At 35.3% G+C, this 144179-nt stretch overlaps 1 protein-coding gene across 2 annotated transcripts; it reads left to right on the forward strand.

The window, feature by feature from the left end:
* Window positions 1–23015: 23015 nt before the first annotated feature.
* Window positions 23016–95241, forward strand: LOC142336206 (uncharacterized). 2 transcript variants are annotated; one of them, XM_075384865.1, is made up of 8 exons: window positions 23016–23438; window positions 31883–32115; window positions 35737–35998; window positions 38774–38933; window positions 43914–44083; window positions 44828–44988; window positions 68535–68722; window positions 94595–95241. In XM_075384865.1, exons 1-8 carry the CDS (start codon window positions 23228–23230, stop codon window positions 94827–94829), a joined length of 1620 nt encoding a protein of 539 aa, XP_075240980.1. In that variant the 5' UTR covers window positions 23016–23227; the 3' UTR covers window positions 94830–95241. The 2 variants fall into 2 exon arrangements, with proteins under 2 accessions (XP_075240980.1, XP_075240981.1); XM_075384866.1 differs by having other exon boundaries at window positions 23019–23438; window positions 31901–32115; window positions 94595–95236.
* Window positions 95242–144179: the final 48938 nt, after the last annotated feature.

Consider the following 144179-nt stretch of genomic DNA (forward strand, 5'->3'; position numbering starts at 1 on the left):
TCAATTATATGAGGGTTAGTTTTGATACGGTCTTCTGTTACGGTCCTGTCAATGACTGATTAATCTCAGGTTATTCTTACCTTTTTCGTTAATCTCTTGGGATTTTCTCATAGTTGTTTTCTACCTCACGGGTTCCTGTTAGTTAAACTAACAGATAACATGTTTACCTGCCTGGCGAATCCCGTCAAGAACAAACATTCCTCGACGTGTCCCGTCAAGATCGCATTCCGTGATAATTCCCATCATTATTTATGATGCTTTTTTATATTGTTAAAATCCGGTTTACTATAAGTAACCATCTCTTTTTGTTCCCCCATTTATTGTGAAATATTCGAATTGTGCTTTCAATATGCATTTTATGAGCAGGTCATGAATTAAATTCTATGGTTTACTACACTGCCTCCCTCTTAGAAAATGTGAGTGTTCCACTCACTCACAAGAAAGAGTTTAAAGGTCCATTTTCGAGTTTATATATTGCTCTGCTTTTTCAATCCCGTACTTGTCGTAAATATTACGGGACTCATCTTTTTCCATAATTTTGGCTGAAGAATAATTTTGAACTCCCGACCACCCTTGTTCGGATGACAGAGCATTGCCAAGATTTTGAAATGTTTCTGGATAGTACGGTTTGTGGCCCCCTGTGTCAGGAATAGAAGCTCATAAAAGTTTGGAGGTCGACTGAACGGGCTCTGCGCGTTGATCGCCTCAAGCCTCCTCATGATGACCTTCTTTGAGGTCTGCTTTGTTCTTACCCTTATCCTTAGTTTTCTGATATCCATCTCGGCATTCTCTAACTCCCGAGTTAAACACTCCCGCTCATACACCAGAGCGATCCATTCTTTTGTCTTTGTTTCGGCTAAATTTGTAACCTCCGCCAACTCTTTCTTCAATATTTCCACCTGCTTTCTGCAGGACTCTAGCAGTCATTTGGTCTCAAGCAATTGATCGCTTAACCTTTGACTTTCAAATTTTAACTGCCGGACCTTCTCTTCGAGCCGAGCCCCGGCAGTTCCCAGCTTTTCGCTGATGTCAATCTTTTTTTGCTTTTCTTCAACTATCTGATGCATTCCATTTAACTCCATAACACTAATTGCGGCACTATCTTCTATATTGGTCAGTTGCAGCTGCGCTAATGGCACCACATATCTTTTGTTTGAGGTTACTCCAACAATCCGATACACTTGGTGCCTGACTATCGACCTGACCTCGAACAACTTGTGTAGATAGTAACAATAATCGCCGGTTCTTGGTTCTGCCATTACTACATATCTTGCACTTAAATTAATCTAATGTGTCAATCTCAATTTCTGTCATATCAGGTACAGATTTAGCCTTTTCTGCTTTTATAACTACAATGTCTGTATTACCATCACAACGTTCAACTGTCCTTTTTCTTGTCAATTTTTGTTCGTTAGTACGTTGTTTTAGATGATGAAAATAACCTAGTTCCCCCGTTGTGTTAATGGGTTGCAGTGCAATTATAGGATTGGTGCCACTGCGTAGCATATCGATTGAAAGAAACACACGTACCAAACAAAATATTATTTTAGATCCAAAACAAATAGTCATCAAACTGATGGTTATTTCCCTGGCCACATGCCAGATTTGTTTCACTTCATTACCCAAGTATTCAAAATCAGCAATTCGTGCCACTGGTGATTGCACTTCAAGTCCGTGTTGAAATACTCTAGCGTCTCATGCTCATATAAACCTCCTTGTCCCAGGCAGGAAAACTTCCCTTCCTGTTATCGTTTTCCTCGAATGCCTTAATCTTGGGGCCCTCTTGCTGAGTTCCAGGTCTTTGTCATTGAAAAGCCCTTCCATTGGCGAGGAAGTTGACCAATTGACGTTAACTCTGTGATTAGGCATATCATTGGGTTTATCAATCAGTTGTATTCGTCGGCCATATGTTATCCATGACTCATTTTGCGATTTAAGAGCTTTCGGGTACATGGGGTTGCAATTAGTCGGTGTGAAATTTCTATAGAATACTCTAGAAATTGGGTTCATGTATCTAATTGTTTCTGAACTGTTGTCAGAAGACACCCTAATTTGTACTTTTTCGGTACAAAACTGGTTTTCGACAACATTTACGATAACTTTAGCGCACATATGGACATAAAGTATTCCTCCCGCTCTTTCTGCGTATGTAACCAGAGCGTTTCCTTGATTTAAGAAAATTTGGTGTGACTTTCCGTTAATTGGTGTCGTTAAAATCATAGCTCTGTGCAGTGTTTCTATGTGACAATTTAATAACTTTACTTGTTTCAGATTTTCAAACATGCCTCGAAAATCCCACACAAAAAGTTGGTCGAGTTTTATGTCCCTGAGATATGTCCCAGATATATCTGTTGGTGAAAAATTTTGTTCCGTGGCCCTCAAAGTTTCCTTTGAGTAAAACAAATTTCTATGGTTCGTTTCAAAAAGCTGAAAACTGTCTATCTGTTGGTCATGTTTTCCAGCTGAACATCTAATTTTCTTTTTCTGTCTAATTTGCTCCTCAAGTACTTTTTGTTCCCAGCGCGGACTATTTTTGCTGTTATATTGTCTGAAAATTTAACTATCGTTAAGATATTTGGTTTTTTGTCTTGGTCGAACGAATATTGTACTGAATTTGTTTCAATTGTGTCTCCTTGGTATAACAAGGTCTGCTCCTGTTTCAGAGGGTCTTTAAAATATAACCATGTTCCTTCATTTGCTTACCAAGTTTCAATGAACAAAGTCCCCATGAAAATTTCAGCATTTATCATGATATTACTTTTCTGTGTTTCACCTCTTGGATTGATCCAATCCACGGGGTAGAAATATTTCACTCCTTTTTCATCTGCGCCTTTCATGAATGTCTTTCATACCTTCTGAACAAACTCTGCGTCGGTTCGGTCAACATTCATCTCATTAAGGACTTCTTTAGGAGCATTGAATTCAAAGTCATATGTTAGGTTTTTCAAAACCTTTGGAGATTTTAGGGAATGATTTTGAGAACACTCTGCAGACGCAAAAATTTGCCATGACGGAACCGACGAAATTTGAAACGTCACAAATAAATGAGGAGCACGTAAACAAAGGAGGGCTCAACTACGCCAAGAGCAGTAGGAGTAAACTAAAATACTGCATGTACAGGGCTGCATATACGGTATCTGTGCTGAAAAACAGTGGTTGATATGACGACGCAACTTACTTAAACAAAAAATCTTAAATAATTCCAACTTTTTACCCGATAAAAAAATCAGTCTGCCAAAACCTATGGCACAGACACAAAGCGCGGTTACCGGGTCTCGGTGACTTTGAATTCAATGCTCCTAAAGAAGTCCTTAATGAGATGATTGTTGACCGAACCGACGCAGAGTTTTTTAAAAAACAAAGGTATCAAAAGCATTCATGAAAGGTGCAGATGAAAAAGGAGTGAAATATGTCTACCCCGTGGATTGGATCAATCCAAAAGGTGAAACACAGAAAAGTTTTTGGCAGACTGATTCACAGAAACATAGAATTTGGCAGACTGATTCTTTTATTGGGTAAAAAGTTGGAATTATTTGTGATTTTTTGTTTAAGTAAGTTGAGTCGTCATACCAACCACTTTTTTTCAGCACAGATACCGTATATGCAGCCCTGTACATGTAGTATTTTAGTTTACTCCTTCAGCTCTTGGCGTAGTTGAGTCCTCCTTCGTTTACCTGCTCCTCATTTATATGTGACGTTTCGAATTTCATCGGTTCCGTCATGGCAAATTTTTGCGTCTGCAGAATGTTCTCAAAATCATACCCTACAATCTCCAAAGATTGTGAAAAACCTAACATGCTAACCAATCTAACCAATTGGAAAAGTATTCAATTCAGATGCACGTTGCAATGTGGGAGAAGAATACATCATTATCAAATTTTTTATCTGAATCGTTATCCTTGAATAAAAAACAGTCTTTGAGTTTACGTGGTCTTGTTATTCCCGACGAACTTCTTGTTTGATATTGCCGTTCGGTAACAATTTGCGAAGTAGAAGCCGTGCTTCTATTCGGAAAATCTTCGCCTTCACTCCATTCGGATGTTGCCACCAGGCTATCCCGCTTCTGCCATGTGGCTACTTTAGGTGCACGTAATTTTGTGCTTCTGCTTTTGTTGTCTGTGTTAGCATTTATTGATTCTCTTGTACTCCCACCCATTGGTGTTGCAAACAATTCCTTCTTGACTGTCTCATTGTGAGTTTCAGTACTATGGTTAAATTGACTATTATCCCCTTCAGGATTAACTTCTCTTCTTCCTGTGTCATTCAATTTTGGAGTGACTAATTCAATTTCCACAAAATCATTGCCCTCCGTAAGGTCATTTTGGGATATTCTCGGTTCACTCTTTGCCTTCTTAGGTTCTTTTTTTTATCAAAGGTAGCACTTCTACTGTTAAAAGTTTGAGTCGATAGTAGTGGACCTTTTGTTGTTTTTTTTCGTTTTCACATCCTCATAAACACAGTTTAGATCGTTGATTATTTCACGTATTACTTGCGGTCCACTGTGAAATGATTAGAATTTCTTTTTTGGCCAGTTTTCATTGTGGGGTTGAATACCATTGCTAAATCACCTACTTCATATTTGGTCCAAATGTGCTACGGTCATAGTAGGTCTTTTTGTCTTTCTTGCTCCAAATCCATGCTTTCCCGAACCAGTTCATGGCACGTCTGTAGTTCGTCTTTCAATCAACAAATGTAATCACTCAAGATCAGGTAGATTTTGGTTTGCATTGTTTGTACATGCAGTCAATCGGTAGCGCGCATGATTGTCCAAAAATGAAGTAGAAGGGGTGTTCTTGGTAACAGAGTGAATTGATGATCTGTACGCCATCATTGCTAGCGGAATGTAGTCGGTCCAGGTATTGAGATATTCACCCACGTATTTTGCAAGGCTCTCTTTGATTGTGTGATTGCTGCGCTCTGTCATTGCGTTTCCTTGAGGATGATAAGCTGTTGTTTATGTCCTGTTAATTCCCAGCTTTTCACACAAGTTCTTGAAAAGATTCGACATAAAGTTAATGCCCTTGTTGCCATGAAGATTTGCCGGACAACCAAACTTTGAAACCCATAGTTTAACAAAGGCCTTAGCTACCATGGAGGCTTCTTGGTTGCTCATGGGGGTTGCTTCAAACGGTTTTTGTAAACTCATCTCAATTAAAAAATGTACTTGCTTCCACTTGACTCGGGTAAAGGTCCCATATTGTCCAAGGTAATTTCACAGAATGGATGACTTCGTTTCCACGTTTCAGGTAGGTTGTGTATATGTTTCTGATGTGGAGACTTCTTTTGACATCATACTTCGCAAGAACTTACCAACTCGTGAACATCTTTATTCATCCCGGGCCAGTAGAATCGTTCTCGAACCCGATCAAATGTCTTGGCCATACCAAAATTTCCGCAGTTTTCATGAAGGAAAGGTAGAATTTCTTTCAAAAGTGATCTCTGAATGACTATTTGTGTTAAGTTGTTAATTTCGTCAAAGACGTTTCTGTTTCTTCATTAGATCATTTTCAATTTGTAAGTTTCTGAAATCAGTCTATAGTTTCCACAGTGCCCTAGAGGCTCCTGCCATGATTTTTCTTTGAAGGCGTCTCTGTTTCTTTGTATGCAATAACTCTTTTACACCATTGTTGTCTTTTAGAAATAATTGCGCCAATGCCAAACACAGAGGCGTCGGTGGTTAACGTAAAGGGATCGGTGTAATTCAGATAGCCCCAAAATGGTGCTTTCTGTAGTGCTTGTTTTAGTTGTTCAACTGCTGATTCACACTCTTTGCCCCAAGAAAACCGTTCTTTTTTGTTTAATAGCTTATAAAGCGGCTCTGCTACTTTTCCAAAATCTTGTATGAATCTTCTGTAAAAACCAATTAGTCCAATATAGCTCTCAATTCTTTTATGTTCGTGGGCTTTTCATTTAATTGACTGCCGCTACTTTTTCCGGATCCATTTCTACTCATTTATTTGATAGAGTATGTCCCAGGAAATGGATTTTTTCCTAAAAAAATCTACATTTTGAGCCTTTTATTTTCAATCCAGCGTCTTTAGGTCGTCCAAGTACAAAATCTAGACGGCTGAGATGCTCCTCAAATGATCCATCGAAGATGGTTATGTCATCCAGGTAAACTAAAGCCACTTCATAGGAGAGTCCTGCCATGGTCAATTTCATTAAATTTTGGAAAGCTCTTGGCGCTGACGCCAAACCAATGGGTAGTCTCTTCCACTTGTAGAGTGCCATTGGAATTACAAACGCTGTCACGTTTTGCAACTCTTCATCCAGCGCCATTTGGGAGTATTTCGATGCGATATGGATATTGTAAAAATAACAATTTCTGTCTAGAGAGTCAATAACGTCATTTATTCTTGGTAGCGGCCAACTTGTTTTTCCGATTTGTTTGTTCAAACCTCGGTAATCTACAACTAGTCAATAGCTGCCATCTTTCTTCTTCACCAATATTGATGGTGCTGCCCAATACGAATAGGTTGGTTCAATTAATTTTGCATCCTCTAGATCTTCGACAATTTTTTTCATTGCTTTTCTTTTATCAAAGCTCATACTGCAATAACTTTTTCTGAACGGCTGGGCATCTTTGTTGAGTTTAATCTGGTGTTTAATTTTGTCACAATATCCTAAGTCATTTGAGTTTCGTGAGAAGACTTGTTGATGTCTCATGAACAGTTCCCGTACTTTCTCTTTCTGCTGGTTATCTAAATTAGAACCTTTCAAGTTTGCGTGTTTTCCAATTTGAAATGTTTCCAATGTTTTCGGCTTTTTGGATTTGTGAAAATTCCATTCACAAATAAGTTCTGTTTGTTTTCAAAATAAGTTCCTATTTTAGTGCTTTTATACGCGGCCACTGGTGCGTCCGTTAGGTTTAAGACTTCCGTCTGGTGCGTCCGTAAGGTTGTGTATGTGTTTCTGATGTGTTGACTTCTTTTGACAGCATACTTCGCAAGAACTTACCCACTCGTGAACATTTTTTCATCCTGGGCCAGTAGAATTGTTCTCGAACCCAATCACATGTCTTGGCCATACCAAAATGTCCGCAATTTTCATGAAAGAAAGGTAGAATTTCTTTCAAAAGTGATCTCTGAATGACTATTTGTGTTAAGTTATTAAATTCGTCAATAAGTTTCTGTCTCTTGATTAGATCATTTTCAATCCGTAAGTTTCTGAAATCAGTCCAAAGTTTCCACAGTGCCCTGGAGGCTCCTGCCATGTGTTTTTTTTGAGGGCGTTTCCCGTTCTCAATCCAGTTTTCAGTATAATGAGGTAGAGTGCATTTTTGTGATGTTCAACTAGTTGTTCAACAGATTTCCCTAGTCCAGTTCTACAGATTTCCAGTCTTAACAAACAGTTAACATTAATGGTTGAATTTATATCTAATCAAAAGCAAACACTATAAGCTTTAAGAAATATAGAATTCCCATTACCCTTAGCCTTATCTGATTATAATAACCAATCATCTACATTCGGTTTATGATTATAATCCTAGTAGAAATGGGGAAACAAATAAATAAACAATAAGAATTAAAACCAGTTGAAACATCGTCAAATAATTTTAAAATCAATGATGTAGATATATCTCTAGAACACGATGTTATAGGAGTTAAAAGATCATATCTATACTTTCCTAAATGTTTGACAATGTTTACTACTAATAAAGAGTTAGTGAAGGTGCTTTGCCCATTGTTCCACAACCTAAAGCTAAAACTGATGTTAAAACAAATACTTAACCTAATGCTAAAACTAGTGTTAAACCTACTCTTACTAAAACCAATAAAAAGAAGCTAGATATTCTTTATGCAAAAACTTTTGTATCTTTATATAGAACTTAATCATAATATCTACTTCATGTCTCATTCAAAACATTAGTTATTAAATCTTGTTTTGTTTCACCCTGTATATGAACCTTTGGATCCATTGACATCTCTACTCAGTCTTTTCCATATAAGTAATAAATTTTATCATGAAGATGGCTCTATATTTTTTGCATGGAATCTCATCGACTCTTTTTATCTTGTCTTGTAACAATCCTATATTGTAATCATTCACATTTAGTTCATGCGCCATCAAACAACCTCAAAACGAGAACGTGGAAGAAAGCCGTGACAAAAGACTTTCCCTTGAGTGTGCTTACTTTCAGATAAATCCTAGATTTACAGAAAGATTTTGGCAGACGTCCAAGAACTTTTTTTGCTTTGGCGGGTCGCAAGAATGATTATCTCAACACTATGTTCACGAGGGATACAACTCTTTATGTGTTTATAAGAAATACGATCAATTCTATTTGCAATTCAGTTTTCTACATCCCACACAGATGGATGTCAACAACCAGTCACACAAAGTCAAGAGCACAAAGATGTTGCATTTGATCAACAACTACCTCCACCACTTCCACAACACAAATCCCCTAATGCACATCAGCTCGTGACTCCAATTTTTTAGTACGTAAATCAGATCTCGGTATTATCTCAATTATTCATTCATCATTGACCCTAAGTATTGCGAAGGAACACTGAGGAATTTTTTTCTATCAAAAACTACTGCCTCTTGTTCTCGTTCATGCTAGGACACATCGACCAATCCTGGTACTGATCGAGTACCTCCAGCGTGTAGGCGGGGCAACGAAGTGTATATACGGCAATAACTCCAACTTCTAAAGGGATTGGATAGCCGACAAGTTAGCGAACAGTTTTTGCGGACCATCATCCTCAGGCTCAAGAAAACTGTATTTTTTTTTATTTTCTGTTTCTCCATTTCTTTATTTTCTTTTGTCTGTATTCATATTCTTTTCTTCAAATTGAAGACAGGGAACATTTTCTTTCTCTTCTTTTCTCTGGTCGGAACTTACTTAGAAGGGATTAAACTTGAAAAGTTTATCTGTCTAATTATATCACAATAGCTAATGATGTTTTCTAACCAGAAGGTAAGCTGGTAAATCCGATCGGAACAAAATCGTACTATTGAAAACTTGTACCGCCAATTGAGACTAGACTAGAAGTTTCCACTAAGCTGTGAACAGATCCTCACTGCATGACAGTGGGAACACTGAGGAATTTTTAACCTATCGAAAACTACTACCTCTTGTTCCCGTTCATGCTAGGACACATCGACAAATCCTGTACTAATATAGTACCTCCAGTGTGTAGGAGGGGCCACCAAGTGTATATACGGCGATAACTTCAACTTCTAAAGGGATTGGATAGCCGACAAGTTAGCGAACAGTTTTTGCAGACCATCATCCTCAGGCTCAAGAAAACTGTATTTTTTTCTATTTCTCCATTTCTTTATTCTTTTTTGTCTGTATTCATATTCGTTTCTTCAAATTGAAGACAGGGAACGTTTTCCTTCTCTTCTTTTTTCTGGTCGGAACTTACTTAGAAGGGATTAAACTTGAAAAGTTTTTCTCTCTAATTATATCACAATAGCTGATGACGGATTCTAACCGGAAGGTAAGCTGGTAAATCCGATCGAAACAAAACCGTACTACTGAAATCTCCTTGTACCGCCGATAGAGACTACAGACTACAGATTTTCACTAAGATGGGAACAGATCCTCACTGCATGACAGTGGGAGACATTGAATACTATCACAGGATCGACTAACTGGCATCCTTACTGGTTCCACAGCCTACAGGCTTTGGATCATTAACTGACTACTCAAGTCACAGACTTCACTAGAAAAGGACTTTAAAAACTTTAGACCTCGGGGTTACAGATGAAAATCCTCTAAGTCTAAGACTTTTATTTATTTATGAAAATGTAAACATTCAAACGGTTCAATACAGAGTTAGAATTATTGATTGGAAATACAAGAAGTTTCAAAAGATGAGAAGATATAAAGCTATTTTGAGAATGGCAGCTCAATTTAATGAGGTTTAGTTTTGAATGTGGTCTTTGGTCACATTTTCTTTAATCTCTTCGGATTTTCTCATAGTCATTTTCTAGAATAGAGGAAGTTGGCCAATTGACGATAACTCTGTGATTAGGCATATCATTGGGTTTATCAATCAGTTGTATTCGTCGGCCATATGTTATCCATGACTCATTTTGCGATTTAAGAGCTTTCGGGTACATGGGGTTGCAATTAGTCGGTGTGAAATTTCTATAGAATACTCTAGAAATTGGGTTCATGTATCTAATTGTTTCTGAACTGTTGTCAGAAGACACCCTAATTTGTACTTTTTCGGTACAAAACTGGTTTTCGACAACATTTACGATAACTTTAGCGCACATATGGACATAAAGTATTCCTCCCGCTCTTTCTGCGTATGTAACCAGAGCGTTTCGTTGATTTAAGAAAATTTGGTGTGACTTTCCGTTAATTGGTGTCGTTAAAATCATAGCTCTGTGCAGTGTTTCTATGTGACAATTTAATAACTTTACTTGTTTCAGATTTTCAAACATGCCTCGAAAATCCCACACAAAAAGTTGGTCGAGTTTTATGTCCCTGAGATATGTCCCAGATATATCTGTTGGTGAAAAATTTTGTTCCGTGGCCCTCAAAGTTTCCTTTGAGTAAAACAAATTTCTAGAAGAAATTTCAAGTTCGTTTCAAAAAGCTGAAAACTGTCTATCTGTTGGTCATGTTTTCCAGCTGAACATCTAATTTTCTTTTTCTGTCTAATTTGCTCCTCAAGTACTTTTTGTTCCCAGCGCGGACTATTTTTGCTGTTATAGAGTCTGAAAATTTAACTATCGTTAAGATATTTGGTTTTTTGTCTTGGTCGAACGATTATTGTACTGAATTTGTTTCAAATGTGTCTCCTTGGTATAACATTGTCTGCTGCGTATGCAGAAACTACGGCGAAGTACTTAGCAAGCAAACAATCACCAACATCTCCTCTACACTTTGCGAATACTTCACAAAAATTTTCAATCAACTGAATAAGTGCACCTGTTGAATAGTGTGCAAATATGGAACATGTAACAATGCAAAAAGATAAACTGAAATAGACTGATAAACACTAGGATTGACACCGTGCACTGTTTTATCCGAGCACTGAGTACGGTTACGGTTTGGGTTGGGGGTTTTTCTTAAGCACTTTAAACCTCGGGTTTACTGATGAAAATCTTAGACTTTAATTTAATTATGAAGATGTAAATATTCAAACGGTTCAATACAGAGTTAGAATTATTGATTGAAAATACAAGAAGTTTCAAAAGATGAGAAGATGTAAAGCTATTTTGAGAAGGCAGCTCAATTATATGAGGGTTAGTTTTGATACGGTCTTCTGTTACGGTCCTGTCAATGACTGATTAATCTCAGGTTATTCTTACCTTTTTCGTTAATCTCTTGGGATTTTCTCATAGTTGTTTTCTACCTCACGGGTTCCTGTTAGTTAAACTAACAGATAACATGTTTACCTGCCTGGCGAATCCCGTCAAGAACAAACATTCCTCGACGTGTCCCGTCAAGATCGCATTCCGTGATAATTCCCATCATTATTTATGATGCTTTCTGTATATTGTAAAAATCCGGTTTACTATTAGTAACCATCTCTTTTTCTCCTATTTACTGTGAAAAGTTCGAATTGTGCATTCAATATGGATTTTATGAGCATGTCATACATTAAATTCTATTAATTACTACCATATGAAGCTACAAACTTTTCGTATACTAAGACGTTCATATAACCAGAAGTGTGAATGAACATTTTGTTTGATTTTGAGCGAGTGGTGTACTCTATTCTTGTTAAGAGGGGTGAATTGTGAGTCTCACACGTATATTAAAGAGATGTACCAAAAACTTTGGGTTTCAAGGTCGAAGATTTTGTTTAAAATTTGATTCATTAACTGATTTATGGCTGACACAAGGTTGATACGTGTAAGAAAAGAAAATAGACCTTTGATTAGACTAAGCTCGGGCTTCGAGCGAAATCAACGAAACTGCCATATCTTTGTTGACTTGGTTAATTTACCACGATGATAGAACCAGTTTTGGGTTCCGACCAAAGCGAGTATTAAATTCGCCATTGTACACCAATCTTACTATCAGAGCTAACCACTCCACTAAATCTTAATTTATTTAAACCAACTTTTCTTTACCTAGATCTACTTAATAATTTCTAACTTTTAAATAAATTCTAACTTTGCTTTTTAACCAAGTACCACGCTCATTCAGCCAAAAATAGAGTATTGCGCACGGGCGGCTACTGTAATATCCGTGCACTGTCTACAGTTACGGTTTGGAGTGCATGTTATTCTTAAGCACTCTAAACCTCGGAGTTACTGAGGAAAATTTTCCAAGTTTCAGACTTGAATTTAATAGAGCAGATGTAAATGTACAATCAGTTTAATACAAAGTTAGATTTATTGCTTGTAAATATTAGAAGTTTTGTGAAGATGAGAGATGTAAAGCAACTAAAGAGAGGCAGCTCGATTGTGTAAGGTTTAGTTTTGAATATGTTCTTTGGTTTCAGTCCTATCAGTGGTTAATTAATCTTAGGTTATTTGTACCCATTTTCGTTAATCTCTTGGGATTTTCTCATAGTTATTTTCTACCGCACGGGTCCTTGTTAGTTAAACTAACAGATAACATGTTTACCTGCCTGACGTATCCGTCAAGAACAAACATTCCTCGACGTGTCCCGTCAAGATGGCATTCCGTGATCTCATTAAGCCTCCTTGTCCCAGGAAAACTTCTCTTCCTGTTATCGTCTTTCTCAAATGCCTTAATCTTTGGGCCCTTATGCTGAGTTTCAGGTCCTTGTCATTGAAAAACCCTTCCATTGGTGCCGAAGTTGACCAATTGACGTTAACTCTGTAATTAGGCATATCATTGGGTTTTTCAACTAATTGTATCCTTCGCCCATATCCATGACCCATTCTGCAATTCAAGAGCGTTCGGGTACATGGGGTTGCAAATATTCAGTGTGAAATTTCTATATAATACTCTAGAAATGGGGTCCATGTATCTAATTACTTCTGAGGTATTGTCAGAAAACACCCTAACTGGTACTTCCTCCGTACAAAACTGATTTTCGACAACATGTACGATTACTTTAGCGCACCTATGGACATAAAGTATTCCTCCCGCTCTTTCTGCGTGTGTACCCAGAGCGTTTTTTTGACCTAAGAAAACTTGGTGTGAATTTCCGCTAATTGATGTCGTTAGAATCATAGTTCTGTGCAGTTTTTCTATGTGACAATTTAATAACTTTATTTGTTTCAGGTTTTCAAACATGCCTCGAAAATCCCAAACAAAAAGTTGGTCGAGTTTTATGTCCCTGAGATATGTCCCAGATATATCTATGGTAAAAAATTTTGTTCCGTGGCCCTCAACATTTCCTTTGTGTAAAACAAATTTCTGTGGTTTGTTTCAAAAGCAGAAAATTGTCTAAATGTTTTGTTTTGTTTTTCAACTGGACAACTAAATTTCTTTTTCTGTCTAATTTGCTCGTCAAGTACTTTTTGTTTCCAGCGTGGACTATTTTCCTGTTTCAAAGCGACTATTTTCCTGTTTCAAAGGTCTGCTCTTGTTTCAAAGGGTCTTTAAAATATAACCATGTTCCTTCATTTGCTTCGCTAGTTTCAATGGACAAAGTCCCCATAAAAATTTCAGCATTAATCATGATCAATCCACGGGGTAGACATAATTCACTCCTTTCGCATCTCCGCCTTTCATGAAAGTTTTTGATATCTTCTGAACAAATTCAGCGTCGGTTCGGTCAACATTCGTCTCGTTGAGGGCTTCTTTGGGAGCATTGAATTCAAAATCACCAAGACCCGGTAACCGCGCTTTGTGTCCCTGCCATAGATTTTGACAGACTGACTCTTTTATTGGGTAAAACGTTGGAATTATTTGTGATTTTTCGTTTAAGTAAGTTGCGTCGTCATAACAACTACTTTTTTCAGCACAGCTACCGTATATGTAGCCCTGTACATGCAGTATTTTAGTTTACTCATGCTGCGTTTGGCGTATATCAGTCCTCCTTTGTTAACCTGCTCCTCATTTATATGTGACGTTTCACAATTTGTCGGTTCCGTCATTGCAAGTTTCTGCGTCTGTAGAATGTTCTCAAAATCATACCCCACAATCTCCAAGGATTGTGAAAAACTTAATATGCTAACCAACTGAAGAATTTTCCAGTACAGCTGCACGATCCAATGTGGGTTCCACGCCCTCTGCATTTTGTCGTATCACCTTTTAAAATGTACATCATTATCAAATTTTTCATCTGCATCGTTATCCTTGAATAAAAAATAGTCATTCACCTTCCGTGGTCTTGTTATTCCCGACGCACTTCTTGTCTGATATCGTCGTTCAGCGACATTTTGCGAAGTAGAAGCCGTGCTCCTATTTGGAAATTCTTCGCCTTCACTCCTTTCGGATGTTGACACCAGACTATCCCGCTTCTGCTGTGTGGCTATTTTGGGCGCAGGTATCTTTGTGTTTCTGCTCTTATTGTTGGTGTTAGTATTTATTGATTCTCTTGTACTGCCACCCATAGGTGTTTGAAACGATTCGTCTTTGACTGTCTCATTGTGAGTTTCAGTATTAGGATTAATTTGACTAATATTTCTTTCAGGTTGAACTTCTCTTCTTTTTGTGTCATTCAATTTTGGGGTCACCACTTCAATTTCCAAAAAAATCATTGTCCTCCGTAAGGTCGTTTTGTGTTATTCTCGGTTCAATCTTTCCCTTTTTAGGTTCTTTTTTATCAGTGGTAGCACTTCTACTGTTAAAAGTTTGAGTCGATAGTAGTGGACCTTTTGTTGTTTTTTTCGTTTTCACATCCTCATAAACACAGTTTAGATCGTTGATTATTTCACGTATTACTTGCGGTCCACTGTGAAATGATTAAAATTTCTTTTCTGGCCAGTTTTCATTGTGGGGTTGAATACCATTGCTAAATCACCTACTTCATATTTGGTCCAAATGTGCTACGGTCATAGTAGGTCTTTTTGTCTTTCTTGCTCCAAATCCATGCTTTCCCGAACCAGTTCATGGCACGTCTGTAGTTCGTCTTTCAATCAACAAATATAATCACTCAAGATCAGGTAGATTTTGGTTTGCATTGTTTGTACATGCAGTCAATCGGTAGCGCGCATGATTGTCCAAAAATGAAGTAGAAGGGGTGTTCTTGGTAACAGAGTGAATTGATGATCTGTACGCCATCATTGCTAGCGGAATGTAGTCGGTCCAGGTGTTGAGATATTCACCCACGTATTTTGCAAGGCTCTCTTTGATTGTGTGATTGCTGCGCTCTGTCATTGCGTTTCCTTGAGGATGATAAGCTGTTTTTTATGTCCTGTTAATTCCCAGCTTTTCACACAAGTTCTTGAAAAGATTCGACATAAAGTTAATGCCCTTGTTGCTATGAAGATTTGCCGGACAACCAAACTTTGAAACCCATAGTTTAACAAAGGCCTTAGCTACCATGGAGGCTTCTTGGTTGCTCATGGGGGTTGCTTCAATTGGTTTTGTAAACTCATCTCAATTAACAGAATGTACTTGCTTCCACTTGACTCGGGTAAAGGTCCCATATTGTCCAAGGTAATTTCCCAGAATGGATGACTTCGTTTCCACGTTTCAGGTAGGTTGTGTATATGTTTCTGATGTGGAGACTTCTTTTGACATCATACTTCGCAAGAAATTACCAACTCGTGAACATCTTTATTCATCCCGGGCCAGTAGAATCGTTCTCGAACCCGATCAAATGTCTTGGCCATACCAAAATTTCCGCAGTTTTCATGAAGGAAAGGTAGAATTTCTTTCAAAAGTGATCTCTGAATGACTATTTTTGTTAAGTTGTTAATTTCGTCAAAGACGTTTCTGTTTCTTCATTAGATCATTTTCAATTTGTAAGTTTCTGAAATCAGTCTATAGTTTCCACAGTGCCCTAGAGGCTCCTGCCATGATTTTTCTTTGAAGGCGTCTCTGTTTCTTTGTATGCAATAACTCTTTTACACCATTGTTGTCTTTTAGAAATAATTGCGCCAATGCCAAACACAGAGGCGTCGGTGGTTAACGTAAAGGGATCGGTGTAATTCAGATAGCCCCAAAATGGTGCTTTCTGTAGTGCTTGTTTTAGTTGTTCAACTGCTGATTCACACTCTTTGCCCCATGAAAACCGTTCTTTTTTGTTTAATAGCTTATAAAGCGGCTCTGCTACTTTTCCAAAATCTTGTATGAATCTTCTGTAAAAACCAATTATTCCAATATAGCTCTCAATTCTTTTATGTTCGTGGGCTTTTCATTTAATTGACTGCCGCTACTTTTTCCGGATCCATTTCTACTCATTTATTTGATAGAGTATGTCCCAGGAAATGGACGTCGATCAATGTTTGCGTCGATCGTAGTGGACCTTTTGTTGTTTTTTTTGTTTTCACATTCTCAATAACAAAGTTCAGATTGTTTATTATTTCACGTATTACCTGCGGTCCGCTGTAAAAAGATTTAAATTTCTTTGTCTGGCCAGTTTTTATTGTGGGGTTGAACACCATTACTAAACCACCTACTTCATATTGTGGTCCAAATATGCTACGGTCATAGTAGGTTTTTTGTCTTTCTTGCTCCACATCCATGCTTTCCCGTACCAGCTCATGGCACGTTTGTAGTTCGTTTTTCAAGCAACCAACCTAATCACTCAAAGTTGGGTAGACTTTGGTTTGTATTGTTTGATACATGCAATCAATCGGCAGCGCGCATGATCGTCCAAAAAAGAGGTAAAAGGGGCTGTACTTCGTAACAGAGTGAATTGATGATCTGTACGCCATCATTACTAGCGGAAGGTAGTCGCTCCAGGTGTTGTGATGTTCCTCCACATATTTTGCAAGACTCTCTTGGATTGTGCGATTGGCGCTCTCTATCATTGCGTTTCCTTGAGGGTGATAAGCTGTTGTTGAAGTCATGCCAATTCCCAGCTCTTTACACATGTTCTTGAAAAGATTCGACATAAAATTACAGCCCTTGTCGCTATGAATTTTGCCGGACAACCAAACTTTGAAACCCATACGTTTACAAAGGCCTTAGCTACCGTTGAAGCTTCTTGATTGCTCATGGGAATTGCTTCATACCATTTTGTAAACTGATCTCCAATTAACAGAATGTATTTGTTTCCGCTGGACTCGGGTAAAGGTCCCATAATGTCTAAGGCAACTTGCCAGAACGGATGACTTGGTTTCCACGTTGTCAGGCTGTGTATGTGTTTCCGGTGTGCAGATTTCTTTTGACAGCATTCTTCGCAAGAACTTACCCACTCGTCGATATCTTTTTTCATCCCGGGCCAGTAGAATCGTTCTCGAACCCGATCAAATGTCTCGGCCATACCAAAATGTCCGCAATGTTCATGAAAGAAAGGTAGAATTTCTTTCAAAAGTGATCTCTGAATGACTATTTGTGTTAAGTTATTAAATTCGTCAATAAGTTTCTGTCTCTTGATTAGATCATTTTCAATCCGTAAGTTTCTGAAATCAGTCCAAAGTTTCCACAGTGCCCTGGAGGCTCCTGCCATGTGTTTTTTTTGAGGGCGTTTCCCGTTCTCAATCCAGTTTTCAGTATAATGAGGTCGAGTGCATTTTTGTGATGTTCAACTAGTTGTTCAACAGATTTGTCGAATGGACCAGATATTTTTTTCTTCCGTATTTATTTGGTTCACTTGATCGCAGTCTTTGACTTGGTTTTCGGTCTGTGGAACTCTCGATAGACAATCCGCGTGACAGATCTTTTTTCCTGCTTCGTGTTTGATTTCAAAGTCAAACTTTCCGCGCTTTTCTATCCATCGGGCCAATAATCCGTCTGGTTCCTTAAAACTATATAACCACGTGAGGGCCCTATGGTCAGTAACAATTAAAAAATTTTGTCCCAGAAGATAATTTCTGAAGTGTTGAGTAAAATAAACTATTGCAAAAAGTTCTCATTTTGTCGCAGAATAGTTTCGTTGACTTTTGCTGAGCGTTTTGCTTGCGTAAGCAATAACTGTTTTACCCCATTGTTGTCTTTTGGAAATAATTGCGCCAATGCCAAACAAATAGGCGTCGGTGGTTAACGTATAGGGATCTGTGTCATTCGGATAACCCAATATTGGTGCTTTCTGTAATGCTTGTTTTAGTTGTTCAACTGCTGATTCACACTCTTTGCTCCAAGAAAAACGTTCTTTTTTGTTCAATAGCTTATAAAGCGGCTCTGCTACTTTTCCAAAATCTTGTATGAATCTTCTATAAAAACCAATTAGTCCAATATAGCTATCAATTTTTTTTTGTTCCTGGGCTTTTCATTTTACTGACTGCCGCTACTTTCTCCGGATCCACTTCTAGGCTTTTATTTGATAAAATGTGTCCCAGGAAATGAATTTTTTCCTGACAAAACCTGCATTTTGAGCCTTTTATTTTCAATCCAGCGTCTTTAAGTCGCCCAAGTACAAGATCTAGGCGGTTGAGATGCTCCTCAAAGGATCTACTGAAGATGATTATGTCATCCAGGTAGACTAAAGCCACTTCATAGGAGAGTCCTGACATGATCAATTCCATTAAATTTTGGAAAGCTCCTGGCGCTGACGCCAAACCCATGGATAGTCTCTTCCATTTGTAGAGTCCCATTGGAGTTACAAAAGCTGTCACGTTCTGTGAATCTTCATCGAGTGCCATTGAAAATATCCCGATGTCAATCGATATTGGAAAAGTAACAATTGTCGTCTAGAGAATCAATAACGTCATTTATTCTTGGTAGCGGCTAACTGGTTTTCTCGGTTTGTTTATTCAAACTTCTGTTATCTACAACTAGTCTGTAATTGCCATCTTTCTTCTTCACCAATATTGATGGTGCTGCCCAATACGAATGGGTTGGTTCAATTAATTTTGCATCCTCTATATCTTCGACAATTTTTTTCATTGCTTTTCTTTTATCAAAGCTCATACTGCAATAACTTCTTCTGAACGGCTGGGCATCTTTGTTGAGTTTAATCTGGTGTTTAATTTTGTCACAATATCCTAAGTCATTTGAGTTTCGTGAGAAGACTTGTTGATGTCTCGTGAACAATTCCTGTACTTGTTCTTTCTGCTGGTCATTTAGTTTAGAACCTTCCAAGTTTGCGTGTTTTCCCATTTGAAAAGTTTCCAATGTTTTCGGCTGATTTTGATTTGTGAAATTTCCATTCACAACTAAGTTTTGTTTATTTTCAAAGCAAGTTCCCACTTTAGTGCTTTTATACACGGTTACGGGTGCGTCCGTTAGATTTAACACTTTTATCAAACTCCAACCATCTTCCAAGGACATCATACAGGCGGCTAAAAGCAAACCAGTCTGCAATTCAAAATCTTCAATTGCTTCAACTAATCCTTCCACTCCCGGAATTTCTTCTCCGTTTTCATCGGCTATTCTAATTTTCATTAGGCTTTTGTTTTTACTCTGTATAAAAGTGTTTTGTCCCGCAATTGCAAAAACTTGTACACCTTGCGTTTTCTCTGTGGTGAGCGGTATTTAAATTTTAAAGTGACTGCTATATAGTTTCTCTTCGTGTAAGTTCAGTACACATTTATTGGTTTTCAGGAAATCAATTCCCAGCAGACATTCTATACCTTCGTCTGCCGTTATCACAAACTCTTGTTCAACCTCCGGTAGTCTTGGTTGCAATTGTACCAAAAGCGTTACTCTGCCTATTATTTTGACAGCTGAGTTATTGGCTGTTAACACTCGTTTTGTGTATGTTTGTACAATTCCCGGTTTTCCCAGTTTTTCGTATGTGGACCAGCTCAAAAGCGATTTAATACTTCCACTGTCTATTAATCCAACGCATCTGTTCCCATGAAGTATGATTTCTGCGTTTAGACGTTTAATTGTGTTTGTCAAACAAACTCTAATGACATTGCAGTTCTCAGTGGTTTTCATTTTAAAAGGGCAGTTTTTTCTCAAGTTTTGGGAACTTCCACATAGGAAACAATTTCGACAATTCCTCGAAAGGTGTCCTTCTTGTCCACAGGCTCTGCACTTGAAACCCTGCCTGTCGTTCCTCCTAGACGGTTCCTCTCTTCCAAAAGGTCTGTCTTGGTGACTAGGTCCTGGCGTTGGAAATCGCCGCCGATCGTTAAACCCACAATCTTGTTGCTGTCCTCTGTCACGTCTGTCGTCAACCTACCGTCCCCGGGAACCGCTTCGCTCCCTAGATTGTTTTCGACGGTTTTCTCGCTGTTTGTCATCTACTTCCTCCTCTATTCTTGTTACAGCTTCCAGATGCAAAGCTCTTTCCAAAACTGTTTCAATTTTCATATCCTTGTCGCCGATTTGCTTTCTGAGATCTAACCTCACCTGACTATGGTTGATTCCTTCTAGAAATCCTCTCAGAACGAGATGGTCTCTAATGTCTTGCGACTCTGTTGGGTAAGCTTTCAAAGCCAACTGCTCTAAATCTCCCAGAAAATCTGTCAGTTTTTCTCCTGCTTGCTGTACGCGGCGAGCTAGCCGTCCCCGGAAAACGACCGGTTTTTCGCTGTAGTGTTCTCGAAAAGCTTTAACGCATTCATCATAATTTTCCCGTATAGCTTGCGGTAGAGTGCGATAGAACTCTATGGCAGATTTTTGTAGCCTAAGTGCAAAGTAATGCGGCCGTTCATCAACTTCGCGAGCCGGATCTCCTTCAGCTCTTTTCCACTTTTGTAGTTCCGCTAATAGCTCAAAATGCGTCACGTAACTTTCCAAGTCATTTGAACCGGTAAATGCTTCCGTTAATAGCAATCTAGAGGTTGAGCCCGTTGCCATTTTATTGTTCCCCTACTTGTATCGTTTCCTTTTAAAACTTTGTTAATTTGTTAAAATTAATAGTTTCTGTAAAATAATTATCAAGTAGATCGTCACTGGAAAGTGTTTTCTATTTTTATCTTCGAATTTCTATAGCACTCTCTTTATTTTAATGTTTAAAAACTTTTGTTTATAAAAATCTAACGCTGATTTCAATACGGTTTTTTTATTTGTTGATTTTTCTTTATTTTTGAGGAAGTTTTAATTTACAGTCTTATAAACGACTGTTCCACCTAATTTCTCTTTTTTTTAAATATGATTCTGTCTGAACTTCGGTTTTCCATATTTTTTTGTTGTTTTTAATATATTTCCTTTTCTATTTACGGCAAAGATGATATTAGGTGCATCAGTTTTCTTTTACTTTCCCCTTCTTATTGTTACCTGATCAACTTTTTTCGCTTTATATTCTCTTTTTTTAATGGTAGTTTGAGAAAATGTCAATATATAACTTTCAGCAACTGTTTCAATTGATTTAACAACGCGACTATCCCGCACTGTTTTTTTCCGATTGTTATGACGCTCGTTTTCTAAAAGTCAATTTAGTAACTAAGGTCAAAAGAAAAAAATATTTCGTAGACTAATAAGAACTACGCAGTGGCGATCAGTTTCAATTACTAACGACAAAAACAAGAAAGAACACTTTATTTCTACTCACTTGGTATGATGCGGTCTTTCCTTACAGGGAAGTTTCTGTCTCCACCAACGAGTAAAAGATAGCACCACGCGAGTAATTTCTCACTTGTTTTTCTGCGACTGATGTCCTGTGACTGATGTCCTCCGCTGTGGCTTCTGCAATTGATTCCCACAAACATTGGTGGAAATTGGTGGTAATTGAAGATTTGTTATCCCAAATCTTTGTGTTTGTTTTTGAGAATAATTCGATTCTCGGAGTTTTTGGGGTTAAAGTGCTTATTTGCGTCTCCCTACCGACAAATTTGTTAAAGATTTTAAAATGTTAACTTTCCTTTAAATCTCTGTCGCCAGTGTAATATCCGTGCACTGTCTACGGCTACGGTTTGGGTTGGATGTTATTCTTAAGCACTTTAAACCTCGGAGTTAATGAGGAAAATTTTCCAAGTTTCAGACTTGAATTTAATAGAGCAGATGTAAATGTACAATCAGTTTAATACAAAGTTAGATCTATTGCTTGTAAATATTAGAAGTTTCGTGAAGATGAGAGATGTAAAGCAATTAAAGAGAGGCAGCTCGATTGTGTAAGGTTTAGTTTTGAATATTCCTTGACGTGTCCCATCAACATGAAATTCCATGATGATACCCATCATTATTTGTGATGCTTTCTCTATATTGTTAAAATCCGGTTTACTATTAGTAACCATCTCTTTTTGTTCTCCTATTTTGTGAAAATTTCGACTTATGCGTTTAATATGTAATTTATGAGCATGTCATACATTATGGTTCGCTATACTACTATAATAAGATGTTGAAATTGAGAACAAGTAAAGAAAAAACGAGTCAAATACTAGGCAGAATAGCTGAGGTGAATTTGAAATAAAAACAATAGACTTGCAAAAGCGGATGAAAACTTCTTCCATCGAACAAAGCACCTTTATAACATTGTCTGCTGCGTATGCAGAAACTACGGCGAAGTACTTAGCAAGCAAACAATCACCAACATCTACTTCACACTTTGGGAATACTTCACAAACAGTTTCAATCAACTGAATAAGTGCACCTGGCGAATAGTGTGCAAATGTGGAACATGTAACAATGCAAAAAGATAAACTGAAATAGACTGATAAACACTGGGATTGACACCACACGGTCGAAAGCCCAAAGCTTGTACTGCTACTACTTAAGCTCTCTGCGCGAAAAGAGGACAGCTACGCTGATATATCTAAGGACAAAAATTTACCTAAGGAGTTCCATCCTCTGTATTTGTGGGTCAGGGACGCTTAGTTGGTATGAAATTGTTGACGCTTCAATGGGAGCTGTGGTTGAAGAAGGGAGACTGTTAATTTAACTCATCTACTTTTGTCATTAGCTGTTTGTTTTCTAATGCTGTCTGTCTTTTGTTTTATTTTCTCAGCTGATGTTTATATATATTATCATTTGTTGATAGATTTAAACAATACGAAATGCTTCATGAAGACGTAGTACTGGGATGCAGAGAAGTAATTGTCAATTAAAACTTAAATTGATTAACTAAAACGAAGGGAGGGCCCCGGACCAGCCAATTGTCACCCAGTTTTGGGGAGGGGAATTTCTTAATTTACCTTTTCTTAAAGTAAAACAGTAACATACCTAATTGGTTGTAGCCAGAAAGGGATAGTTAAGTACACTTGCGGTTCGAAACTATTGTTGTCCTCTGAAGTAAGTGTTCTATCCTAGAGGCAATGATTAAGCGCCAATCGGATCAGAAGTTGAATTGATAATTTCAGATTGTATGCATGTGTGAAAGCTCTCAGTCTACAGATCTCTTCAGATCATTAATTATGATTGAGATGAGATAACAACATCTTCCTTTAAGCAACCATGAAGCCTCCTGGAAACGACAGGCTGAATATTTTAGGCGATAAGACAGCCGAGTTCTACCTCAACCCCAAAAGTTTCATCGAGAGCCGAGTCAGCAAACACAAGTCAAGCATATTCCAACAAAGATTCCTGAATAAACCAACAATATGGCTCACTGATCATAACAGTGTGAACACGCTACTGTTCGATAAATGCGACAGCTTTGACCAGGGTTGGTTTCCAGTGCTTTCAAATGTTTAACATACGCGCGGTTAAGAGGACATTATTTGTTCTCGAGCTTTGGTGTTTTTATTAATTGATCTCGAACAAAATTAGACGCAATTATTGTAAACGAGTGTGTCTTTTTACCTATCGAAGAGTAGAGTGGTATTCTACAAGTTTTAACGACTCGACGAATTGCTCTCAAACGAAATTAAGCAATTATATTAGTCCTGTGGTCTTTTTTATGCTATTTTTCGCTTGACTGGTTTTTCGTCTGACCCATTTGAATTTCCGTCCTCAAAAACGGGATAAAAGAAGTGACATATAAGTGCTATCCAGTCACCTAATAAAAATTTCTCAAAAACACCGTTTTGAAGCCAATTTAAAAATTAAAGACGGAAACTGCCTACACGGTAGACTTACCAAAACTTAATGAAACGATTGACGAGCAAATCAACCATCTGACAACTACGTTATCAACAGCATTGAGCAAATACGAGTTCGGTTGCGACTTGTCAAATATGTCAACGAATGAATCATCGCTGAATTTTGAGTTGATTTCAAAACACGTTGAAAAACAACTACAAGCATGCAAAACTGCAGTATGTCAACTATAACACCAAAAGCCGTCCTGTTGATGTGGTTTTTAAATGCTTCAAAGAATCAATGCTTTATGAATGAATGCTAAGTAGTATAATCTTTAACATTAAAGAAGCTCAGAGTAATGTCTAGACTTTGATTGGATTTAAAGTTAAGCCATTTCTACTTAGATTTAGTTAAATCTTATTGGTGGAAAAAAATGTATGAAATATTGGATGAATTAGTTGTAGATAACTTGCCATTAGAAGGATTGGATTTGTAGAACTGAAGTAGTAGAAAGATTTTGAATAGTTGAAGGAGAAGATTTAGAAGGAATGAAGAAGAGAATTGATTGTTAGAATTATTATTGTTTTGGGATAACTGCTAGACCCACATCCAAAGACCTAAAATATATTTTAATTATCATCAGATACTCGATAATATAACCAGAGACAACCAATATAAGTCCGTCTTTATTTTTTCTTAAAATTGCCTAATAACCACTTCGGAAAAGTTTTTACATTTGGTGACTGGATAGCATTAAATATATCACTACTCTACTCCACCTAGAACCACACCTGATAATCATCCTCTTATAAAAGCAACCATAACCAATAGTACAGTAACAATGTAGAAAATGAAAACAGAAGAAATAGATTAGAAAATAAAACAAGAATATTATGGTAACATAGAAGAGTTATTTGATCCATTAACAAAAACATTAAATTTACAAAATGACAAGCTTGACAAACAGTTAACATTAATGGTTGAATTTATATCTAATCAAAAACAAACACTACAAGCATTAGAAAATATAGAATTACCATTACCTTTAACCTTATCTGATTATAATAACCAAACATTTACAGTTGGTTTATGATTATAATCCTAGTAGAAATGGGGAAACAAACAAATAAACGATAAGAATTAAAACAATTTGATACATCGTCAAACAAATTTAAAATCAATGATGTAGATATATCTCTAGAAAACGATGGTATAGGAGTTAAAAGATCATATCTATACTTTCCTAAATGTTGGACAATGTTTATTACTAATAAAGAGTTAGTGAAGTGGCTTTGCCCATTGTTCACCAACCTAAAGCTAAACCTGATGTTAAAATAAATACTTAACCTAAAGCTAAACCTAGTGTTAAACCTACTCTTACTAAAACCAATAAAAAGAAGCTAGATATTCTTCGTATTAGATGGTATAGGAGTTAAAAGATCATATCTATACTTTCCTAAATGTTTGACTATGTTTATTACTAATAAGAGTTAGTGAAGGTGCTTTGCCCATTGTTCCCCAACCTAAAGCTAAAACTGATGTTAAAACAAATACTTAATCTAAAGCTAAACCTAGTGTTATACCTACTCTTACTAAAACCAATAAAAAGAAGCTAGATATTCTTTATGCAAAAATTTTTGTATCTCTTTTTAGAACTCAATCATAAAAGCTATTTCAAGTCTCATTCCAAACATTAGATATTAAATCCTATTTTGATTCACCCTGTATATGAACTCTTGGATCCATTGACATCTCTACTCAGTCTTTTCCATATGAGTAATATATTTTATCATGAAGATAGTTCTATATTTTTTGCATGGAATCTCATCGACTCTTTTTATCTTGTCTTGTAACCACCTTATATTGTAATCATTCACATTTAGTTCATGCGCCATCAAACAACCTCAAAACGAGTACGTGGAAGAAAGCCGTGACAAAAGCCTCCCCTTGAGTGTGCTTACTTTCAGATAAGTCCTAGATTTACAGAAAGATTTTGGCAGACGTCCAAGTACTTTTTTGCTTTGGCGGGTCGCAAGTATGATTATCTCAAAACTATGTTCACGAGGGACACGACTCCCTATGTGTTTATCAGAAGTGCAATCAATTCTATTTGCAATTCAGTTTTCTACATCCCACACAGATGGATGTCAACAACCAGTCACACAAAGTCAAGAGCACAAAGATGTTGCATTTGATCAACAACTACCTCCACCACTTCCACAACACAAATCCCCTCATGCACATCAGCTCGTGACTCCAATTTTTTAGTACGTAAATCAGATCTCCGTATTATCTCAATTATTCATTCATCCTTGACCCTAAGTATTGCGAAGGAACACTGAGGAATTTTTTTTCTATCAAAAACTACTGCCTCTTGTTCTCGTTCATGCTAGGACACATCGACCAATCCTGGTACTGATCGAGTACCTCCAGCGTGTAGGCGGGGCAACGAAGTGTATATACGGCGATAACTTCAACTTCTAAAGGGAGTGGATAGCCGACAAGTTAGCGAACAGTTTTTGCAGACCATCATCCTCAGGCTCAAGAAAACTGTATTTTTTTTTAATATTCTATTTCTCCATTTCTTTATTTTCTTTTGTCTGTATTCATATTCCTTTCTTCAAATTGAAGACAGGGAACATTTTATGTCTCTTCTTTTCTCTGGTCGGAACTTACTTAGAAGGGATTAAACTTGAGATGTTTATCTGTCTAATTATATCACAATAGCTAATGATGGTTTCTAACCAGAAGGTAAGCTGGTAAATCCGATCGGAACAAAATCGTACTATTGGAATCTCCTTGTACCGCCAATTGAGACTAGACTAGAAGTTTCCACTAAGCTGTGAACAGATCCTCTCTACATGACAGTGGGAACACGAGGAATTTTTAACCTATCGAAAACTACCTCTTGTTCCCGTTCATGCTAGTACACATCGTCAAATCCTGGTACTAATATAGTACCTCTAGTGTGTAGGAGGGGCAACGAAGTGTATATGCGGCCATAACTTCAACTTCTACAGGGATGGGATAGCCGACAAGTTAGCGAACAGTTTTTGCAGACCGTCATCCTCAGGCTCAAGAAAACTGTATTTTTTTATTTTCTATTTCTCCAGTTATTTATTCTCTTTTGTCTGTATTCATATTGTTTCTTCAAATTGAAGACCGGCAACATTTTCCTTCTCTTTTTTTCTCTGGTCGGAACTTACTTAGAAGGGATTGAACTTGAAAAGTTTAACTGATTAATTTTATCACAATAGCTAATGATGGATTCTAACGAGAAGGTAAGCTGGTAAATCCGATCGGAACAAATTCATACTATTGAAATCTCCTCGTACTGCCAATTGAGACTAGACTAGAAGTTTCTACTAAGCTGTGAACATATCCTCACTACATGACAGTGGGAACACTGAGGAATTTTTAACCTATCGAAAACTACTGCCTCTTGTTCTCGTTCATGCTAGGACACATCGACCAATCCTGGTACTGATCGAGTACCTCCAGCGTGTAGGCGGGGCAACGAAGTGTATATACGGCGATAACTTCAACTTCTAAAGGGAGTGGATAGCCGACAAGTTAGCGAACAGTTTTTGCAGACCATCATCCTCAGGCTCAAGAAAACTGTATTTTTTTTAATATTCTATTTCTCCATTTCTTTATTTTCTTTTGTCTGTATTCATATTCCTTTCTTCAAATTGAAGACAGGGAACATTTTATGTCTCTTCTTTTCTCTGGTCGGAACTTACTTAGAAGGGATTAAACTTGAGATGTTTATCTGTCTAATTATATCACAATAGCTAATGATGGTTTCTAACCAGAAGGTAAGCTGGTAAATCCGATCGGAACAAAATCGTACTATTGAAATCTCCTCGTACTGCCAATTGAGACTAGACTAGAAGTTTCTACTAAGCTGTGAACAGATCCTCACTACATGACAGTGGGAACACTGAGGAATTTTTAACCTATCGAAAACTACTACCTCTTGTTCCCGTTCATGCTAGGACACATCGACAAATCCTGGTATTAATATAGTACCTCCAGTGTTTAGGAGGGGCCACGAAGTGTATATACGGCCATAACTTCAACTCCTACAGGGATGGGATAGCCGACAAGTTAGCGAACAGTTTTTGCAGACCGTCATCCTCAGGCTCAAGGAAACTGTATTTTTTTATTTTCTATTTCTCCATTTATTTATTCTCTTTTGTCTGTATTCATATTTTTTCTTCAAATTGAAGACAGGCAACATTTTCTTTCTCTTATTTTCTCTGGTCGGAACTTACTTAGAAGGGATTAAACTTGAAAAGTTTAACTGTTTAATTTTATCACAAAAGCTAATGATGGATTCTAACCAGAAGGTAAGCTGGTAAATCCGATCGGAACAAAATCGTACTATTGAAATCTCCCTGTACCGCTCATAGAGACTAGATTAGAAATTTCCACTAAGCTGGAAACAGATCCTTACTACATGACAGTGGGAACACTGAGGACTTTTTAACCTATCGAAAACTACTACCTCTTTTTCCCGTTCATGCTAGGACACATCGACAAATCCTGGTACTAATATAGTACCTCCAGTGTGAAGGAGGGGCAACGAAGTGTATATGCGGCCATAACTTCAACTTCTACAGGGATGGGATAGCCGACAAGTTAGCGAACAGTTTTTGCAGACCGTCATCCTCAGGCTCAAGAAAACTGTATTTTTTAATTTTCTATTTCTCCATTTATTTATTCTCTTTTGTCTGTATTCATATTGTTTCTTCAAATTGAAGACCGGCAACATTTTCCTTCTCTTAATTTCTCTGGTCGGAACTTACTTAGAAGGGATTAAACTTGAAAAGTTTAACTGTTTAATTTTATCTCAATAGCTATTGATGGATTCTAACGAGAAGGTAAGCTGGTAAATCCGATTGGAACAAATTCATACTATTGAAATCTCCTCGTACTGCCAATTGAGACTAGACTAGAAGTTTCTACTAAGCTGTGAACATATCCTCACTACATGACAGTGGGAACACTGAGGAATTTTTAACCTATCGAAAACTACTACCTCTTGTCCCCGTTCATGCTAGGACACATCGACAAATCCTGGTGCTAATATAGTACCTCCAGTGTGTAGGAGGTGCCACGAAGTGTATGTACGGCCATAACTTTAACTTGTACAGGGATGGGATAGCCGACAAGTTAGCGAACACTTTTTGCAGACAGTCATCCTCAGGCTCAAGAAAACTGTATTCTTTTATTTTCTATTTCTCCATTTATTTATTCTTTTTTGTCTGTATTCATATTTTTTCTTCAAATTGAAGACCGGCAACATTTTCCTTCTCTTATTTTCTCTGGTCGGAACTTATTTAGAAGGGATTAAACTTGAAAAGTTTAACTGTTTAATTTTATCACAATAGCTAATGATGGATTCTAACCAGAAGGTAAGCTGGTAAATCCGATCGGAACAAAATCGTACTATTGAAATTTCCTTGTACCGCTTATAGATACTAGACTAGAAATTTTCACTAAGCTGGAAACAGATCCTCACTACATGACAGTGTGAACACTGAGGACTTTTTAACCTATCGAAAACTACTACCTCTTGTTCCCGTTCATGCTAGGACACATCGACAAATCCCGGTACTAATATAGTACCTCCAGTGTGAAGGAGGGGCCACGAAGTGTATATACGGCCATAACTTCAACTTCTACAGGGATGGGATAGCCGACAAGTTAGCGAACAGTTTTTGCAGACCGTCATCCTCAGGCTCAAGAAAACTGTATTCTTTTATTTTCTATTTCTCCATTTATTTATTCTCTTTTGTCTGTATTCATATTGTTTCTTCGAATTGAAGAAAGGCAACATTTTCTTTCTCTTATTTTCTCTGTTCAGAACTTACTTAGAAGGGATTAACTAACTTGAAAAGTTTAACTGTCTAATTATATCACAATAGCCTATGATGGATTCTAACCAGAAGGTAAGCTGGTAAATCCGATCGGAACAAAATCGTTCTATTGAAATCTTGTACCACCTATAGAGACTACAGACTACAAATTTCCACTAAGATGGGAACAGATCCTCACTACATGACAGTGGGAAACAACTGAATACTATCACAGGATCGACTAACTGGCACCCTTACTGGTTCCACAGCCGACAGGATGTGGACCAATAACTGACTACTCAAGTCACGGACTTCACTAGAATGGAACCTCAGACGACGACACAAGTCACCTACCACACCATTAGGCAAGGATAGCTCATTACGCGTATATCAGCTACATTCTACAAGTTCGGACAAACTCTTAATCCCGGATGGATATAGCAGATGAAATACTGAATGTACACCTCCAACCAATCCGAGACTGAGAAGACTCTATTCTTTTTTATATTGTGCTTGCACTTGAGTCAGTAAAGTAGAAGTCGATTGATGCGCTATGTTATCACTCTACACGACTCCGGTGATATGTATACTATACACCGTTATAATTGAAGTATGTCCTCAGTGATTCACTGAGGCGTTTAGTCTTAGAGAACTAGGTAGACTTAATCTCTTCATGCTTTAAGGCTGTAAAAGGAGACCACAAAAGGTCTGCTTTGGTATATATTACTGGATCATTACTTTTCTACTGTTATTTTTTGCTTACAACTAGATTTCTCGGAAAAAAATGTCTTTTATTTTAAGATATTTCCCTGGAAACGCTGAATTGCTAGTTTTCAACTTCGTGCTTTGTTTTTGTTTAAAATTAAGCGGTGTTTTTATATTCAGTTCACCAAAATTCGAAATATTAACGTACACTTCAAATGAATTTTGAGCAAACATCAGCGGATCCAATTAGTTTGATAGTGTGGCGTCTTGTGCTAGTATGATGTTGCTAGCTTCCGCTATTATACTGTAGGCTAGCTAATGATTTATAGTTGCGAAGCTGTAAGCTGAGCCGAGCTTAATTGCGGTGCTCTTGGTTTTTTTTTACAATTCAAAGAATTTGAATTGTATTGAGGCGCTGTCTTTTTTTAGGATCTGTTCACACATTTTCATGATTTTGAAGTCAAATTGGAGTGGTGATTTTGGTCACGCCGAAACAGGAAATGGAGCGAAAAAGCGAGTGCTTTTGCAGCGTGAAATTTGTCTGCTCTAATTTTAAAGTAAAGTGAGAAATTCGCTTTCTCGCTAGTGGTTTTTTGTTCACATGCGGCAATCTCACTTTGATTATTACCGTTTTTTCGATTTTTTGGATCGCATTTTTTTTCTAAATGGCTTTTGTAATCCATTCATAGTTCATGCTAGGCCTAGTTGTTTTTTTAGAACATAAATTTCAATTTCTCGCTAGTGGTTTGTTGCTCCCATGCGGAATTTTTATCTGTTTTATCTGGTTTTTTCTTGAAATTGTTTCCCCAATTATCTCATAGTCCGTTCTGGGTCCAGTTTTTTGTTTAGTCAATGAAGATTCTTTGAATTGTACGTCAGGACTTGTCCTGCTGTGTTTTTTTGTTTCGTCGTCTGACGCTCTTTTTTCGTTTTACATTTGTTCACACAGCAAAGCTGAAAAAGTCAAATTTTCTGAATGACTTCTTTCTCTCACTAACAGCATTTGCGTGCGTGACGTCATTTCTCACTCGCTTTAGCAAAAGTATTTAGGTTATTTGCGTGATTAGATTTTGATCATACGTGACTTACCTCACTCAATAAAATGACTTTTGCACTTTAAAACTTAAGTTTAATTTGAATTTGTTTAAGGTCAAGGGAACCCATTTGTGCAGTTAAGGTCCCTAATAAGAGGCTTCTGCGGAAAGAATTTTAACAAGCTTTATTAATTTATCGCTGAATGTTTTTTACCTAGTTTTTTTGAGCGGCGTCGATTTTTTTTTCAATTTAGATCAGTATCTGTTTCTATCTCGATTATATGGCACGCAGGTCTATTCTTTCGCAGCTATTCCGGCAACCTTCCGGCTATGTTTATTCCAGTTTCAGTCAAACAAAAACGTTCTGATTTCTGCTGAGTTAAGTAAACGTTAGTTTGCATTGCTATAATGAGTCATGTTTTATTGAATTCAAATTTTGTATCAATTGTTCCTTGATTTTTTTTCTATTTCCTTTGTAAAATTAGGTTGCAATGTTGACCCAGGTTACGATGTGATGAACATTTTGCCACAGCTGTTCGGAAGTTCCTGTGTTCTGTTTCGACATGGGGAGATTGTGATTCAGTTGAGACAGATTTTGGCTCACTCAATCACTGCTAGAACTGAAAAGATCAACAACTTGATGAACTGTCTCGTTTTCCCGGAGGTCGATGCTCTATGCAAGCGAGAAATGGTCACTGATCTCTACCAGTCCTTAAAGGCAAGATGAAGTTTTGAAATGTTCTCTCACCGAATATTGTTTTTTAAAGCTGCGATAGTGATAGATGAGCCCAGCTATTATTGGCTTTTCGTTTTTAGGACTCGGAGAAGAGTATTGGGTTTCTTGGTTTTTTCCGGTAGTTGTTTTGTCGGCATTTTGACCGAAAGCGAGTGAAATTGTGTTCTGCTTATCGCTGCTTTGATGGCCTAAAAGAGGAAACTTAAAGGGAAATTGAAAAGCGGACCCCACCAAACCACTAGATACCACCATCCCCACATGTTATTCAAGTTGAATAAATTGTATAACTAAATTGTGTAACTAGTTAATAGCCGCGTCAGCAATTCCAGGCTGCTATTCGCTCCTAATTTTTTGCGCTTCCTAATTTGCGCTTCCTAATCTAACAGATTTTTGTTTCGTCTTACCCTGACTTTTTCAATGACTTCAGTGACTTCTACTGCTTTGCAGTTACAATTTGTCTGCGTGACGTTATTTCTTTTAGGTCGATTGCGTGACTTACCTCAAAAAATGACTTCTGAACTCACTTATGGAACTTTATTTAGTTAAAGATGAATTTATTTAGTTAAATGAACCTTTACTAGTTAAAGATCAATAGTGTGCGTCTAAGTAGTGCTAAACTTATATGCCCTATTTCTTGAGTATTAGTCTTGAGTTTTTGATTTCGAAAATTAATTTTGAAAAAGCTCTTTTAGGGCTTTTTCCTTATATACCCTATGTGTATCATAAAAATGACAGTACGTATCTAACCCAAAAAATCTAGTGGTCTACTAAAGGACTGTTAGTCAATCTGCCTATCTTGTTTCTTTAGTTTCAATTCATGGAAGGCCACAAGCATCTATCGCGGCTATTTTCAGGCTATGTTTGTTCTGAAGCATGAAGAATTTAACTTTTTAAAGCTTTTACAGCATAAACAGGTAAATCCTAGATGACATCAATCGGCTCTGCACTTTTCTTAGAGCCTTACGACTTTTCAATGTCTAATTATGCGCTCACCAAAAAAAATCAGACTCGAAGGAGAGCATTGGGTTTCTTGTTTTTTTTACCGGGAGTTGTTTTGTCGGCATTTAACCGAAAGCGAGTGAAATTGTGTTCTGCTTTTCCGCTGCTTTGTTTGAATGATTAATTGCTCTCAAACAAAGTTTAGCTGTTGCCGTAATTAACTGGAATAGATTCAAGTATTGGGAGCTTGACAACTTCAATTCAAGATGATTTCTTCAGCAAATGCAACAATAAATTACCACGCGATTTGAACTAAATCATAATTTCCTGATTTTATCACAAACACTTGCTTCCTTTTGAGCTTGAGTTGTTCTTAATCCTAAAGCATTTAAGTCTTTAAAGAGTTTAAAGCAAGTCTAATCATTAAAAATAAGGGTTGCACCGCAACTTTTAATGGTCCACCGAAAAATAGGATAAGGATTAAATTAGTCAAAGCATTAAGCACCCAAAGCGTTCTCTCTCAAAAATTTGTTGATGACCTAAAAGGGGAAACTTAAAGGGAGATTGAAAAGTGGACCACCTACCCACTAGATACCATCATCCCCACATGTTATTCAAGTTGAAGAATTTGTATAACTAAGTTGTATAACTAAATTGTATAACTAAATTGTGTAACTAGTTGTTCTTAAGCATTAAGAATTTAAGTCTTTAAAGCGTTTACAGCATAAACAGTTAAACTCTGGATCCGAATTAGTATGATTTGTAAAGAATAACATCTTTTTTTATCGCCATTTAAAGTGAGTTGATTCTCTGTCAGGTATTTGCCTGTTTGTTCTAATATTTTTCTCAATTTTAATGGAATATTTTCATTACTTTCAAATTTGCATATAATACTAGTGTCATCCGCAATTTGAACAAAATCATTTTCACCTTCCAATTTTTCGGATGTCCTGACACAATTCCTTGTGGTCCTGACACAATGAGAGGTCCTGACACAAATGAGAGGTCCGGGCACAATTTCTTGTGGAACACCTTGATTAATAGTTATTTTATCTGCTAAATCAGTACCCAATTTTACGCATTGTGTTACATTTTTGAGAAAAGATTTGAGAAGTAAAATTGTTAATTGATTGAAATTTTCGGCTTCCTTGAAAAAGATGTGAAATTGATTTGAAAGCTTTTGCAAGATCGAAGAACACAACAGCTGTGTCCTTGTCATGTTCCATGTTTCCTATTATTTCAATAAAGTCAAGCAAACTTCAGTACACGACTTTCTAGATTGGAAATCGAATTGTTTTCTGTTCAAGAGCGCATATTCGAGATATTGTGCTGACTGATTAAGTGAAATTCTTGCAAAAACTTTCGCAAAAATTGGTGTTACCAAAATTTTACGATGATCAGTTAAAACTGAAATATCTCCTTTTTTGAAAATTGGTGTGATGTGTGCATCCTTTAGAATTGTTTTCTCTTGAGAAGAAATTTTCTCTTGAATACAAGTGTTAAATAATTTTCCGGCTATCTGCCGGCTATGTTTGGCTATTATCGGTCTGATCTTCCGTATTTTTCACTCGTCTTCCCTATTATTACGAACCTTTGATCAAGCGCCAAGCCGTCAAAAGTGCACCTTTTCTATGACCTCTAACATTTTGCATCTGAATTTGTGGGCGTTACATTTTTGCTGCTTTGTACTTTTTGTTACTGCCTTTTAGGTCAATGGTGTAATAGTTTTCAATAGCCGCTCTCCCTTTACAATTCAAAGAATTTGAATTCCATTGGGGCGCTGTCTTTCTAAGATCTGGTGACATATTTTCATGATAATTTGAAGTCAAATTAGAGTAGTGATTTTGGTCGCGCCGAAAACAGGAAGTGGAGCGAAAAAGCGACTGGTTTTTCGCCGTAATTTTTTTCTCTTATTTTAAAGTAGAATTAAAAAGCGGTGTTTGAACAAAAAAATTCGCTTTCTCGCTAGTGGTTTTTGTTCACTTGCGGCAATTTCTTACCGTTTTTTCGATTTTTTGGATCGGATTTTTTATAGATTGACCTCCACCAGCCGACTGTTGCCCCCATCAGCCTCCCGGATCCCTTTGGGGCAGCTTGCATTCGTTTTGCTGACATGATAATGAAACGTCTCAGCCAATGAGATGGGCAAATTTTACCATCAGGCATAACTTATTGGACCCAATAGGGGTTGAAATTTGTCATGCTCTTTTTTAATGTTTTTTATTACAGCGTCTTCCTGAAATTCAAGGTATAGGTTACGAGACTTTATGAAAGTCACTGAAAATTTCAGCGTTATTGGACTACTGTGTAATGTTCCCAGATGTTAGTAATTCGTTGTCACAATTTAACGACGTCTGTTAATGCATATAGGGCTGAGTATTGTATAAAAGAATTTTGCATGTGTGTGTTAACCACGTTCACCTCTCTACTATTCTAGGACTGATGAAAGGTTTAGATTTCTGGGTTGCTTCTATAACTTGCCCTCTATCGGCGTTTTTGAGAATTCCGTAACAATTTGTGATCAAAACGGTTCATTTTGCCTGAAAATGATGTTAGTTGCTGCAGTTTTGGTCAATTCACTTTAAATCAGTTCAGAACTTAGCTTGCGCTCAAGACCGAAAAAGAATAGACTGCTTAGGTCTTGACATTTTACTGGTGTTTTAGGAAATCTTAACGAAGCTTTTCCTGCAGTTCTTCTTCGACATTGATGCCTCAAAGGAACCGGAATTGATCAAGACAATCACGGAACTCTCCATTGAACACTGGCATGGGATCACGTCTATCCCTACATCCGTGAAGTTAGTTGGACATGTGTTCCAGAAGGCACTGAGTGCGAAAAAGAGGCTAACCGAGATATTCAGAGAGAGACTGAAGAGGGAGGGGAGTGAGCCTCCTTTGGTCTACACTGAGATGCTGTCAGAAATTGGTAAGTATTCACACTTGTTGGATATAATTTTCACGCCTTAAGGCGCACGTGCTATTTTTTACACAGTAACCTGCTATCCCGGGCCGAGGATTTTGCCCAAAATAACGCGGAAAATAGTGTAGAAACAATGTTTTTACTAATAATATCGTTTTGCTGACATGATAATGAAACGTCTCAGTCAATGAGATGGGCAAATTTTACGATCAGGCATAACTTATTGGACCCAATAGGGGTTGAAATTTGTCATGCTCTTTTTTTAATGTTTTTTTTATTACAGCGTCTTCCTGAAATTCAAGGGATAGGTTATGAGACTTTATGAGACAAATATGACCCCCGCAATTAGTTATTAATAGCCGCACAGCGATAGCTGGGGCTATTATTGGCCTTCTCTTGGTTTTTTTACGACTCGAAGAGGAGTATTGGTTTTCTTAAGGTTTTTTTTTTTACCGGATGTACTATTCGTTCAGACGATGTTTTGACCTAAAAACGAAAGCGAGTAAAATTGCAGTGTGAACTAATTTTTTCTGAGCGAGAGAAGTTTTTTGATCATGCACTGCGTTTAGTGAATGACTTTTTGACATTGAAAAGTAGTTTTTGACTGAATGGCACATATAGATAACCGTTTTTAGCCGTTTTTTCGTCTAAGTGGCCTAGTTTTTTTGCTTGTAATTTGGTTTTTTGTAGAAATAATTTTAATCGATGCTATGTTGAAATGTAAACCCCGGAAATTGATAGCACAGTTTTTTGCATAGCCTGAAATTGCGTTTCAAATGGGAAATTGGCACATATTTCTTGATTTTTTTAGTTAATTTTTGGCTTTTTTTTCTATTAATTTCTTCATTTTTGGATCTATTATCTTTTAGCTGTTTTTTGTCAAAAATCAGTTAATATGGCAACTTCCCTTTGATAATTCATATACTCAATGCCTCTTTCTACCTCGATGTAATTTTGTTTCATAAAATTGTACATTTGCTAATCCGATTTTCGTAGTTTTTTGCCAATTTTTTTTCAGTTTTTTGTTTGTATTTTGCTTTTAATTACTAGAAACAGTATTTTGGGCAACATGAGGGACTTTAATTTCGTTTCAATAAAAATTCAATAATTTTTTGGTGTTAAGTTTTCGAAAAAACAGATAAATTTTTTTCATAAATGCGGTCTTAAATATTTTTTGACCACTTTTTTGCAAAATGTTTCATTGCTTCGTATGTCTGAATTCTGATTTTTCTTGTTTTATTGTGTTCAGTAAGTTGGATTTTTGTTTCGAATGACTCCTTCATGAACGCTGTTATAAAGACATGCTTTTGTACTCCCTCATCTTGTGTAAGTATTTTTCTTGATTTTTTTAAATTTGATTTTTAACTTTCAAAAATCAAGAATTGGTCTTTTTGTTACAGTGTTCCTAACATTGTGTCCATATTCTTCACATTCTCGTTTGTACCATTCTAGTTTTGTCCTGGCACCTACTTTTGTATTCGTTATATTGATTTTTTCAGTTGTTAAAAAATTGAATGAATTCAGCTTTTTCTTAGATCTTGGTTTCTTCGGTTTGCAATTGATTTAATTCAAAATAAGGGAGTACTGAGAGTTTGCTAGAAAGTCTTTTCCAACATTTCGACTTATTACTATTTATTGCATTTTTCTTCCGGGCTTGGTATTGTTTTTAGACGATTGTTTGCCTTTGAATATTATTCTGTTGCTTTTGTTTTTCAATGATTAATTTAATTTTTGAATAAGTATGAAATCTTGTTGTCTAGCATATATACAACAAGGAAGAATCATGTATTTTTTTTGTCTTAATTGCCGTGATTAGAAATCTAATTGTAGTGGTTCTCTGATTCTTAAGTTTGAGCACTCTTTTTTGAATAATTTTGACTTTCCTGTCTTTTTTGAAACGTTTTTATCTGCCGTTTGCTTTTGCGATCTTTTTGAGATTAGAATCATTAATTATCTGAGGGAAATTGATGGCCCTGTCAGCTTTGTCAGGCTATCAGTTTTTTGACCATCCTTAAAATTTCAGACTTTTTCAACGTTACCAAACGTTTTCAATAATAAAATTTTGCTGCATTTTCTTTCTCTTGGTGACAGTGGTTTAAATTTCACCGATTTTTAGATCAGACCCGCGGAGATAATGAGTTAATGGTTTAATACAAAAGGTAATGGCTTCAGCTTTTTGTGAAGTTTTGGTGCTTCGAGTCGCTTCCGGATTTCTTCCGGCTATGTTTTTTTTTCGTCGTCATGATTTTTGTTACGACCATATGACGTCACAGCCACTTTTTGTTCATTCGTTCATGCAATTTTAACTGAATTGCATGTGTGACGTCTTTTTTCGCTCTTATTGGAGCGAGTTTTTTTTGTTCATTCTCGTGATTAAATTTTTGGTCACACTTGACTTACCTCACTCTCAAAAATGACTTCCTCACTTTGAAATTGACTTTTATTTACTTTAATTCAAAGAGATAAGGTCAAATGGGTGTGTATCACTCTAAATAAAGGTTATTTGAGATCAGCTAATAGAGGCAGCAATAACTTTACATAGATTTTTAATCAAAATATAACATATCAGCCTTCAATGAAAAGACGAATTTTTTTGGTCTGTCTTTTTTACTGTTTTTTTAGACTGCCGATCTACGAATCTATTGCGGCTATTTTCTGGCAATCTGCCAGCTATGTTATTAAATTGTAATTTGATAGTCTTTAATTCAGGCGGTGGAGGCCAAATGGCCTCAAAACAAATCCTATCATGTTCATGTGTGTTTTGTGTTGATTGTGTGTTAGATGAAGAGACGGCAGTGGACCATGTGTTGGTTTGCATCTCAGCCTTACTACCCAAGGCCATGGCATCTCTTCTGACCTCGTCATTAGTTCAGATGGCTATCCACTCCCCTCTTGAGAGACTGGTTGCATCTGCATCTTCAGTCGCCTCTTCTAACAAACAGTGATGTTCATACAATTACCTAGATTGAAATGTGACAGCGCATCTGTACCCCTCCCCTCCCTCCCCGATTAGTACACCTTCGCCATCTATAACACGACTATTACACGAGTAAATAACGTGCTATATAAAAAAATGTTTTGTACGGGTGTAGTATAGGCAGCTGACAGAGTCCTCAACGGGGGGGGGGGCATTTTTTGCATAATTTGTTTTGCAGATCTAAACCGGGGTGGAACATTTAACCTTATTGCATTATTGTTGGGCGTTGCAATTTTCCGACGAGGATATTTAGACTGCACAAAGGCTGCCAGGAGTTAAATTGAGAGAGCGTTGAATAATTGTTTAAATGGACAGTAGAAGTGTGAAATCAAAGGTTCTTAGAAACAAGCAGAAGTTATCGGCAAACACGAACAGCGTGAAAATAATTCATGATTTCTCACCTACGAGCCCCGCATTTCTTTCGATAGTGAAGAAAAATTCTCCTGTAGAGATAGCTTTGACATTAGAGTGAGGTTATCCTAACTGTCGAAAAAAATGAAAGAGCACACAAGTCGTTCACATTGCTTAATGCAGCCGAGCCTCTGAATAATGAATTTCAGAATATATAAAAATTTTCCCATAACAATTTTTATCGGTCATTGTCTGTAACTGAAAATAGAACTGACTGATATAAATCCAAGTATCCGCTCGTTGGAAAACCTTGATGACTGGGAAGAGCTTAAATTGAGTCTTGAGTGTGTCCGCCTGTTGTACTTGGCCGGGCCGAAACTTGGATTCTTAAAAAAATTACGATCCAAGCTTGCTATTCGTGACACAAAAAGAGGTGGTGGCAGTATGCTTCCCATTTATTGGCTCAAACTTTAATCTAAGGTTTGTACTGAGCGAGATATTTTTTTCCAAGTGTTAAAGTGAGTTCTTGAACCTCTCAAAGGCTATTATTTAGGCGCTCTCCTTTTTAACTCGCTTTACCTTTTGATCACATTTTTCGTTTTACGTAAGTCACAATTTTCACGCTTCACTTCTGACTTACCTCACTCGCTTTAACTGAATGGATTTTAATTTCTACGCATTTATATACGCATTGTAGTGAATGCAGTCAAAATCAAAAGAGCAAAATCAAAACAAACGGATAAACCGATTATGCCCTGTCAGTAAACCATAGAGCGTTAGGTTATCAAAGTTCATTAGAGTGATTAATTGCTCTCAACTGAAGTTCTTGGCCATTATATTAGTCCTGTCGATCTTTTTTAATGCGACTTTTTGCTTGACCGATTTTTCGTCTGACCCCATTTGACTTTTCGTCTTCAAAAACGGGATAAACAGGTAGCGCCCAGCGGGAATTCAGTGCTCTTTGAGCCTTTCAGCTCAATAGTCTCCAAGTATGCGATTCACAGAAACTGTTTCGGAGACTTATACGTATGGTGTGAAGGGTGGTTTGTAGAGGTTGAAGAACCCCCGGCACTGTTGCCCTCCAGCAGCCCACTGTTGCCCTCCAGCAGCCCACTGTTGCCCCCATCAGCACCCTCTCCCCCCACGTGGCTAGCTACTGACAAAGACAGCCGGTGGTTTGAGAGCAATTCGCCCGACGTTAGTGGGTTGTGTGCTAGCTGACATTAGTTTTAGCTTAATAGCTTTCATTTTAGAAGCTGAAATAAATATAGTTTTAGAATCTAACTGATCCTGCACGCCAAATTAGGACACTTTTTGACACTGGGAAAAGAGGAAAAATTATGTCAATTTCTATCTCTTTTTTTCTTCTGTTTCAATCCGGATGTGCATCAAGCGCGTCAACGGCGGCTATTTTCCGGCAATTTGCCGGCTTTGTTTCTTTCGGCCATTAGAACTAATGAAAGATTTTTGACTTCTGACGTTTTACTGTATGTTCTGGTTAAGGACTTTCTTTTATAGTTTCTTACTTTGACGCTACTGACTTTCGCAAAAGTTTTTCATCAAGCGTTGTTATTTTTTGTGATTCTTAAAACTCTAGACCTTGGAAAACAATTTAATTGATTTTATTTTTTGTTGATTTTTCAATGGCCGCTAAGCGATAGCTTCTACTTCTTTGCAGTTATTTTTTTTTGCGTGAGCTCATTTGTTCTGCTTTTTGTTCTATTTTGTAAGATTAAAGATCGGCTGAATACTAGACATGGATTTCGTGCAAAACATTCTACAGTTACGCAATTGCTCACATTTCTGCATGAGCTATACTGATATTTGACGGAAACGTTGAACAAGTTGTTGTTTATTTGGATTTCAGCAAAGCTTTTGATTCTGTGGACCACTCCACGCTGCTTTCGAAGATTATTCATTTTGGTTTTGACGAAGATTTTGTGAAACTTATTAATTCTTGTTTATCATCGAGATGTCAATGTGTTAAATGAGATGGTGTTTTATCAGAGAGCCTCCCAGTTGTTAGTGGTGTTCCTCAGGGAAGCGTGATGGGACCGCTTTTCTTTTTAATTTTCTTTGATGATATGATTGACGTACCCGAAGTATCAAAAGTTTTCTGCTACGCTGACGACACGAAATTGCTCTGCCATGGCGACCCCTGCTTGAATAGTGCTCAAAATGATCTATGCTCGTTGCGGTTATGGTCTTATTGTAACTATTTGTCTTTTAATTCAGCTAAAAGCGGTTATTTACATATTAGTAGAAGTGCATTGGATAATATACTTCTTGGTAATGTCGAGATTCCTTCGCTTGATAATATTAAGTATCTGGGAATTGAGGTATCCAAAACGTTGAAATGGAGTCTTCATGTTCAAACAAAAATAGTAAAAGCTCGTCGATCGTTCAATTACTTGAAGCACAGTGTTCCGTTCAATCTCCCATCTGGAGTTGAATTCAGTTTATTCAAGGCATGTGTTTTGTCGGTTCTACTATATGGATACCCTGCTTGGTTTCCTGAATTTTCTGATCTACGGAAATTAGAAGAGCTCAATATCCATGGCCTGCGTTTGTGCTTTGGTTACAATGACTACTCCTCCCTGCTAAAATTATCCAACTCTCTGCCAATATGCTATCAACTCATCGAGCGTGACTTACGTGTTTTTACGGCAATCTTAAAAATCTAGAAATGCATATCTTTTGACAAATTTTTCAAGTTGGACTCAAAGGTGTTAAACCTACAAACTCTTGATCGTGAACGTCTGGCACTCACACGAGCTAAGAAAAGATGTACAGAAAAATCTTTTTTCTTCAGAGTTGAACGTATTATAAATGACGCCGCGGATTTTCTTAATGTCAGCATCAGTTTTTTCAGGGATACTTGCAATTCAGAATTAATGCGGATTAATATCTTATTAACTTGGAACCTACCTATGTACCTAGGATTGAAAATAGACTCCAAGCTCTTGTACTGTTCGCTTATAAGATCTAATTGAACTACGTGAACTAATAATCAACCACTTTGTTGCGCAGTACTACAGGAGCGTGATATGATCCAGTACTACATTTGGTATTCTCGTTTTGATGTTTTTAATTGCTCTTGAACGAAGTTCATAGCAATTATTGTAAACGTGTTGGTCTTTTTTATGCAAAATTTTTGCTTGACAGTTCTGACTTTTCGAGTGACTTTTACGCCCTTGACTTTTTGCGTTTCGCGTGATCTAAAATTCTCTCTCAATCAAAATTTCAAGCGGCTGAACTCAATTGGCGGCAATTTAATACTAAAAGTCAAATGAAAAGTGCGCCGAAACTGGTGCCATTTTTCACTTTAAATCTTAATAGTGGTATATGTTAACCTCTAATGTGATTATTTGAAGCCCACTATTGAACTTCTAAGTCCCATTTAGGCTCCCCTCCCCCTCCCTCCCCCCCCCCCCGACTGAAGCAGGCTGCAATTGATTAGAGCTCCCGCTAGTCGTTCGAGAGCAATTCTTCCGACGTTTAGTCGGTTATGTTTGACTGCGGCTAATAACATCATAACAAGCAATCGCGTTTGCGCTCACCTTCTTGTTTCAGGGTGAACAAATCATCAATTCAATTTGACTTCAAAAACCATAAAAATGTGTGAACAGATAGGATTGAATTTACAATTCTTTGAATTGTAAAAAGGAGACGGCTTAAATAATTAAACAAAAAAATGGCTGGCTCGTTTCAACATTGATTTTGCTGTTTTTTGATCGGATTCGTTTCTAAATGGTTTTTCTAATCCATCCTTAATCCATCCTGGTTCTAATCTGTTGTTAACTCAATGAAATTTCTTTGAGTTTTGATTCAAGACTTGTCCTGCTATGTTTTTTTCATCACTCACTGTTTCAAATGATTGGAGTTTAGAATTGAGCAAGTTTATTTAGGATGACACTTAAATATTTCGGCGGTTGTCGATGTTCGTTCTCTTCATTTTTCTGTTACTGTTCCAATCCCAACGATTTTGAGGTTGATCGGGATCGTTTTATCTGCACACAAAGCTTTACTTTTCTTGATATACTTATTTTCTTAAACTGCATGAACAATAAATGATGCGTCGTCCATTTTCAGGTTTTCGCAGTGTTTTTTTTGTATACTGCAGTACCGGCTTTGATTTTTTATTGATTGTTATTGATTTTTATTGTGTATGTGACCGATTTTTGTTGGGCTTATTTGTGGCTAGTTTCATTGTTCGCTCACTGTGCATTTAAAATGAAGCTGCTCGGGAAAGCAACCGAAAACGATCCGAGTCAATATCGCAAGTGTTGATGCCCTAGACTTATCTTTTAGTAAATTAACCTTTCGATATCCTTTCAATTATCTTCAGTTACCAGCTCTAATGCTTTTTTGTGTTGTGTTGATGCTTTTCTCTGTATCATCTGTCTATGAATCAGGTGTATGTATTACTACAAAATGGAAAATACTTTTAAAATTCCGTGCTCTTTTCCATCTCTCACGGATTCATGGGCCAATCGCGGCAATCTATTTTCCGGCAATCTGGCGCTTATGCTTAAAGTTAGGATGTTGAGAGTAGCTGCATAAGCAAATGAACATCACTGTGTAAAATACCAGAGAATGTCCAGTTCACATCACAGGATCAAGGGGGGATATTGTCAATGATATAGTTCCGGATTCTGCAGTTATCAATGGAACTACATCAGTTACTTCCTTCTCCTCCTCCTCTCAATCTTCCAACCAATGTGTCCTTAGCAGCCATCTGCAACCAAAACAGTCTCCAATTGGTATGCTACAGGCTGCACTAGACATACCAAAGAATATTCCCTCTCTTCTTAATTATACCACTTATCTCATTATGTATATCACCATAAACTAATTTTTTCTCGTGTGAATCACTCAAAAAATCGTGTATTGTCCCACGATTTTTCGGGAAAAAAAGTGACACACGAGAAACTGCGCAGTTGCATGATAAATCGTGTATTTTTACACGATTCTCTCGGCCTTTATTGCGTGATTCACAAGAGAAATCGTGCGAATAAAAAACGATTTTTCCTGTAAAAAATGCAATTTTTCGCTTAAAAAGCACACGAAATTCTCACGTTAAAACACCCAATAATTCGCGTAAAATTCACATGATTTCTAATGTTTTTCAACAGTATTTATCGTGTGCTTTCACACGAGAATTTCGTGTATTTTTAAGATTTTCGTCTTTGATGGCGTTTTAAGGAAGGCTTTATTTTTTGAGTGATAAACCTGAGTTGTTTGCATATGTGCAGAATTGGTGGAAAACTAACCGGACTTTTGAGAATCTTCTAGACTTTTAGATTAGTTTGACGGTGGTATTGGTGAGCTTTCATTTATTGTACTTGGCTCTAAAACGCATGGAAATTCAGTAGTGACTTCAATTTTCTGATTATTGTCCGTAAATTTGGTGCTTGAAGTAAATAAAATAACTGATGTGAGACTTCGACGTGTCATTTGGGGCGATTCATGTGTCAACTTTTGGCTTGAAAATTGTGTGCTCTCAGGTGGCGACGTTCATGAGAACGGCAACAGGGAAGAGGGCTTAACGGTAGCCATTGGGTGTGTGTTGAAAGAAGTGTACAGATTGTTCCCGCCTTTCTTTGGAGGAAGGAAAGTGGCAAATCAGGAGATACAGCTGGGAAATTATACCATCGACAAGGGACAGGTAGATGATCTTTAATAGCAGCTGCGCCGTCATCTTTAACGGCTATTATTGCGTTCCTGTTTTACAATTCGATGAGGCGTATGGGAGAGTTGCTTTTTGAGTCCATTTGAAGCAGGAAATGAAATGCGAAAAATGGAGTAAATACAGCGGTTTAATTGATGAAGAAATTTGGAACCATACGAGTTGTCCTTTGTTAGTAATGTGTATATGAGTGCTTCCGCACAGTGGAGCCGAATCTATCCATGCATAAATTTGCCAATTTTTGCTTTTAATATATTTAGCTCATTTTTACTAATATTTTCATCAATTTAATATTTTTTGTTATTTTTACTTGAAAAACAATAATAATAAAATAATTTTATATATATATGTATATATTTTCTTTCCAATATTATAAAAAAATTTAATAATTTAATACTTTATTATTTTAATAATTTATAAATTTAATAATTTAATACTTTATTAATTTAATAATTTATAATTTTAATAATTTAATAATTCATTAATTTAATAATAGTCTATGACCAATAGAATTTAAATTCACCATTACTATCTTTAATGCCCTTATCAAATTATCATCAAATATATCTTATACTGTTCCTTAGTTTCTAAATGATGCCTATTACTATCAATAGTATAATTAGTTACATATTTAGTTTTACCTTCATGTATAGCATTTTTATAATCTTCTACATTAATTTGGTTTTTAATAGTAGCCTTAGTTATTCCTTTTAACTTCTTTTCTTCTTCTCCTTTAACTGAGGTGTAACAATATGCTTTAGCTTTAAGGAAACAAGCTTCTATAATAGATAGTATCATTAATTATTTCATCTTTCATCTTAACTAACTTATTATTATGTAATATACCACTTATCTTATTCATTTCTTTTTCTATAGTACTATCCAATGGAACCTTTATGTTCATAAATATACTATCAGTATTTGTATATTGATAACTACAATCGAACTCTTTCTCAAAGTAATATATAGCTTTATACATAAATAGTTTAGCTTTCTCTAATATAGCAAATGCAATATAATTAAACTTATCTAACTTAACATTACTTCTGCAACATTGTTTTATGTACTGCCACTAGGTCATCATCAAACTCTACAGCATATTTAAAACTAACTTTCTTTACTAATTTAATATATCTATCCACATCGTTAACTAACTCTACATCTTGTCTATTGTAGACATTTTCTATTGTTTTTCCATGGAAGGCATTATTCATTAACTTAAAGAATACATCTCCAAATTTATCTCCCCTAGCTTTAGCTTCTTTTCTTTTCTGAATATTAAACTCAATATAAGATTTTAACCATTCACTTTTACTATACTCTAACTTTTGCTTAATTGTAATATCTTTCAACTTTAAACCATTACTCAAATACAAATCTAACGTCTCTCCATCTATTACAGTCTTGCTTATCTGTTAACTTTAACATTAACTTTTCATTAGGTTTATATCCTTTTTATTTCCATTTTGATAATCTGTGAACTGATCAATGTTTGCTTTAGTCTTCTCAGGAAAGAATGGATACTTCTTTGTTTTCTGTTTCCATTCATCATTATACTTTATATCAATGGTATAGATATAACCTGTGTTAGAGCGAGATCTAGTGTAACTATTGTTATCACAAACACTAATCTCACCAGTAGGTAAAGCTTGATCCATAGCAGAAGCATAAAATGAGTTGAAGTCTACATACTTTCAATAATTCTCTTTCACAGTATACTCAGGATTTATTTCCTTATTTTTACATATTAAATGACAATCGCCTAATACTGAAGCTAACCCACCTCTAATACCACGCTGTATTGTATCATAGATATTAGCTGTGTTTTCTTTATAATATTTAAATCTAACATTAGTATATTTCAATCCACATAACCATGTTAATCCAGGAGTAGAATATGTGTAACAAGGATCTATTTCATAATAATTAACACTTATCTCTAACCTTCTCAAATACATCAACTGATAAAAATACATTTGTTTTAAGATATAACATCATGTAGTCTTCAATTGTTTTACATCCAGTATTATTCCAACAATCAATTGCTTGCTTATATTCTTTATCTGTAATACCACTTTGTTTCAACTTAGAATAGAATGCTTCTTTAGGAGGTAGTTCTGTATTATTAAGTTTATCTATACTATCTAACCATTCATATGGGAATATACCTTTACGTCTCTCTAATCCATGTTTGTTTAACGTTACACACTGTTTATCACTCAATGTTTTACATATAGCTTCTAAGCTAAGTGGATGGAAGAACCCAAACATATCTAATGCTTTAGCATGTCCCATATCAATACAATTATAATTCTCCTCAGTTTTAGTTAATACCTTTAGTCTAATCTTTTTTGCTAGTTTTGTTATAAATAAGTGGTTATCATAATTAGTAGAATTAAATGCATATATTGGTACAAAATTATTGTTAGCTTGAAGGTTACACTTATTGTGAGCATATCCTCTAAATTTACCATTTAGGTGATCATGATCTCTAACAATATTATTATCCATATACTCATTACAATAATAACAACTAGTATATAATTGAGTAATACTATCTTCTTTCAATGGAATATTAATACTAAATATCTCTCTAAATAATTTTTTGTAATAACTCATCCTTCTTATAAACCAATCAACTACATCTCCACAGTATTATTCATAATCAGCTTCCAATATATCAGGATAGTCACTTTTTATATATAAGCCACAAGCAATGGGAATGTGTATCCCATCTTTTATTATACTTTCAAAATCATAATACATAGCAAATGGTATTCTGTTCTTATAATGGAACTTATCAAATTTTAGATATTCGTTATTATGGAATGATCTTCTTCCAGTATCATTACACATCTCTTAATGTTTATTTAATGCATCTTCAGTTGTAAATGACACACAACACTTAAGACATGGATAACATTTATTTTTAGATGGGCTTAATAAGAAGGATACATCTTTACATAGTAGATAATGATTATCCCAGTATAAGATATTACATCCTTTAGGATCATTATGATTGATTAATACAGGATTAATAGTTTTATTTTTTTTAGATTAAACGCATTAAATAATACTTTGTCTTTTTTTAATTCTTGTATTTTTTGTAGTTCCTTATATCCATAAGGAGTTGGCAGCTTTGGTAGTTTTATCTCATTAATATTTTCAGGTTTATTATAATTACTAACTATATTGGGATGGTCTTTAGCGGGATGTATAAAGCAATTAAACACCATAGTAAACATTTATTATCAGTATTATGTATATTAAGTATATATCTAGATGTGAATGGCACCTTAGTATTACATCCACCAGTAGGATAAAACCTGTGTATATACATAGTTCATTTGATAAATCTTTGCATACTCAATCCAGATTGATTCATTTCCTGTTCTTGCATTCAAGACTTAAGCTCTCCATTCAATAAATCCAAGTCATAAGATCCATTGTATTTTCTAGTCATTAACCTAAATGTGAATTCATTTTCTTCTAGTTCATCTCTAGGTTTAGTATATCTTACTACATCAAAGGTGTTAAACTTAATATGGGGATGTATGTTATACAACGCCTCTAATGCTTCTAAGAATCTAGGATCTTCATAATCACTACTTGTTAAAATTATTTGATTATGCTTCATGTTATGATCTAACCTTAATTCACTAACTTTATCTCTCCACTTTCCATCAGTAAGTTTTCTCTGTTTAGCATTCTCTTTATGTTCATCTGACTCATTATGACTCTATATTATCATATCTAGTGTTACATATATCACAATAACCTGAAGTATCTTAGATATTTTATTTTCTGTTATTCGATTAACATTATCCAGATGCATCTGTTTTAAAATGTTGTTCCACACTATATTGACTTAGGGAAGTCTTGCATGTTACACAATTAAATTTATCTCCATTCTTTATTACCTCCCCTTTATGTAGTCTTACATTATTCTTATGCTTTAATGTTGTCACATGTTTATTATAAGCACTATGATTATCAATATAGATGTTACAACTTTCACAATACTTTAGTCCTTCTAGTTCTGAATACTGCTTATCTAACTTTTGTTCTTTATCTTAATTAGTGACTTTCTTCCCTCTCATTAGCAAACTCAATAATTTAATTTCTGTTATTTAGTCGTGCATTCTTTTCATGTTTAAGTGACTGAATGTGTACCATAATTCTGTTGAGTTAACTCTTCATTACATTCTTCACATCTAATCTTACTAGAATTAGTTTTAGGCTTTTTAGGGTAGACATCTTCATCGGATGAATCTGAATCTGAATTTTTATCTCGGTCTCTAGATGATTCTCCATCTTCATCTTTTAAGTAATTACCTTCTGCTTTTAGCAATGACTCACGCATATTTTTTTCCGTTGATTTGTTTTTGATGCATATTCATCATATGACTTCTTTATCTCTTATTTTATTTGATTAAACCTTCTGATTGATTCTATAACTTTTTCTGCTTCCCTCTTTTGTTCTTCTTTATCTATTGGTTTGTTTTCCACTTTTATCTTTTTTGGGTTGCCCTATCGGCAGAAGTCGATTGAGCTTGCTCACTTCTATATTGGGGTTGTCCACTTGAAGATTGAGCTTGCCCACTTCCAAATTGAACTTGTTCTCTTCCAGATTGAACTCGCCCACGAGACTGAGCTCGCCCACTTCCAGATTGGACCTGTTCATTTGCAGATAGGGGTTGTTTACTTCTGGAATCAATGATTCCGTTGTTTTCTAGATGAGTCATTTTTATATGGCAAATTTTGAAATAATATTATTTATATACCTTTTCAACATTATAAAATGATTAGTACTAAATGTGATAAATGTAAGGATAAGGCTTGGTGTTGGAGTTGTGATGAGTGTCAAAGTAAACAACTCTCATGTTTTGTATGTGATAAGATTATAACCTATAGAGAAAGACACTCCCATATGTCTGCCCACTTTAATGATCCTAATTAGTATCTAGTATGTAGAAAGTGCAATATAAATAAGCATATCTTACCTCAGATTTAAACATTACACTTGTAGGTTATGTTTATATCTCAATAGATTTAGATTTCGTCATACTAAAGGAAGATTTATAGAATATGCAAGGAAATATAATATGGAAGTTAAGCCATAATTAATCATGGAATAAATAATTGTAACAATGCTAAACATGAAGAGTATTATAGTGCACTAATGTATAAAACACAGAGAACTGTAGATGAATGTAGAATACAAAAAAGGTGATAACATGACAACAACAAAAACAAGTAAAATTAGTCTAAACACATTTAATGATAAAAAGATTCTATGTAAATAATATTAAAAGCTATCCGAATGATGAGAGTCTATATCTATTCAAAAGGGATTTAATAAATAAAATTAATAATACTACTTAGAGCTATTAATAAAATTAGGGTTAGATGTTAGTAAAGAATCATTAGAATCATTAATAAATAATGTTTTAGAACTAACCGCTAATGATGATAGAAAGTTAATTGAAGCCGCTATTAAACTATATAATGATCTGCGAAGCAGTTTCACTAATTTAACTTAATTTTTTATCTTTACAAATACAAAATGACTAAGCTAGATAAACTTATAGAAAAAAACTTTAAAAACTAAACAGAAAGAAGAGATTAGAAGATAAATTACGACAACAAGAATGTCATGGTGACATAGAAGAGTTATTTGATCCCTTAACAAAAATTTTAAATACTAATGCTGAAACAATGCAAGCTCTTCAAAGCAAAACTTTGGCCGCGTTAAACAGTAATACTAATGCTTTAAAGAGTCTAGGACACCAACAAAACAGCTTTCTTGATGAACGGTCTGCTCTCTTAACACCTTCACCCGATCCACCTATAACATTAAAAGATGATAGAGGCGTAGTTTTTCATGTAGAAAATGATATGATTGATATTTTGATAGAAGTTGGTAAACAAACAAATAAACAATTCCAATTAATATCAGTTGATGCGAATTCAAACCAATTTAAAATAAATGATATAGATGTATCTTTAGTACCAGATGGTATAAAAATGAAAGGTAAAGTCTATGATTTTTCTAAGGGCTTTGCTCTGTTTATTACTATTAAAGATGTGACCGAAAGAGATATAAAAGGTGATGAAATCAAAATAAAACAATTTCTAAAGGATATTGGGTATAAACAAAGAGGAGATACTAAAAGTAATAGATCAAAACTTATAAGAAGAATGTTTGCTAGTATCGTTGAACCCATTTATTAGGTTATATCAGTACTATCATCCAGTGAAGATGAAATATATCGACGTGAAACTAGTGATTACGAACAAGTGGCTGTAGTTGAAGAAAAAGAGGAAGAAAGTGGTTGAGACTGATAAACAAATAGAAACTAGTGGTCTTAGCAAAACAGACCCGAATAGTTTAATAGAAAGATTAGAACTACTTAGCTAACTAGAACTACTTAGCTAACTACTAGAAACAAGAGCTGGTCATGATGGATTATATGACGAAATGTTAAATATATCTAAACAACTATTATCTATGAATATTATTAATCAAGAACAACTAGACCATTTTGTTTTTAATCATGGTAAATAAATAATGGTGGAAAAACAACAAGTCACCAGTGAAACTAATCAGCAACTACTAGCTAAAGAAGTATTCAGCCCTCAAATAACAATGTTTAGAAGAGAAAGAATAATACCTTTATATAAAGATGAAACATGGTAAGCTGATTTGATAGACAAATCATCTCTAAGTAAATTTAATAATAATTATAAGTTTATTTTAACGGTTATAGATATATTCACAAAATATGCATGGGCTATTCCATTGAAGAATAAATCTGGTTGATCTATAACTAATGGTTTTAAAATAGTATTAGCTGAAATTCCACAAGGTGGCTTCGAAGATCGAAAACCAGAGAAGTTATGGGTAGAGGTAGTGAGTTTTACAATAAAACATTTAAATCTTTGCTTAAAGAATATGAAACTGATTTATATTCTACTTATAGTGATTTAAAGGCTGTATTTATAGAGATTTAATAGAACTTTATTACACATAATTAATAAAACTATGTTCATCAATGGTGATGGTAATTGGGTAAATATATTAAATGATGCAGTAATAAATTATAACAATAACATTTACTCTACTATTAATATGACGCCCGTTGATGCTTCTAATAGTCCCGATAAAGTTAAATACTATGTTAATTCTACTAAGATTAAACCTAAAATTAGAGTAGGTGATTATGTCAGGAATGCTGACAAACGTACCATTTTCTCTAAAGGATACAATTCTAATTGGAATAGAGAATTGTTTAAAGTGAATAAAGTTCTAAAAACCCAACCACCAACATATAAGATAGAAGACATTAATGGAGAGATAATAGAAGGTAAATACTATAAACAGGAATTATTAAAATCTGAATTTCAAGATGACAAGAAATAGATTCAATCAGGCTAAACATCAATCAACATCAACATCAATGAACAACGTAACACTAAGTAAAGCTCAAGGGTTATTCCTAGAAGATAATGATAATATTGACATAAAAGATACTTATAAAATTACAAATGTACACCCTCCCATAGATGAAAAAGATGTTGTTAATAAAGAGTACTGTGACAATAACTTATTATCTTCTTCTAATAAAATCGATATTTTAAGTAGAAACATAACTGAACTAAGAAAAGGTGAATTGGAAGAAGTTACAACTGGTCAACTAAATGCAAACATTATTGGTTTATCATCATCTACAACCGATGGGGATACTGTAAGGATTGATGATAAGACAGTTGAACTAGTTTCTCTTAACTCATCTAATATGTCCACATTAGCCAATAAGCTGACTGAAGTTGAAACTAATATTGTTCATTTTGGCAACAAAGTAGCCGCTGATACCATTTCTAAATATAATGAATTAAAAGTGGAGTTTGATAACAATAAGTTTAATCAGTCAATTACTAATATTCAATTAGGTGATGCATGTGTTGATAGATGGAGAGGTTTAAAAGAAAACCATAAACTAATGATGAAGGTGGTTATAAAATATATAATAGCTATATTATTAGAAAGTAAGCTAGTAGACAACAAAGAACAGGCAAGACTGAGATGCATTATGATTTTAATAATGAAGATATAATGAAAGATATTGATTGTTATTTTACTACTGAAAATGAGTCAACCAACAGCACCGAGTGAGAAATTATTATATCCAGATCTATCATCTGTATCAGAAAGATTGATAAATGGAAAAATCCTAGCTAATAATGAATTTAATAATAATAACATTATAAAAGATATTCGAAATTATTATGAAACTGAAACTATAATAAGAAGTTGTAGATTTAAGAATTACATTAACATTGCTGAGACAACAGAAATACTATTATCATCAATAGCAACAACTGCAACATCATCATCAGTTGAATTAACAGGCGTAGGATTACCTTAATCTATACCAACAGCTTTTGCTACTGCAACTGTTTGTGGTTCATTTTCAAAAACAATTAAAACTAAAATACAAAATTAAATTATTCACAAATGTATATTTTATGTAAACACGTGATAAGTTTAATAAACTATATGCTTAATCAATAAATGATAATAAAATAGATGATGACGAATATAATGAAATAGTTAAGGTATATGAGGAATATAAGAAGAATAAGAAAAATAAATTGAGTGTTTTTTTAAACTAAGGTTAATAGTGTTTAGTTATAATAATTTATTTAGTAATAATAATATCAGTATTAATATTTACCATTAGATGTAGGTATAGCCATAGTCCTAGTCATAGTTATAATCATAGTTATACCCATATTTATATTTAAACTCTAATATTTACACTCTAATATAGTTATTTTTAAACTCTAATATTTATACTCTAATATAGTTATATTTAAAATCTAATATTTGAACTCTAATATAATTAATCATCTCGTCTTAGTACCTAAATATAATCCTCTACCTTTCCGTACTATTTTATACCTTCACCAGTAGTTGCAAATTTAATTCAATCAGGTGTAGCTGATAAAGCAGCTCTCGGGTTTCTACTTGCAGCTGCACTTCCTATTTTACTTGCTATTTCTAATGCTTTTACTGGGTTATTAGCAACTTTTTTTCCGAAGTTAACTGTTGCTCTACCAACACTTTAAAAGAAATCTGTCGATCCTTCTGCTTCTATTGTTGCATCAGATACTGTCATTGACTTATTCCTTCTACACTTAACACAATTACCCTTTAACATCGTAGTTCCTTTAGCTGAGACAACCCCTCTTATGTTTTTAGTACCACTATAATGTTTACCACCAACACAATAAGAATTAGTATAAAAAATAATGGAAGTTAAAAAGTATAATCCCTTTGTTGTTAAGCCATTAGCTAAGACTAAGACTAAGCCTCAGACTAAACCTGAACCATTGCCTAAGGCTAAGACTAAACCCAAGCCTAAGACTAAACTTGAAGCTAGAGGTTTGTCTCTAGAGAATAAAAAGGAACGAGATATTATTTATGCTAAAGGTTTTGTTAAGTCTAGTAGGAAATAGTTTGATTAACATAATGACAATGACTATAACATTAACTTTCAGGGAACCTGCTTCGCAGATAACTACGAGCTTATATCAACCATCTTATTACCATCACTATTAACACTAATAACCTTTCTAGTTAACACTAATGCATGACATATAACATCTGCAACTGCAGCACTAAATTCAAAATTAAGTTGTATTGATTGTGGACCTATATGATATTTTGATATCTAGTATCAAATACATATATTCTATAACTACTTTTGAATGTTCTATGATTTATATATGGTTTAATATTAGAGGTAATCCATTATAATCTTTATTATAATTAACAATCTCTTTAAAAGCCTCATTATAATTATTAGTACCATAAATAATATTCATTCTATCCTCGGGATAAAACTCACTACCAATCTTACAATAACATTTAGTAACATTCATTATATGAATTGTACTTGCATCATGAGTTTGTTCATTAACATTATTATTTTCAAAACCATTTATTATATATGGTGGTCTTTCCATACCACTTTCCATACCAAGATGAAATAAGAAGTTAGTAGCATTGGGTACATTCTCGTAAAACGTCTTTCTTTCATAATAACTGAAATCAATATTATTCTTCTTATTTAATCCTTTCTGTACAATAGTTCTATTGTCATTACTAGGATCAATTGTAGGTATACACCCTGATATATATCTATTTTCTATATTACCATCATTAGCCAGCCGGCCAGGATCAGCATCAACTCTAAATAGAGCTCTATCATTATTATTTCTTTTTAAAATTAGTTTAAATCCAAATCCATATATAATCTTTTCTAAGTCATTCCCAAAACCAAATACATCACTCATCTTAACCATATACATATGACCTCGTTCTGCAGCAGCATGATGACCTTTGAGTTGAATATCTCTATTACCTTGATTTCTTACAAAACCACTCTCGTATTCATTACCAATACTAGTTAATAACTTATACATCAATAGATTAGGATGACGATGATCTATTTATTGAATAGTCCCACCACGACTAGTTTCAAGCTTAACTGAAATAAATAATGCACTCATACCAAAATTAACTAATCTGATATTAGCATTATTAGCAAATACACCACCGGCATTATTTGATACAACAAACTCTATCTCTAGATATGAATCACGTATATTTAAATGATTCTCTTCTCTATTGAGAATGATATTAATATTAGTATTAATTATATTCATTGTTGCTAGATTATTGGGTTTATACTTTATAATCTTACTTTTTGTGTAAATCATTATTATAACCGTAAGTTGTATCCAAATTAAAGTCCATTTTTATGAGTCAAAAAATGACTGACAACTTAATCTTTTGGAAACTACAAAAAATACATGAAACTCTAACTAAAACTAAAGAAGAACACACACTTAACTTTAGAATGATAAAGCCAACAGGAAAGTTTAACTTTAGTGAACCCTTACTTAATACAACAAAGTTGGGTTCAATTAGATTATCAGTTTATAACTCAGGATTTATTGTGAATAGAGGGAATAATCAATTTCTGTATAATGGCGAAGCGTGGTCGAAGACCCATGACATTTCAGGGTGCATATGAATTAACTGAAATAGCGCAATTAATAAAAGAAGAAACTAATGGTAATGTTATTATAGAACCCGATAAGAATACAATGAAATGTTTAATGGAAATAAAACAAGGTGCAATTAATTTTGATGTAGAAAACGCAATAGCCTCATTACTAGGATTTGGAAAAAAGTATATGAACAAGGTAAATATGCATCTCAAAAGATTATTAATATAAAGAGTTTTAGTACTATTAACATCCATTGTACTGTTATATCTGGTGTTAAAGATAATGGCATAAACACGTATACTATATACTTTTACTCTAACAGAACCACCAAGTTACTTGATAAATATTATACCGACTAATATCTTATATCAAAATGTAACAAAGGATAGAATAGAATATATTGAATTTCATATTAAAGATGAGCATTGAAGGCCAATTGTTTTCAATGGTGATGTGTTGAGTTTTACTTTGTATCTGATTTAGACTTAGTCAGCTGCGATGGACAGTTCCTGATAGACTTAGACTTAGACTTATACTTAGACTTAGTATTATACTTAGACTTAGACTTAGTATTATACATAGACTTAGACTTAGACTTAAACTTAGTATTATACTTATACTTAGACCTATACTTAGACTTATACTTAGACCTATACTTAGACTTAGACTTATACTTATACTTAATCATGATGTAACACGGGCAAGGCCCTATAAAAATAATTTAACTATCAAATTCTCCGATCCCAATTAATTCTTAATTTACCATTAATATTTCTATTTTTAGTTTTATCAATGACAATGTAATTATAAGGCTCGGCCCATACCTTTTCAAATATACTACTAAAATCATCATAACTAAGTTCTACTCTACTAAAGAAATCTTGATATATAGCTGTGGCTCTACCTCTTTGTTCAAAGAAAATAAATAGATTAAAATTTTCTCTAACTTTCCGTCTATCTGCCGAGAAAATATTTTGTTTAAGATATATCATATTACAATTACTATGTCTACCTCTACAGAATTATTCATTAATAACTGGTTCCTTACCCCCGACATCATCAAATATCATGAGTTTCTTTATATTTTTTGGTAGTTCATCAGGTGGGGGTAAATCTTTTATGTCTTTAATAAACTCAATCTGCGAAGCGGCTTCACCGATCTGCGATGTAGGTTCCTTGATATCTTTATGCTCTAGATCATCATTTTGATTACCAGTAGGACCAATGATATATAATCTATCAAATTCTATATTATTCAAAAATAGATACTTTATTTGTACCGTTTTTCCACATTCACTAGGACCAGATATTATACATCTGAAGGTTTCAGGGAATTTGCTATTAACGATTATATTCTTATCATTTATCCATGATTGTAGACTTCCATTAACATCAATTAATAAATTAGATGGGGAAGGGGCGAAGCCCTTGGTTCCCCAACCACAAGACCGGAGGTCCTTACACCAACATTACTTCCCCCGCCACATCCACATCCACATTGTGAGCAGGGTTTATCTCTTTGTTTGGTTGGGAAAGGGCAAGCCTTGTTACACCAACCAAGGACTTCATCCCTTCACTAAATATACTAATATATGTATCACCATCATCAATATCATTAACACCGTCATCTGATAAGGGGGTCTCCTGTTTGTCATTGGCTTTTACTTTGTCATCTGCGAAGCAGGTTCCCTGATTGACTTGACCATCTGCGAAGCAGGTTCCCTGATTGACAATAACATTAACTTCGAGTTTACCTTTAGCTTTACAACGCAAACACCTATTATATACCTCTGGAAATTTAACTTGATTAACTATCCAATGCCCCCTTTATTCTCAATCCTTTATCAATAAGATAGATCATATATAAACAATAAGCATCACAATAAGATTTATCATATTCCTGTATTCTTTCATCAGACCCTAGATCAATATATTCTTTTAAGAATAATGGTGGAGTCTCAACACCAAAACTATCAAAGTAATAAACCTTACCAGCTCTTCTTCTTATAACTAGAACCCAATGAGTACCATCAGTTGGGATGTAGTTTTACTATAATATTAAAGTTATTCTCATTAATGTTGTCAGGGGTCTTATCTCTCATTACTATCTCAAATGGAGTTAGACTTATATCATTACCTATATCTTCTATTCTGATATTACTCATAGCTTTGTTATCAATACCAAATTTATTAATGAATTCCTCAAAGGTTAGCGTAAGCATTTGTATTAAACAAATATTCATACTTAATTATAACTCAAAGTCTAATTATAAGTCTATATTAGTCTATATTTCATATATGAAAATGGAGACGGGTTTAATAATTTTTATACTCTTGTTAATAGCAGTGGTTTGTTATATAATATATGATGAGTTGCCAAGTTAATATACCAAACTAGAAGAAAGCTTTGAAGGGTTTATGAATAAAAGTTTAGTTAGATTTGAATTTGAAAAGTCACCATTGCATACTATTGTCTATGGTGCTACTGGTACGGGTAAGACTTATTTTGTTAGACAATACTTGAAGTTGTATCAGCGAAGCTGTTTCACAGATCAGTAAAGCTGCTTCGCTGATCAGGATCAGGAACAAGATAATAAAGATATGATAGAACAAGATAAGGATATGATGGAACGAAATAATAGGGATATGGCGCCCCTATGCTGGATTTGAAATGGGTGATATAAATTTGATCAGAATGAAAAATAAAGTCACACTCAAAAATAGTAATTGTTCTTGATGATATGGGTGATAAGTTTAATAAGGATATAGTTTATTATTTTACAGAAGGAAGAAATAAGAATATTCAAATGATCGTAATGTGTCATAAACCAGTTCAGATAGATAATATGGCTAGAATGAATTGTGATACTATTTATATAACGACTTATAATGGAGCTGATCTATTTAAGAATTTTAATATAACATATGATTGCAAGCATGACTTCCATGGTATAATTCAAGAGTTAAATAATAGTTATTATAATTGTACAAATGGAACAGATGATGCACTTCGTTTTGGTATGATTAAATATAATAAGAAAAAGGAAACTTTTATTATTATTGATAGAAATAGAACTATGATATATGACTCAAGAGTTGGTTTCCTAGACTTGAAAGCTCTTAGTTTAAAAGATGAATTAGAGAGTAACGAGATAATTAAAGTTATAGATTATATTAAATCACTAATGAATAGTGCTACAGACAGAATTACTATTAATAAAGATAACTATATATTCTACTTTAATAAACTTCTTACTTCAAGAGGTATTAAGGTTCAGAATGATGTTCTAACAAAAGAAAAGCTTATTGCTAATGCGGTTAAGTATGTGGGGAGTACAACAATAGGTATAGGTATACTCTTATACATACATGATTATTTCAAACTTGAGCCGACAGTAAACTGCAGTGTGAGTGGCAACACATGCAAGTCATTTGATAAATAGAACAGGCACATTAATGAATATTGGTTACGGGGAGGACTTAGACCAAGAATTGGAACAAGAACATAAGTATGTCGAAGCGTGGGCGAAGCCGTTTCACGGATGGACGAAGTCCCATGAACCGAAATATCATGAGTCTTCGTCCGTGTTGGGAGGTATACAAGAAGAGTATATTGATCGGGGAAGCCCCTTCGTAGATGAAGAGACTAAAACATTAAACAGAAGGGGTATGACTGTTTTAAGTGATCTATATAAAAATAATCAAAAAATCAAAGATGAAATTATTTCATTAGAGATAAAACTGAATTGGGTGTTGATCAGATTTAGATAAAAGGATTTAAATATAATACTCGTAATAATTTTGGGAAGGGAAATTCTAAAAGAGTGTGTCAAGTCTAAAGATTATACTAGAAGTTTAATTAAAATTATAGCTAGTTATAGTTAATTATAGCTAGTTGTAAGATAATATAATTTGAAATTTGACCTACTATAAATAATAAATAATGGAAACGGCGGCAGGTTTAGAGTGTGATTATAAATGTGGTTCGCCCAGTTTTTTACCTTTCCATTATAAAATGAAACATAACGATAAAATTAGTAAGTGTACATGTGGAGATAATATATTGAGTGGTATTTGTTTGAATAAAGCCCGTTCAAAGGTTAGGGGAATTGCTTCAAAATGTTCTAGCTCTAGTTCTAGCTTTAACCCTAATGGTGAAGGGGCCTCTGACCCTGGTATCCCAACGGGGGCGAAGCCTCATTCTAATTCTAATCTGCGAAGCAGTTGGGGAACCAAGAGCGAAGCCCCTTTCACTGATTCTGTTTCTAATTCCAATTCTAGCTCTAACTCTAGCCCTACTTCTAACTCTAGTTTTACTTCTAACTCCAACCCCTTTTAAATCTAGTTTTACTTGTAACTCTAACCCCACTTCTAACTCTAGCTTTACTTCTAACTCGAGTCATACTTTAGTTTTACTAATAATAAAATTAATTTAACAAATAAAGTTTAATAGATGTGGAGTTGCAAAACAAATACTATCTTTTGATAAAAAAGAAAGCTATATGTAAAGAATGTATTTCAACAAAGTGAGGTTTGAATATTGTTCTTCTATATTTAGTTTCAGTGGGATATAGGGTCATCTAAAAAAAGCTCATAAAGAAATAGTTTTTCGCAGAGGTGTTTATTCAACTAAAGAATTAAAGAGTCTACCAATAAAATAAAACCTGTTAATGAATTTATTAAATCTAATACAATAGACGGTGAAGCATCGGTGAAGACCCATAAGTCTAATGAATCCGAATATTATAAATCTTATATTATACTCTCTAAATTAAAAGCTAAGGGTATAGATATAGATAAATTATTAGAAGAATAGATTGCCATATTTTTTTAATTATTATTTGGCAATAGTATTAGCATTAGCATTATTATAAATAAAAAGTATAATATATAATATAATATAATATGATATAATATAATATGATATAATATGATATATTATAAAATTTTAGAAAAAAATTAATTGCACATGGATCACATAAAGCACATAAGGAAGCGCTTTATTTGAGTAGAACGTGAATGTGGTATATATGGAGAGTGAGTAGTATGTGTATTGCGGATTATGACTTATTTTTGCCTTATTTTTATTTTTAGTCTATTAAATTAATAAGTTATTAAATTTTTTTATAATATTGGAAAAATATATACATATATAAATTTTTTTTATTATTATTGTTTTTCAAGTAAAAATAACACAAAATATTGATTTTCTGAAAATATTAGTAAAAATGAGCTAAATGTAATAAAAGCAAAAATTGGCAAATTTATGCACGGATAGAGTCGGCTCCACTGTACGGAAGCACTCATATACACATTACTTTTGTTCATACAGCTGTTTTCCTGAGTGCAAGAATTTAAATTGTGAAAAAGTTGTCTGTCAGCTGTTGAAGCAGTTTTTTGGTTTGGACGTTTTTTTTTGTTTGGAGGTTTGAAAAGGCTATATTAATAGTTTTAAAAAAGCATTGGCAGTATTGGTTCAAACTTCTTTCAAGAAAAATTTAAAAAATGCTATTAAAAACCTCTAACTCGTTTGAATCAAATTTTAGCTCCTGAAAATCAGTACTTTTTGCTCTCATCATCACTTTATCGTACCTTAAAATCATCATTCAATTTTTACTTTGAACTCTCCAATTTCACTGCACGAATTCGTGAACAGATACAATTCTTTGAATAAAAAAGAGGGTTTGCTCTTAAGCCGCCTATGACAATCCAATGGATGAGTTGTGATCCCCCAATATAATACATCACTGCAACGTATATAATTTTAAAGACAAGGCACTATAACTCTTACAGAGCTGCGTCAAAATAATATAATTTCTATATAAGCTAATTTGTTATGAATCTAGTCGCCCCTCCCGCACTATGGCACTGCATTCTTCGAATTGTAAATAATTGCTAGTTGACAAGATGAGGGCGCCTATTAAAAAATAGATATGAAAGGATTTATTGAACGACAAAAAGGTCAGGTTTTCACCATACACTGCGATGTCTGTTCTGCACGGAGAAAATTATCTAGCCGATGAATTGTTTGTAAAAGAAGTCCTCAAATCCTAAGCTGTCCAGATCTCATTAAAGTCAACTAAAGCAAAAGTCATTCTGAGAATGAAAGTTTAGTAAGATTATAAATTTGTTTTTGCGAGTAAACAAAACGCTCTCAAGAGTGAGTAACGACGTCACGCTCCTAAATCACGTATCAAATTCCATTAGTTAATGAACAAAAAACTTTGCGCATGATGCCATTAATCGTAACGACGATGTTAAAAAGCAGACAATTTGTTTCAAAAGCAGTTCACACCACGAACCCACTAAACATAGCCGGCAAATTGCCGGAAACTAGCCGCCGTTGACCCGCTTGACGACCATGAGGAATTAAACAAGAAAAATTAAGAGATAGAAATTAACAGAATTTTTCTAAGTGTCAAAGTGTTCTTACTTGGTGTGTAAATTCTGCATATTCGGTTAGACTCTGTAATTACACTTAATATACCTAAACTGATGATCATTACGCATAATATTAATGCCAGCTAGCAATCGCACTAATGAACTTTGATAATTTAATGCAGTATAACCTAATGAACGGGCTTTATATGTTTATCCCGTTTGTATTTTGATTTCGTTCTTCGATACTGATTCTGTTCATTTTGGATTGATATGCTGAGCAGCTGCTGGTTAAAAGCACTTTGAAAAGCATTGAAAAGCATGAGCGCCGAATGAAAACAACCTAGAGAAGTAAAAGAAAGCTGCAAAATAAGGTGAAGTGAAACAAGTTTTTGTTTGACGCAATTAAAAAAATAGGACCACTATATTAGCCAGCTGAGATGAGGTCGGCTATTAAACTATGCCTTAATAGATTAAATGTATCACTTATAGTAGCAATCAGGAAACAATTACGAGAAGCCAGTGAGCTAAAGAAAGCCAATTTGCCGCAGATGAACAAAATCAAATAGAAAACGTCGGACAAATTGCTCTCGAACGATAGGCTGGGGAGTAGACTCCAGAGGGGCTTTCACCTATATAATTTAGTATGTGTCTAAAACTCCTATCAAGAACTTGAACGAGCCACTGGCATTAAGAAAAAAGTTCAAGTAGCCTGCTTCTAAACTCAGGCTTTATGAATTCATCCTGTTGCTACTTTTGATTAACTTTTTCAATACTGACTCTGTTGATTCTACTTTATTTTGCTGAAACTGCTCCTTAAAACAGAACGACAGAATAGAAAAGAGCGACAGAATAGAAAAGCGCGACAGAATAGAAAAGCAAGCGAAGCCGAAAAAAGATGTTCAAGTCAAAATAAGTTTAACAAGCTGTCAACTAAGGTAAAGCAAACCTAAATTTTGTTTGACAAAGTAAAAAAATGTAAAGTAAAAACAGGGCCTGAATTACAATCAAAAGAATGGAGATTTCTAATGAACTGAAAAATATCATGCTTGAAGCAGCATCAAATTAAGACAAATGGAGTTTTAAGAATCGCCAAAAAATCAACGCCTGAAGAAAATATGCTTTAAAAGTTAGTGGCGTCAAATAGATCACGGAGGGGACCAAACCATCAACCTCCGGAGTAAATTACTGACGAATTAACCAAACGACTGTCGTAGACTTGTGAATGCTGTTCATGCAATCAATTTAGTTTTTATCAAAAGACTTAACTTCCGAATGCGCGCCATTCAAACCACTAAAAAATTGAAAACTAAAGCGTCAAAAATCACTTCAGAAGTGAAATCGGATTATTGTTCGCCGACAACTGTCCAACGCTAATTTTTCATAACGAGACACGCTGTATAATATTGTTTCAAGTTTCGTTCGAGAGCAACTGGAAAATAGCTATCGAAAACCGCAAACTCATTCGAATCAACTTTGAGCTCCCGAAAATCAACATTTTTTGCTCTCTTCATTAATTTAGTGTGATTGAAATTACCATTCCAATTTTACTTTGATCTTTCCAATTTCATTGCACAATTGGGTGAACAGATATTAAAAAAGAGATCACCCCACTAATTTTTTTGAATTGTAAACAAGTAGCCAATAGTAGCTAGTTGACAAGATGAAGGCGCCTATTAAGCATTGGATATGAAAGGATGTATAGTACGACAAAAAGATCATGTTTTCATCATAAACTGCGTTGTCTGATCTGCGCAGAGGAATTTATCTAGCCGATGAGTTGAGGACTTCTAAAAGAAGTCCTCAAATCCTCAGCTGTCTAGATCTCATATCAAAATCAACTAAAGCAAAGGTTATTCCGAGAAAGAAAGTATGATGCGAACACAAATTGATTTTTGTGAGCAAACAAAACGCACTCAATGGTGAGCAATGACGTCACGCTCCTAAATCAGGCATCCAATTTCATAAGTTTTAGAAAGATCTCTGAGCATGATGCCATAAATCTTAAAGACAAAGTTAAAACCTTAAGCAGACAATTTATCACAAAAGCAGTTAGCACCACTGGCACCCACTGACATTGGAAATGCAACCGAAAAAATCTAAATTGATAACCTTTTTTGAATCAAAATTGTTCAAATTGGGCTCTGTATAGAGAACATTAACATAGCCGGCAAATTGTCGGAAACTAGCCGCCGTTGACCCGCTTGACGCACATGAGGATTGAAACAGAAAAAGAAAACAATTTAAAGAGATCAAAATTAACAAATTTTTTCTAAGTATCAAAGTGTTCTTACTTGGTGTATAAATTCTGCATATTCGGTTAGATTCTAAAATTACAGTTAGCTCACCTTCTAAATTGAGTTTTATTATACATAATACTAATGCAGCTTAAACCGCTAGCAGTCGCACTACTGAATTTTGTTAACCTAATGCATTATAACGTAATAGACGGGCTTTATATGTTTATCCCGTTTCCTTTGGTTTTACTCTTCTGACTCGGACCGTATTCACTAAATTAAGTAATTCAGTACGTGAAAGAATGTAAAATCTATTCAATGGACACAGTGAGTGAAGTAAGTCAGTAGTCAAGCGTGAAAATCTGGACCTGTGTAAAACGAAAAACAAGATCAAAAGGTGAAACTGAAAAAACATAAGGCTGAGAACCATTTTTGTTGCCTGCCTATCGGATGTGTCTAGTAACTAATCAGCAAGACTCAGGTAACGGCAAAAATTTCAAACAATTTCAAATCTCTTTAAAATATTGCTAAAATTGATAATTTATCGTCAGAACCTTTTCATTGTCTTCGGAAATTAATTTTCATAGCATTGAAAAAAATTTGTAAAACATGAGTGATAATAAAATGCTGAATACCATTGATCCTACAAACCATGCAGTAGCCTAATATCAAACCCTAGAGGGGCTACCCGGTCCCCTGGTGCTACATAAACTCAAAAAATGCCAAGTTTCAAATATTCAAAAATTTTATTTAAAAAATGCTTTAATTCGTGACAATAAAATATCGAAAATCAATCCTCTAACGCTAGATTCTAAGCTGTAGCATTTTATCAAACGCTAAAGGTCTCTTGGCCCCTGGGACTAGAAAAACTCGCAAGACAAAAATTTCCAAAAAGCTTGATTAAAAGTTGAGTTTTGTGATACATTGAGGTTTGTGAAAATTGATGGTCTTTAGCAAAACGTAGTTACTTTTTATGACCTTTTTGTTAGCTATATGTTTTGGTACTCGAAACATAGCACGCCAAATTATACTAATTTTTACAATTTTTTCCAAATATTTTGACAATTGTTGTCATTTTTCGGTTTTTTGCAGCCCTAAGTGCCAACGAATCTCCTAGGTTTGATATGTTACTGAAAAATTTTTTTTGGCAATGGAGTGGTTTTCAAATTTTAAAAGTTGAAAACCACTTCATTGCCAATTCAAATCTTTCATCAACTTATTATCAAAACGTAGAGGAGACTCGTTGGCACTTAAGGCTGCAAAAACTCGAAAAATGACAAGAATTGTCAAAATACTTGATAAAAATTGTAAAAATTACTATAAATTTACGTGCTATGTTTGGAGTACCAAAACATACAGCTCACAAAGTGGTCATAAAAAGTAACTACGTTCTACAAGAGACCTTCATCAATTTTCACAAACCTCAATGTTAGATCCGTCCAACTGAAAATTTGAAAAACGCGAAAAGGTTACAGCATTTTGTACTCAAAAACTCCCTAAAATGACCATTTAACCTTGAATTACGACCTTCCTAGTAGCTTCACCACTCTAAGCACTTGAGGGACTACTAAGCGCGGCTAAGGACGTCCAATGAAACTTGATGCCCTCTGAGCTTTAACTGTTTATCCCGTTTTGAAAGCTCAGTCATAAAAAAATTTGAAAACATCTTACAAAAAAACATAGCCGGAAGACTTCCGGAAACGACTCCGAATAGAAAATTGACTCACCCAACTAGTATAATGAGCCTCCTAATTGATAATGCTAATCAGTTTGGACCAACATCATCCATAATAACAATGGAAAACTAACTGACAACAAAAACTGATAAAAAATCTGATTAAAAAAATTTCAGTACGAATTGCAGATCCAAAATAACTACTGTTAAAAAGCTTTCGACACAGTTATCATTCAATTACCGAATATCAATTGACAGAAGAAGCGACAGAATTGTTCATGTAGAGAAAACCGGTGAAATGAAAAATAAATGAAGGATAGTGCAGAAAAAAATTTGGAAAGAACCATCCACAAAAATCTACGAATATTATCCACAAAATGTTGAAATGGTAGTTGCAATCAATCATTCGCCAAGTAAATATTTTTAATGCTTCTGTTACTGCGCGTTCAATTCCACGTTTTGGGAGCAAAATCTATAGAATAGATCCAGACTAAAAATTTAAGAAGAAAAACTATATCGAGAAACTTAAAATGACCAAAAATATTCAAAAAAATTTAAAAACCGACAAAAATTGTCCAAAATATTCTTAAATTTACTCAATTATACTTTTTAAAAAACTCAAAATGAGTTAAAAAATTATATCTTAAAGCCAAACAAAAACACTGGAACAGCTAATTTCAACTACAGGAATCGGCAAATGCTATATAAATTAGAAGAATAAAAAAGCTGCTAAAAAAGCGTACATAGCAAAATGGTAAAAATGGAATTGAAAACATATTTTTTATTCAATTCAGATTGTAAAAAAAGAGTTCATACGCAACATTGCTACTTTGGGTAAACAATACAACATCTTTGATTGGAAAACAATTGCAGTTTAAGCGAAAAAACTGCGTTGAAAATGCTGCACGTGATCAAATGATCAAAAAACATTTCGATTAACGAATTTTTTTTCACACCTTCTGTCTTCACTCTCTCTCTCTCTCTCAAAAACGTAGTATGAACAGAAAACCACTCTCTCTTCCTTCAGCTTTTCAGCAATTTCACCTAAAACTTTCTTTTCATGCATTACACTCCCTGTTTCAAATACACTCCAACATAATTACCGATCAAAAAACATAGCCGGAAGAATTTCGGAAACGACTCGAAGATGTCTTCGCCATAAAGCAGCCTGTCGAATAACTAGTTTCTAATAGCCGAGAACCTCATAGAAGAGAAAAGACGAATTCAATTGAAATAAGAAAATTGTCTCTAATTCAGCTCAATTAAACTCATTTATTATATCATATTTTAGCTTAATTTTTAATGACGTTTTAGCTTTGAATTTTTAAATAAAGTTTTGGTTATATTCCGAGTTTTGCCTGTTTTAATTTTCCTGCTTGCTGTGTTATGACTTAGCTCATTATTGGCAGTTCGCATTGGCTTTCTCGTTCAGGTTAACTTAATCTAGATTTTGGATTAATAGCTAATTGAATTGGAAGGTGCCATCGGCTTTCTCATAAAAAAACATAAAGTGAACTCGTATCTTTGTTTTATCCTGGAGCTAATGATTCATTGCTCTCAAACGAAGTTTGTAGCAATTATTTTAGCCCTGTGGTCTTCCTTGTGCAATTTTTTGCTTAACCAATTTCTCTTCTGACCCTTTCGATTTTTCATCCTTAAAAAGGATTGAACTGATAAATCCCGTGGGACATTATGTTCTCTTAGAACATTAAGGCTATCTAGCTCTAAGTACGCGATTCCACGAAGTAATTTAAGTGACATAAATTCATGATGTCCCCTCCCCGCCCCCTCACTTCACCTCATTCCACCCGTAACCTCGCACACTCGCTCCCACCTCCCATCATGCTCACCACACCCCGTTCAATTAAGCTGCAGCTAGCCTCACTGAGGCGTAGGTACCGAGCAATCCAACCGCTTGCCAGTGGTCTGAGAGCAATTCGCCCGATGTTAGTCGGTTTTTTGTGCCTTGGACACTATGTTATCAAAAAATTGTCAGTTTTGCCTGTATTTCTACTGGCTATGTTTTCATTGATATTTTGAGAGTGCAGCTTTACGTAGCAGTCGCAGCCGTTTTTGACAATCTGACAGCTGTTTGAACAAAATTTTACTACGATTGTTGACTATTGAACTCATTTGTCTTTTCACTGTTTTAGGCGATGATCTACATGTCGTACTTCGCTCACAGAGATGTCAAAGTCTTCCCCTATGCAGATGACTTTCTGCCTGAGAGATGGATGAAGACATCCTATCAATCACATGAGAGCTCAAATACCAAATCACCTACTCGGGTGCCAAATCTGTTCACTTTTGGAGGTGGAAAAAGAGAGTGCGTGGGCAACAGGTGAGTTGTTTTACTGCATTACGCGTGACTAATCGGTCTCCTGGGTAACGACCGCTCTTATTGTGTCAAAATAGCCCTTCAATGGATCATCAAAGGTCCCTAATTCACAGTTTCTATTGAAACGACTACTATGACACAACAACAACTCGATAATTGTCTAGGATCTTCAACTTATCTTTTATGTCACGAAAAAATGGAAACTCATCTGGCACAATCATCTTGCTTAGCCACACTCTATTTCCATACTCCAGTTGTTGCACTTTCGTTATGTCCCAATTTGAACGATGCCTCACTGCTAACAAGTGAAGAAAAGGAAGGATGGCGTCTTTGTATTATAAGTATCGAATGCGGAATTCAACTGATCACCAAAAACATTAAGATCCGACCAGACATTTTGAGTTGTCAAAAAATGCCCGCCACTCGAGTCGATTTCAAACTAGCTGATCCTCTCCAACACTTTATTTCATCCTTGCCTGAAATCGAGAATCATCCTTGCCTGAAATCGAGAAACACTAATACTCTCAAAAAAGCCGACTTATAGAAAATAGCAGAACCATTGGTCCAACACTTTATTTCATCCTTGCCTGAAATCGAGAAACATCCTTGCCTGAAATCGAGAAACACTAATACTCTCAAAAAAGCCGACTTATAGAAAATAGCAGAACCATTGGTTAACAAAATACAAGTTGTGAAGCCCTCACTTGTTGACAAGTTAGATTCCTATGTTCCAATCAAGCTCGCCCTTACCCTAACAGTAACAGTCGTCATTGGAAACTTATTTCTTCTTATATTAGTGAGGTATCTTCATCGTAAGATCAAATTTTTTCAACGAATAACCCCCAACGAATACCCCCGACAATCGTAGCAAATAGTTGAGACTATGAACTCTTAGCTCCTTTGCAATTAAACAGCCATCAATCCCAGTTGCAAACCTCTTAATCACTGAGCGACCTCGTTCTGCATCAAATGTATTGCAAATTGTGTCAACCGCTGACTAATGACCATATGAGTTCTACTCATAAATACAAATAGGAGTTTCACATGGGTTAGTAGTATAAAAAAGTGACTAGAACCTCAACGGGGGGGACGGACAATTACTGCAGCGTGGCAATCTACAACGGGGTGGGACATTTTGAGGTGGCCATCTACAACGGGGTGGGACAATTTGATTTCAAATTGTCCCACCCCGTTGTAGATGGCCACCTCAAAATGTCCCACCCCGTTGTAGATTGCCACGCTGCAGTAATTGTCCGTCCCCCCCGCGTTGAGGTTCTAGTCACTTCCCCCCCCCCCGTTGTACCCCTGGTCAGCCTTCCATTTTTTTTCAAAATTTTCTTTTTTAACTTTCGGCTGATTTTAACTTTGTTCAATTTGTTTACAAGCTTGACCCAGTTTTTGTTATCACTAATTGTTTGCTGCGAGGTCTGTTTGTTTGTTTAGAACAGCGATATATATTAAGCACTGCTATTGCTAGCATTGCGATTACATGTTTATTGTATGATAAAAGTATTCAGATGCAGTTTTTCATATTTGAGAATTTACCGCTAATGGGCGTCGACACTTGCAAAAATTTTTTGAAAAATGGGGTTGAAAAAATTTTTTGCGTTTTTCCGGCTTTAATCAATGTGAAATTGTGTGAAACATGTTTTTTGAGTTAGAAAAGTTGTCGGAAAAAATTTTTTGAAAAATTGAAATTTTTACCCTATAGGGGGATCAGAACTTATAAAAATTTTTGAAAAATGGGTTTGAAATTTTTTTTGCGTTTTTTCGGGTTTAATCAGTGTGAAATTTAAGATTTCCGTATTGAAAATAGCGGAGTTCAAAAGATTTCCGTGATGAAAATCGAGGAATTCTTAAGATTTCCGTGTTGAAAACACGAAATTCTTAATTTTAAGATTTCGTGTTGAAAATCGCATACATACATACATACATACATAAATACATACATACATACATACATACATACATACATACATACATACATACATACATACATACATACATACATACATACATACATACGTACATACATACATACATACATACATACATCCATCCATCCATCCATCTATCCATACATACATACATACATACATACATACATACATACATACATACATACATACATACATACATACATACATTCATACTTACATACATACATACATACATACATACATACATACATACATACATACATACATACATACATACATACATTCATACTTACATACATACATACATACATTCATACTTACATACATACATACATACATACATACATGCATACATACATACATACATACATACATACATACATACATACATACATTCATACTTACATACATACATACATACATACATACATACATACATACATACATACATACATACATACATACATTCATACTTACATACATACATACATACATTCATACTTACATACATACATACATACATACATACATGCATACATACATACATACATACATACATACATACATACATACATACATACATACATACATACATACATACATACATACATACATACATACATACATACATACATACATACATACATACATACATACATTCATACTTACATACATACATACATACATTCATACTTACATACATACATACATACATACATACATGCATACATACATACATACATACATACATACATACATACATACATACATACATACATACATACATACATACATACATACATACATACATACATACATACATACATACATACATTCATACTTACATACATACATACATACATACATACATACATACATACATACATACATACATACATACATACATACGTACATATATACATATATACATACATATATACATACATACATATATACATACATACATATATACATACATACATACATACATACATACATACATACATACATACACATACATACATACACATACATACATACATACATACTTACATACATATACATACATACACAATGATAAAAAAAACCAGAGTTGTACAAGAGAAACAAGTTTTAACCTAAGTATGTACACAATTATGGTCATAATCACTTATGTCCATAAATGCATACATAAATTGGTGAAAACAACAGTAAAACAACTAACCTGTTAGTAGATGTATAAAATCATTAATGATATATTAATTGGAGAGTCATCGGATCATGTCCAAACATGTTCAAGGTCACAACACTTTCCAAAATAAATTGACCAATAGGAGTGCTTGATTTATGATTCAGGTTGACAACCAATCAGAATTGAAAGATTTATAAACAAAAACTCTAAACGCTCACGTTCAGTAAACAGTAAATAATGAACACAATAGGAACAAAAGACATCAAGCTCATTCATGAGAAAGTTTTATCACTGAGAGGTAACATAAGTTATACACACATATCTTATCGACAATTATATTTCGTAGCTGCTTGTTCTTTGTTAGATCCAGAAGTTGACGGAGAAATAGCACTTGAATTTAGACCCTATGGTGGTTTCATTGGAATTGATAATTCAAGACTAGATCCTTTATTGAAACGGAGCAAAGTGCTACGACTTCATGCTGCATTGCATGACGCCGCTGGATTTATAAAAGATTGCCGAAACAGTGGCCCTGGATATGTTTACGCTTTCCGTTACTCACCAGTAAACAATTTCTTTTTGGACACCTGACAGGAATATTATTCATTCTATCAGTGAAAATTTTTCATTCACAATTGTTTCGTGAATTGGAATGCTAGAAAATTTTGGCAGCAAAACCACAAATATAATTGTCCTCGATCTCGAAGGTTTCAAACTCAAGTCACTTGGATTCATTATAAAAGAACTCAGTTTGTGTTCGAGTTGCAACGATACAATACTTTTCAAACCGCCGCTTTAATTCGCTGATTTACCCGCACACGATAGTCAATTTGTTATTTGGCTGACCAATAACCTACACGGTCTTGATTGGGACGAAGGTGATATACCTTACTGTGATTTGAAAACAATCTCTCTGAGTTTCAGTTTCCGATTCACACGGAAAAACTTTTTTGCCATAGGCATTGAAAAGTGTGAGCTCCTCAGTAAGCAAGGTTCCCTCCTGTTATCTTCATTCAAACTATCGTTTAAGAAACGATCAATTATCAAATCACTGCGCGGAACGTAAAGCAAGAATATTCTCACAGTGGACACAAAGTGATGTACAGAGAAGACACGGCAACTTTAACAACTTATCTGTCAGACAACTTGAAGATATTCACTTGCTTGACTCCACTTGACGATCAGCCGATTGTAATATTCAACAGAGTTCAGGATCCCTCTCCACCAATACAGAATAATTTTTCAAGTGATCAACAGAACCGAGCGAACTATCTCAACAATAAACCAAACACAGCACAACAACCGCGTTACAACTCGCTTTATAGCGCAGCAGCAAAACGTTATTTTGCATAAATTACTCTTTCTCCCGACGAACTAGACAGCTTTAGGGCTTTCCTGCCCGTGATAGATAATTTCTATCACTTCCAACTGTACGTAAAAATAAACAGAGCTCGAGAACATTGGAATCAGTTCAATCATGGCTATGAACAAAACAAACCAGAAGCCTATGCAGTCCCCCAAAGAGCAGCGAATCCCACGTTGGAAGCAATGGGCGGACAAAAAAGTTCCTCAATTTAAATTGAAAAAAACAACACCAGAACGTGAGCTATCACTTAATGAGATGCCGAATGAGTTGCGATTATATGTCTTGGAGCACCCCGAAGTTGAAAAAGTCTTCAGTCAACCATCGTTCGAGGAAAATGACTCATCAACCGTTTGTTATAAACTAGAGATAAAAAGTCATATTAAAGGGTTGAATTTGTTTGAGTTCTGGTACATGAAACAGTTGCCCAGAGAATAATTCAAAAATTTAACATTTTGTATCATTCTTGTTTCAATTCACTTTTCAATTAATTATTTTTCTCCAATGAATCAAAGAGACGAGGCTGACGCCGGTATCAGTAATTTAGTCTTTGATATAAACAACAACGAGAGGCCCCCATGGCGTTGTTGTTCAAATTCAACAGTGCCAAGGTCCGAAGTAATATTTTTTGTTCAAGTTAGTATCATTGTGTTAACGATCATTCTTTGCTTTTCTATGCTCTTTCTATTATCAGAAAGCTGTGAAGAAATCAATCTGGATTGCTCTCTTATCGAGTTTAGTTGGTTATATTTTACCTAATCCCAAACTATGAACAAAATTATTCTTACGCATGACAGGGTATTCATGTCAATTGTAGGGCCAAGTGGTTGTGGTAAAACAGAACTCTTGTTTCGAATGCTAAAAGGTTCGACCTTTTATCCACGTTTTGAGAAAATTTATTATTTTTACAAAGAGTTCCAACCACTTTTCAAAGATATGCAACAAGTTATACCAGGGATTGAGTTTCTAAAATACTCAGGATATGATATAACAAAAAATCTATCGCATTGTCTGCTTATCTATGATGATTCATGTGAAGAAATCTTCAACGATAAAGAATTTGTAAAAATAGCTACCTCAGGACGTCATCGCAAATTACATGTTATATACGTCAAGCATAATTTGTTCCATCAAAGCAAATGGTCCAGAACCATTGATCTGAATACAACACACATAATATTATTCAAGTCGCTTCGTGACATTCAACAAATTGAATATATTGGAAAACAGTTGAATTGTCTCCAACTGATAAAAGAAGCATACAAACTAGCAACTGCGGAGCCCGTTGGACATTTTAATATTGATCTCGATCCCAAAACCAGTCAGGGTTTACGATTTGCGTCACATATTATTGGACCTAATCCTTCAATTTTTTACATTCCTTCGGAGGAAGCCGTTGTTACATCAATTACGAATGAAAAAGAAACATTTGCTTATGCTCAAGCAATGGGCAAATAGCACAAACAAGAACTCCAACATTGAATCTGAGTTACTTAAAGACGGCGACTTCATTTGGTTTCTGAGTGACTGTGTGATGAACGTACTCTCTGGAGTTGTTCCAGTCAATAAAAAAGAACTAAAAAAATTTGAAAAAACTCTGCGTCAACTTTCAAACAGGAAATTAGGGAAAACTGAACGGTTAAAAATAATTCAATCTCCCTCGGGCAACAATCGCATTCAACTCATAGCATTACCCTGCATTGAATATATAGAACAAAATGCATACTGAAGAGTTTGTGTTAATACCTAAACAGATGTATACAAGAGAACAACCTCATGTCTCAATTACTCAGCAACAAAAATATTCACAATCCAGCCAAGCAGATATCGCTTCTCCAGAGAAACAAGTCACCATCAGCTCCTTCTGCCTCGCAACAGGATACATACATACATACATACACATACGTACATACACATACATACATACATACATACATACATACTTACATACATATACATACATACACAATGATAAAAAAAACGAGAGTTGTACAAGAGAAACAAGTTTTAACCTAAGTATGTACACAATTATGGTCATAATCACTTATGTCCATAAATGCATACATAAATTGGTGAAAACAACAGTAAAACAACTAACCTGTTAGTAGATGTATAAAATCATTAATGATATATTAATTGGAGAGTCATCGGATCATGTCCAAACATGTTCAAGGTCACAACACTTTCCAAAATAAATTGACCAATAGGAGTGCTTGATTTATGATTCAGGTTGACAACCAATCAGAATTGAAAGATTTATAAACAAAAACTCTAAACGCTCACGTTCAGTAAACAGTAAATAATGAACACAATAGGAACAAAAGACATCAAGCTCATTCATGAGAAAGTTTTATCACTGAGAGGTAACATAAGTTATACACACATATCTTATCGACAATTATATTTCGTAGCTGCTTGTTCTTTGTTAGATCCAGAAGTTGACGGAGAAATAGCACTTGAATTTAGACCCTATGGTGGTTTCATTGGAATTGATAATTCAAGACTAGATCCTTTATTGAAACGGAGCAAAGTGCTACGACTTCATGCTGCATTGCATGACGCCGCTGGATTTATAAAAGATTGCCGAAACAGTGGCCCTGGATATGTTTACGCTTTCCGTTACTCACCAGTAAACAATTTCTTTTTGGACACCTGACAGGAATATTATTCATTCTATCAGTGAAAATTTTTCATTCACAATTGTTTCGTGAATTGGAATGCTAGAAAATTTTGGCAGCAAAACCACAAATATAATTGTCCTCGATCTCGAAGGTTTCAAACTCAAGTCACTTGGATTCATTATAAAAGAACTCAGTTTGTGTTCGAGTTGCAACGATACAATACTTTTCAAACCGCCGCTTTAATTCGCTGATTTACCCGCACACGATAGTCAAACTGTTATTTGGCTGACCAATAACCTACACGGTCTTGATTGGGACGAAGGTGATATACCTTACTGTGATTTGAAAACAATCTCTCTGAGTTTCAGTTTCCGATTCACACGGAAAAACTTTTTTGCCATAGGCATTGAAAAGTGTGAGCTCCTCAGTAAGCTCCTCAGTAAGCAAGGTTCCCTCCTGTTATCTTCATTCAAACTATCGTTTAAGAAACGATCAATTATCAAATCACTGCGCGGAACGTAAAGCAAGAATATTCTCACAGTGGACACAAAGTGATGTACAGAGAAGACACGGCAACTTTAACAACTTATCTGTCAGACAACTTGAAGATATTCACTTGCTTGACTCCACTTGACGATCAGCCGATTGTAATATTCAACAGAGTTCAGGATCCCTCTCCACCAATACAGAATAATTTTTCAAGTGATCAACAGAACCGAGCGAACTATCTCAACAATAAACCAAACACAGCACAACAACCGCGTTACAACTCGCTTTATAGCGCAGCAGCAAAACGTTATTTTGCATAAATTACTCTTTCTCCCGACGAACTAGACAGCTTTAGGGCTTTCCTGCCCGTGATAGATAATTTCTATCACTTCCAACTGTACGTAAAAAATAAACAGAGCTCGAGAACATTGGAATCAGTTCAATCATGGCTATGAACAAAACAAACCAGAAGCCTATGCAGTCCCCCAAAGAGCAGCGAATCCCACGTTGGAAGCAATGGGCGGACAAAAAAGTTCCTCAATTTAAATTGAAAAAAACAACACCAGAACGTGAGCTATCACTTAATGAGATGCCGAATGAGTTGCGATTATATGTCTTGGAGCACCCCGAAGTTGAAAAAGTCTTCAGTCAACCATCGTTCGAGGAAAATGACTCATCAACCGTTTGTTATAAACTAGAGATAAAAAGTCATATTAAAGGGTTCAATTTGTTTGAGTTCTGGTACATGAAACAGTTGCCCAGAGAATAATTCAAAAATTTAACATTTTGTATCATTCTTGTTTCAATTCACTTTTCAATTAATTATTTTTCTCCAATGAATCAAAGAGACGAGGCTGACGCCGGTATCAGTAATTTAGTCTTTGATATAAACAACAACGAGAGGCCCCCATGGCGTTGTTGTTCAAATTCAACAGTGCCAAGGTCCGAAGTAATATTTTTTGTTCAAGTTAGTATCATTGTGTTAATGATCATTCTTTGCTTTTCTATGCTCTTTCTATTATCAGAAAGCTGTGAAGAGAAATCAATCTGGATTGCTCTCTTATCGAGTTTAGTTGGTTATATTTTACCTAATCCCAAACTATGAACAAAATTATTCTTACACATGACAGGGTATTCATGTCAATTGTAGGGCCAAGTGGTTGTGGTAAAACAGAACTCTTGTTTCGAATGCTAAAAGGTTCGACCTTTTATCCACGTTTTGAGAAAATTTATTATTTTTACAAAGAGTTCCAACCACTTTTCAAAGATATGCAACAAGTTATACCAGGGATTGAGTTTCTAAAATACTCAGGATATGATATAACAAAAAATCTATCGCATTGTCTGCTTATCTATGATGATTCATGTGAAGAAATCTTCAACGATAAAGAATTTGTAAAAATAGCTACCTCAGGACGTCATCGCAAATTACATGTTATATACGTCAAGCATAATTTGTTCCATCAAAGCAAATGGTCCAGAACCATTGATCTGAATACAACACACATAATATTATTCAAGTCGCTTCGTGACATTCAACAAATTGAATATATTGGAAAACAGTTGAATTGTCTCCAACTGATAAAAGAAGCATACAAACTAGCAACTGCGGAGCCCGTTGGACATTTTAATATTGATCTCGATCCCAAAACCAGTCAGGGTTTACGATTTGCGTCACATATTATTGGACCTAATCCTTCAATTTTTTACATTCCTTCGGAGGAAGCCGTTGTTACATCAATTACGAATGAAAAAGAAACATTTGCTTATGCTCAAGCAATGGGCAAATAGCACAAACAAGAACTCCAACATTGAATCTGAGTTACTTAAAGACGGCGACTTCATTTGGTTTCTGAGTGACTGTGTGATGAACGTACTCTCTGGAGTTGTTCCAGTCAATAAAAAAGAACTAAAAAAATTTGAAAAAACTCTGCGTCAACTTTCAAACAGGAAATTAGGGAAAACTGAACGGTTAAAAATAATTCAATCTCCCTCGGGCAACAATCGCATTCAACTCATAGCATTACCCTGCATTGAATATATAGAACAAAATGCATACTGAAGAGTTTGTGTTAATACCTAAACAGATGTATACAAGAGAACAACCTCATGTCTCAATTACTCAGCAACAAAAATATTCACAATCCAGCCAAGCAGATATCGCTTCTCCAGAGAAACAAGTCACCATCAGCTCCTTCTGCCTCGCAACAGGATACAGAACAACAAACTGACGCTTCAGTGGATGATAGAAGTACAATAAACGAGTCTATGGCGAAATCATTTACGACAGACAACACATCGACAATCAAAAAAGGAGTGCTGAATGATATTAGAATCTTGAAGGGGATAAAGTTTGAAAGAGCGAATACAATACTGGACATAATAGAGGAATCAGATTCTGTGTCCTTGGACTCATCAAAGAGATTGCTTATTAATGGTACAAATACAGAAGTTCTTGCTGCTACCTTTCTTTACAATTTACAGCAAACCAATTGCAAACTATCTTTCGAACAATTCAGTGTATTAACGCATCTCGATATTGGGTCGCATTTGACTTGTAACACATACGCCAAAAATTTTCTAAATTTATCATCTGACGAGAGACTGCAATTTTTGGAATATGAGTCGGACAAAGAAGTTGCTTCAAAATCTCAGCGAAAGAAAACAAAAGCTTCTGACAGAGACCAGAGAAACTTTGAAGAGGCAGAAAAAGAAATCAAACCAACCAGCCCCTGGGAGATTTACTTCCTATCAAGTTTAACAGTTAGACAAATTGTACACTAAAAGCAGTGCTGCATTTGGTAGCATTGCTAACTTGAAGGAGGCTAGCGGTTTCACCAGAGGCAAAATTGTTCGCTATCTTCAGTCGAAAGCCCCGTACACAAAATACAGACAATTCAGGAAAAGTTTTCCCCGACTGAAAGCTGTTGCATATAGAATAAATGAAATCTGGTCTGTCGATGTTGCGTATATGGATAAAGTTGCCCAACACAACAACGGTGTAAAATATTTGTTAGTGGCTGTGGATGTTTTATCACGTTACTTACGAGTTCAACCAATGAGAGCTTTATATGCAAAAGATGCTGTTGAACCGTTCAAAAAAAATGATCAAGAGTTCAAAGGAGATTTCAAAAAATTTTGTGAAAAGAAAGGAATTCATTTATATACAACAGAAAGCGAAACCAAGTCGGCATTTGCAGAGAGGAACATTCGATCGCTTAAAAACATCATTTACAAATATTTGGAAGAAAAGTGGACTTGGACATATATTGAAGATTTACCCCAGTTTGTAAATACTATAAACAGTCGTGTTAACCGGGTAGCCCATTTAGCACCTAATAAAGTTTTCAAAAAACATGAACTAATTTTAATATCATTAGCAACCAACACAACAAAGTACAAACCAAAATACGAAAAAAGAGACCTTGTTAGGATTGCAAAGCACGACGAAAAATTCAGAAAAGGTTATAAACAAAATTATACAGACTAAGTTTTTACGATATTCAAAATTGATACCGTGTGTCCACCAACGTACAATCTTATAGATGCAAACAACGTTATAATTGAAGGTAAATTTTATGAACCGGAATTAGTCCAAGTAAACGTGTTAGTTACTGCAGACGAATAAAATGAATTCCGCCAAAGAATTCACAATCGACCTAATATCCAACGCATCAATGGAAGTTTTTGGTGAAAAAACAATGGCAAAATTCCGTAACCAGTTATCTCAACCACTGATTTTGGATGGAGAATGGCAAGTAGCTTTATCTTCAATATCCTTCCCATCAAACATCAACAACGTCAATTCAAACGGGGTAGTCGTTTATAAAAACTCGGGAGTGGAACTCGACGCCTCAAATAATCGCAGTGGACACCTCAGAAAAATTCGCAAAGGCATTTACAGTAGCTTGGATCAACTAATGGATGAACTCAGGCGAATTGCTCAGTTTAAACAATTTGATTTTACTTTTGACAAAATTACTCATAAACTGGTTTTACAATTCGGAGCGAATGAGGGCTTTCATTTGAAAACGAAGAAGTTCCAAGTATTCTCGGCTTCAAGGGTATAAAAGACAACTCGCATGATGGATACATTCATATTGGATACAAATCACACAAAACTCTCAATAAACACCAAAGTGATTTTCCAGTTGATATAACCTGTGGCTCACAATTAATATTTGTCTACATAGACGTTATAGAATATCAAATTATTGGAGACGTGAGAGCTCCTGTAATTAAAATCATTGAGACCGAAAGGCGTTTAAGAAACGGCAGCATAAACACTGTAACACCCATTCATCACAAGACATTTACAATTCTGGATTACAATCCCATACTTTCTAACAATATTCAGAACATTAAAGTGGAGTTGAGGAACGAAGCCGGAAAACTTATTTTAATGGTACAGGAAAAGTGATAGTAGGCTTAAAGTTTCAAAAAATCAAGTGAAATGGAAGCTTACTAAAGCAACCAAGCATCACAGTCAATGCCACATTTCTCCGGTCATTATCGTCAAAGAGGAAGTGGCTTTGGAGCCCTCGCAGCAGGTATTGGAAGAGTTGCTTTACCATTGGCAAGAAGAATTATATGGCCCGCTGCCAAAAGAATTGGCCGAGAGCTTTTAGTGCAGGGTGCGCCTGAGTTGGTTGAAGTAGCAACGAAACGAAAGTCGGCAAAGCAGGCGTTGAAAAGCACGGTTGCAAAAACAGTCCGAAAACAATTTGGTGGTTCTCTCCATTCACGCATAACACGAGGCCGGCAAGTTATTAAACGTCGAAGACAACAATATGCTAAACCTCGAACCTACAAAAAACGTTCCACTAAAAAAATCATTTCTCGAAAACCACAGCCAAGAAGAAGTCGACTGGATTTTTTCTCTCGAGTCGAAAATGCGAACTAATATTGTAATACCTTCCGAAGCCACTCACAGTTCCTTAGATTTATTTGAAAAACCACCTTTGCTTGTCACCTTTGATCAATCATTTGAGCAAAAAACTGCACCATTTAATTCTCCCTCTGGATCATCGCTCGAATTCGAAGCTGTAGGCGATCGCAACAATTTCATAGATTTGCAGAAAATTTATTTGGAAGTAAAATGTCGAATACAAAATGCTGATGGAACTGATTTGCGATATACCGCCGGCGATGCAACCGCAACCGATGCTGCATATTTTGTCAACAATGTTCTTCATTCACTGTTCGCCGACTGTACTGTTTCTGCAAATGGAATAAAAATTTCCTCAGCTAATGGACACTATGCTCATAAAAGTTTTATTGAAACAGAATTTTCACATGGAGCCGATGCAAAGAAAACTTGGTTGAAGTGTCAAGGTTACGAGTATGAGCCGAACCCCGCTGGTATAGCTGCAGCTTCAAGAGATGCAAGGCAGGTAGCTGTGAGAGAATCGGAACAAATTACTTTATATGGAAAGCTCGCTGTTGATTTCTTTTCCTGTGAAAAACATTTAGTAAGTGGTGTTACCTTAAGATTTTCTTTCCGAAGATCGCAAGATGATTTTGTTACCATTAGTCAGACAGCGGCAAAAAATTACAAAGTTAAAATCGATGAAGCAAACTTATTTGTTAGGAAGATGACAGTGTCAGACAACGTTGTTGGAGCCATTGAAAAAACACTCCTCGCAAAAGCAGGTCAACGCAGTTGGAAACTTGAAGATATTTTCACAAAAGAACCAATAAGGTGGCTGATTGTTGCATTGTGCAGGAGCAATGCATTAATTGGAACTAAGAATATCAATCCCTACCACTATCAAAAGTTTGATTTGAGTGAAATTACGGTCTATCGAAACGGGTTCGCAACAGCTGGCACTCCAATGTTAACAAATGATAACAAGCGCCTGTATTACAATTCAATGAGTGCCCTAGCTTATGTTGAAAACGGTCATGGAATACCCCTAAGTGATTTTGCGCATCACTTTATAATGGTCTTTGACTTAACTAGCACGCAAGAGGCGACGCACGATTTTATTCATCCCGAACTAACAAACTCATCGGTTGAACTGAAATTTGATACTGGTTTGCCAATCAACATTGAATTTTTTTTCCTGGGAGAAAAATCGTCTACTGTGTACATTGACTCTGCAAGAAACGTATCCAAAAATGTTCTACCTATGAATGCTTACTAATGGATGAAGACCAAATTTATATTCATGTTCAAAAGTGCAAACATCTCAAATTTAAATTTCGAGGTGTTTATGCGGCTGAAAATTATCCCTTAAATTTAACAGTTAACAGTTTTATAATTGTGAATGCATCGCGAGCTGATTCTATTGGTTCACATTGGGTGATGCTTGCGAAACGCTACGCACACCCCGTACTATACTTTGCAGATCCGTTAGCACTTCCTCTGACTGCCTATAAAGACATTTTCTCCCGCTTACAGCAATGTACTGATTTACATAAGACGATGGATATTATGGAGCACAGAAGAGATTTTCAGTCTCCCCTGTAATCAGCAGACTCGCAAGTGTGTGGTTTATTTTGCATCTATATTGCTCATTATTTCTATAGCAGTAAGTTTCCATTTGTACCTGATGTAAATGAATTGCAATTGTTGACATTTTTAAAACATATGGAGTGAAATTGAATTAATTGTTCTATCACAGCACTATTTTAGACAGTAGAATTTTTACAGAACTGAAAGTTTATTAAATAGTCTGAAGTCTCACGTATAAAACTTCCCTGCCCACTTAAAATTATATCCATAATCTGATAGAGAGAAGAAGAATGTTCACCAAGCATTAGTTGACAAAAACGTTTTACAGTCACATCAGGGACAGTAGAAGCACGGTTGGTAGTAGTAATGGTTGAGAGTCTTTTCACAGGGTTAGGCAGAGGAAGTTGTTTTTTAGTTTTGTTGGTTGAAACATGATTAAATTTTGGCAAGTACTCCACAGCAACATGTAAGCGAGAGACAATAGCACCATGAGTAACAAAATTTTTCTCCGTAGGCAAAATAAGGATTTTAAAACAAGTCACGAGGCAAGGTATCGTCGCAGGAGCATACGAAGAAGAACAATTTTATCTTCGGGACATGTATCTTCAAAAATGAGATGCCAATGATTGGAACCAAACGAACAACCATCGATAACAGTCGAAGACGAATGATAACCGTATGCGTAATTTTCTATTCCAGAATCTTGAGGTTTTGGTTCTGTGTCGAAAATAGTGTATTTGAATCGTTTTTGAAATTTTTTGAAGTATTCAGGACTGTTTTCGTACATAGCTTCAACCATAGTAAGAGACTAAACTGAGTGAGTAAATAGTGATATACCTCTATGAATAATTGGGTTTGAGTTGATAACATGGTGTAAACTAAATTTCAAGGTCCTTCGAAGACGAAAAATCTTTACATTGTTATTTTTATTGCTTGTAAACAAATTCTGTCTAGACATTAAGTAAACAAACCGAGACATTAAGTAAACAAACCGAATAAATTTTGTCTAGACTTTAAGAAAACAAATCAGGGTTGTTGAAGTTCTGTACATGAATAAAGGCTGTCGCAATTTCCCGAAGCTCTGCAAACTTTGCTGTGATTGGTTGACGACTCGAATTAAAATCTATTTTTAGTAACATAAATAAATATTTCAACTTTATTGCTCGCATGTATTCATGAATACACTTTGATTTTCTGCAGAACTTGAGAGACATTCGTTTATTCATATTCTAAGACTCAGTTGTCAATACTTTTCGATAAAAATAAAACATCTATTTGTTCATTCCATAGTTAAACGTATCCAATTATTACAAAATGCCTGCAAAAGATCGAAACCTACCCGTCAACTGTGAAAATTGTGGAAAATCTGTTGTAAAGGCTCATATTGCTCGCCACAGGAAGACATGTCTGATGGGGACGCTTTACTGTAAGAAAAGGAATTGTAATTTTGCGAAAAAAAATGCTGCAGAATTGTCATACCATATTGCGAAGGCTCACGGAGCAAAAGTTCGTAATACACTGAACAAGTGTGTTGTCTGTCAGAAACAGTTCCCAAGTTTCTACTCACTTCAACTGCATCGCAAAAAGGCACATCAAGCCAGCACAAAAATTGGGTCCTCAAGCCAAACCGTGTTCGTCAGATTATGGAGAAAGTTGATAACGATAGCGAGTCATTGAACGAAGAACTGGCAGCCTGTCAACATTTACTTATATGCATGCTGAGCATGGTAGACAAGAAGTTTTCAACTTCAGTTTATCAGATTTGGACAACAAAAAGATCAATGAAAAAATCGATGAAGTTTTCACAAAATTGAAATGTGCTGCAAAAGTTAACCTAGCATTGGGGTTTATTTTGCGTAATGTAGAGACAAACGATTACCGATATTATTATCCGCATGAAAATAACTTACTCCTTGATCAAGCTTTTCTTCTAAGCAATAGAAACGACTTATTAAACCTTCAGAACAAAATCGAGAAACTTGACTTGATTGAAACATGTACAAAAGAACGTCAAAACTCAAAATGGCGATTCACAGTAATCACAATTGTTACCGTTTTTGCAGCGCTTCTTACAAATATACCTATGGGTTGCACTGATACTCCTCTTCCAGAACCATTGTTAAGGAACCCTGAGGTTAATTGTCTCGTTTCAAACGGACACGATGAACCGTATAACGATAATTTGTGTTTATTCCTTGCAATTGCAATTCATTTATTCGGATCAATAGATGTTGAACCAAATGCAACTAAAATTTTTCACAATTTTGTTACTGCAAGTGGTTGCGACCCCGAACATTTCGCAGGTGTTTCCTTTGATCAAATTCCTATAATTGAAAAACTGATAAAAACAAATTATTTTCGTCTATGATTTTGACATTGAAGATGGTGAAATTATTGGTGAACTTGTTCGACGAAGCGTTGAAAGATATGATAAAAACATCAAATTGCTTCGGTATAACAACCATATTTGTTATGTTAATGATATCAACAAATTCTTCAAGAAGTTTCGTTGTCCCAGCTGTGATGTCTTTTTCAACCATTCCGGAAACTTCAATCGTCACTTGAAAACTTGTAAAGAACGAGAGAAAAATGTCTATCCGCGAGGTGTTTATTCTTTGCGAGAAACATTGTTTGAGAAGCTGGACAACTTCTCAATAGCTTATCCAGAAGATGATACTCTCTTCAAAAATTTTGCCGTCTTCGACTTCGAAGCAATATGTGTTCATTCAGTGGATATCAATAACAGCGACATCATGGATTGGTACTCATGTACCTGTATCGGTATCAATCTCTTCAAATTTGTTGGACCAACCAGTTTTCATATGCGAAAACGATCCTAATCGTCTCATCATATCCTTTGTAGCTCAACTGGAAATACTAGCAGCAAAAAACAAGGTGGATGTGAGATCCAAGTTCTTGGAGGTGGAATCAGAGATCAAAACCAGGTTGAATGATGTTTCCTCCAGACTCTAAATTTTTTCCGAAACTCAATCAATTATCAGTAGTGAAACAGAAGATAGAAATGCTTCTTAAAATTTCTTACGATACCAACAAAAGCAGCTCCTTGATCTCCAGTGTCATTTCAATAATTATGTTGACACTCTACCAGTTTTTGGATTCAACAGTGGAAAGTATGATCTGAATTTAAACAAAAGCTATCTCATTCCTCATCTCCTCAACGACAAAGCTGTTACACCTACGGTAATCAAGAAGGCAAATCAATTTATTTCTTTCAAATTTGGGGATGTTCAATTTCTCGATATAGTAAATTTTCTCGGTGGAGCAACACCTCTGGGCTCCTTTCTGAAAGCATATCAATCCGAAGAGACAAAAGGATATTTCCCATATGAATGGTTTGATTCGCCATCGAAACTTGACTGTAGCCATCTTCCACATTACGATTCCTTCTTCAGCAAACTGAAAAACCTAAATCAACTGGAAAAAGATTTCGCTCAGTTCGAAAAGTTGATTAAATCTGGAAAAGAGGAGTCGGTATTTCTCCGGGAAATGGAACTGAAAGAAAAGCCTAGAACTGGAATAGAAAACTATGCTCTCCTAGAAGAGTTGTGGAAGGTGGAGAAAATGAAAACTTTTCGAGATTTCCTTCGTTGGTATAATAACAATGATGTTGTACCAACTTTACAAGCAATGAAGAAAATGATGAAATTTTATCACGATCAGAAAATTGATATGTTAAAGCTTGGCTGCACGCTACCCAATTTAGCAAATATCTGTCTTCATAAATCGATGGATAGAAAGTTTTACCCTTTCATCGAAGCTGACAAAGACTTGCATGAGAAAATAAGAAGTGAAATGACTGGTGGTCCATCAATAGTGTTTACGAGAAAAGCTGTTGTAGACAAAACATTCCTCCGGAGGTCAAATAATGTCTGTAAAGCAATACTTGGAATAGATGCTAGCCAATTGTACCCCTTCTCCATGTGCCAAGCGATGCCAACTGGACTCTACACTAGATGGGAGTTTGATAGCGATCTTCAAAAGTTCAAAGCTCGTCAAAACAAAATCAGGAAGTTTGAGAACATGGTAATGTCTTTCTATCAAGCAAACAGACCCGAATGTACTATTGAGGGCTTCTATACGACTGGAAAACAGAAAAAAATTGATTTTTTTACTGTGGATGGCTTTTGTGGTCACTGCCAAACAATTTTTGAAGCCCTTGGATGCTACTACCATTTCTGTCCCTGTAGAGAAACTCAACCAAGTCTTGATAAGGACGAATTTGAGAATGGTATCCGGAAGCGTGAGTCTGATAAGTTACGAAAGCTTTACCTAGAAAAGAAAGGATACAAAGTTATAGAGATGAATGTGAATGGTGGGATCATGTTCAGAAGAACTCCATGTTGAAGAACCACGTTAGAAAAGATTTCCCCTACAAATTACCTTTGAGCAGTGAGACGCTGTTGATGCGGATACAGGAAGATAAATTATTCGGATATGTACAGTGTGATTTAGAAGTTCCTGAAGAGCTTCGTGAACGATTTGCAAACTTTCCTCCAATTTTCAAAAACTGTGATGTTGGAAGAGAGAATATAGGTAAATTCATGCTGGATTATGCTGAAAGAAACTCGTTATTGTTAAAACCACAACGAATGTTGATTTCGAATTACAAATTAAACAATGGAATAGTCATAACACCATTATTAAAGTTCTATTTGAAGCTGGGTCTCCGCTGTACCAAAATCCACAGATTTCTTGAGTATATCCCGCAAAAATGTTTCAACGGTTTTGTACAATCTGTTGTTGATGCAAGACGAGAAGGTGATGAAAATCCGGACTCTAGCGTTGTTGCTGAAACTATGAAGCTACTTGGGAACAGCTCGTATGGTTATCAGATTATGGATCGAAGTCGACACACAGAAACTCTTTATCTTAACGATGAAAAGACGCATAAAGCTATTAATAATCGTATTTTTGGAAGATTGAACAACGTTTCGACAGATATATATGAGGTTGAGCTTGCAAAAAGCACTGTTGAGCATCGTGAACCAATAATTGTTGGATTCTTTATCTTACAGTATGCAAAACTGAGAATGCTGGAGCTCTACTACAATTTCTTTGACAAGTTCTGTGATGTTCAGAAATTTGAGGAGCTTGAAATGGACACTGATTCTCTGTATCTGGCACTGGCTCATGAAAATCTCTATGAATGCATTGAACCAGAAATGAGGAGTATTTGGAATGAGATGAGAAGTAATGACTGCACAGATTTTTTTCATGCTAATAGTACAAGTAATTTTTTTCCAAGAACTTGTTCCGATAAACATATAAAACATGACAAGCGTGAGCCTGGATTATTCAAAGAGGAATTCCGATGTACTGAAATGCTATGTTTATGTAGCAAAACGTACTGTTGCTATAATTCAGTAACGAACAAAACTAAGTTCAGCAGCAAAGGACTCAACAAGAGTGTTCTGGAAGAAAACAGTGATGGACCTTTACAGAAATACAGACGAGTCCTTGACGATGCAGTGAATATAGCCTCAACTAACAGAGGATTCAGAACTATAAATCACCAAATCACCAACCTATGAGCAAACAAAAAAAGGACTCTCGTTTTTCTATCCAAAACGAATTGTGGATGCAGATGGAATTCATACGACACCTTTGATGATCTAAATTTTCTGATTCTTTTTCATTCATTTTATACATTTAAATCAATTGTCCGCTTGTGAACATGTGATGTGATCGTAATAAAGTTTTTTAAAGTTGATGAGTCCACTGTTTAAAGTAATCATTCTTGATGGGAAACCCGAACCGGGTTTTTAAAGTTCAAGCTGAGCATGTAATAGTTTTCTGACTCATTTAGCAAGGTGTTGACCAGATCTGAGACAACCCTGGATGAAAAAATCAAGCAAGACTTACTCTTCTGAAATAAAGAAACACCTGGAAATTCTTAAAGTCCCTTTTGTTCTAGCACATCTGACTGAATAACTTCCATCGTAGCTATCAATAAGAATTTTTTGTGTGTATCAATGTAGACATCCATATAAGGAGACCAATAAAATGTTATTAGTTCAGCAGAGGTCTATTTTGATCCATTTTTCTTCCAGTTAACCCAGAGTTGAATTGATTGTTTTGTTTCGTTTTTATCAGTTGTTTGAGATAATCCTTTTTACCTGTACAGTCTCTGAAATTAGCTATAGTTTGCTGTGACATCATTCATAATAAATATGTGATTTAGGAACTATTAATTACAACAATCATGAGTTTGATCGATAGACATTTTTATAGAAAACTCTTTATTTAGAATAAGCTTATTCTCAACACAGGTGCTAATCAGAATATTTGAAAGACTATTAGCAGTGTAGAATTTTCTGCCTTACACTTAGTCTTATTGACCACTGTTTGCTACCAAGTAACTTAAAACATTAGCATAAAAAGATGACTCACCTTGAAAGAAAATTATAAACCGACAAATGTCGGAAGAATTGCTCATGAACGACATGCGAGGCACTTTAATTGATGTTCTTTAGTCTAGACCAATATTTTCTTTATGGGTGCAAAAAACTTTGACCCCACCGAGACTCGAACCACTGACCTCTCGCTCCATGGCCAAACTCACTACCAACTTTGCTACGAGTCACTTAATTTTGCCATGCTCCAACCGCTTTTATATTAGCAACTTTGGACCACTAGCGATCACTCAAAAATGAAGAACGAAAGCGTGAAAAATTCACTTTAGCAGTCAAAGAATGTTCTAGAAGAAAAGCGCAAAAATGTCAAGTGAAAGACTTGCATAAAAAAGACACACAAGTTTACAATAATTGCTATGAACTGCGTTCAAGAGCAATTAAAAATATAACACAGCTTCATTTTCCAATTTGCTATCTGTTAACCTTTTTTTTGTTATTTTGTGATGAAAAATTTAATGAGAAATCTTATACATAAGACATATTACCAATCGTAATGCGATGTTGTCTTATTTCTAATCCTAATGCGTGTAAAATCTAAAACCTATCTTTATAAATTACTGTCAAAAATCAGATCTTAATTCATGTAAAATCTTTTACCTATATTTATACGTTGTTCCCATAACTCTAATGTTAATACATGTAAAATCTATTACCCATTTTTATACAATACTGTCAAAAATCAAATCTTAATACATGTAAAATCTATTACCTATCTTTATACATTACTGTGATAATTGAACGGTGACCAAAATGATTTGAAATCGCTATAGCCTATCTTAAAACATGTGGGTCACCACCCCCCCCCCCCGGGCAGTTCCGCTCATCTATATACTACTTGGGTTGTCAATTTTATTTCACTTGTTGCTTCTTGAAACTCGTTAGGGTGTACTAGGACTGATCCATAATCTCGATTAGTTCGTACCAATTAGTTGAGACTATGAACTGTAAGCGAATTTGCCATTAAAGAACAATTAATCCCGGTAGCAAACCTATTAATAAATCACCGACCTCGTTCTACAACAATGTATCGCACCTTGTTTTATAACCGCTGACTACTGACCCGAAGAGTTCTAATCATAAATACTAAAAGAAGGTTTTCACGAGGGTTGTCAGTTTTTTATTCACTGGTTGCTTCTGGAAACTCGTTAGGCTGTACTGGGGCTGATCGTCATCTCGAATAAGCAATCGTACCAATTATTTTTGACTATGAACTGTTAGCTCCTTTGCAATTAAACCACGATCATTCCAAGTTAGAAACCTATTAATGACACTCTGCCCTCGTTGTACATCAATTGTTTTGCAAACTGTTTCATAAGCGCTGACTACTAACCATCATAATGTTCTAATCATATATACAAACAGAGCATTTTCACGTGGGTTGTCATTTTATGTTCACTTGTTGCTTCTGGAAATTCGTTAGGCTCTACTAGGGCTGATCTAGTATCTCGATGAAACAATCGTATCAAATAGATGAGACTGAACTTTTTTAATGACACGCCGACCTCTTTCTACATCAAATGCATCAAAAATTGCTGCCACCGCTTACTACTGACTTCATACCAGTTTCTGTGGGAAATTGAAGTCCAATTGGCCAATCGTGTCTACGATGTAGAGAAAAAACCCAACGAATTTAAACTACCGTTACGACCAAGTTCGAACGCTTTTTAATTTAGATGTATTATCAATCAGATAATTGCAAATATTAACGAACATGCAACAAACTGTGCTGAAAAGGCCACTAAATTAAAAAAAAAACATAAGGCCACTAAATTATAAACAGGGGTGGATTCCAGACCTGAGAGCCCTAATCGTTTTCATTATAATCATATTTCACTGCCTTGACACGTGCAGCTGGGGGAAATAAGTTTATTTACAAATTATACATCAACAGCGCCAAAATTGATGAAATAAACGACGAAACTCGAAGGCACTTTTTTACAATAATATGGACAGCATCTCAGTATGGTTATGTCAACAAATGTCGCAAATTCTGTTAGAAGATCACATTGAATCCTCGGTGAACATCATTTCACTTGAATTTTGTCCTACAGCACACTTCACCTCTCCACAATCAAAATGCAAACTAATTTAATTCGCTTTGTTTTATTAGTTACCAAAGTTACTAACCACGTTAAAGGTAAATGGCTATCTAGAGGAATTATTTTTCACAAAGGAATGCAGTTGTTCTCTTAGAGAAGTTTATTCATTTGGCATTCTTAGTTATTTTTCCGCAGTACGATTTTGTTTTGAAAAAACAAATAGAAGATATGTTGGAAAAACTGTGAAAACAAATTGAAGATGTGTTATAGAAACTAGAAAAATAGAAAAAAAAACTGGAAAAACTATGGGAACAGAAATATCAATTTTGAGCCCAGTAAACTTTTCCTTACCGTTTTTACTCGTCTTATCAGTCTAATTTAGATTGGACGCTTTGATAAATCATTAAACAAACAACATCAGCAGAAAAAGAAATGAAATACATGCGCAATATCACCGCAAAATCAAGGCCCCGAAGAAGAAATTGTCCAAAGAGATAGACAAAAACGGACAGCACCAGTAGCAGCAGCTACGGCCTTTGCCGGAATTGCACTCCTTGAATAAGTCAATAATTTTATTGTCCAGTTCAGAAGGATGTGAAGTTTTATGATTGTTCGGGAAATGCTTAAATTACGGACGAATTGACGCAGAAAATATGGGGGAATTCGCGGATATACATCAGTTCTTACCGGTTATATACACGAAGTCAGCCAATGACGAAAAGTTTGTTCTTAGCTCAAATGACAGTGCTAATGTCTCTAAAATCCAACAAGAGCTGCCAGAGAATCAAATTAAAAACTAGAGGGTTGCTCAAGATGAAGTCGATGTTTTCGAGGAAATTTTTTCATAATGCGAGGTTGTAAACAAACTCTATTCTCAAATCAGGAATTAAACTTTAATTTCGACACAGTAGCATCCTTTTTATGAGTTTTATTCGCACAGATCAAAAATTATTGCTCTGCTTCATATACCTAAATTATAATTTTGCTAAACTCCATCTATACCCATCGTGTTAGATAAACGCTTGCCCATGTCTTTCGTACCTCATGAATCCCTTTTAGCAGTCTTAGATTCGTGTTAGCTGAAACTTTCAAGTGGTCATTTATCATTGGCAATACCAAAATAAAGAGCAAAATAATTGGCAATACCAATATAAAGATTATCATATCGTACTATGACGCCATACTTGTTTTTCGAAATTGTCTGCATCAAAAGGTTTTACTCTTAACTCTGTTGGTTCCACTTACATCCCGTCGAACCTCAATTATTTCTACAACGCTTATACAACTATGACAGAGCATCAACTCGATGATAATTCTCTAAGGATAATGCTTCGCGACACTATTTCCATACTCAAGTTGTTGCATTTTCGGTATGCCAATCGGAAAAGGTTCTGCTTCTGAAGCTTGAAGCTGCAAGGAATCTCAGCTACGGAATCTGGCTAATAATGAGTGGAAAACTATTTACTCGGAGAGAATACTGTTTGAACGACGCCTCACTGCCAACAAGTGATTAAAAGGAATAATGTCGTCTTTAATTTACAACTCTAATGGGGAATTCAACTGATGAGCAAAAACATTAAGATCCGACCTGACCTTTCGAGTGGTCAAACAATGCCCGCCACTCGATTCGATGTCAAATCAGCTTTTCAACATTTAATCGCACCATTGCCTGAAATGGATAAACTACCTTATTTTACTTGGAAAACAGATGCCAATATCGAACTGTTCTAACAGTTAAGATCAAAAATGGTCTGCACAACTGATACTCTCGAACAAGCCGACAAAGACAATATAGCATCCCCATTGGCCAACAAAATGCAAGTCTTCAAGCCCTCACTTGTTGAAGAGTTACAATCATATGTTCCAATCAAGCGCTCCTATACCCTATCCATTACATTTGTCATTGTTTTTCTATATACTAGTTCGGTATCTTTATCATAAGATCAAATTTTTTGAACGATTAACCCCCAATTATATGAAGTTCTCAGACGGGAAAATTCACCTCAAATCAGTAGTCTTGTTGGCAAATAGAGAACTTGCAAAATTACATCTTTTGACCTACGAAGAAGCTGTTGAAGAACCTGACGACTGTCTTCAGAGACACGAACATAACGATAATGTTGAAGCTCGCCTATCAAAGGCAGAGGACAAAAATCCACTCTTAAAAGTGAACTATGCTTTCTTGAACCGACAAAGACAAAGATTGATTATTTAGTTGATTCACCAACTAAACGACGAACTCACCAAGGACGTAACTTGTGATAATGGATATGTTTTCCCTTTTCTACTGATTTTTTTTATTTAGTGCTATTCTTTTAAGGCCATATAGACTTAATTTTGCTGCCTTATTAAGATGAGAAATTAAGTGTTTTTAAATTAATTATCCTTTAAACTGCCTCTATTATATGTGCTATAAAAATCACTGAGTTATCTTTTGTGTATTTGATTATGTGTATATAAAGAAGGAATTCGTGATAGTGCTAACCTGTATTTATATTTACAATGTACACTTTCCTATGTTCACTTTGTTTGTAAGGCACGTGCCACCACGCGCCAGAAGTTTTATTTATTAATAGCCGCGTCAGCAATTGCAGGCGGCTATCATTGCGCTCCTAATTCTTTTTAATCGTCTAACAGATTTTTGTTTCGTCTTACCCTGACTTTTTTGACTTTGATGACTTTTCTTGACTTTGAGCTTTCAAAACGGGATGAACAGGTAAAGCTCAGTGGGCATCAATTTTCATTAGAGGCCCCTAGCAACGTTTAGTAGTCCTCCAAGTACTTAGAGTGGTGAAGGTACAGGGAACTTACCTCATTTATAAAAATGACCTGTGAAATCACTTAATGAACTTTAAATTTTATGACATTTTTCTAGTTAAAGATCAATAGTGTGCATCTAAGTATTGCCAAACCTGTTTTCCCTAGTTCTTGAGTATAAGAGTCGTGAGTTTATGGTTTCGAATATTAATTTTGAAAAAGCTCCCTTAGGGTTTTTTCCTTATAGAGCGTATATGTCTCATAAAAATGACAGACCGGATCTAACACAAAAGGTCTAGTGGTCTATTAAAGGACTGGTGGTCAATCTGTCTATCTTTTTTTAGTTGTTCAAATCCATGGAAGAACTGAAGCGTCTATCGCGGCTATTTTCCGGCATTCTGCCGGCTATGTTCTTAATCTCGATGTATGAGTTAATCTCGATGTATTTGTCTTATGGTTACTAAATTTTAAATACGACCCACGGGTCTTGAAAGCTAAAAGTTCTTATACAAGTTGAGTGCAATTTGACCGACGTTAGTCGGTTATGTTTGTGTTTACTTTTGCAAGACCTGTCCACAGACTTAGCCTGATTGCTGTGTTTCAGATTCACTCATTATATTCTATCAACAATCCTGTGCTATATGAGTACGCACTATAAAATTGCAATCACAGAGCCAGAGCCCTACTACAGCGATTACAAGTGGCTTCCAGTGTCGAGACCAAAGAACCCCGTGCGAATGCGATTCAACTCGAAATCAGCTTGTTTGACCAAGAGTTGCCTTCGCTTTAAAGAGTGTACAGAGTGCCAAAATGTGCAGCCTCTGATTTTTACCAGCTAATAATAGCTTTAGAAGGATTTGCCAAACTGTTGTCTGAAGTAGGGATGGGGGAGTTGAGCTTCTTTCCTCTTAGCAAAGCTTTGGCTGACTTCGAAACTTCTGGCTGACCTCCTGGAACAGTTCGGAACATTTTGAAAAGATTAGCTCTTCAAGTAGACAACCAAAGTTTAGAGCCGCTTGGTCTATAGGTAGCCTTGAACAGGTTGATTCAAGCTGTGTCAATTAGTTCGATTCGTGGCTCAGCCACAACAATAATTTCAACACATCCTAATATGCGATCTGATCCTTAAGGTATAAAGAGTTAGGGCTACTAATTTCTGCGCGCGAAGAAGACTTACCTAGTTCTCTCAGACTAACCGACTCTGTAAATCACTGAAGATAAATTTCAATTATAATGGTGTATAATATACATATCCTCGGAGTCAAGGTTTAGGATATACGCATAGTGCAGCTATCTACTATGCTAGAGTGACTGTAGTCAGGCATGCAAGCGCTATATAAAAGAGAATAGAGTCTTCTCAGTCTCTGATTTATTAAAGGTGTTCATTCAGTTTTTCATCTGCTACATCCATCCGGGGTTAAGAGTTTTTGTCCGAACTTGGAGAATATAGCTGAAATACACTGAATGTGCTATCCTTGTCGAGTGGTGGGATCGGTGACTTCTGTCGCCGTCTGAGGTCTCTGTCTAGTGATTTATGTGACTAGAGTTGTCAGTGAGTGATCCACATCCTTTCGGTTGCAGAGCCAGTTTGGGGGGTGTGCTGGACAGTGACGTCGATCCTGTTGCAGTTTTCAGCTGTCTCACGTTGTCATGTAGTGAGGATTTGTCCCCGGCTGGGTGGAAAGTTGTAGTCTATAGTCTCTGTCGGGGTACAGGAGGTTTCAATTCATCTCCTTTTCCGTACATTTTTGTTCTGATCGGATTTATCAGCTTATGGAGCTGGAGTCCATCATTAGCTACTGTGAGCTACTTAGACCTTAAAACATTTTTGAGTTTAATTTATTTGAAGTTTGTTCCGACCACAGAAAAGTATAAAAAGAAAATAATCCGAATATTGAATTATTGAAAAGAAATAGCAATATAGAGAAAAGAAGAGAGAGATTAAAATGTAGAAGAGATAGAAAAATAAAAAAGGAAATAAATTTTCTGAGTTTGTCAGTGCTGTCTCAATCTTCGGAAGAGTTCGAGGAAGGCGTTGTCGCGTACCAAGCCACCAGCAAGAGCCTGAGGATAGAGATCCTCGTTGCAATTCAGCTAAATCACAAGATGACTCAGGATATCCTTTTTCTTCGGGGATGTCTGTCAGTTTATTGGCTAGCCAATTTCTGTACAGGAGGTTGAAGGTATGGCCGTATACACAATTCGTGGTCCCTCTACTTATCGCAGTAATCGATCGTTTCGATAATTGGCCGATGTGTCCTGGCGTACAGGTGAACAAGGAGCTAGTCGTTTTTGATTGGATCATAGTTCCTCATTGTTCCTTCCCAGTACTTGGAATCGATGTAAAAGAGTAATTCAATTAATACGGAGATATAAGTTTCTTATATACACATTGGAGTCGTCAACTGACGTGCCAGAGGCGAATATTGGTATGAAAATGATGTTGCACAAAAAGATAGCTGTTGATTGTGTGCAGCATCTTTGTGGCGTTGAGTTTGTGTGACTGATTGTTATCATCCATCTGTGTGGGATGTAGAATACTAAATTGCGAACAGAATGGGTCGTACTTCTGGTAAACACTATAGGAAGCCGTGTCCCTCGTGAACATTATGTTGAGTTAATCATTTTGGCATCCGCCAAAGCAAAGAAGTACTTTGACGTGTGCCAAAATATTTCCGTAAATTTAGCATTTATTGGAAAGTAGGGGCTTTCAAAGGGAAGATTTCTTTCCCGACCTTCATACTTTCATTTACCAGTTTACGATGGTGCACGAACTGGAAGTAGGTCTGCGTGTGTGCTTCTATCTGGGACATAAATGCCGTGCTCGGTGTTAAAACCGAGAGGTTAATGAAATGGTGAAATTGGGAACCTGGTGCTGGTCGCCTGTGGAATGTGCTTTGTGGACACGAATGGATTGATTTTTGGGTGTTCTGATGAGGACTGTGAGCCTCTGCGTGGGCTGTACCTAGTTCGTGATGAGGCAGGCGACTGTGACGACCGGACAGGGGACATCCTAACAGGATAGTTCTCATGTCTCATTGGCCGGGAACGTTTCGGGGCGAAGTGTTAGTACAAGGAAAATTTTCTGTAGACGTTGGGATCTCATAGGGTGGATTGGATTTTCGATATCGGACGTGGAACTCCTACTTTAGGCCTGTTGTATCTTGGTGTGAATTGTGGAGTTAACGCTGTTCGCGGTGTTTGCATTTGTGGAGTAGGGTAGACTAAGGGTTGCGGCATTCCTACTTGTCCAGAATAGGCCCAATTTGGCACCACTGTCTCTGGCTTTGAGCACTGAGACATTTCTGCAGCCACTTCATCAGCCCAGAAGGGTACCTGCGATGCTGACCTTGGAGCAGCAGCTGTTGAGACGAGCTAACTGCCCCTACCAGCGGTTTCGGTGGGTTAGTGTCACTCCCGACGAAGAGCGGAAGCTCTCGCGCCCCTGAAGAGGAAGTAGCGGGTTACGGCAGTGGGTGAAGCCGTGAGTAGGTGGTGGCAGCCACAGGCTGAGGATTCTATTCTGAAACGCGCCGGGGTCTGCATCTCGCACAATGGTTCTGTCATTGAATCAGCCAGTACCAGAGGTGTAAGAGGCGAGTGAAGGAAATCGTCGACATCTAAAATGCCAAAATGACGAGGTCGTACCCAGGTGGTTCGAGGTTGGAGGGAATTGAGGATCCCTCAGGATAAGTTGACTTGGGTGGATCCCTCAGGTGTTTCGACGTTGGGGAAGTTGAGTGGATCCCTCAGCAAGTGAGTTGTAGATCTGGGAGACTGTGCTCCGAGCGTTGAAGTACTTCTGTATTTGTAACAGAATTATCAAAGCTTGCAGAGAGACAATAAGAAGAACTATACTGTGTGACAGTTCATTAGTATTTTTGTGAAAGAAGAGGTTTAGAAACTCTTCCGTTTAAGTGTTAAATTTAGGTTTTTGAGTTTAAGTGGATGTTTAGAAGTTAGAGGAAAAAAATGATGATAGAAATTTGAAGTTAGATTGTTTTAGAGTGAAAAAGGGGTGTGAAGTTAACAGAGGTGTCGATGTTAAGACAAGAGAGAGAGAGAGAGAGAGAGAGAGAGAGAGAGAGAGAAGACAACTGCACACTGCTTAAGAAAGACTGAAGTGATTTCCATCGAAGCAGTCCGGACTGACTGTCAATTTTCCTGGTGTGTAAAATAGGTTACCGATTCATATATAGTTAAGTTGATGAAGTTGAAGAGTTTTTTCCTATACCAATCCATGGGCCAGTTTTCAACTTAATTGTTAGTTAATTTGTCTTAGATCTATAGTCAATGGCCCTATTTTTCTGTATTTGCATTTCCTGATTGAGTGTTGTTTGTGATTATTCTAAGTTAGCAGGTGATAAAATATTCTCTAATTTTGGTTATGGTGGGATAGTGGCTTCTGTATGTTTTCCCTCTAAGTGTTTGTATTAAGGAGAGGGATGAAGGAACTGTCCGAGTTCCTTTCATCGTTTTGGAGAGATATACTATTTTTTTTCCACTGTTTCTATTTATGGAATATTTGCCATATTATGCTAATTTGTTTTCGGCTAAACACTACCGGAGAAAATATTGGATATCTATAGTTTGCTTTCGTATACATGTGTATACATGTGCGTATACAAGATTGTAAATTATATATATTTGTAGTTTTATTCGTGTTCAGCAGTTTTTGTGCATGAAGCCAAAATTTTAAGATTGTGGCCTAAGGACTCTGTAGTCTTTCGTCGGTTGCTTTCGTAAACGAACTTCTCTGGTAATGTATTTTTACTGTTTAGTTTTAGATAGTCTAAATGGGTCGTCTGCTGGTTGGGGAAGGGGTTGTTCTGTATTTGATGGTAAGTTGGAGTTGTCTAGATTAAACGAGACTGATTTCAACTTTGTGATGGTGTTTTTTTGTATTGTTTTGATAGTGTTTTGTATTGTTTTTTGGTTGTAGTCGTATAAGGGAGTTAATGGCGAAATATTTATCCATTTATTCTTAAATAATTCCTATGGATATTAGGGTACAATATTGCTGCATTATTGGCGAACTATTTGTTTTCCTGAAACGTCCTTTAATTTACATGTTACCAATGTAAGGGTTTTTTATTATTTTGTAGGGACCAACTTTCTGTGGCCCTGTTTTCGGGAATTCCATTCTGTGGGGTTGTGTTAACTATGAGTACATTTTAGTTAACGTTTAGTAGTTGAGCTCCGCCAAAACGGCGATTTATGAATGATCCGAGATGATTATTTTGGTTTAAATAGTTGTGAATTTCCTTATAGACATCTGAGCGTGTCTTTTCGGTATTAAGGAACCAAAATGCAAAAGTTCCTTTCTGCAGTTTTTTAGTTTTGGATGGTAAGGAGTTACACGATGAGTTTTCTGTTGCTCTACAGTTCAATATTATCTATAGTGGAATACAAATTGACCATAATTGGTCTTTTTGTTTAATACCCAAAACCATTTCATATGAAGAGACCCATATTTGTTCTGATATGTGAAATAAAAGCGAAGGGGAAAGTTTTTACTTCCTGTGACCATGTGTCGTTTTGTGCATCTAAAACAGTGCGGATAAATTTTCTTAACTGTCTGTTGCTGTTTTTATTATGCAAATTTAACCACGGCGTAAGGCGTGCTTGGATTAATTTCTGCATTGTAAACGCGGCAAAAAGTTTTTTAATTCTTTAATTAATTAATTTGCATTGTCGGTAGCTAAGATATCGGGAATTCCAAATTTTATTTTGCAGTGATCAAATAGTACTTTTAATGCATTAGCTGCATACTTTCTAGGTGATGGATGTAAAACAACATAGTATGTGAATGCATCTACTAATACAGAAACGTAGGAAATGCCGGTCTGAATCGGGTGTAATTGGTCTGTTTTGGCATTGTTTTGCCATGTTGACATTCTAAGCAATGTTACGTAAGGATAACTCTCCGGATTTTAACGTTGGGGAAGTAATGTTCCTGTGCGATACTTGCATAAGTTTTTTCACGACAAGGTTGGCCTGAAACATCATGGGTGTGTGCTTTATAAAATATTGTTAATAAAAGAGTGGTAAACAAATTTTGGTTGGTTTTGTTTCTTGAAGGAATCGTAAACTTAATTTGATTTATTTATGCTTAAGTCTTGAAAACTACGATAGTGATGGAGTCCCTAATTCGCCCTTATTGTGAATAATTGGGCGGTTTTTATATTGTTTTCAAGGTATGATTTGGCGGAGTGAAGGGCCTTGTTGTTGTGTTTCTTGTAAAATTGATTCAGTTTTTTACGTTAGTTGGAAGGAATTGTATTAATATTTCTTGGGATTTAGTTATGACATCATCAATTGCTGGAAGTGAGATTTTATAGTATTTATTAACTCTGCATAATCGGCTTTTGGTACCATTTGCGTGAAAGGTTCAGTTTTGTTTGTGTTCACATTAACATCCGTATGTTGTATTACTGGATACGTTTTGCCGTGAGTACTCTTTTGTTTTGCTTTTTGGCTTATTTTTTATTTTATTTCTTCTTGTGTAGTCGATGTTAGTGAACGACTCAGTAAGTCAGGACGTGAAAATTTTCCTTTCGGTCCAAATCCAATTATCTAGAATAAGTTGAAACTTGTAAACTTTATGGTTTCGTTTAATTTTTGGTGTGAATACAAAGGTTGTTGGTTTGTGATCTATTTATAGTATATGGCGTTTTGAATCTTATAAGGAATTCGTATTCTGAAAGTGCATACATATATGGTTGCTGAGCAGTCTCTCAGTATAGTGGAGAGTCGGAGTTCTGCTGTGGAGATTCATCTGGAGTTTGCGGAAATTATTTCAATGTTTCAAAATTGATTTCTCTAAAAATAATGTGCCAATACTATGGTTGGAGGCATAGCTAAAAATTTAGAAGGGTTTTTCTGAGTTCGGGATAACAGATGTTTTTGAAAAGTCTGTTGTAATTCGGGTGTTCATTTAAAATCGACTAAAACTCGTTGGAGATTTTAACAGTCTTAAAATTACTTGTAAATTATATATGTACTTGGAGATATGTTTTAGAAATCCAACATAGTTTTGTAATTTATTTTAATTTTTGAGTGGTTGGAGTTTGAGAAAACCGCCGATCTTAGATTTTTAAAGGGTAAATGTTGTTATTTTTGGTGTCCCAGACATTTCACTGATTCTAAAAAGAAAAAGCATTTGTCTGGGGCAAATTTGAGATTTTTATTTTTGAGAATTCGGTGATTTTCTTTTACTGTTTTCAACATTGTGTCTATTGTGTCGTCTTGTTTGAAGACGTCATGCAAATTGTAATTATTTTTTTTCTATTTTGAAGGTTTAAATATACTGCTCATAAAGGATGAAAATGTTGCTGGGCCAATCGTGATGCCTTAGAATAATCGCTTAAAACAATATTGTCCAGCAATAAAATTTGTTTACCGTTGTGAACGTTTGTCGAGTGGCATTTGGTTATACGCAATATTCATATCGGCGATTGAGAAAGCGGGACTTTGATACGTGTTAGTATAAATTGTATAAGCTGTGTTGGCTAACTGCACCGTGTCTCATTAATTATCTTATTTATTTGACGAGCGTCTATAACGATTTTCAGTGACTCTCCTTTTTTAAATTTTTACTGTATTGTTACTGTATTACTGAATTTTTACTGTATTTTGAATTAATAAAAGTTTCCCGTATTGAGGGAATCAATGTTTACTGGAGCAATTATGTCAAATTGTGTAAGAATGATGAATACATGTTGTGCTCTCACTTGTAATTGTAAAGGAATGCGTGTGGCACGCTTTTTCTTGAAGACTACTGTAGCTTTAGATGATAGATGTTTAAGTGATAGAGTTCTACTTTGATTTTTGCGACATCAAATTTTGATGTTGCGTAACAGTTGTGGTACTGTATCAAATGTTGTTGAGCTTGTTGTTCAAATTGTTCTTGGTTAAGTTTTATGTGTTCATAATAGAACATGTTAAGAAATTTTAAATGGAGAAGTATCATACGGACTGTAAAACGGTTTTTGGTTCCTGGTAATTGGGTTTTTGAAATGGCTTTTGGTTCCTGGTAATGTAAAATGGTAATTTTGTTTCCTGTACTTGTTGTTTAATTAGAATTAACTATGTTTTGAGTAATTAGAACAGTACGCGTCCATAGGATCTGTAATTTTGTTAACGCTGTACTTTGTAGTGTGATAATCTATTAGAAGAACTTCTTGTTGTGCATACCCAATGAGTCCATTTCGTACTGTTAACGGGTGATTTAGTGGTTTTGGATTAAATTTTGTATGAAAATTCGAAGTGAGTTTTCTAAAATATTATTATCCGTGATTGAGAATAGTTTATTTTTATATAGTGGTAATATTGAATGATCTCATTTTGAATAGTGGGGTTCCGTTTGTATAACGCCTTTTGAATCCGTATGCAGTTAACGAGTATGTTAAGATACGGTTCTCTAAGGTTGAAAATCTAAATTATGATCTCCGAAGACTGGGAATATTGTGGTGGCTTTGTCGAGTAATCATTAAGTGTGAGTAATTTGTGTTAATTTTTATGTTTAATTTCGAGTTTGTTCTGAGCATTTAATAGATTCTGCTTTTTTGTCTAGGAATGGTGTTCCCAGACTAATGAGGTTTGTATTTGATACATGAAATGTTAACGTAAATGCTATTCTGATATTTACGATTTTTTGTGATATCCGATTATAAATCGAGTTTAATTGTTTGTTCTATTAGATTGTAATTTAGTATTATTTGCTGCAGAGAGAACAAATTTGGATGCTTTTAGATCGAGTTTGTGATACTATTTTATTTTGTTCTAAGTGTCGTTTTTTAATACCTTAAGTGTAGCTCTTGAATCAATTAGAAAATAGATTACTATATGAGGCGGTGATAGCATTCTGTTGTGTCTATCTACAAGTATATAAAGTAATGGGGCCGTACCCACTAATGCTTTTGCACGAAGTCGAGAGAATATACTTTTCTGTGAGTGTTACATTCTTCCGGGCAATTAAAATATTCACTTGTCTTAGTTTAATTTTAAAAATAAATCATTCAACTGTTGTTCGAGCATTTGCTCTTCTGAAGCATTCTGTGTTTCTGTTAACTTTGCTTGCGAAGTTGTAATCGTCCGTTTCTTATTGATCAAAAATTGAATTATTGTAGTTCCGCACATTTCTTGAAAAAGGTGATTTATTGAAGATTTCTAGAAGGGCCGTCTAGAACGATTATCTTCTCTGTGATAACTAGGTGATTTTGTTTTGGAATTAGAAGTATAGTTATTATATTTATTGTTTGGATTTTTATTTTGATTTTTTGTGGTCTTGGGTATTGTGAACGCGATCTACTTGGTGGTTTGAAGTTATTGTTTCCAATAATATGGTTTTCTGTTTGAAAAATTCTGCGTAGACGTTTGTTAGGACTTCTTTAACGCGAAAAGTCTCGTTTGCCTCTACTATTGCTTCGTGAGCGGTAGATAAATGGTAGGTTTTTCCATGTCATATTATTCCATGTGGTAGTTGTTTGTTGGGAAGATTTTGATTTCCCTTCATATCTTGGTTAAATGTTTTTGGAACAATTTGTTTGTGTACCAACGGTTTCATAAATTGACACTCAAGGCCAGTTGAGATACTTGTGTCCTGAGCGAGAACATTTTCTTACAGAAGTTTAAAAATTTGGTTCATTTGAATTTTAAAATTTGGTTCAATTGACTACTTGTGGTCCATATTTCTGACATCATCTACTTTGAGATTGTCAATATCTGTAGTACTATTGTTGGTTGTAGGTGAAAGAATGTTTGTTTTAATCTTGCGTGGATCAATTTATGTTTGTATACTTCCCGGGGCATTTTCCTTCTAATTGTGCAAATGGGAGCTGTGGTTCCAGCGCTGTTGATTTATGAATTGCTACCTTTTTTAGAGCTATCCGTGATCCTAGTGCTTTGACTAATGCATCGTTCATTTGTGCATTTCTCCTGTTTGCACAAATGGGCTCCAATCCATGTTTTTTGAAAATGAGAATCGGTCTGTTCCCGTCCTGCTGCCGTGACCTTTTTTTCTGTCATAGCGTTTAAAATTCATCTATACTCGCCGCTAAAATGGTAGTATACAAAGCTTTGAAGTTCTGAACGATAAAAAGGACTGGAATTTAAAATTTTATTCATAAAACAGTTTGGGAGGTACAATATAAATAAAGACTTAAGTAGAACTGATATCATATCAATTAACTGCAATATGCGACTGAAGGGATATAACAGAATGAGGGAAGTACCAAGCGATTAAAGTGAAACTATTCAACTATTCAATTTTTCAACTGTTTAAATGTTCTATAACTAACTGGATATTAAAAGCGCCTCCTGTTTATGGGCGGTAATAAGGGATGTTTTTCCCCCTTTTTATAAAAGTGGGATAAAATATCCATTGTGAGATGAAACCTTCCTTTTTCTTGTTGGGATGAAAGTCCCATTTTTATTTTTGGGATAAAACTTCCCATTTTTAGTATATCTCAACCGGCGGCTAAGCAGGTTTTATTGTGACTGGCTAGATATAATTTTCACAAGGTGAGATAAAATTTGTACATTATATACAATAAATTTAAGAGCAAAGTTTTAGTTTTGATTCAAGTTCATGGATTTTACTCTGTCGGAATTTGATCCGATTTAACAAGTTTGCATTTTTGTTTTTTTTTCACGTAAAAGTTTTTGTTCTAGTCCGAAGGTGTAGGTATCCCGTTCGTTGTTCAGATCCGCTGTAATGAATTGATAGGGGACTGTTAGATTTCGTTTATCAAGCGCGATGTTTTTCAACCGATACGTTTTGAGTTTTGATTTTTACGACTGGATTTTATATACGTTTCCTTCGAGCAAAATCCTATATTGTAATCCCCAGTCGTAATTTGGGTGTCCTCTGAAGCTACTTTTTTGGGCGTGTTCTTCGAGAAATTTGTCTCTCGAGTCGTTTGTTCATACTAATTATCCGTTGTTGAATTGTTCGAACTTGGGACGTGGGTCTGAAGTGCGTCGCGGTAGGGCCAATCGCTATCTCGGTCAGATTTTGTATTTGTCTGTCTCCTCTCAGTTTATACTCGCCGCTAAAATAGGAGTATACAAAGCTTTGAATTTCTAAAAGATAAAGGAATGGAATTTAATTTTTATTAATAAAACAGTTTATGAGGTATAATATAAATAAAGACTTAAGTAGAACTTATATCATATAAATTAACTGCAATATGCGACTGAAGGATATAACAGAATTAGGGAAGTACTAAGCGATTAAAAAGAAACTATTCATTTATTCAATTCTTCAACTGTTTAATAACTAACTGGATGTTAAAAGCGCTTCCTAATTATAGGTGGTAATAAGAGATGTTAGTTCCGCTTTTTATAAAAGTTGGATAAAGTATCCCTTGTAGGATGAAAGCTCCCTTTTTCATTTTGGGATAAAAGTTCCCTTTTTTTGGGATAAAGCTTCCCATTTTTAGTACATCTCAACCGGCGGCTAAGCTGATTTTTTTTGTGACTGGCTATAATTCTTACAAGGTGAGATAAAATTTGTATATAATTTACAACAATACATTTAACAGCAAAGTTTTAGTTTTGATTCCCTTCAAGTTCATGGATTTTATTCTGTAGGAATTTGATCCGATTTAACAAGTTTGCATTTTTGATTTTTTCACGTAAAAAATTTTGTTCTAGTCCGAAGGTGTAGGTATCCCGTTCGTTGTTCAGATTCGCTCTAATGAATTGATAGGGGACTGTTAGATTTCGTTTATCAAACGCGATGTTTTTCAACCGATACGTTTTGAGTTTTGGTTTTTTACTACTGGATTTTATATACGTTTCCTTCGAGCAAAATCCTATATTGTAATCCCCAGTCGTAATTTGGGTGTCCTCTGAAGCTACTTTTTTGGGCGTGTTCTTCGAGAAATTTGTCTCTCGAGTCGTTTGTTCATACTAATTATCCGTGGTTGAATTGTTCGAACTTGGGACGTGGGTCTGAAGTGCGTCGCGGTAGGGCCAATCGCTATCTCTGTCAGATTTTGTATTTGTCTGTCTCCTCTCAGTTTATACTCGCCGCTAAAATAGGAGTATACAAAGCTTTGAATTTCTAGAAGATAAAGGAATGGAATTTAATTTTTATTAATAAAACAGTTTGTGAGGTACAATATAAATAAAGACTTAAGTAGAACTTATATCATATAAATTAACTGCAATATGCGACTGAAGGATATAACAGAATTAGGGAAGTACTAAGCGATTAAAAAGAAACTATTCATTTATTCAATTCTTCAACTGTTTAATAACTAACTGGATGTTAAAAGCGCTTCCTAATTATAGGCGGTAATAAGAGATGTTAGTTCCGCTTTTTATAAAAGTTGGATAAAGTATCCCTTGTAGGATGAAAGCTCCCTTTTTCATTTTGGGATAAAAGTTCCCTTTTTATTTTTGGGATAAAGCTTCCCATTTTTAGTACATCTCAACCGGCGGCTAAGCTGATTTTTTTTGTGACTGGCTATAATTCTTACAAGGTGAGATAAAATTTGTATATAATTTACAACAATACATTTAACAGCAAAGTTTTAGTTTTGATTCCCTTCAAGTTCATGGATTTTATTCTGTAGGAATTTGATCCGATTTAACAAGTTTGCATTTTTGATTTTTTCACGTAAAAAATTTTGTTCTAGTCCGAAGGTGTAGGTATCCCGTTCGTTGTTCAGATCCGCTCTAATGAATTGATAGGGGACTGTTAGATTTCGTTTATCAAACGCGATGTTTTTCAACCGATACGTTTTGAGTTTTGGTTTTTTACTACTTGATTTTATATACGTTTCCTTCGGGAAAAATCCTATATTGTAATCCCCAGTCGTAATTTGGGTGTCCTGTGAAGCTACTTTTTTTGGCGTGTTCTTCGCGAAATTTTTGTCTCTCGAGTCGTTTGTTCATACTAATTATCCGTTTTTGAAGTGGTCGAACTTGGGCCGTGGTTCTGAAGTGCGTCGCGGTAGGGGCAATCGTTATCTCTGTCAGATTTTTTGTTTGTTTTGCTCCTTCCATTTTATACTCGCCTCTAAAATGGCAGCATACAAAGCTTTGAAGTTCTAAAGGATAAAAGAGAATGGAATTTAAGAATTTTTTAATAAAACAGTTTGGGAGGTACAATATAAATAAAGACTTACGTAGAACTTATGTCATATCAATTAACTGCAATATGCGACTGAAGGGTTATAACAGAATGAGGGAAGTACTAAGCGATTACAAAGAAACTATTCAACTATTCAATTGTTCAACTGTTTAACTAATTGGATATTAAAAGCGCCTCCTATTTATAGGCGGTAATAAGGGATGTTGTTTCCGCTTTTTATAAATATGGGATAAAATATCCATTGTGGGATGAAACCTCCCTTTTTCATTTTGGGATGAAAGTCCCCTTTTTATTTTTGGGATAAAACTTCACATTTTTACTACATCTCCACCGGCGGCTAAGCAGGTTTTATTGTGACTGGCTAGATATAATTCTTACAAGGTGAGATAAAATTTGTATATAATTTACAACAATACATTTAACAGCAAAGTTTTAGTTTTGATTCCCTTCAAGTTCATGGATTTTATTCTGTAGGAATTTGATCCGATTTAACAAGTTTGCATTTTTGATTTTTTCACGTAAAAAATTTTGTTCTAGTCCGAAGGTGTAGGTATCCCGTTCGTTGTTCAGATCCGCTCTAATGAATTGATAGGGGACTGTTAGATTTCGTTTACCAAACGCGATGTTTTTCAACCGATACGTTTTGAGTTTTGGTTTTTTACTACTGGATTTTATATACGTTTCCTTCGGGAAAAATCCTATATTGTAATCCCCAGTCGTAATTTGGGTGTCCTGTGAAGCTACTTTTTTTGGCGTGTTCTTCGCGAAATTTTTGTCCCTCGAGTCGTTTGTTCATACTAATTATCCGTTTTTTAAGTGGTCGAACTTGGGCCGTGGTTCTGAAGTGCGTCGCGGTAGGGGCAATCGTTATCTCTGTCAGATTTTTTGTTTGTTTTGCTCCTTCCATTTTATACTCGCCTCTAAAATGGCAGCATACAAAGCTTTGAAGTTCTAAAGGATAAAAGAGAATGGAATTTAAGAATTTTTTAATAAAACAGTTTGGGAGGTACAATATAAATAAAGACTTACGTAGAACTTATGTCATATCAATTAACTGCAATATGCGACTGAAGGGTTATAACAGAATGAGGGAAGTACTAAGCGATTACAAAGAAACTATTCAACTATTCAATTGTTCAACTGTTTAACTAATTGGATATTAAAAGCGCCTCCTATTTATAGGCGGTAATAAGGGATGTTGTTTCCGCTTTTTATAAATATGGGATAAAATATCCATTGTGGGATGAAACCTCCCTTTTTCATTTTGGGATGAAAGTCCCCTTTTTATTTTTGGGATAAAACTTCACATTTTTACTACATCTCCACCGGCGGCTAAGCAGGTTTTATTGTGACTGGCTAGATATAATTCTTACAAGGTGAGATAAAATTTGTATATAATTTACAACAATACATTTAACAGCAAAGTTTTAGTTTTGATTCCCTTCAAGTTCATGGATTTTATTCTGTAGGAATTTGATCCGATTTAACAAGTTTGCATTTTTGATTTTTTCACGTAAAAAATTTTGTTCTAGTCCGAAGGTGTAGGTATCCCGTTCGTTGTTCAGATCCGCTCTAATGAATTGATAGGGGACTGTTAGATTTCGTTTATCAAACGCGATGTTTTTCAACCGATACGTTTTGAGTTTTGGTTTTTTACTACTGGATTTTATATACGTTTCCTTCGGGAAAAATCCTATATTGTAATCCCCAGTCGTAATTTGGGTGTCCTGTGAAGCTACTTTTTTTGGCGTGTTCTTCGCGAAATTTTTGTCCCTCGAGTCGTTTGTTCATACTAATTATCCGTTTTTGAAGTGGTCGATCTTGGGCCGTGGTTCTGAAGTGCGTCGCGGTAGGGGCAATCGTTATCTCTGTCAGATTTTTTGTTTGTTTTGCTCCTTCCATTTTATACTCGCCTCTAAAATGGCAGCATACAAAGCTTTGAAGTTCTAAAGGATAAAAGAGAATGGAATTTAAGAATTTTTTAATAAAACAGTTTGGGAGGTACAATATAAATAAAGACTTACGTAGAACTTATGTCATATCAATTAACTGCAATATGCGACTGAAGGGTTATAACAGAATGAGGGAAGTACTAAGCGATTACAAAGAAACTATTCAACTATTCAATTGTTCAACTGTTTAACTAATTGGATATTAAAAGCGCCTCCTATTTATAGGCGGTAATAAGGGATGTTGTTTCCGCTTTTTATAAATATGGGATAAAATATCCATTGTGGGATGAAACCTCCCTTTTTCATTTTGGGATGAAAGTCCCCTTTTTATTTTTGGGATAAAACTTCACATTTTTACTACATCTCCACCGGCGGCTAAGCAGGTTTTATTGTGACTGGCTAGATATAATTCTTACAAGGTGAGATAAAATTTGTATATAATTTACAACAATAAATATCAGAGAAAAGTTTTAGTTTTCATTCCCTTCAAGTTCATGGATTTTATTCTGTAGGAATTTGATCCGATTTAACAAGTTTGCATTTTTGTTTTTTTTCACGTAAAAAATTTGTTCTAGTCCGAAGGTGTAGGTATCCTGTTCGTTGTTCAGATCCGCTCTAATGAATTGATAGGGGACTGTTAGATTTCGTTTATCAAGCGCGATGTTTTTCAACCGATACGTTTTAAGTTTGGATTTTTATGACTGGATTTTATATACGTTTCCTTCCGGCAAAATCCTATATTTTAATCCCCAGTCGAAATTTGGGTGTCCTCTGAAGCTACTTTTTGGGCGTGTTCTTCGAGAAATGTTTGTCTCTCGAGTCGTTTGTTCATACTAATTATCCGTGGTTGAAGTGTTCGAACTTGGGCCGTGGGTCTGAAGTGCGTCGCGGTAGGGTCAATCGCTATCTCAGTCAGATTTTGTATTTGTTTGTCTCCTTTCAGTTTTTACTCGCCGCTAAAATGGGATTTTACAAAGCTTTGAATTTCTAAAGGATAGAAAGGAATGGGATTTAAAATTTTATTTATAAAACAGTTTGGGAGATACAATATAAATAAAGACTTAAGTAGAACTTATATCATATAAATTAACTGCAATATGCGACTGAAGGGATATAACAGAATGAGGGAAGTACTGAGCGATTAAAAAGAAACTATTCAACTATTCAATTGTTCAACTCTTTAACTGTTTAATAACTAACTGGATATTAAAACCGCCTCCTATTTATAGGCGGTAATAAGGGATGTTGTTTCCGCTTTTTATAAATATGGGATAAAATATCCATTGTGGGATGAAACCTCCCTTTTTCATTTTGGGATGAAAGTCCCCTTTTTATTTTTGGGATAAAACTTCACATTTTTACTACATCTCCACCGGCGGCTAAGCAGGTTTTATTGTGACTGGCTAGATATAATTCTTACAAGGTGAGATAAAATTTGTATATAATTTACAACAATAAATATCAGAGAAAAGTTTTAGTTTTCATTCCCTTCAAGTTCATGGATTTTATTCTGTAGGAATTTGATCCGATTTAACAAGTTTGCATTTTTGTTTTTTTTCACGTAAAAAATTTGTTCTAGTCCGAAGGTGTAGGTATCCTGTTCGTTGTTCAGATCCGCTCTAATGAATTGATAGGGGACTGTTAGATTTCGTTTATCAAGCGCGATGTTTTTCAACCGATACGTTTTAAGTTTGGATTTTTATGACTGGATTTTATATACCTTTCCTTCGGGCAAAATCCTATATTGTAATCCCCAGTCGTAATTTGGGTGTCCTCTGAAGCTACTTTTTTGGGCGTTTTCTTTGAGAAATGTTTGTCTCTCGAGTCGTTTGTTCATACTAATTATCCGTGGTTGAAGTGTTCGAACTTGGGACGTGGGTCTGAAGTGCGTCGCGGTAGGGCCAATCGCTATCTCTGTCAGATTTTGTATTTGTTTGTGTCCTCTCAGTTTATACTCGCCGCTAAAATGGGAGTATACAAAGCTTTGAATTTCTAAGGGATAAAAAGGAATGAGATTTAAAATTTTATTAATAAAACAGTTTGGGATTTACAATATAAATAAAGACCTAAGTAGAACTTATATCATATAAATTAACTGCAATATGCGACTGAAGGGATATAACAGAATGAGGGAAGTACTGAGCGATTAAAAAGAAACTATTCAATTGTTCAACTCTTTAACTGTTTAATAACTAACTGGATATTAAAACAGCCTCCTATTTATAGGCGGTAATAAGGGATGTTATTTCTGCTTTTTATAATAGTGGGATAAAATATCCATTGTGGGATGAAACCTCCCTTTTTCATGTTGTGATAAAAGTTCCGTTTTTATTTTTTGGGATAAAACTTCCCATTTTTAGTACATCTCAACCGGCGGCTAAGCAGTTTTTTTGTGACTGGCTAGATATAATTCTCACAAGGTGAGATAAAATTTGTATTTCATTTACAACAATAAATTTCAGAGCAAAGTTTTAGTTTTGATTCCCTTGAAGTTCATTCATTTTATTCTTTAGGAATTTGATCCGATTTAACAAGTTTGCATTTTTTTCGCGTAAAAAATTTTGTTCTAGTCCGAAGGTGTAGGTATCCCGTTCGTTGATCAGATCCGCTGTAATGAATCGATAGGCGACTGTTAGATTTCGTTTATCAAGCGCGATGTTTTTCAATCGATACGTTTTGAGTTTGGATTTTTACGACTGGATTTTATATACGTTTCCTTCCGGCAAAATCCTATATTTTAATCCCCAGTCGAAATTTGGGTGTCCTCTGAAGCTACTTTTTGGGCGTGTTCTTCGAGAAATGTTTGTCTCTCGAGTCGTTTGTTCATACTAATTATCCGTGGTTGAAGTGTTCGAACTTGGGCCGTGGGTCTGAAGTGCGTCGCGGTAGGGTCAATCGCTATCTCAGTCAGATTTTGTATTTGTTTGTCTCCTTTCAGTTTTTACTCGCCGCTAAAATGGGATTTTACAAAGCTTTGAATTTCTAAAGGATAGAAAGGAACGGGATTTAAAATTTTATTTATAAAACAGTTTGGGAGATACAATATAAATAAAGACTTAAGTAGAACTTATATCATATAAATTAACTGCAATATGCGACTGAAGGGATATAACAGAATGAGGGAAGTACTGAGCGATTAAAAAGAAACTATTCAACTATTCAATTGTTCAACTCTTTAACTGTTTAATAACTAACTGGATATTAAAACCGCCTCCTATTTATAGGCGGTAATAAGGGATGTTGTTTCCGCTTTTTATAAATATGGGATAAAATATCCATTGTGGGATGAAACCTCCCTTTTTCATTTTGGGATGAAAGTCCCCTTTTTATTTTTGGGATAAAACTTCACATTTTTACTACATCTCCACCGGCGGCTAAGCAGGTTTTATTGTGACTGGCTAGATATAATTCTTACAAGGTGAGATAAAATTTGTATATAATTTACAACAATAAATATCAGAGAAAAGTTTTAGTTTTCATTCCCTTCAAGTTCATGGATTTTATTCTGTAGGAATTTGATCCGATTTAACAAGTTTGCATTTTTGTTTTTTTTCACGTAAAAAATTTGTTCTAGTCCGAAGGTGTAGGTATCCTGTTCGTTGTTCAGATCCGCTCTAATGAATTGATAGGGGACTGTTAGATTTCGTTTATCAAGCGCGATGTTTTTCAACCGATACGTTTTAAGTTTGGATTTTTATGACTGGATTTTATATACCTTTCCTTCGGGCAAAATCCTATATTGTAATCCCCAGTCGTAATTTGGGTGTCCTCTGAAGCTACTTTTTTGGGCGTTTTCTTTGAGAAATGTTTGTCTCTCGAGTCGTTTGTTCATACTAATTATCCGTGGTTGAAGTGTTCGAACTTGGGACGTGGGTCTGAAGTGCGTCGCGGTAGGGCCAATCGCTATCTCTGTCAGATTTTGTATTTGTTTGTGTCCTCTCAGTTTATACTCGCCGCTAAAATGGGAGTATACAAAGCTTTGAATTTCTAAGGGATAAAAAGGAATGAGATTTAAAATTTTATTAATAAAACAGTTTGGGATTTACAATATAAATAAAGACCTAAGTAGAACTTATATCATATAAATTAACTGCAATATGCGACTGAAGGGATATAACAGAATGAGGGAAGTACTGAGCGATTAAAAAGAAACTATTCAATTGTTCAACTCTTTAACTGTTTAATAACTAACTGGATATTAAAACAGCCTCCTATTTATAGGCGGTAATAAGGGATGTTATTTCTGCTTTTTATAATAGTGGGATAAAATATCCATTGTGGGATGAAACCTCCCTTTTTCATGTTGTGATAAAAGTTCCGTTTTTATTTTTTGGGATAAAACTTCCCATTTTTAGTACATCTCAACCGGCGGCTAAGCAGTTTTTTTGTGACTGGCTAGATATAATTCTCACAAGGTGAGATAAAATTTGTATTTCATTTACAACAATAAATTTCAGAGCAAAGTTTTAGTTTTGATTCCCTTGAAGTTCATTCATTTTATTCTTTAGGAATTTGATCCGATTTAACAAGTTTGCATTTTTTTCGCGTAAAAAATTTTGTTCTAGTCCGAAGGTGTAGGTATCCCGTTCGTTGATCAGATCCGCTGTAATGAATCGATAGGCGACTGTTAGATTTCGTTTATCAAGCGCGATGTTTTTCAATCGATACGTTTTGAGTTTGGATTTTTACGACTGGATTTTATATACGTTTCCTTCCGGCAAAATCCTATATTTTAATCCCCAGTCGAAATTTGGGTGTCCTCTGAAGCTACTTTTTGGGCGTGTTCTTCGAGAAATGTTTGTCTCTCGAGTCGTTTGTTCATACTAATTATCCGTGGTTGAAGTGTTCGAACTTGGGCCGTGGGTCTGAAGTGCGTCGCGGTAGGGTCAATCGCTATCTCAGTCAGATTTTGTATTTGTTTGTCTCCTTTCAGTTTTTACTCGCCGCTAAAATGGGATTTTACAAAGCTTTGAATTTCTAAAGGATAGAAAGGAATGGGATTTAAAATTTTATTTATAAAACAGTTTGGGAGATACAATATAAATAAAGACTTAAGTAGAACTTATATCATATAAATTAACTGCAATATGCGACTGAAGGGATATAACAGAATGAGGGAAGTACTGAGCGATTAAAAAGAAACTATTCAACTATTCAATTGTTCAACTCTTTAACTGTTTAATAACTAACTGGATATTAAAACCGCCTCCTATTTATAGGCGGTAATAAGGGATGTTATTTCTGCTTTTTATTATAGTGGGATAAAATATCCATTGTGGGATGAAACCTCCCTTTTTCATTTTGTGATAAAAGTTCCCTTTTTGTTTTTGGGATAAAACTTCCCATTTTTAGTACATCTCAACCGGCGGCTAAGCAGGTTTTATTGTGACTGGCTGGAGATAATTCTCACAAGGTGAGATAGCATTTTTATATAATTTACGACAATAAATTTAAGAGCAATGTTTTTGTTTCGATTCCCTTCAAGTTCATTCATTTTATGCTGTAGGAATTTGATCCGATTTAACAAGTTTGCATTTTTGATTTTTTCACGTAAAAAATTTTGTTCTAGTCCGAAGGTGTAGGTATCCCGTTCGTTGTTCAGATGCGCTGTAATGAATTGATAGGGGACTGTTAGATTTCGTTTATCAAGCGCGATGTTTTTCAACCGATACGTTTTGAGTTTGGATTTTTACGACTGGATTTTATATACGTTTCCTTCCGGCAAAATCCTATATTTTAATCCCCAGTCGAAATTTGGGTGTCCTCTGAAGCTACTTTTTGGGCGTGTTCTTCGAGAAATTTTTGTCTCTCGAGTCGTTTGTTCATACTAATTATCCGTGGTTGAAGTGTTCGAACTTGGGCCGTGGGTCTGAAGTGCGTCGCGGTAGGGTCAATCGCTATCTCAGTCAGATTTTGTATTTGTTTGTCTCCTTTCAGTTTTTACTCGCCGCTAAAATGGGATTTTACAAAGCCTTGAATTTATAAAGGATGAAAAGGAATGGGATTTAAAATTTTATTAATAAAACAGTTTGGGAGGTACAATATAAATAAAGACTCAAGTAGAACTTATATCATATAAATTAACTGCAATATGCGACTGAAGGGATATAACAGAATGAGGGAAGTACTGAGCGATTAAAAAGAAACTATTCAACTATTCAATTGTTCAACTCTTTAACTGTTTAATAACTAACTGGATATTAAAACCGCCTCCTATTTATAGGCGGTAATAAGGGATGTTATTTCTGCTTTTTATAATAGTGGGATAAAATATCCATTGTGGGATGAAACCTCCATTTTTCATTTCGTGATAAAAGTTCCCTTTTTGTTTTTGGGATAAAACTTCCCATTTTTAGTACATCTCAACCGGCGGCTAAGCAGGTTTTATTGTGACTGGCTGGAGATAATTCTCATAAGGTGAGACAGCAGTTTTATATAATTTACGACAACAAATTTAAGAGCAATGTTTTTGTTTCGATTCCCTTCAAGTTCATTCATTTTATGCTGTAGGAATTTGATTCCGATTTAACAAGTTTTTCACGTAAAAAATTTTGTTCTAGTCCGAAGGTGTAGGTATCCCGTTCGTTGTTCAGATGCGCTGTAATGAATTGATAGGGGACTGTTAGATTTCGTTTATCAAGCGCGATATTTTTCAACCGATACGTTTTGAGTTTGGATTTTTACGACTGGATTTTATATACGTTTCCTTCCGGCAAAATCCTATATTGTAATCCCCAGTCGTAATTTGGGTGTCCTCTGAAATTTCTTTTTTGGGCGTTTTCTTTGAGAAATTTTTGTCTCTCGAGTCCTTTGTTCATACTAATTATCGATGGTTGAAGTGGTCGAACTTGGGCCGTGGGTCTGAAGTGCGTCGTGGTAGGTGCAATCGTGATCTCAGTCAGATTTTGTATTTGTTTTTCTCCTTCCAATTTATACTCGCCGCTAAAATGGCAGCATACAAAGCTTTGAAGTTCTAAAGGATAAAAGGGAATGGAATTTAAGAATTTTTTAATAAAACAGTTTGGGAGGTACAATATAAATGGACTTATGTAGAACTTATATCATATAAATTAACTGCAATATGCGACTGAAGGGATATAACAAAATGAGGGAAGTACTGAGCGATTAAAAAGAAACTATTCAACTATTCAATTGTTCAACTCTTTAACTGTTTAATAACTAACTGGATATTAAAACCGCCTCCTATTTATAGGCGGTAATAAGGGATGTTATTTCTGCTTTTTATAATAGTGGGTTAAAATATCCATTGTGGGATGAAACCTCCCTTTTTCATGTTGTGATAAAAGTTCCCTTTTTTTTTTTTGGGATAAAACTTCCCATTTTTAGTACATCTCAACCGGCGGCTAAGCAGTTTTTTTTGTGACTGGCTAGATATAATTCTCACATGGTGAGATAAAATTTGTACATCATTTACAACATTAAATTTCAGAGCAAAGTTTTAGTTTTGATTCCCTTCAAGTTCATTCATTTTATTCTTTAGGAATTTGATCCGATTTAACAAGTTTGCATTTTTTTCGCGTAAAAAATTTTGTTCTAGTCCGAAGGTGTAGGTGTCCCGTTCGTTGTTCAGATCCGCTCTAATGAATTGATAGGGGACTGTTAGATTTCGTTTATCAAACGCGATGTTTTTCAACCGATACGTTTTGAGTTTTGGTTTTTTACGACTGGATTTTAAATACGTTTCCTTCCGGCAAAATCGTATATTTTAATCCCAAGTCGTAATTTGGGTGTCCTCTGAAGCTACTTTTTGGGCGTGTTCTTCGAGAAATTTTTGTCTCTCGAGTCGTTTGTTCATACAAATTATCCGTGGTTGAAGTGTTCGAACTTGGGCCGTGGGTCTGAATTACGTCGCGGTAGGGGCAATTGTTATCTCAGTCAGATTTTGTATTTGTTTTTCTCTTTTCAGTTTTATACTCGCCGCTAAAATGGGAGTATACAAAGCTTTGAATTTCTAAAGGATAGAAAGGAATGGGATTTAAAATTTTATTTATAAAACAGTTTGGGAGATACAATATAAATAAAGACTTAAGTAGAACTTATATCATATAAATTAACTGCAATATGCGACTGAAGGGATATAACAGAATGAGGGAAGTACTGAGCGATTAAAAAGAAACTTTTCAACTATTCAATTGTTCAACTCTTTAACTGTTTAATAACTAACTGGATATTAAAACCGCCTCCTATTTATAGGCGGTAATAAGGGATGTTATTTCTGCTTTTTATAATAGTGGGTTAAAATATCCATTGTGGGATGAAACCTCCCTTTTTCATGTTGTGATAAAAGTTCCCTTTTTATTTTTGGGATAAAACTTCCCATTTTTAGTACATCTCAACCGGCGGCTAAGCAGTTTTTTTTGTGACTGGCTAGATATAATTCTCACATGGTGAGATAAAATTTGTACATCATTTACAACATTAAATTTCAGAGCAAAGTTTTAGTTTTGATTCCCTTCAAGTTCATTCATTTTATTCTTTAGGAATTTGATCCGATTTAACAAGTTTGCATTTTTTTCGCGTAAAAAATTTTGTTCTAGTCCGAAGGTGTAGGTGTCCCGTTCGTTGTTCAGATCCGCTCTAATGAATTGATAGGGGACTGTTAGATTTCGTTTATCAAACGCGATGTTTTTCAACCGATACGTTTTGAGTTTTGGTTTTTTACGACTGGATTTTAAATACGTTTCCTTCCGGCAAAATCGTATATTTTAATCCCAAGTCGTAATTTGGGTGTCCTCTGAAGCTACTTTTTGGGCGTGTTCTTCGAGAAATTTTTGTCTCTCGAGTCGTTTGTTCATACAAATTATCCGTGGTTGAAGTGTTCGAACTTGGGCCGTGGGTCTGAATTACGTCGCGGTAGGGGCAATTGTTATCTCAGTCAGATTTTGTATTTGTTTTTCTCTTTTCAGTTTTATACTCGCCGCTAAAATGGGAGTATACAAAGCTTTGAATTTCTAAAGGATAGAAAGGAATGGGATTTAAAATTTTATTTATGAAACAGTTTGGGAGATACAATATAAATAAAGACTTAAGTAGAACTTATATCATATAAATTAACTGCAATATGCGACTGAAGGGATATAACAGAATGAGGGAAGTACTGAGCGATTAAAAAGAAACTTTTCAACTATTCAATTGTTCAACTCTTTAACTGTTTAATAACTAACTGGATATTAAAACCGCCTCCTATTTGTAGGCGGTAATAAGGGATGTTATTTCTGCTTTTTATAATAGTGGGATAAAATATCCATTGTGGGATGAAACCTCCTTTTTTCATTTTGTGATAAAAGTTCCCTTTTTGTTTTTGGGATAAAACGTCCCATTTTTAGTACATCTCAACCGGCGGCTAAGCAGGTTTTATTGTGACTGGCTGGAGATAATTCTCACAAGGTGAGATAGCATTTTTATATAATTTACGACAATAAATTTAAGAGCAATGTTTTTGTTTTGATTCCTTTCAAGTTCATTCATTTTATGCTGTAGGAATTTGATCCGATTTAACAAGTTTGCATTTTTGATTTTTTCACGTAAAAAATTTTGTTCTATTCCGAAGGTGTAGGTATCCCGTTCGTTGTTCAGATCCGCTGTAATGAATTCATAGGGGACTGTTAGATTTCGTTTATCAAGCGCGATGTTTTTCAAACGATACGTTTTGAGTTTGGATTTTTACGACTGGATTTTATATACGTTTCCTTCCGGCAAAATCCTATATTTTAATCCCCAGTCGTAATTTGGGTGTCCTCTGAAGCTACTTTTTGGGCGTGTTCTTCGAGAAATTTTTGTCTCTAGAGTCGTTTGTTCATACTAATTATCCGTGGTTGAAGTGTTCGAATTTGGGCCGTGAGTCTGCTGAAGTGAGTCGCTGTAGGGGCAATCGTTATCTCAATCAAATTTTGTATTTGTTTTTCTCCTTTCAGTTTATACTCGCCGCTAAAATAGGAGTATACAAAGCTTTGAATTTCTAAAGGATAAAAAGGAATTTCTAAAGGAAACTATTCAACTAATCAATTGTTCAACTGTTTAATAACTAACAGGATATTAAAAGCGCCTCCTTTTTATAGGCGGTAATTCGGGATGTTATTTCCGCTTTTTATAAAAGTGGGATAAAATATCAATTGTGGGATGAAACCTCCCTGTTTCATTTTGGGATAAAAGTTCCCTTTTTATTTTTGGGACAAATCTTCCCTTTTTTAGTACATCTCAACTGGCGGCTAAGCAGGTTTTATTGTGACTGGCTAGATATAATTCTCACAAGTTGAGATAAAATTTGTATATAATTTACAACAATAAGTTTAACAGCAAAGTTCTAGTTTTGATTCCCTTCAAGTTCATTCATTTTATTCTGTAGGAATTTGATCCGATTTAACAAGTTTGCATTTTTGTTTTTCTCACGTAAAAAATTTTGTTCTAGTCCAAAGGTGTAGGTATCCCGTTCGTTGTTCAGATCCGCTGTAATGATTTGATAGGCGACTGTTAGATTTCGTTTATCAAGCGCGATGTTTTTCAATCGATACGTTTTGAGTTTGGATTTTACGACTGGATTTTATATACGTTTCCTTCCAGCAAAATCCTATATATTAGTCCCCTTTCGTAATTTGGGTGTCCTCTGAAGCTACTTTTTGGGCGTGTTCTTCGAGAAATTTTTGTCTCTCGAGTCGTTTGTTCATACTAATTATCCGTGGTTGAAGTGTTCGAACTTGGGCCGTGGGTCTGAAGTGCGTCGCGGTAGGGTCAATCGTTATCTCAGTCAGATTTTGCATTTGTTTGTCTCCTTTCAGTTTATACTCACCGCTAAAATAGGAGTATACAAAGCTTTGAATTTCTTAAGGATAAAAAGGAATTTCTAAAGGAAACTATTCAACTAATCAATTGTTCAACTGTTTAATAACTAACTGGATATTAGAAGCGCCTCCTTTTTATAGGCGGTAATACGGGATGTTATTTCCGCTTTTTATAAAAGTGGGATAAAATATCCATTGTGGGATGAAACCTCCCTGTTTCATTTTGGGATAAAAGTTCCCTTTTTATTTTTGGGACAAATCTTCCCATTTTTAGTACATCTCAACTGGCGGCTAAGCAGGTTTTATTGTGACTGGCTAGATATAATTCTCACAAGGTGAGATAAAATTTGTATATAATTTACAACAATAAGTTTAACAGCAAAGTTCTAGTTTTGATTCCCTTCAAGTTCATTCATTTTATTCTGTAGGATTTTGATCCGATTTAATAAGTTTGCATTTTTGTTTTTCTCACGTAAAAAATTTTGTTCTAGTCCAAAGGTGTAGGTATCCCGTTCGTTGTTCAGATCCGCTATGATGAATTGATAGGGGACTGTTAGATTTCGTTTATCAAGCGCGGTGTTTTTCAATCGATACGTTTTGAGTTTGGATTTTACGACTGGATTTTATATACGTTTCCTTCCAGCAAAATCCTATATATTAGTCCCCAGTCGTAATTTGGGTGTCCTCTGAAGCTACTTTTTGGGCGTGTTCTTCGAGAAATTTTTGTCTCTCGAGTCGTTTGTTCATACTAATTATCCGTGGTTGAAGTGTTCGATCTTGGGCCGTGGGTCTGAAGTGCGTCGCGGTAGGGCCAATCGTTATCTCAGTCAGATTTTGCATTTGTTTGTCTCCTTTCAGTTTATACTCGCCGCTAAAATAGGAGTATACAAAGCTTTGAATTTCTAAAGGATAAAAAGGAATTTCTAAAGGAAACTATTCAACTAATCAATTGTTCAACTGTTTAATAACTAACTGGATATTAGAAGCGCCTCCTTTTTATAGGCGGTAATACGGGATGTTATTTCCGCTTTTTATAAAAGTGGGATAAAATATCCATTGTGGGATGAAACCTCCCTGTTTCATTTTGGGATAAAAGTTCCCTTTTTATTTTTGGGACAAATCTTCCCATTTTTAGTACATCTCAACCGGCGGCTAAGCAGGTTTTATTGTGACTGGCTAGATATAATTCTCACAAGGTGAGATAAAATTTGTATATAATTTACAACAATAAGTTTAACAGCAAAGTTCTAGTTTTGATTCCCTTCAAGTTCATTCATTTTATTCTGTAGGATTTTGATCCGATTTAATAAGTTTGCATTTTTGTTTTTCTCACGTAAAAAATTTTGTTCTAGTCCAAAGGTGTAGGTATCCCGTTCGTTGTTCAGATCCGCTATGATGAATTGATAGGGGACTGTTAGATTTCGTTTATCAAGCGCGGTGTTTTTCAATCGATACGTTTTGAGTTTGGATTTTACGACTGGATTTTATCTACGTTTCCTTCCAGCAAAATCCTATATATTAGTCCCCAGTCGTAATTTGGGTGTCCTCTGAAGCTACTTTTTGGGCGTGTTCTTCGAGAAATTTTTGTCTCTCGAGTCGTTTGTTCATACTAATTATCCGTGGTTGAAGTGTTCGATCTTGGGCCGTGGGTCTGAAGTGCGTCGCGGTAGGGCCAATCGTTATCTCAGTCAGATTTTGCATTTGTTTGTCTCCTTTCAGTTTATACTCGCCGCTAAAATAGGAGTATACAAAGCTTTGAATTTCTAAAGGATAAAAAGGAATTTCTAAAGGAAACTATTCAACTAATCAATTGTTCAACTGTTTAATAACTAACTGGATATTAGAAGCGCCTCCTTTTTATAGGCGGTAATACGGGATGTTATTTCCGCTTTTTATAAAAGTGGGATAAAATATCCATTGTGGGATGAAACCTCCCTGTTTCATTTTGGGATAAAAGTTCCCTTTTTATTTTTGGGACAAATCTTCCCATTTTTAGTACATCTCAACCGGCGGCTAAGCAGGTTTTATTGTGACTGGCTAGATATAATTCTCACAAGGTGAGATAAAATTTGTATATAATTTACAACAATAAGTTTAACAGCAAAGTTCTAGTTTTGATTCCCTTCAAGTTCATTCATTTTATTCTGTAGGAATTTGATCCGATTTAACAAGTTTGCATTTTTGTTTTTCTCACGTAAAAAATTTTGTTCTAGTCCAAAGGTGTAGGTATCCCGTTCGTTGTTCAGATCCGCTGTAATGAATTGATAGGCGACTGTTAGATTTCGTTTATCAAGCGCGATGTTTTTCAATCGATACGTTTTGAGTTTAGATTTTACGACTGGTTTTTATATACGGTTCCTTCCAGCAAAATCCTATATATTAGTCCCCAGTCGTAATTTGGGTGTCCTCTGAAGCTACTTTTTGGGCGTGTTCTTCGAGAAATTTTTGTCTCTCGAGTCGTTTGTTCATACTAATTATCCATGGTTGAAGTTTTCGAACTTGGGCCTTGGGTCTGAAGTGCGTCGTGGTAGGGTCAATCGTTATCTCAGTCAGATTTTGCATTTGTTGGTCTCCTTTCAGTTTATACTCGCCGCTAAAATAGGAGCATACAAAGCTTTGAATTTCTAAAGGATAAAAAGGAATTTCTAAAGGAAACTATTCAACTAATCAATTGTTCAACTGTTTAATAACTAACTGGATATTAGAAGCGCCTCCTTTTTATAGGCGGTAATACGGGATGTTATTTACGCTTTTTATAAAAGTGGGATAAAATATCCATTGTGGGATGAAACCTCCCTTTTTCATGTTGTGATAAAAGTTCCCTTTTTGTTTTTGGGATAAAACTTCCCATTTTTAGTACATCTCAACCGGCGGCTAAGCAGGTTTTATTGTGACTGGCTGGAGATAATTCTCACAAGGTGAGATAGCATTTTTATATAATTTACGACAATAAATTTAAGAGCAATGTTTTAGTTTTGATTCCCTTCAAGTTCATTCATTTTATGCTGTAGGAATTTGATCCGATTTAACAAGTTTGCATTTTTGTTTTTCTCACGTAAAAAAATTTGTTCTAGTACGAAGGTGTAGGCGTGCCGTTCGTTGTTCAGATCCGCTGTAATGAATTGGTAGGCGACTGTTAGATTTCGTTTATCAAGCGCGATGTTTTTCAAACGATACGTTTTGAGTTTGGATTTTTACGACTGGATTTTATATACGTTTCCTTCCGGCAAAATCCTATATTTTAATCCCCAGTCGTAATTTGGGTGTCCTCTGAAGCTACTTTTTGGGCGTGTTCTTCGTGTTTTTCGTCTCTAGAGTCGTTTGTTCATACTAATTATCCGTGGTTGAAGTGTTCGAATTTGGGCCGTGGGTCTGCTGAAGTGAGTCGCGGTAGGGGCAATCGTTATCTCAGTCAGATTTTGCATTTGTTTGTCTCCTTTCAGTTTATACTCGCCGCTAAAATAGGAGTATACAAAGTTTTGAATTTCTAAAGGATAAAAAGGAATTTCTAAAGGAAACTATTCAACTAATCAATTGTTCAACTGTTTAATAAATAACTGGATATTAAAAGCGTCTCCTATTTGTAGGCGGTAATAAGGGATGTTATTTCCGCTTTTTATAAAAGTGGGATAAAATATCCATTGTGGGATGAAACCTCCCTGTTTCATTTTGGGATAAAAGTTCCCTTTTTATTTTTGGGACAAATCTTCCCATTTTAGTACATCTCAACCGGCGGCTAAGCAGGTTTTATTGTGACTGGCTAGATATAATTCTCACAAGGTGAGATAAAATTTGTATATAATTTACAACAATAAGTTTAACAGCAAAGTTCTAGTTTTGATTCCCTTCAAGTTCATTCATTTTATGCTGTAGGAATTTGATCCGATTTAACAAGTTTGAAATTTTTGTTTTTCTCACGTAAAAAAATTTGTTCTAGTACGAAGGTGTAGGTGTGCCGTTCGTTGTTCAGATCCGCTGTAATGAATTGGTAGGCGACTGTTAGATTTCGTTTATCAAGCGCGATGTTTTTCAAACGATACGTTTTGAGTTTGGATTTTTACGACTGGATTTTATATACGTTTCCTTCCGGCAAAATCCTATATTTTAATCCCCAGTCGTAATTTGGGTGTCCTCTGAAGCTACTTTTTGGGCGTGTTCTTCGAGAAATTTTCGCTCTCTAGAGTCGTTTGTTCATACTAATTATCCGTGGTTGAAGTGTTCGAATTTGGGCCGTGGGTCTGCTGAAGTGAGTCGCGGTAGGGGCAATCGTTATCTCAGTCAGATTTTGCATTTGTTTGTCTCCTTTCAGTTTATACTCGCCGCTAAAATAGGAGTATACAAAGTTTTGAATTTCTAAAGGATAAAAAGGAATTTCTAAAGGAAACTATTCAACTAATCAATTGTTCAACTGTTTAATAAATAACTGGATATTAAAAGCGTCTCCTATTTGTAGGCGGTAATAAGGGATGTTATTTCCGCTTTTTATAAAAGTGGGATAAAATATCCATTGTGGGATGAAACCTCCCTGTTTCATTTTGGGATAAAAGTTCCCTTTTTATTTTTGGGACAAATCTTCCCATTTTAGTACATCTCAACCGGCGGCTAAGCAGGTTTTATTGTGACTGGCTAGATATAATTCTCACAAGGTGAGATAAAATTTGTATATAATTTACAACAATAAGTTTAACAGCAAAGTTCTAGTTTTGATTCCCTTCAAGTTCATTCATTTTATGCTGTAGGAATTTGATCCGATTTAACAAGTTTGAAATTTTTGTTTTTCTCACGTAAAAAAATTTGTTCTAGTACGAAGGTGTAGGTGTGCCGTTCGTTGTTCAGATCCGCTGTAATGAATTGGTAGGCGACTGTTAGATTTCGTTTATCAAGCGCGATGTTTTTCAAACGATACGTTTTGAGTTTGGATTTTTACGACTGGATTTTATATACGTTTCCTTCCGGCAAAATCCTATATTTTAATCCCCAGTCGTAATTTGGGTGTCCTCTGAAGCTACTTTTTGGGCGTGTTCTTCGAGAAATTTTCGCTCTCTAGAGTCGTTTGTTCATACTAATTATCCGTGGTTGAAGTGTTCGAATTTGGGCCGTGGGTCTGCTGAAGTGAGTCGCGGTAGGGGCAATCGTTATCTCAGTCAGATTTTGTATTTGTTTTTCTCCTTTCAGTTTGTACTCGCCGCTAAAATAGGAGTATACAAAGCTTTGAATTTCTAAAGGATAAAAAGGAATTTCTAAAGGAAACTATTCAACTAATCAATTGTTCAACTGTTTAATAACTAACTGGATATTAGAAGCGCCTCCTTTTTATAGGCGGTAATACGGGATGTTATTTCCGCTTTTTATAAAAGTGGGATAAAATATCCATTGTGGGATGAAACCTCCCTGTTTCATTTTGGGATAAAAGTTCCCTTTTTATTTTTGGGACAAATCTTCCCATTTTTAGTACATCTCAACCGGCGGCTAAGCAGGTTTTATTGTGACTGGCTAGATATAATTCTCACAAGGTGAGATAAAATTTGTATATAATTTACAACAATAAGTTTAACAGCAAAGTTCTAGTTTTGATTCCCTTCAAGTTCATTCATTTTATGCTGTAGGAATTTGATCCGATTTAACAAGTTTGAAATTTTTGTTTTTCTCACGTAAAAAAATTTGTTCTAGTACGAAGGTGTAGGTGTGCCGTTCGTTGTTCAGATCCGCTGTAATGAATTGGTAGGCGACTGTTAGATTTCGTTTATCAAGCGCGATGTTTTTCAAACGATACGTTTTGAGTTTGGATTTTTACGACTGGATTTTATATACGTTTCCTTCCGGCAAAATCCTATATTTTAATCCCCAGTCGTAATTTGGGTGTCCTCTGAAGCTACTTTTTGGGCGTGTTCTTCGAGAAATTTTCGCTCTCTAGAGTCGTTTGTTCATACTAATTATCCGTGGTTGAAGTGTTCGAATTTGGGCCGTGGGTCTGCTGAAGTGAGTCGCGGTAGGGGCAATCGTTATCTCAGTCAGATTTTGTATTTGTTTTTCTCCTTTCAGTTTGTACTCGCCGCTAAAATAGGAGTATACAAAGCTTTGAATTTCTAAAGGATAAAAAGGAATTTCTAAAGGAAACTATTCAACTAATCAATTGTTCAACTGTTTAATAACTAACTGGATATTAGAAGCGCCTCCTTTTTATAGGCGGTAATACGGGATGTTATTTCCGCTTTTTATAAAAGTGGGATAAAATATCGATTGAGGGATGAGACCTCCCTGTTTCATTTTGGGATAAAAGTTCCCTTTTTATTTTTGGGACAAAACTTCCCATTTTTAGTACATCTCAACCGGCGGCTAAGCAGGTTTTATTGTGACTGGCTAGATATAATTCTCACAAGGTGAGATAAAATTTGTATATAATTTACAATAAGTTTAACAGCAAAGTTCTATTTTTGATTCCTTTCAAGTTCATTCATTTTATGCTGTAGGAATTTGATCCGATTTAACAAGTTTGCATTTTTGATTTTTTCACGTAAAAAATTTTGTTCTAGTCCGAAGGTGTAGGTATCCCGTTCGTTGTTCAGATCCGCTGTAATGAATTGATAGGGGACTGTTAGATTTTGCTTATCAAGCGCGATGTTTTTCAACCGATACGGTTTGAGTTCGGATTTTTACGACTGGATTTTATATGCGTTTCCTTCGGGCAAAATCCTATATTGTAATCCCCAGTCGTAATTTGGATGTCCTCTGAAGCTACTTTTTAGTGCGCGTTCTTCGAGAAATTTTTGTCTCTCGAGTCGTTTCTTCATACTAATTATCCGTGGTTGAAGTGGTTGAACTTTAGCTGTGGGTCTGAGGTGCGTCGCGCTAGGGGCAATCGTTATCTCAGTCAGATTTTGTATTTGTTTTTCTCCTTTAAATTTATTTTCGCCGCTAAAATGGGAGTATACAAAGCTTTGAATTTCTAAAGGATAAAAAGGAATTTCTAAAGGAAGCTATTCAACTAATCAATTGTTCAACTGTTTAATAAATAACTGGATATTAAAAGCGTCTCCTATTTGTAGGCGGTAATAAGGGATGTTATTTCCGCTTTTTATAAAAGTGGGATAAAACATCCATTGTGGGATGAAACCTCCCTGTTTCATTTTGGGATAAAAGTTCCCTTCTCATTTTTGGGATAAAGGTTCTCATTTTTAGTACATCTCAACCGGCGGCTAAGCAGGTTTTATTGTGACTGGCTAGATATAATTCTCACAAGGTGAGATAAAATTTGTATATAATTTACAACAAAAAATTTAAGAGCAAAGTTTTAGTTTTGATTCCCTTCAAGTTCATTCATTTTATTCTGTAGGAGTTTGATCCGATTTTGTATTTGTTTTTCTCCTTTAAATTTATACTCGCGGCTAAAATGGGAGTATACAAAGCTTTGAATTTCTAAAGGATAAAAAGGAATTTCTAAAGGAAACTATTCAACTAATAAATTTTGCAACTGTTTAATAACTAACTGGATATTAAAAGCGCCTCCTATTTGTAGGCGGTAATAAGGGATGTTATTTCCGCTTTTTATAAAAGTGGGATAAAATATCCATTGTGGGATGAAACCTCCCTTTGTCATTTTGGGATAAAAGTTCCCTTTTTATTTTTGGGATAAAAGTTCCCATTTTTAGTACATCTCAAACGGCGGCTAAGCAGGTTTTATTGTGACTGGCTAAATATAATTCTCTCGAGGTGAGATAAAATTTGTATATAATTTACAACAATAAATTTAAGAGCAAAGTTTTAGTTTTGATTCCCTTCAAGTTCATTGATTTTATTCTGTAGGAGTTTGATCTGATTTAACAAGTTTGCATTTTTGTTTTTCTCACGTGAAAAATTTTGTTCTAGTCCGAAGGTGTAGGTATCCCGTTCGTTGTTCAGATCCGCTGTAATGAATTGATAGGGGACTGTTAGATTTTGTTTATCAAGCGCGATGTTTTTCAACCGATACGGTTTGAGTTCGGATTTTTACGACTAGATTTTATATGCGTTTCCTTCGGGCAAAATCCTATATTGTAATCCCCAGTCGTAATTTGGGTGTCCTCTGAAGCTACTTTTTAGTGCGCGTTCTTCGTTATCTCAGTCAGATTTTGTATTTGTTTTTCTCCTTTAAATTTATACTCGCCGCTAAAATGGGAGTATACAAAGCTTTGAATTTCTAAAGGATAAAAAGGAATTTCTAAAGGAAACTATTCAACTAATCAATTGTTCAACTGTTTAATAAATAACTGGATATTAAAAGCGTCTCCTATTTGTAGGCGGTAATAAGGGATGTTATTTCCGCTTTTTATAAAAGTGGGATAAAATATCCATTGTGGGATGAAACCTCCCTGTTTCATTTTGGGATAAAAGTTCCCTTTTTATTTTTGGGATAAAAGTTCCCATTTTTAGTACATCTCAACCGGCGGCTAAGCAGGTTTTATTGTGACTGGCTAGATATAATTCTTATAAGGTGAGATAAAATTTGTGTAAAATTTACAACAATAAATTTAAGAGCAAAGTTTTAGTTTTGATTCCCTTCAAGTTCATTCATTTTTTTCTGTAGGAGTTTGATCCGATTTAACAAGTTTGCATTTTTGTTTTTTTCACGTAAAAAATTTTGTTCTAGTCCGAAGGTGTAGGTATCCCGTTCGTTGTTCAGATCCGCTGTAATGAAGTGATAGGGGACTGTTAGATTTCGTTTATCAAGCGCGATGTTTTTCAACCGATACGTTTTGAGTTTAGATTTTTACGACTGGATTTTATATACGTTTCCTTCGGGCAAAATCCTATTTTGTAATCCCCAGTCGTAATTTGGGTGTCCTCTGAAGCTACTTTTTTGGGCGTGTTCTTCGAGAAATTTTTTTCTCGAGTCGTTTGTTTATACTAATTATCCGTGGTTGAAGTGTTCGAATTTGGGCCGTGGGTCTGAAGTGCGTCGCGCTAGGGGCAATCGTTATCTCAGTCAGATTTTGTATTTGTTTTTCTCCTTTAAATTTATACTCGCCGCTAAAATGGGAGTATAAAAAGCTTTGAATTTCTAAAGGATAAAAAGGAATGGGATTTAAAATTTTATTAATAAAACAGTTTGGGAGGTACAATATAAATAAAGACTTAAGTATAACTTATATCATATAAATTAACTGCAATATGCGACTGAAGGGATATAACAGAATGAGGGAAGTACTGAGCGATTAAAAAGAATCTATTCAACTAATCAATTGTTCAACTGTTTTTAATAACCAACTGGATATTAAAAGCGCCTCCTATTTATAGGCGGTAATAAGGGATGTTATTTCCGCTTTTTATAAAATTGGGATAAAATATCCATTGTGAGATGAAACCTCCCTTTTTCATTTTGGGATAAAAGATCCCTTTTTTGTGATGAAACTTCCCATTTTTAGTACATCTCAACCGGCGGCTAATAGGTTTTATTGTGACTGGCTAGATATAATTCTTACAAGGAGAGACAAAATTTGTATCTCATTTACAACAATAAATTTAAGAGCAAAGTTTTAGTGTTGATTCCCTTCAAGTTCATTGATTTTTTTTCTGTAGGAATTTGATCCGATTCAACAAGTTTGCTTTTTTTTCTCACGTAAAAAATTTTGTTCTAGTCCGAAGGTGTAGGTATCCCGTTCGTTGTTCAGATCCGCTGTAATGAAGTGATAGGGGACTGTTAGATTTCGTTTATCAAGCGCGATGTTTTTCAATCGATACGTTTTGAGTTTGGATTTTTACGACTGGATTTTATATACGTTTCCTTCGGGCAAAATCCTATATTGTAATCTCCAGTCGTAATTTGGGTGTCCTCTGAAGCTACTTTTTAGTGTGTGTTCTTCGAGAAATTTTTGTCTCTCGAGTCGTTTGTTCATACTATTTATCCGTGGTTGAAGTGGTCGAACTTTAGCTGTGGGTCTGAGGTGCGTCGCGCTAGGGGCAATCGTTATCTCAGTCAGATTTTGTATTTGTTTCTCTCCTTTAAATTTATACTCGCCGCTAAAATGGGAGTATAAAAAGCTTTGAATTTCTAAAGGATAAAAAGGAATGGGATTTAAAATTTTATTAATAAAACAGTTTGGGAGGTACAATATAAATAAAGACTTAAGTAGAACTTATATCATATAAATTAACTGCAATATGCGACTGAAGGGATATAACAGAATGAGGGAAGTACTGAGCGATTAAAAAGAAACTATTCAACTAATCAATTGTTCAACTGTTTTTAATAACCAACTGGATATTAAAAGCGCCTCCTATTTATAGGCGGTAATAAGGGATGTTATTTCCGCTTTTTATAAAATTGGGATAAAATATCCATTGTGAGATGAAACTTACCTTTTTCATTTTGGGATAAAAGATCCCTTTTTTGTGATGAAACTTCCCATTTTTAGTACATCTCAACCGGCGTTTAATCAGGTTTTATTGTGACTGTCTAGATATAATTCTTACAAGGAGAGACAAAATTTGTATCTAATTTACAACAATAAATTTAAGAGCAAAGTTTTAGTTTTGATTCCCTTCAAGTTCATTGATTTTATTCTGTAGGAATTTGATCTGATTTAACAAGTTTGCATTTTTGTTTTTCTCACGTAAAAAATTTTGTTCTAGTTCGAAGGTGTAGGTATCCCGTTCGTTGTGCAGATCCGCTGTAATGAATTAACAGGGGACTGTTAGATTTGATTTATCAAGCGCGATGTTTTTCAACCGATACGTTTTGAGTTTAGATTTTTACGACTGGATTTTATATACGTTTCCTTCGGGCAAAATCCTATTTTGTAATCCCCAGTCGTAATTTGGGTGTCCTCTGAAGCTACTTTTTTGGGCGTGTTCTTCGAGAAATTTTTTTCTCTCGAGTCGTTTGTTCATACTAATTATCCGTGGTTGAAGTGTTCGAATTTGGGCCGTGGGTCTGAAGTGCGTCGCGCTAGGGGCAATCGTTATCTCAGTCAGATTTTGTATTTGTTTTTCTCCTTTAAATTTATACTCGCCGCTAAAATGGGAGTATAAAAAGCTTTGAATTTCTAAAGGATAAAAAGGAATTTCTAAAGGAAACTATTCAACTAATCAATTGTTCAACTGTTTAATAACTAACTGGATATTAAAAGCGCCTCCTATTTACAGGCGGTAATAAGGGATGTTATTTCCGCTTTTTATAAAAGTGAGATAAAATATCCATTGTGGGATGACACCTCCCTTTTTCATATTGGAATAGTTCCTTTTTTATTTTTGGGATAAAACTTCCCATTTTTAGTACATCGCAAACCGACGGCTAAGCAGGTTTTATTGTGACTAACTAGATATAATTCTTATAAGGTGAGATAAAATTTGTATAAAATTTACAACAATAAATTTAAGAGCAAAGTTTTAGTTTTGATTCCCTTCAAGTTCATTGATTTTATTCCGTAGGAATTTGATCCAATTTAACAAGTTCGCATTTTGTTTTTTTTTCCACTTTAGAAATTTTGTTCTAGTCCGAATGTGTAGTCATCCCGCTCGTTGTTCAGATCCGCTGTAATGAATTGATAGGGGACTGTTAGATTTTGTTTATCAAGCGCGATGTTTTTCAACCGATGCGTTTTGAGTTTGGATTTTTACGACTGGATTTTATATAGGTTTCCTTCGGGGAAAATCCTGTATTGTAATCCCCAGTCGTAATTTGGGTGTCCTCTGAAGCTACTTTTTGGGCGTGTTCTTCGAGAAATTTTTGTCTCTAGAGTCGTTTGTTCATACTAATTATCCTTGGTTGAAGTGTTCGAATTTGGGCCGTGGGTTTGAAGTGCGTCGCGGTAGGGGCAATCGTTATCTCAGTCAAATTTTGTATTTGTTTGTCTCCTTTCAGTTTATACTCGCCGCTAAAATAGGAGTATACAAAGCTTTGAATTTCTAAAGGATAAAAAGGAATTTCTAAAGGAAACTATTCAACTAATCAATTGTTCAACTGTTTAATAACTAACTGGATATTAAATTCGCCTCCTATTTATAGGCGGTAATAAGGGATGTTATTTCCGCTTTTTATAAAAGTGGGATAAAATATCCATTGTGGGATGACACCTCCCTTTTTCATTTTGGAATAGTTCCTTTTTTATTTTTGGGATAAAACTTCCCTTTTTTAGTACATCGCAAACCGACGGCTAAGCAGGTTTTATTGTGACTAACTAGATATAATTCTTATAAGGTGAGATAAAATTTGTATAAAGTTTACAACAATAAATTTAAGAGCAAAGTTTTAGTTTTGATTCCCTTCAAGTTCATTCATTTTATTCTGTAGGAATTTGATCCGATTTAACAAGTTTGCATTTTTTTCTCACGTAAAAAATTTTGTTATAATTCGAAGGTGTAGGTACCCCGTTCGTTGTTCAGATCCGCTGTAATGAATTGATAGGGGACTGTTAGATTTCGTTTATCAAGCTCGATGTTTTTCAACCGATACGTTTTGAGTTTGGATTTTTATGACTGGATTTTATATACGTTTCCTTTGGGCAAAATCCTGTATTGTAATCCCCAGTCGTAATTTGGGTGTCCTCTGAAGCTACTTTTTGGGCGTGTTCTTCGAGAAATTTTTGTCTCTAGAGTCGTTTGTTCATACTAATTATCCGTGGTTGAAGTGTTTGAATTTGGGCCGTGGGTCTGAAGTGCGTCGCGGTAGGGGCAATCGTTATCTCAGTCAAATTTTGTATTTGTTTTTCTCTTTTCAGTTTTATACTCGCCGCTAAAATGGGAGTATAAAAAGCTCTGAATTTCTAAAGGATAAAAAGGAATTCCTAAAGGAAACTATTCAACTAATCAATTGTTCAACTGTTTAATAACTAACTGGATATTAAAATCGCCTCCTATTTATAGGCGGTAATAAGGGATGTTATTTCCGCTTTTTATAAAAGTGGGATAAAATATCCATTGTGGGATGACACCTCCCTTTTTCATTTTGGAATAGTTCCTTTTTTATTTTTGGGATAAAACTTCCCATTTTTAGTACATCGCAAACCGGCGGCTAAGCAGGTTATATTGTGACTGGCTAGATATAATTCTTATAAGGTGAGATAAAGTTTGTATAAAATTTACAACAATAAATTTAAGATCAAAGTTTTAGTTTTGATTCCCTTCAAGTTCATTGATGTTATTCTGTAGGAAATTGATCCGATTTAACAAATTCGCATTGTTTTTTTTTTCACTTTAGAAATTTTGTTCTAGTCTGAAGGTGTAGTCATCCCGCTCGTTGTTCAGATCCGCTGTAATGAATTGATAGGGGACTGTTAGATTTCGTTTATCAAGCGCGATGTTTTTAACCGATACGTTTTGAGTTTGGATTTTTACGACTGGATTTTATATACGTTTCCTTCGGGCAAAATCCTATAATGTAATCCCCAGTCGTAATTTGGGTGTCCTCTGAGGCTACTTTTGGCGTGTTCTTCGAGAAATTCTTGTCTCTCGAGTCTTTTGTTCATACTGGTTATCCGTGGTTGCAGTGGTCTCCGTGGGTCGGAGGTGCGTCGCGCTAGGGGCAATCGTTATCCCAGTCAGATTTTGTATTTGTTTTTCTCCTTTAAATTTATACTCGCCGCTAAAATGGGAGTATAAAAAGCTTTGAATTTTTAAAGGATAAAAAGGAATAGGATTTAAAATTTTCTTAATAAAACAGTTTGGGAGGTACAATATAAATAAAGACTTAATTAGAACTTATATCATATAAATTAACTGCAATATGCGACTGAAGGGATATAACTGAATGAGGGAAGTACTGAGCGATTAAAAAGAAACTGATTCAACTAATCAATTGTTCAACTGTTTTTAATAACCAACTGGATATTAAAAGCGCCTCCTATTTGTAGGCGGTAATAAGGGATGTTATTTCCGCTTTTTATAAAAGTGGGATAAAATATCCATTGTGGGATGAAACCTCCCTTTTTCTTTTTGGGATAAAAATTCCTTTTTTTGTGATAAAACTTCCCATTTTTAGTACATCTCAACCGGCGGCTAATCAGGTTTTATTGTGACTGGCTAGATATAATTCTTACAAGGAGAGACTAAATTTGTATCTCATTTACAACAATAAATTTAAGAGCAAAGTTTTAGTTTTGATTCCCTTCAAGTTCATTGATTTTATTCTGTAGGAATTTGATCCGATTTAACAAGTTTGCATTTTTGTTTTTCTCACGTAAAAAATTTTGTTCTAGTTTGAAGGTGTAGGTATCCCGTTCGTTGTTCAGATCCGCTGTAATGAATTGACAGGAGACTGTTAGATTTGGTTTATCAAGCGCGATGTTTTTCAACCGATACGTTTTGAGTTTGGATTTTTACGACTGGATTTTATATACGTTTCCTTCGGGCAAAATCCCATATTGTAATCCCCAGTCGTAATTTGGGTGTCCTCTGAAGCTACTTTTTTGGGCGTGTTCTTCGAAAAATTTTTTTCTCTCGAGTCGTTTGTTCATACTAATTACCCGTGGTTGAAGTGGTCGAACTTTAGCCGTTGGTCTGAGGTGCGTTATCTCAGTCAGATTTAGTATTTGTTTTTCTCCTTTCAATTTATACTCGCCGCTAAAATGGGAGTATAAAAAGCTTTGAATTTCTAAAGGATAAAAAGGAATGAAATTTAAAATTGTATTAATAAAACAGTTTGGGAGGTACAATATAAATAAAGACTTAAGTAGAACTTATATCATATAAATTAACTATAATATGCGACTGAAGGGATATAACAGAATGAGGGAAGTACTGAGCGATTAAAAAGAAACTATTCAACTATTCAATTGTTCAACTGTTCATTTGTTTAACTGTTTAATAACTAACTGGATATTAAAAGCGGCTCCTATTTATAGGCGGCAATAAAGTATGTTATTTCCGCTTTTTATAAAAGTGGGATAAAATATCCATTGTGGGATGAAACCTCCCTGTTTCATTTTTGTATAAAAGTTCCCTTTTTATTTTTGGGACAAAACTTCCCATTTTTAGTACATCTCAACCGGCGGCTAAGCAGGTTTTACTGTGACTGGCTAGATATAATTCTCACAAGGTGAGATAAAATTTGTATATAATTTACAACAATAAGTTTAACAGCAAAGTTCTAGTTTTGATTTCCTTCAAGTTCATTCATTTTTTTCTGTAGGAATTTGATCCGATTTAACAAGTTCGCATTTCGTTTTTTTTTCACTTTAGAAATTTTGTTCTAGTCCGAAGGTGTAGTCATCCCGCTCGTTGTTCAGATCCGCTTTAATGAATTGATAGGGGACTGTTAGATTTCGTTTATCAGGCGCGATGTTTTTCAACCGATACGTTTTGAGTTTGGATTTTTACGACTGGATTTTATATACGTTTCCTTCGGGCAAAATCCTATATTGTAATCCCCAGTCGTAATTTGGGTGTCCTCTGAGGCTACTTTTTTGGGCGTGTTCTTCGAGAAATTTTTGTCTCTCGAGTCGTTTGTTCATACTGGTTATCCGTGGTTGCAGTAGTCGAACTTTAGCCGTGGGTCTGAGGTGCGTCGCGCTAGGGGCAGTCGTTATCTCAGTCAGATTTTGTATTTGTTTTTCTTTAAATTTATACTCGCCGCTAAAATGGGAGTATAAAAAGCTTTGAATTTCTAAAGGATAAAAAGGAATAGGATTTAAAATTTTCTTCATAAAACAGTTTGGGAGGTACAATATAAATAAAGACTTAATTAGAATTTATAGCATATAAATTAACTGCAATATGCGACTGAAGGGATATAACAGAATGAGGGAAGTACTGAGCAATTAAAAAGAAACTATTCAACTAATCAATTGTTCAACTGTTTTTAATAACCAACTGGATATTAAAAGCGCCTCTTATTTATAGGCGGTAATAAGGGATGTTATTTCCGCTTTTTATAGAAGTGGGATAAAATATCCATTGTGGGATGAAACCTCCCTGTTTCATTTTGGGATAAAAGTTCCCTTTTTATTTTTCGGATAAAACTTCCTATTTTTAGTACATCTCAGCCGGCGGCTAAGCAGGGTTTATTGTGACTGGCTAGATATAATTCTCACGAGGTGAGATAAATTTTGTATATAATTTACAACAATAAGTTTAACAGCAAAGTTCTAGTTTTGATTCCCTTCAAGTTCGTTCATTTTATTCTGTAGGAATTTGATCCGATTTAACAAGTTCGCATTTTGTTTTTTTTTCACTTTAGAAATTTTGTTCTGGTCCGAAGGTGTAGTCATCCCTCTCGTTGTTCAGATCCGCTGTAATGAATTGATAGGAGACTGTTAGATTTCGTTTATCAAGCGCGATGTTTTTCAACCGATACGTTTTGAGTTTGGATTTTTACGACTGGATTTTATATACGTTTCATTCGGGCAAAATCCCATATTGTAATCCCCAGTCGTAATTTGGGTGTCCTCTGAGGCTACGTTTTTGGGCGTGTTCTTCGAGAAATTTTTGTCTCTAGAGTTGTTTGTTCATACTGGTTATCCGTGGTTGCAGTGGTCGAACTTTAGCCGTGGGTCTGAGGTGCGTCGCGCTAGGGGCAATCGTTATCTCAGTCAGATTTTGTATTTGTTTTTCTCCTTTAAATTTATACTCACCGCTAAAATGGGAGTATAAAAAGCTTTGAATTTCTAAAGGATAAAAAGGAATAGGATTTAAAATTTTCTTCATGAAACAGTTTGGGAGGTACAATATAAATAAAGACTTAATTAGAACTTATATCATATAAATTAACTGCAATATGCGACTGAAGGGATATAACAGAATGAGGGAAGTACTGAGCGATTAAAAAGAAACTATTCAACTAATCAATTGTTCAACTGTTTTTAATAACCAACTGGATATTAAAAGCGCCTCCTATTTATAGGCGGTAATAAGGGATGTTCTTTCCGCTTTTTATAAAAGTGGGATAAAATATCCATTGAGGGATGAAACCTCCCTTTTTCATTTTGGGATAAAAGTACCTTTTTGTGATAAAACTTCCCATTTTTAGTACACCTCAACCGGCGGCGAATCAGGTTTTATTGTGACTGGCTAGATATAATTCTTATAAGGTGAGATAAAATTTGTATAAAATTTACAACAATAAATTTAAGAGCAAAGTTTTAGTTTTGATTCCCTTCAAGTTCATTGATTTTATTCTGTAGGAATTTGATCCGATTTAACAAGTTCGCATTTTGTTTTTTTTTCACTTTAGAAATTTTGTTCTAGTCCGAACGTGTAGTCATCCCGTTCGTTGTTCAGATCCGCTGTAATGAATTGACAGGGGACTGTTAGATTTGGTTTATCAAGCGCGATGTTTTTCAACCGATACGTTTTGAGTTTGGATTTTTACGACTGGATTTTATATACGTTTCCTTCGGGCAAAATCCTATATTGTAATCTCCAGTCGTAATTTGGGTGTCCTCTGAAGCTACTTTTTTGGGCGTGTTCTTCGAGAAATTTTTGTCTCTCGAGTCGTTTGTTCATACTAATTATCCGTGGTTGAAGTGTTCGAATTTGGGCCGTGGGTCTTAAGTGCGTCGCGCTAGGGGCAATCGTTATCTCAGTCAGATTTTGTATTTGTTTTTCTCCTTTAAGTTTATACTCGCCGCTAAAATGGGAGTATAAAAAGCTTTGAATTTCTAAAGGATAAAAAGGAATTTCTAAAGGAAACTATTCAACTAATCAATTGTTCAACTGTTTAACTAACTGGATATTAAAATCGCCTCCTATTTATAGGCGTTAATAAGGGATGTTATTTCCGCTTTTTATAAAAGTGGGATAAAATACGCATTGTGGGATGACAACTCCCTTTTTCATTTTGGAATAGTTCCTTTTTTATTTTTGGGATAAAACTTCCCATTTTTAGTGCATCGCAAACCGGCGGCTAAGCAGGTTTTTTTGTGACTGGCTAGATATAATTCTTATAAGGTGAGATAAAATTTGTATAAAACTTACAATAAATTTAAGAGCAAAGTTTTAGTTTTGATTCCCTTCAAGTTCATTGAATTTATTCTGTAGGAATTTGATCCGATTTAACAAGTTCGCATTTTGTTTTCACTTTAGAAATTTTGTTCTAGTCCGAACGTGTAGTCATCCCGCTCGTTGTTCAGATCCGCTGTAATGAATTGATAGGGGACTGTTAGATTTCGTTTATCAAGCGCGATATTTTTCAACCGATACGTTTTGAGTTTGGATTTTTACGACGGGATTTTATATACGTTTCCTTTTGGCAAAATCCTATATTGTAATCCCCGGTCGTAATTTGGTTGTCCTCTGAGGCTACTTTTTTGGGCGTGTTCTTCGAGAAATTTTTGTCTCTCGAGTCGTTTGTTCATACTGGTTATCCGTGGTTGCAGTGGTCGAACTTTAGCCGTGGGTCTGAGGTGCGTCGCGCTAGGGGCAATCGTTATCTCAGTCAGATTTTGTATTTGTTTTTCTCCTTTAAATTTATACTCGCCGCTAAAATGGGAGTATAAAAAGCTTTGAGTTTCTAAAGGATAAAAAGGAATAGGATTTAAAATTTTCTTAATAAAACAGTTTGGGAGGTACAATATAAATAAAGACTTAATTAGAACTTATATCATATAAATTAACTGCATTATGCGACTGAAGGGATATAACAGAATGAGGAAAGTACTGAGCGATTAAAAAGAAACTATTCAACTAATCAATTGTTCAACTGTTTATTAACTAACTGGATATTAAAAGCGCCTCCTATTTATAGGCGGTAATAAGGGATGTTATTTTCGCTTTTTATAAAAGTGGGATAAAATATCCATGGGGGATGAAACCTCCCTTTCTCATGTTGGGATAAAAGTTCCTTTTTTGGGATAAAACATCCCATTTTTACATCTCAACCGGCGGCTTATCAGGTTTGATTGTGACTGGCTAGATATAATTCTTATAAGGTGAGATAAAATTTGTATAAAACTTACAATAAATTTAAGAGCAAAGTTTTAGTTTTGATTCCCTTCAAGTTCATTGAATTTATTCTGTAGGAATTTGATCCGATTTAACAAGTTCGCATTTTGTTTTCACTTTAGAAATTTTGTTCTAGTCCGAACGTGTAGTCATCCCGCTCGTTGTTCAGATCCGCTGTAATGAATTGATAGGGGACTGTTAGATTTCGTTTATCAAGCGCGATGTTTTTCAACCGATAAGTTTTGAGTTTGGATTTTTACGACTGGATTTTATATACGTTTCCTTCGGGCAAAATCCTATATTGTAATCCCCGGTCGTAATTTGGGTGTCCTCTGAGGCTACTTTTTTGGGCGTGTTCTTCGAGAAATTTTGGTCTCTCGAGTCGTTTGTTCATACTGGGTATCCGTGGTTGCAGTGGTCGAACTTTAGCCGTGGGTCTGAGGTGCGTCGCGCTAGGGGCAATCGTTATCTCAGTCAGATTTTGTATTTGTTTTTCTCCTTTAAATTTATACTCGCCGCTAAAATGGGAGTATAAAAAGCTTTGAATTTCTAAAGGATAAAGAGGAATAGGATTTAAAATTTTCTTAATAAAACAGTTTGGGAGGTACAATATAAATAAAGACTTAATTAGAACTTATATCATATAAATTAACTGCAATATGCGACTGAAGGGATATAACAGAATGAGGGAAGTACTGAGCGATTAAAAAGAAACTATGCAACTAATCAATTGTTCAACTGTTTTTAATAACCAACTGGATATTAAAAGCGCCTCCTATTTATAGGCGGTAATAAGGGATGTTATTTCCGCTTATTATAAAAGTGGGATAAAATATCCAATGTGGGATGAAACCTCCTTTTTTCATTTTGGGATAAAAGTTCCCTTTTTGTTTTTGTGATAAAACTTCCCATTTTTAGTACATCTCAACCGGCGGCTAATAGGTTTTATTGTGACTGGCTAGATATAATTCTTACAAGGAGAGACAAAATTTGTATCTCATTTACAACATTAAATTTAAGAGCAAAGTTTTAGTTTTGATTCCCTTCAAGTTCATTGATTTTTTTCTGTAGGAATTTGATCCGATTTAACAAGTTTGCATTTTTTTCTCACGTAAAAAATTTTGTTATAGTTCGAAGGTGTAGGTATCCCGTTCGTTGTTCAGATCCGCTGTAATGAATTGACAGGGGACTGTTAGATTTGGTTTATCAAGCGCGATGTTTTTCAACCGATACGTTTTGAGTTTGGATTTTTACGACTGGATTTTATATACGTTTCCTTCGGGCAAAATCCTATATTGTAATCCCCAGTCGTAATTTGGGTGTCCTCTGAAGCTACTTTTATGGGCGTGTTCTTCGAGAAATTTTTGTCTCTCGAGTCGTTTGTTCATACTAATTACCCGTGGTTGAAGTGGTCGAATTTTAGCCGTTGGTCTGAGGTGCGTTATCTCAGTCAGATTTAGTATTTGTTTTTCTCCTTTCAATTTATACTCGCCGCTAAAATGGGACTATACAAAGTTTTGAATTTCTAAAGGATAAAAAGGAATGAAATTTAAAATTGTATTAATAAAACAGTTTGGGAGATACAATATAATTAAAGACTTAAGTAGAACTTATATCATATAAATTAACTATAATATGCGACTGAAGGGATATAACAGAATGAGGGAAGCACTAAGCGATTAAAAAGAAACTGTTCAACTAAACAATTGTTCAACTGTTTAATAACTAACTGGATATTAAAAGCGCCTCCTATTTATATGCGGTAATAAGGGATGTTATTTTCGCTTTTTATAAAAGTGGGATAACTATTCATGGGGGGATGAAATCTCCCTTTTTCATTTTGGGATAAAAGTTCCCTTTTTTGGGATAAAACTTCCCATTTTTACATCTCAACCGGCGGCTAATCAGGTTTTATTGTGACTGGCTAGATATAATTCTTACAAGGTGAGATAAAGTTTGTATATAATTAACAACAATAAATTTAAGAGCAAAGTTTTAGTTTTGTTTCCCTTCAAGCTCATTGATTTTATTCTGTAGGAATTTGATCCGATTTAACAAGTTCGCATTTTGTTTTTACTTTAGAAATTTTGTTCTAGTCCGAACGTGTAGTCATCCCGCTCGTTGTTCAGATCCGCTGTAATGAATTGATAGGGGACTCTTAGATTTCGTTTATCAAGAGCGATGTTTTTCAACCGATACGTTTTGAGTTTGGATTTTTACGACTGGATTTTATATACGTTTCCTTCGGGCAAAATCCTATATTGGAATCCCAGGTCGTAATTTGGGTGTCCTCTGAGGCTACTTTTTTGGGCGTGTTCTTCGAGAAATTTTTGTCTCTCGAGTCGTTTGTTCATACTGGTAATCCGTGGTTGCAGTGGTCGAACTTTAGCCGTGGGTCTGAGGTGCGTCGCGCTAGGGGCAATCGTTATCTCAGTCAGATTTTGTATTTGTTTTTCTCCTTTAAATTTATACTCGCCGCTAAAATGGGAGTATAAAAAGCTTTGAATTTCTAAAGGATAAAAAGGAATAGGATTTAAAATTTTCTTAATAAAACAGTTTGGGAGGTACAATATAAATAAAGACTTAATTAGAACTTATATCATATAAATTAACTGCAATATGCGACTGAAGGGATATAACAGAATGAGGGAAGTACTGAGCAATTAAAAAGAAACTATTCAACTAATCAATTGTTCAACTGTTTTTAATAACCAACTGGATATTAAAAGCGCCTCTTATTTATAGGCGGTAATAAGGGATGTTATTTCCGCTTTTTATAAAAGTGGGATAAAATATCCATTGTGGGATGAAACCTCCCTGTTTCATTTTGGGATAAAAGTTCCCTTTTTATTTTTCGGATAAAGCTTCCTATTTTTAGTACATCTCAGCCGGCGGCTAAGCAGGGTTTATTGTGACTGGCTAGATATAATTCTCACGAGGTGAGATAAATTTTGTATATAATTTACAACAATAAGTTTAACAGCAAAGTTCTAGTTTTGATTCCCTTCAAGTTCGTTCATTTTATTCTGTAGGAATTTGATCCGATTTAACAAGTTCGCATTTCGTTTTTTTTTCACTTTAGAAATTTTGTTCTAGTCTGAAGGTGTAGTCATCCCGCTCGTTGTTCAGATCCGCTGTAATGAATTGATAGGGGACTGTTAGATTTCGTTTATCAAGCGCGATGTTTTTAACCGATACGTTTTGAGTTTGGATTTTTACGACTGGATTTTATATACGTTTCCTTCGGGCAAAATCCTATAATGTAATCCCCAGTCGTAATTTGGGTGTCCTCTGAGGCTACTTTTGGCGTGTTCTTCGAGAAATTCTTGTCTCTCGAGTCTTTTTTTCATACTGGTTATCCGTGGTTGCAGTGGTCTCCGTGGGTCTGAGGTGCGTCGCGCTAGGGGCAATCGTTATCTCAGTCAGATTTTGTATTTGTTTTTCTCCTTTAAATTTATACTCGCCGCTAAAATGGGAGTATAAAAAGCTTTGAATTTTTAAAGGATAAAAAGGAATAGGATTTAAAATTTTCTTAATAAAACAGTTTTGTAGGTACAATATAAATAAAGACTTAAGTAGAACTTATATCATCAATTAACTGCAATATGCGACTGAAGGGATATAACAGAATGAGGGAAGTACTAAGTGTTTAAAGTGAAACTATTTAACTATTCAGTTGTTCAACTGTTTAATTGTTTAACAACTAACTGGATTTTAAAAGCGCCTCCTATAGGCGGTAATTAGGGATGTTTTTTTCGCTTTTTATAAAATTGGGATCAAATATCCATTGTGAGATGAAACCTCCCTTTTTCATTTTCGGATAAAAGATCCCTTTTTTGTGATAAAACTTCCCATTTTTAGTACATTTCAACCGGCGGCTAAGCAGGTTTTATTGTGACTGGCTGGATATAATTCTTATAAGGTGAGATAAAATTTGTATAAAATTTACAACAATAAATTTAAGAGCAAAGTTTTAGTTTTGATTCCCTTCAAGTTCATTCATTTTATTCTGTAGGAGTTTGATCCAATTTAACAAGTTTGCATTTTTGTTTTTCTCACGTAAGAAATTTTGTTCTAGTCCGAAGGTGTAGGTATCCCGCTCGTTGTTCAGATCCGCTGTAATGAATTGATAGGGGACTGTTAGATTTTGTGTATCAAGCGCGATGTTTTTCAACCGATACGTTTTGAGTTTGGATTTTTACGACTGGATTTTATATACGTTTTCTTCGGGCAAAATCCTATATTGTAATCCCCAGTCGTAATTTGGGTGTCCTCTGAAGCTACTTTTTTGGGCGTGTTCTTCGAGTAATTTTTGTCTCTCGAGTCGTTTGTTCATACTAATTACCCGTGGTTGAAGTGGTCGAACTTTAGCCGTTGGTCTGAGGTGCGTTATCTCAGTCAGATTTAGTATTTGTTTTTCTCCTTTCAATTTATACTCGCCGCTAAAATGGGACTATATAAAGTTTTGAATTTCTAAAGGATAAAAAGAAATGAAATTTAAAATTGTATTAATAAAACAGTTTGCGAGGTACAATATAAATAAAGACTTAGGTAGAACTTATATCATATAAATTAACTATAATATGCGACTGAAGGGATATAACAGAATGAGGGAAGCACTAAGCGATTAGAAAGAAACTGTTCAATTAAACAATTGTTCAACTGTTTAACAACTAACTGGATTTTAAAAGCGCCTCCTATTTATAGGCGGTAATTAGGGATGTTTTTTTCGCTTTTTATAAAAGTGGGATAAAATATCCATTGTGGCATGACACCTCCCCTTTTCATTTTGGAATAGTTCTTTTTTTTGGGATGAAACTTCCCATATTTAGTACATCGCAAACCGGCGGCTAATCAGGTTTTTTTGTGACTGGCTAGATATAATTCTTATAAGGTGAGATAAAATTTGTATATAATTTACAACAATAAATTTAAGAGCAAAGTTTTAGTTTTGTTTCCCTTCAAGTTCATTGATTTTATTCTGTAGGAATTTGATCCGATTTAACAAGTTTGCATTTTTGTTTTTTCCATGTAAAAATTTTGTTCTAGTTCAAAGGTGTAGGTATCCCGTTCGTTGTTCAGATCCGCTGTAATGAATTGGCAGGGGACTGTTAGATTTGGTTTATCAAGCGCGATGTTTTTTAACCGATACGTTTTCAGTTTGGATTTTTACGACTGGATTTTATATACGTTTCCTTCGGGCAAAATCCTGTATTGTAATCCCCAATCGTAATATGGGTGTCCTCTGCAGCTACTTTTTTAGGCGTGTTCTTCGAGAAATTTTTGTCTATCGAGTCGTTTGTTCATACTAATTACCCGTGGTTGAAGTGGTCGAACTTTAGCCGTGGGTCTGAGGTGCGTCGCGGTAGGGGCAGTCGTTATCTCAGTCAGATTTTGTATTTGTTTTTCTCCTTTCAATTTATACTCGCCGCTAAAATGGGAGTATACAAAGTTTTGAATTTCTAAAGGATAAAAAGGAAT

This window comes from Convolutriloba macropyga, chromosome 3 (assembly GCF_964194025.1).
Source record: "Convolutriloba macropyga chromosome 3, txConMacr16.3, whole genome shotgun sequence".
In the NCBI taxonomy this organism is placed as follows: Eukaryota; Metazoa; Xenacoelomorpha; order Acoela; family Convolutidae; genus Convolutriloba; species Convolutriloba macropyga.

Coding starts and splice junctions, on each gene's coding strand:
- LOC142336206 (XM_075384865.1), top strand. CDS start 23,228: ATGAAGCCTCCTGGAAACGACAGGCTGAATATTTTAGGCGATAAGACA. Junction 44,084..44,827: donor ACCAAAACAGTCTCCAATTG/GTATGCTACAGG, acceptor GTGTGCTCTCAG/GTGGCGACGTTCATGAGAAC. Junction 44,989..68,534: donor ATACCATCGACAAGGGACAG/GTAGATGATCTT, acceptor TCACTGTTTTAG/GCGATGATCTACATGTCGTA.